The 129,633-nt window shown below is 40.4% G+C and overlaps 4 protein-coding genes across 5 annotated transcripts; 1 reads left to right on the forward strand and 3 right to left on the reverse strand.

Moving 5' to 3' along the window:
• Positions 1-3,973: 3,973 nt before the first annotated feature.
• GPR135 (G protein-coupled receptor 135) lies at positions 3,974-6,064 on the reverse strand. The gene has a single exon (XM_004739324.3). It carries the CDS (start codon positions 5,681-5,683, stop codon positions 4,193-4,195), a length of 1,491 nt encoding a protein of 496 aa, XP_004739381.2. The 5' UTR covers positions 5,684-6,064; the 3' UTR covers positions 3,974-4,192.
• Positions 6,065-11,877: 5,813 nt separating this feature from the next.
• Positions 11,878-24,805, reverse strand: L3HYPDH (trans-L-3-hydroxyproline dehydratase). The gene is made up of 5 exons (XM_004738868.3): positions 24,179-24,805; positions 19,842-20,011; positions 16,599-16,721; positions 16,372-16,509; positions 11,878-13,175 (listed from the first exon to the last, which is right to left on the reverse strand). The coding sequence occupies exons 1-5, from the start codon at positions 24,684-24,686 to the stop codon at positions 13,050-13,052; spliced, it is 1,065 nt and encodes a 354-aa protein (XP_004738925.1). The 5' UTR covers positions 24,687-24,805; the 3' UTR covers positions 11,878-13,049.
• Positions 24,806-24,834: 29 nt separating this feature from the next.
• Positions 24,835-51,633, forward strand: LOC101686022 (JNK1/MAPK8 associated membrane protein). 2 transcript variants are annotated; one of them, XM_004738866.3, is made up of 7 exons: positions 24,835-24,949; positions 27,424-27,515; positions 28,085-28,239; positions 35,808-36,014; positions 38,447-38,628; positions 42,170-42,246; positions 50,830-51,633. In XM_004738866.3, exons 1-7 carry the CDS (start codon positions 24,946-24,948, stop codon positions 51,046-51,048), a joined length of 936 nt encoding a protein of 311 aa, XP_004738923.1. In that variant the 5' UTR covers positions 24,835-24,945; the 3' UTR covers positions 51,049-51,633. The 2 variants fall into 2 exon arrangements, with proteins under 2 accessions (XP_004738923.1, XP_004738924.1); XM_004738867.3 differs by having other exon boundaries at positions 24,856-24,949; positions 27,442-27,515.
• On the reverse strand, positions 36,041-120,727 carry CCDC175 (coiled-coil domain containing 175). The gene is made up of 23 exons (XM_045070086.1): positions 120,250-120,727; positions 118,058-118,143; positions 115,739-115,850; positions 111,575-111,710; positions 108,558-108,786; positions 106,698-106,820; positions 102,704-102,813; positions 98,801-98,882; positions 93,060-93,196; positions 90,920-91,030; positions 88,516-88,587; positions 87,449-87,584; positions 86,722-86,853; positions 80,761-80,899; positions 75,468-75,547; positions 63,401-63,553; positions 60,402-60,504; positions 56,313-56,356; positions 54,914-55,076; positions 52,119-52,265; positions 51,439-51,595; positions 50,332-50,408; positions 36,041-36,157 (listed from the first exon to the last, which is right to left on the reverse strand). Exons 1-20 carry the CDS (start codon positions 120,404-120,406, stop codon positions 52,174-52,176), a joined length of 2,397 nt encoding a protein of 798 aa, XP_044926021.1. The 5' UTR covers positions 120,407-120,727; the 3' UTR covers positions 36,041-36,157; positions 50,332-50,408; positions 51,439-51,595; positions 52,119-52,173.
• Positions 120,728-129,633: the final 8,906 nt, after the last annotated feature.

Genomic DNA, 129,633 nt, shown 5'->3' on the forward strand with positions numbered 1-129,633 from the left:
GCCCCTAGGACCTAGATACTATCATCTTCATTTTCTGCTCTTTTACAGGAAAGAGAATTGGGAAGAAACTGAACTGCATTAAAGCGACAACTTTCTTGCACCATTAAAATTGTAGACTAGGGTTTAGATCAGCTGTAAAAGTATAGGCAATTTTTTTTTTTTGACAAGTTTAGCAGGGAGCTGAGGGAGAGAAGAGAAAAGGAGGAATAGAAGAGGCTTTGGAGTTTTTCCTTTTAAGTGAGAGCTTATGCGCTCACGGGAGGGATTTGGTTCAGGGGGAAAGACTAAGACTACCATGGAAAGATCATGAGATTCCTAAGGCTGGAGAGGGCACCAGTTTCCTTACAAATGGAAAGACAGAGCTGAGGACTGGTGTAAATCCAGTTCAGTTGGTAGCATTTGATGGCTAAAATATGAAGATCTGTGCATCTGATGGCTTCTGCTTTTCTTGGGGAAGTAAGAGCAAAGGTCATCTTTCAAGAGGGGAAAGTCAGTTACAAGTTCAAGGAGAGAGTCTGAAGGTTCACTAAAGTGAGCAGAAAAGAGTGGGATAATGAGCAAAAAGTTTCAGATTGCTGGGGAGGGGGGAGGGGAGAGGGGCTGGAGAGGCCATGGACTCTAAGTTCTGGGGGTACTAACTGATCTGATCTATGACTTTTCTCCAGTCGTGCTCAGTGACTCTGGAGCAGAAATGGAGAAGACAGGTGACTGGGGTCATCAAGGGATAGGATTATACCTGAAAATAACTGTTCAGAATATTTTCATATACTTTAAGATCTCCTATCTGTGTCACTGTTCTCTATATTTAAAAAAATCCTTTCTTTCACATTTTACAATATTTCCACATCCCTTTGATAATTTATCTTCTCTGACCCTTTTCCAGGTTTCCCATTTTCTTTTACAAATTAGAGGCGCAGCACGGAGCGGTGCTTAAGACAGGACTTTTGGCACCAATCTTCTAGATTTGTATAGGTATGTATAGCACACACTTCCTGTGTAACCTTAAGCAAATCACATAGCACCCCTATACCTCAGTTTTCTCATCTGTAAAATGGGGGGAATGATAATATAGTACCTCCCTAGAGAGTTGTTTCGAGGATCAGATAGAGTCGTGTATGTACTATGCTGAGTGTGACTTATTGCTATTATTGTCATTCCAATGAAACGCTCAAACAGCAGAATGAGACACGAAGGATGACATTCTGTCCTTTATGCATTATGCAATATTTAATTTATCCCAATGTTTCATAGCTTCTCTTTCTCCTCTTTAAACAAAATCACTTATATGTACACTCAGTCAGCAGGAGGAAAAGTCTAAGTCTTAAGTTTGAGAGTCATTTGTCCTCCCATCTTTTATTCAAGGCATTAATTTCTGTCTCAAAATATCTACAACTGGACCAGATCAGTTGCTGGCCTTCACATATCTTTTGCTTCTAAATCCATCTCCTTTGATAACCATTTCTGAAAACGCTACACCTTTTCTTCCCCGCCGGGAGAGTCCGGATTAGGGCCAGTTTTTATAAAGCACGAGATCCTCAGTTAGACGGTGAGCCCTCTTAAAGCAGATGCTGTGATTTCTACCTTTAAGTAGCTGAGCACCCAGGAAGTTGCCCAGTGTAAAGTAGGAAATAAAGATTGCAGATGATGGTGGTGACGGTGATGTTGGTGATGATGGTTATGGTGGTAGAGGTGATGACGCTGTTGGTGATGAAGATAATGATAGAACTTGGGGTACTACCCACTGACCTTTGAGGGGGCAACAGAGGGTAAAGAAGAGAATGTAAGTCTTCAAAGCCAGATAGACTATGGTTCAAATCCTGGTTCTATCACTAACTAGTTGTATAGCTTCAACTAAACTAGCAAACAATACCTTAATTTTTATAGTAACTTATTAGCACTGTTCTCTCTTTACACTCTCATTTTTGCTCCTGGAAGAATGATCTCTTCCCCACGCTAACCCTTTCTTAAAACTTCCTACCGCTACATACCAAGAGTTAGGATGGGCTTCCTTTCCTGCCTTGAGATCCTTTGTGTCACCACCTTGTCACTTCCAATGTCTCTGATTTTCCCTTCACTCACCAGGAAAGTTTATTCCATGCCATAGTTATTTTTAAATACCTTCCTTTGATTTTTCTCTTCAGGCAATACCCCATTTTGTACCACATTTGCCCCCTTCCCCTAAGATCCCTCACTGTCCTCCTGCCTCTATTCACAGTTGCTGAATTCCTATTCTCTGATAATTTGGCTAACTGGAAGACTTATCATTTCCTCCTAAATGCCAGACATGACTTCCATTTTCTCAGAATGCCAAAAAACACACAATTGTTTTGCCTTTAACAGACAAATACTGTAGATATTTGTTAAATGTTAGTTCAGCTGCATTAAGTCTGTGTGTATGTGTATACACATCCATACATATAATGAGTGCTAAAGAGGAGAGATTATCTCATCAATTTTGTGTTACATCGAGTGTAGCAAGATATATACAGATAATTTATAAAAACTTATGATCATAATGATGCCATGAGCATGGGAAAAAATTAAGTATCTTTAGCTCTGACATGAATCATGTATTTCCATCTTTGGCAAAATAGTGACATATACCCCCCATCACACAGAAGTTCAAATACTCATTAATATCTTTAAATACAAAGAAAAAATGGCTATTTCACATTGAAATCTTTATATGATAACTGATATCATACCATATCTAGTTTAAAGTACTTATTCAAGTAAGTCTGTGAAATGTTGAAGACAAAAAGGGTAAGGTGGAGAAAAGGAAAGAGGGAGAAAACATAAAAATATCTTTAAAAATTCTGAGTAGATGATTCTGTGAACAGTGGCATTTAAGGTGAGAAATTTCACACACACAAATCCTAAATTTTGCTTTTGAATTTTAAAAAGCATCTTTCTTTTGTACATTTCTGAAAATATCCCCAGCTTGATGGAAGTTTTTGACTTTATGCCCAAATTATTAACACCCTATTCCATCTAGTAATACCACATCTATTCTCCCTGTCTAATAACTACATTTTTAGACAAATCATGTCTATAAAAGCAAGAAATCATTTCTTTTCATAAATATACCCAAACTTCCAAATACAGGAGAGTATAATTCCCGTGGAAAGCTCTATGTTTATTCCAAGAATACAGCCACTTCTCAAAATGATTTTAGAATTCTTCTTTGTAATCATCTTGGGTTCGTGAGCCACATGGGAAAGCCAATCTTGTTACTTTATAGAGCTCTAATTTTTGTATACATTAAAAAAAAAGGTGGCATTACTCACCTGACTCAATCAACTTGACTTCAAATTACATTTTTGGCTGCATTTAAAAATCAAATTTACCTCAAAAGACTAGATGTTCTACTATGAAAGTTATTTTTTTTTTAATATGAAAGTACTCTGAAAACAGCATCCCCAAAATGAATAGAAAGAAAAGTAGCAGGTGAGGGTAAAGGTAAAGCTTTAAAGCTTCCCAAGGCAGATAATTTGGTGGGTAGATTGAGGGACATTAATTTTTAAAGTATAATCTTGGACTATGTTTATACTTCTCTTGGCCCTTCAGATGGTTGATTTTATGGTAATAAGACACAATTTAAAAATCCTTGGTTTAAAATGGGATATGAATATAGTTTCCCACAAAGATTATAGGGACATGGGGTGAGAGAAAGTGCACCAAAGTGTGTAAAGATAAGGATTTTTCGTTTCTAATAGGAGCACCCAAATCCTGCGTCAAAGGTGTGAGTTCTAACAATCTCCACTTTTGTTGGATGCTGGTGATTTGGAGGGGTTTCAAGTAATTCTGAAGGTCTCCTATTCTTTCCTAAAACTCTATTTGAACAAATCCTGGTTCCATTCAATGATTTTTGTTTGTTCGTTTCACAGTGTGATTCCTGTAACATGAGCTTATCAGTAATTGTGAATTCTATTTTTGTCATTTTTGGCACTTAACAGTTCACAATGCTTGGTTGTGTGGTTTGATATTGTTTTAATTTTTGCATTTTACATTTGGCACTTTTGAAGAAGGGCACATTGTCTTGTACGTCGTTTGGGGAAAGTGGTAAGCCTCCCCCTCTGTCTCTTTTTTAAATGTTTGGGTTTGTGAAATAACACGATTCTCCCCGGAATCCTGTATCATTAAACGGAGCAGGTGAAATTTCGCCTTCACAAGCTGTGCATTCTAACCCTTCTTAGAGGCTGGTGTCCCCGGCTTCAGATTTAGGTTGTTTGACCCCTGCTGTCACGGGCCCTGGGGGCCCCTCCCTGCAAAAAAGCACAACTGGATTTTTTCGGGCCCACATGGCCAAATCCCCTCCCATCCTGCTGGCCTGGCTGGAAGAGGACATCCTGCCGCAGGCTCCCAGCCGGTTGGTGCAGCGGTTTCGAAGGCGATTGCGGCTTCTGGCCTGCAGACCCGGGCCCTGGCTGGGCAGGAAAGCGTCCACATTCCTAGTCCGGTAGCCCTCTTCCCGGCTGCGTCCCAGGAGCATCGAAATGTTGGGGTTGCGAATGGCATAGATGACGGGGTTGATGGCCCCGTTGGCCCAGGTCAGCCAGACCGCCACCACGTTGAGGAGCGAGGGGGCCTGCGCGGCCTGGGCGTGCCGGGTCGCGGCCAGCAGCACCAGGAAGCAGTAGGGGCCCCAGCAGCAGATGACGGAGACGATCATGATCAGCACGGTGGTGGCCGTGCGCACCTCGCTGAAGAAGCGCAGCACGCGCGCGTACGTGGTCAGGGGCCGCACGCGCACGTCGGACAGGCGCACGGTCTTGCAGATGTGGTAGTGGCAGAAGCACATGAGCAGGAAGGGCAGCAGGTAGCAGGCCACCACCAGCCCCACGCTGTAGGCCGCGCCCAGCTGCGCGGGGTCCGGGGACGTCCGGTACAGGCAGCCGTGGAAGCTCTGCGCCGCGGGGGGCTCCCGGGGCGCGCGGAGCAACTCCCAGGGCAGGGAGAAGCCCAGCGCCGCCAGCCAGGCGCCCGCCAGCAGCTGCAGCGCGCGGCGGCGGCCGATCTTCTCCCGCGGCGGCCGCACGATGGCGCAGTAGCGGTCCAGCGAGATGAGGGCCACGCTGAGCGTGGACACGATGCCGAAGCACGAGCTGAAGAAGCGGCTGGCTGCGCAGAAGCCGCGCCAGGGCCCCGCGGCGGGGGCGGTGGGCGCGGCGGGGGCGGCGGGGGCCGAGCCCCCGGGCGGCGTGAAGAGGTCCAGGAAGGCGGCGGGCAGGCAGAGCAGCGCCGTGAGCAGATCCGACAAGGACAGGGACAGGATGAAGGCGTTGGTGACGGTGCGGAGCTGCCGGTGCTTCACGATCACCCCCATCACGGCGCAGTTGCCCAAGCTAGACAGCAGGAAGATGAGCAGCAGCACGAGCGCCTGGGCCGCCACCGCCGCCCCGTGCGACAGCAGCGGCCTCCCCACCGCCCCCGCCGCCCGGGGCCCGCCCAGGCCGCCGCCAGCCGAAGCGCCAGTGCCGTCGCCCCCGCTCCCGTCGCTCTGGTTCCCCAGCGCCGCGGCCGCCGCGCTCGCCACGGTGCCGAAGGAGAGCACGGCCGCCGCCGTCCCGGCGGAGGAAGTCCCGCCAGGGGCGGCGGCCGCGGAGGGGGCTCCGGGGGGCGGGCTGCCCCACAAGGCCATTCTCGCTGGCGGGCGGACCGGCGGCGGCGGCTGCTCCTCCATGGGGCCCCGCGGCGGCCGCGGCTGTGTTCATCCCGCACCGGGGGAGGCGGCCGCAAGCCCGAGGGGGGGTGGCTGGGGCGCGGGCCAGAGGCCTGTGCCGGCAGTCGGGCTCGGCGGGAGGGGTGGCGGTCGCCCCGGACCCGGCGGAGCCTTTGACGTGGGTTCCACGCGTTGCCGAGGGAACCGTGTTTACGCAGGAGCGCGGGGCGGGACGCCGCCCACCCGGCCCCCTCGGAAAACCCGGCCCGCCCCACCTCTCCCCGAGGTTATCCGGCCTGGGGGTCTGGGCTTTGGAGGGGGCCGGGTCGACCCCCTCAGGGCCCTCCAGGAAAAGCGGGACCGGCCGTCAGAGAAATGGCGGAAACCAACAAGGGTTCACTCTCAAGCCGTCTTGTTGGACGCAAAAGTCCTACGGGGAGGCCTTTATTGTGCTTCCTGTTGACGTGTCTGGCACTGGCAGATAGGAAAGGGATCCCGCCGCTGAAGTGAAAAGCAGTCCAAATCCGGAGAGTTCAACTTTCGGGGCAGAATAATATGAAGCAGGTGTTCTCATACTTGAGCACGCAGCAGAATCAGGTAGAGGGCTTCTTAAAACACAAGTGACGGGGCCTCACTGGAGTTTCAGTTTGGGTAGGTCTGGGGTCCTCTCCCAGAATTTGCATTTCTAACAAGTTCGTAGGTAGTGATGATATTGCTGCTCAGAGGACCTCACTCTGAGAACCACAAAAGTATGAGCTTTTTAAAATGCACATTCACTGGCTGACTCCCAGGTTTAGGATGGGCCCATGAATCTAAACCCCGAAGGTAATTCTGATATAGGGGCTCTGAGGATTTAGGATATGGATTTTGGAGGCTACATATCGTCTTGTTTTCAAGGGCCTAGACCTCAGGACCATAACAGGTTCACACATGATGGGGATGGGGGATAGAGAGCAATTGGTTTCTTGCCATCCTGGCATCCTTCCTCAGTTCTCTGGAATGTAGTGTGTGTGTGTGTGTGTGTGTGTGTGTGTTTTAAAGATTTTATTTATTTATTTGACAGAGAGCACAAGTAGGCAGAGAGGCAGGGGGAGAGAGGTGGAATGGGAAGCAGGCTCCCTCCTGAGCAGAGGGCTGGATGTGGGGCTCATCCCAGGACCCTGAGATCATGACATGAGCCTAAGGCAGAGGCTTAACCCACTGAGCCATACAAGCACCCCATGGAAGGGGGGTGTGCTTTAAGTCTAGAGTGGTACCAGCCAGGGAGTCACCACTGATGCCGCTGCAGGTAGCTGGCTGGGAGATTCAGGGACAGGTAGCTCCCACCTGCCCAGGGAAGCTGCATCTCAAGCTTCGGAGCACAGCCCCTAATAGGGGAACATGTGATAAACCCCTAGGTTTCTCTAAAACCATGGTTTGCCAAGTGTGGACCCTACACCAACAGCATTAGCATTACGTGGGGCCTTGGTAGAAATGCAGATTCTCAGGCCCTGCCCCAAATCTATCAAATCTGAATTCTGGGAGTGGGGTCCAGCCAGACATCCTGCAAGTGCTTCTGAGGCACACACAGTTTGAGAAACAGGACTCTAAAGAATGACCGGCACACTTGCCCATCTTAGAATCACTGATAGTAGTGCTTTGAATGCTTATTTCAGTCAAGAAAAATACCTTGCTGGAAATTTGCAGTATATTGAAGGTGGTACATTAATGCATTATAGGAGTGCGTGCTAGGATGTTTGGCAGTTATCTCTAGCCTCTACCCACGATATGCCAGTAGTGACAACTAAAAACGTCCCTGGAGGAAGGCAGGATGACCTCCACCGAGAACCACTGAATTAAGACAAACATATATAATAGATGAGTTTATTTAGCAAATCTCTGCTAGGTTTTCAGAAATAAATAAAGATCTCAGCCCAAGGAAGCTTACAACTTTAGGTTTATACTATCGTAAGTGCTGTTTAAAAATACAATGAAATTCTATAGAGGTGACTGACTCTTCCTAGGGTAGCTGATGAAGACTTCACATCAGTAGTAACATTGGATTCTCCAAACAGAGAAGACAGGGAAGGACATTGGATTCTTGTGCAAAGTCTGCAGGTCAGTGCCTAAGTCCTTGACTCTTGGGTACTGGTGAGTGAGGTTAGGGAGTGAAGAGAGAAATAAATGATGAATAATAAAACTTGACTGGGACACTCTTATGAAGGCCTCATAGGCCATGTTCAGAGAGGTTGAACTACATTGGGGACAGATGTGGTAAAGGCACCAGTCGCTGAAGAGTTGGAGCATGGGAAGGCCATAATCAGGTATGGTTCAGAAAGAAAAGAGTGACCTCCCGCTCTCCCAGTTTTCTGCCTGCCATGTTTGCCTCAGTGTCCCCAGCCTGTTCACCCCCATCATCTGCTTCTAAATACTAGAGCCCTCTACTAGAGTCCCTGGCAGCTCTGAACTTCCTCCCTCATCTCACCCGCACCCAGAGCTTTGAAAACCATATATCCCTAACTCCATACTACATCTCTAGCCTCAAGCCCTATTGCTTGTTACTTGGTATCTCCCCTGAAGGTGCAAAAACACCTCAAACTCAACATGACTAAAATGGAACTCGTGATCCACTTTTCCTAAAAATCCTTGGTCCTCAACCTTTTGTATCTCAGAAGATGGCACTATCTTCCATCCAGAAAACTTGGGCTTCTTTCTAGATTAATTCCTTTTCCTCAACACCAAACCAGCCAATGTCCAATTTATCACCAAGATTTAGGGATTTGACTTGTTAAATGTCTTTGTATCCATTCATTCCTTTTTTTAAAAAAAAAGATTTTATTTATCTATTTGACAAGAGAGATCACAAGTAGGCAGAGAGGCAGGCAGAGAGAGAGGAGGAAGCAGGCTCCCTGCTGAGCAGAGAGCCCGAGGACCCAGGACCCTGAGATTGTGAGCTGAGCTGAAGGCAGAGGCTTTAACCCACTGAGCCACCCAGGCGGCCCCATTCATTTCTTTCATCACTTCATCCCCCACCTAAATTTCAGCGTTCATTCTCTCTTCTTTGAACTACTGCTGCCACTCAGAACTGGTATCCCACATCCAGTCCCTACTCTACCCTGTAGGCAGCACACCTTTCTAAGCAAAATATATTTGATCATGCCACTCACTGATTTAAAACCCTCTAACGACTTTCTCTTTTTAATTTAGGATAAGGTCCCCAATTCTTAGTATTTCCTACAAGGCACTGCATGACCTGACTGCTTCCTTTCTGGTCTCATCTGGGGCCACGGTTCCTTCTTTCTGTTCCACTCTAGTCACACTGGCCTTTTGTGAGTTTTTTAAACCTCCCATCATAGGGCATAGGGCATAGGGCATTTGCACTCACTATCCCCTCTGCCTAGAGAGCTCCATTCCTTCCCCTTACCCATTCCCTTGCATCCTTGTCTCCACATGAATGTTAGTCTCCCAGAGGTAGCCTTTCTTGGCTCATAGCACATCAGCACTGTCTAGAATTATATTTTTGTGATGAATCATTACTTGTCTCCCACTGTAGACTGTAGGCTTTGTGAAGACTAGAACTTTGACTGCCTGGCATGTTATTAGATCCTGAACACTTAGCATTTTGGAAAACTGCTAGATACCCAAAGCCTATTTTTGAGTGACTGTAGAAAGAGAACCTGGCAACCAGGAGACCAGTTAGCCCAGATAAGAAATGAGAAGAGTCTGAATTAAGACATAGTGAAGAAGGAGAAGAGATTTTCAGGAAGTAGTATACGAATTAGGGTCTCTGGATATAAACAATATACACAGGCACGGTCTCACTTAAAAAAAAAAATGATTCATTGGAGGGATAGGGGGAATTCAGATTACAAAAGAATAACCCAACAGCTAGCCCCAAGAACAAGAGAAATCAGGGCAGAAATAGCAGGTAGAGATGCAGAAATGAATGGAGGGTAATCTCTTTAAAGCACTATTGGAGTAAGTCCATGTCAGCCATTTTCAGACCTTATATCATTTCTCTCAAGATCCCAGGTCCAGGGAGAGAGTCTGGCAGTTCCAGCAAGGCTGCGTGCAGAGGATGGAGAGAGTTTTCCACAAGGAAAGGTGAGTGTTGTTGATAAAGGAAGGAGTAAGGAATGAAGCCAGCCAAATCCACAGACATCTTCGTCTGAAGCTTCAACAGACAGGACAAAAGGGCATGAACAAGAAGGATAAATCGCAAGTTCACGGCTCATGGGAAGGGGGCACCATTCATCAGGTTAGAGAATACAGGAGGAAGGGCACGTTCTAGGGGCGTTAGAGTTTGACTTGCCCACCAAGTACTGGGCCTGCAGTACGGCTCTGACCCTCAGGATTTAGGGATTTGGAAGTTGTCAGCCTCTCTCTCCGAGAAAGAAAAGCATGGGCATGGATGTGATGAGTAGGGACAGGATGTTGAGTGCAGAAAGAGAAGAACCATGGGTGGAATGCAAGGGAGTAGAAAAAATTAAGTAGCATTTCAAAAGAGAAAAGCCAGGCAGGTGAGCGACATATTTAATGAGGCACCTTGGCCAATTGAGGAGTCAGCGTCTTGGGTTTTTGGTTTTTATTTTGTTTTGGTTTTCAAAGTAAGGTAATTTTCTCAGCCTCTTCTCAGGAAAGTTGCTGTGACCATTAGGTTGCCTCTCGGTGGAGAGCTCATAGCTTCCTTATATGTTTTAGAACAAAAAGGAGAAGACTCAATTGTAAAGCCTGGTCCCAAATGGGTAACTAAAATTGATCAGTTATCAAGTTTTGCTCCTAAATGCAGTCGTAGGCATAGCATCGGCGTCACCCAGGAGCTTGCTGAAACTGCCCCCACCCCATACCTAATAAATGAGAACGTGTAGTTTAAGAGCTCCAGGTAATTCATACCCACATGTATGAGAAGCATTATCCTAAAGAGGGATGGTATGGAATTTGTGGGTTTTAGGAATTGAAGAGAAGGGTGCCCCAAGTCTTACAAGATATAGAGGACTTGGAGCAAAACTCATTGCAGCTTCATGGTGAAGAGATGGCCCTGGGCCCACATAATTGCAGCCCTGATGGGTACTCATGGGGACTGGGTACCAACCTCGTGACCTTGAGAGCTCCTGTGAGTGTCTCTGTGGCTCACCCAGCACCAAGGGCACGAATGTACTTGCTCTAACATGGACCACGGTTGCCTGCCAGGAGTCTACAGTAGAACCCCCACAGATTGCATAAGCCCTCGGGGGCTGTTAGATCTGGCAGGTAGGTCAAGCATGATTTCCAATGAATAATGAGGTAGAAACCAAACGACAATAGTCAAATAACAAATGGAAGATGAGAAAATGTACCCAATGAGCAGAGTCAGGAATGTAGAAGTTTGACTCCAGAGGGAAGAAAACAGGGGTGACAGCAAGCTAGAGGGAAGGCAGACAAAGGATGTTTGTGTCGTTTTGTTTATGATGAACACGTTTGAGAACCTAGAGCTAAGAGATCAGTGAGGGAAAGGTGGTTGGCTTGAAGGAGCTTAATTAATGAGGCAAGACCCTTACCAAGGATGGGAAGGGATAGTTGTGAGCAATATTTAGAACATCTACTCAGCAGGGCTTCGTGACTGGTTAGACACATGGAGGGGTGTGTGTTTGGGGGTGTGTGGGGGGATTAATTTCCCTAGTGTTGACTCCAGGAGAAGCGGTGAAGTATAGAAGGGATGAATATTACCACAAGGGTTTGACTCTGGTATGGATTAGAATTTAGAAAGATACAGGCAATGCCTACTTTTTAATGTAGATATGACTTGTGAAATTTGGAGAACAAATAATAGTTCAATTTTCATTTTATTTATTTTAAAATATTTTATTTATTTATTAGAGAGAGAGAGTACACAAGCAGGAGGAGTGTGAGAAGGAGAATCAGACACCCCCCCCTACCCCGAGCAGGGAGCTCCATGCGGGGGTTCAATCCTAGGACCCTGGGATCATGACCTGAGGCAAAGGCTGACACTTAACTGAGACATCCAGGTTCCCGTCTATTTTCATTTTAAAAGGAAAGTACAACAAATCTCACTGACATGTAGAAAATCTCTTGTGATATTAAGCTAGTGATAGTGTCATTTCTTTTTTAAGATAAGTGATTTCTTCACCATAGAATTTTATAGAGAATGAATGGAAAACATTAATTTTTATACAATAGGGAAATCAAGAACATTAACTATAAAATTATAAAGCTAAAAATCTTTCATTTTGATCTGGTAATTCAATCACACACTTAATAACTGGATGACAAAATCAGTTAATATTAATTACTTCAGTTTCCATATGCTCAGAAAAACAAATATTTCACAGGAATCTGCTGTCTATTGAGAGCAGCACGTATTGAATAACTTTTTAATACCTCATTTTTAGTGACTGAAAAATGATCAAGTTTTACTTTGTTTATTTATTTTCAAAGATTTCACTTATTTCTTTTAGGGAGTGAGAGCGCAAGAGAGAGCAGGGGGCAGTGAAGAACAGAGCAGGAGAAAGAATCTCAAGCAGACTCCACACTGAGCCTGACTCAGGGCTCGATCTCATGACCCTGAGATCATAACCTGAGCCAAAACCAAAAGTCAGACACTTAACCAACTGAGCCACCCAGGCGCCCTGATCAAATATTATTCTTAACAGATTCACAGACAATTAACTAGCAAGAATTAATAGTTAACATTTCTTTCAGGCCTAAATCTATGGGGAATGTGTTTGGTTGTGTAGGAGACTCACCCTACTCTAGTAATTCATCAATTTCCCGTGTTTATAATGCAGAAACAATCCCTTTTATAAGGGCCATAAAGATGTAACAGAAATCTGATTATTCATTGGTCTCCTCACATCAGCTAATGGCACCTCAGTTACCTTGGAGGAGGAGCTGGGCTTTGCAGCACAGAGAACATCCTGGTAGGAGCCACAACATCTGTCCCCAGAAGCTGGCCCACCCCAGTCCTTCCCAGGCTGTGTAGGCTAAGAGTTTAGTACCTCACAGAAACCCATCTCCCTTACATCCTGCTCAAAGAGAGGACATTATCTTACTCAAAACCTGGAAGACTAAAATACTGAACTTGTAAGAGTCGTCGTGAGGGCTACAAATCAAGTTATAATTCAAAGAGCATCTACAACAAAATATTACAGTAAGTAGCATAGAATAACATTTTAAAAGTTAACAACACTGAGGTATTAATTTTACCTGGTATGTTAATAACTAGACAAATATTTGGAATTTTCAGCATTTTGTAGGTTAGACATAGGTGACATTTATACCAATTACATGTGCAAATATGAGGTATAATGATTATATTTAGTTACAGCATAACACTTCAGAAAGATTGGAAGTCATACAATTGGGTATCATTTTCCACATAATTCAGAGAAAGCCCTGAGGAGTACTGAAGTCACTTGAGAAGGAATCCGTTCTTCAGTGGGTCGTCATCTTCCACTATAAAACTTGCTGTACCTGTGTAATGGGCTTGTCCAGACACTTCCACTATAACAGCTTTAAAATCCCCACATTTTGCTTCCTGAGAAAAGAGGAAAGGAATATAATATCAAAAGACTGCACTTACATTGTGTCTGGCCTAGAGCCATATTCTTGGTTTTTACCATTTTAAAGAAAACCCAAGGGTTAATCTTGTAGGTAATGGAAGGTTTTTAAGGAGAGTGACATGATCGAATTTGTGTTTTAGATAAGTTTAGCTGCAAAATGAGGACAAATCAGAGAGGATAGCAATTAGAAACCTAGAAACTTCTTCAGAGGTAACCTTCATTCATTGATGGGCTCTCGAGTCACTAGGGCAGTTTTTAGGGAGGAGGGAGAAGAACAAAACAGAGATACTTTGCAGGTAGAATTGGCAGGCCTGGGGACGGACGCATGTGGGAGGTGAGGAGTAGGAATAAGTTCAGTGTGAGCATAGTTCCCGGCTGGGGAGTGAAACAGGGACTCCCATTAATCAAGATAGCAAATGAGATAGGAGGAGCACATTTAGGAATGAAGGAAGAGCTTTTTGACAAGATGACATGTCTCCGAGACCGTTATTTCGAGGTGAGTTTGGTGGACAGCTGGGAATACGAGTGTTAGACTCAGGAAAGAAGCACCTAGTAGGCATGGGAGGGGGCACGGTTCAGGAGTCATCACCAGTGTGTGATTGGGAGCTGAAGTCTCAAAAGAGGGTAAAATTGCCCAGTGGCATCAAGATGCAGAAGAGATGAGAAGGAAACTAAGGATGGAATGCTGGGGACCCATAGGTGGAAGGACAGAGAGAGGAAGCTGGGGCAGAGAGAGAGACCAGGATGGCGCCATTGCCATGGGAGAGCTTGGAACCGTCAGGACAGAAAGGGAAGGCATATGGTGAGAGTGAAGATGTCCTGTCAAGTATGACTATTAGCTACAAAAGAAATAACTCCAAATCTTAACTACAGAGTATCCTTTTTATTTCTTAATTTTTTAAAGATGTATTGATTTGTTAGGGAGAGTGCGCGCACGCATGCAAGCATCAACAGGGGAAGGGGCAGAAGGAGAGGGAGAGAAGCAGACTCCCTGCTGAGCATGGGGGGGGCTTGATCTCAGAACCCCAAGATTCTGACCTGAGCCAAAACCAAGAGTTGGACACTCAACCAACCAACCCACCCAACTGCCCCTTATTTCTTGATTTTTAAACATGAGAATAACTAAATCTTGTGATAAAATACCAATTATTAGATTAGTATACAGTAATTTCATTATCTTTTTATAAATCTGCTGTAATAAAAGCCTCATTGAAAACTTGCTTTGTCCAATAACAATATAGTAGTGTTAACAGTGTAGGGTCTACACAGAGGGGTCCACGTTCAGAGTTTGGGTCCTATATTCACTAACTGTTTGACCTCTGGCAAATTACCTAAACTCTCTAATTCTCCATTTTATCACCTGTTTAAAAAGGATAATAACAGTACTGACTTGCCAAGTTTCTTGTGAGAATTAAGATGGAATATATATATATATATATATATATATATATATATTTTTTTTTTTTTTTTTACTTTATTTATTTTAGAGACACTCACAGAGGGAGAGTGAGAGAGAGAATCTTAAGCAGGTTCCATGCCCAACTCAGAGTCCAATGTGGGGCTCAATCTCACAACCCTGACTTCACGACCTGAGCTGAAATCAAGAATTGAACACTTAAGTGACTGAGCCACTCAGGTGCCTTGAAAAGGTATGCATAAAGTACTTAGCTTGGAACTTTACAGTGATGCACCCAATAAATGTTGTAGATTATTTTATCTTCAATCTCAGACTTGAAGACAATTCCAAATTTTTACATAAAATCACTATATTTAATAAGAATCCCTAACCTAAAAGAAAACTCAATATTCAGAAAAATCAAACTTCAAAAACACCAAATTAGGATATAAAAGTCTGTATTACAATATTTTGTTTTGTTAAAGGACTTTTTATGAATAGATTCATTTACTAAATGTATCTACTAAATTTACTTAGTTTAGATTTCATTTACTACTATTTATTAGTGAACAGAATTTATTTATTAGCACATTTGAAATTTGATTCTATTACAAAAGTTTTATTTTTCACAACTTTTCGGGATTTTCACAACCTATTATAAAAAATGAAACACTCCTATAGGATAAAAAAAAAAAGGATAAAAAAAATCCAAACCCTAAGTTAGTGGTTCTCAAACTTTTTGGTTCCAGGACTCCTTAATGCCTTAAGATTTGAGCATCTAGGGGCCCCTTGGTTGCTCAGTTGGTTAAGCATCTGCTTTCTGCTCAGGTCATGATCCCAGGGTCCTGGGATCAAGTTCTCCATCAGGCTCCTTTCTTAGCATGGAGACTGCTTCTCCCTCTGCCTGTGGCTCCTCTTACTTATGTGCGTGTACTGTCTCTCTCTCTCTCTCTGACAAATAAATAGAATAAAATAAGATTTTCTAAGAATTTTTGTTTATATAGATTATATCTATTTTTTTAAAGATTTTATTTATTTGACAGACAGAGATCACAAATAGGCAGAGAGGCAGGCAGAGGGAGAGAGAGAGAGAGAGGGAAGCAGGCTCCCTGCTGAGCAGAGAGCCCGATTCGGGGCTTGATCCCAGGACCCTGGGATCATGACCTGAGCCAAAGGCAGAGGCTTTAACCCACTGAGCCACCCAGGTGCTCCAGGTAGGTTATATCTATTAATATTAACTATATTGAGAGAATTAAAGGTATTTATTCATTAATTCATTAAAAAATAATAAACCCATTGCATATTATTGCAAACAACATATTTTTGGGAAAATAACTGTATTTGCGAAAGCAAAAAAATTTTAGTGAGGAAAATAGCTTGTGTTTTACATTTTTGCAAACCTCCTTAACGTATGGTTTTATAGAAGACCACTAGATTCTTGTACCTGCTTCTGCATTCAGTCAGTTGGCTTATCACCTGTGGTGTAGACTCTGCAGAGTCTACCATACACTCGTGAGACAATAAAAGTGAAAAGCAAATAATGTCTTAATGTTAATGCATACTAAGTTTTGACCTTGTGGGACCCATGGAAAGGAACTTGGTGACCGCCAGGGCTTCCAAGCCACATTTTGAGAACCAATATCCTAGCTGAACAGAAGTTTTTACAGGCCTGCTTTAAAATTCTCTTTTGAGAGCTGGGACCCAACACCCAGCTCAGGCCTCTTCAGTGTCCAAAGTAGCACACTCGCACAGAAGCAGCTACAGGAGTCACTCACCCTCACAGCCTTGCCCGTGAATACTGAGCCGGTGGTACTGCTTTTAAAGGCTCTGGTCTGGTTCAGTTCTAGAAGCCCTTTGTGGTACTGTAAGGCAATTCGGGCCGTCACTCCTGAGCCAGTAGGACTTCGGTCAACCTGTTTCAGAGTAAATGAAGGTGAGAGCATGCACAGTGTTCCAGTTCCATGCTGTCCAGCTTTTGAGCCAAATGTTACAGTTTTAATACCTGTTCATCTGCAAACACACAGATGTTGGTCGTTGGTTCCTCACTATAAGTGTCTTTTCCATCTGTCACTATGGTTCCATACAGAAAGGAAAGGTCTTCACTCTCAGGATGACTGATTTGAAACTGCAAATGACAAAGAAAATCATCATGTAATATAAATTGTCATGTAGATTACTACAAAATATATATTTTGATTCAAATTTATCCTTGTAAATGATATAGATGGGGTCCTCTGAGGCATAACTTTTCACTCTGTCATTTTTAAAATACTTTTGGGTCAAGGCAGGAAATGATGTCTTTGTCTAGATGAATAAACATAGTTTCACTGGATTAGTTAGGATTCCTGTCATACCTTGAGTCCTGTCTAAGGAATTTGTCCTGCATATAGCCTCTGCTAAAGGAACAGTCCTATTTTATATACACACAGACTCTCCAAACACTCCCACTCTTTGAAGCATTGAGCCCAGGATGGTTACTCCACAGACTGGCCACGGCTGCTCAAACAGGACAGGCTAAGACGGTCCTGTGCTTCCTCTCATGAGCTTGAAGGGGATAAGGCAGAAGAACCGGACGGTGAACATCTAGAGCTGAGGTGAATTCCATGGCAGAGACGAGGACTTGGAAGAGGCTGGGAGGAGACTGGGAGGGTGAGTGACACCCTTAGCTTCTTCTTTGTGTGTTACTTTAGAAACCGAAGAGGCCGGAATTGGGTGTTAGGTAAGCTTCTTCACTCAGCTCTCAGAAGAGAATTTTGAGCAAGCCGAAGTTATAAGAATGCAGAAGCTAGTAGGTAAGAGAATGGTTGGAAGGGGAAAAAAAATCTGTAAAGGATGAAGTCAGCTGGTGTTATAAAAAGCAACAGGTAAACTCAGAGAGAGAAGCACGCACTGGATGCTAAGTCCCTTCATTGGTAAAGCAAGGTCAGGCCCAAGTGCACAGTGCTTCCTGCGCTTCTCGGGAGGTCTAGGTTAACTTTTCCTCAGCTTCTGTGACATCTGTTAGCTCTCAAACTATTATCTCACTCCACATGCATCCTTACAATTAGTATATTCTGCTACTACTTACCTGTCATCGGGAATAAGTAGATAGATTTGGGTTCTTAAAATCCATCCAAAGCCAAGTTTAAGAGGTCTCCCTGCTGATCTTTGTTCTGCATCCTCCTCAAGCCCCCATGCCCCACCTGCACCACAGAACCATTACCTCTCACTCTTCACGTCTGCTTCCCCCACCAGACTGAGCTTCTGGACGGCAGGTTTGTTTTCTCCCGGAGTCTCTAGCATCTAACATAGCATCGTGTGCGTCTCACTAAATTCTAGGTAAATGTTTGCTAAAAGAAGGACTACACCTGAAACTCACATTATACCATTTGTGAACAAACTGGAATTTAAATAAACACTTTTTAAAAAAGAATAAATGAATAAAGATGAATGTGTACTAACTTCAGTCCCTACCAAAATGGCCTTTCCCTAACTCTGCCTCAGTGGTGTGAATGGTCAGCAGTTCACAAAGTCGTTCTGCTGCCTGATTCAGCACCAATAGATAATATTATATATGTTCCTCTCATACAAGATTTTCTCCTGTTTTCTCAGAATGCCTCCTCCCTCAAAGTCTACCCCTTCCTACCTTGGTAAGAAGTTCACACTTTAATGACAAGTCCAAAATTGTTCCTTTTATTAAGAAAACTATGCCTTTTTCTCTTAATCTCATTAAAAATAAAGTGAAGTGGGGCGCCTGGGTGGCTCAGTGGGTTAAAGCCTCTGCCTTCAGCTCAGGTCATGATCCCAGGGTTCTGGGATGGAGCCCCGCATCGGGCCCTCTGCTCAGCAGGGAGCCTGCTTCCTCCTCTCTCTCTGCCTGCTTCTCTGCCTACTTGTGATCTCTGTCTGTCAAATGGATGGATAAAATCTTTAAAAAAAAATAAATAAAGTGAAGTTATTTCATACCAAATTTTAACTCAAACTATTAGCTGTCTGCTTAGTGAACAGAAAACTGATATAAATTCAGAACCTCAGAAATTGCTACGATAAACTAATTCTAGCTATTGGTAGTTACAGTCCTAGATAAATGACAATTTAGAACAGAAATAAAGTATATATTTTCATCGTTTTAAAAACATTTTATTTTTAATATTTTTTCAAGATTTTATTTATTTATTTGACAGAGATCACAAGTAGGCATCGAAGCAGACAGAGAGGAGGAAGCGGGCTCTCTGCTGGGCAGAGAGCCCGATGCTCCATCCCAGGACTCTGGGATCATGACCTGAACTGAAGGCAGAGGCTTTAACCCACTGAGCCACCCAGGTGCCCCTATTTTCATCTTGTTTAAATTAAAAATTATGTTAAAGTTGCAAGTATGTTAAATAGGCCTATAATAATTATTGATACAAGTATATAGGCACTCTTTCACAAGTTATTTTTTACTTAGAATAGTGATGAAATTCTTATATGCTAAAACATACATAGTTTTATTTACATATCCCAACTTTAAGTGTAAAATGGCAGACTTGTGCTAGAAATGAAAGAATATTCTAGACATATTTATTATCTAAACTGATTTTATCAGAGTAGTTTTCCCAAACCAAAACTTGACTTAATTCGAGGGGTCATTTAGGTAACTTCTTAGCAATATTGGAAAAATTTACTAATTAGGAATTAATGTTCTTTGTGCAGTCAAATGCTCTACCCCTGAGCTATACCCCCTGTTCTTTGTGAAATAAGACAAGGTCTGAACAGATTTAATGAAATCTAGTTGGGAGCTATAATTGACATTCATTATCTGCAAGTCTTGGAGAATGACCACAAAGTATATGCATTTCAAATTAGTGAAATACTATTTGATACATTTTCTGTATGTGTAAATAACCACAAATTATACTAGTATGTATATAATTAAAATTAACAAGTTACTTATTGAACATTTATTGTAGGTAGGCACTATTCTAAGTCCGTTGTACCTATTGTCTGACTTCATTCTTATAACACCCTATGAAGCAAGTATTTTGCAATTCCCATCTCACGACAGGAAGGTTTTAGAACTCATTCAAGGTTGTGAAAAACTTTAAAGTGGCAACACTGGGACTCCTAGATAGTCTTGCTATAGAGCCCAAGATCCTAACCAATGCCTTATTTTTAGTCCTATTAATAATTTAAATATGTAGATATTTAACTGCATAGATGTGTAATTTACATTCCCTCCATGCCACAGGGGCGGGCACCTTGTGATGAAAGCAGTGTTTGTACTGACCTGAGCTTTGACTGCTTCCGTCACTGCACTTGCTGCATCCACAAGGTCCCTTGTCTTTGCAGAACAAATGTCAAGTCCCAACCTTTCAGCGCTAACAAATGCATAAAATGCCCCACCATATGCAATATCTACCGCCATCTTTCCATGACCAGGAACATCCACTAAGAGATCTAAAAAAGATGTGTTTGAAAATAAGTTTGTTATAGTATTTTGGCAGTACAATTCAGAGCATTTTTAATATGTGTATTTTGGTGGAGGGAGAGAGAGCGAGAACACAAGCACAGGGGCAGAAGGCAGAGGAAGAAGCAGGCTACCTGCTGAGCAAGGAGCCTGATGGAGGACTCGATTTCAGGGATCTGGGATCATGACCTGAGCTGAAGCCAGATGCTCAACCTACTGAGCCACCCAGGTGTCCCTAATAGGAATAATTTAATATAGGATTTTGGATCCTATTCACAAATTGGCTTTCTTCAGCTATAATGTCAAAACAAAATGAAAAAAAGATTTTTCTATGTAAGTCATATATACTAATTTATCTATGTATTTTCATCTCATGAAGCAGGCAAATACTCAGAATAAAGCCATTATAGAATCACTGATGTTTACCGTATTTTTTGTGTTAGGGTTTGAGATTATTCTAAGTCCCCAGCTTTCCCAGAGTTTCACCAGAATGTCAGTTGTTTGAAGTCCTAAATTTTTATTTCTAAAAGAATGGGGCTGGATAATATTTTGGGATATTCAAACTGTTTTACCCCTTCTTGCATTTTCCTCTTCCTCCTCCCCAATTCCAGCTGTCTTGGTGATCACTACCTCTGGGAGAGTGTATGGTGGGGGAGAAAGAAGGTTTTATGGAAAGATCTTGGATTTCCATGAAACCCAAGTGTCCAAGTTTCCATAGAACTTCAGTGTCCTGAAGGGTCACCATATTTCTCTTGGTCAGTAGAGAAATTTCCTCTGGACCGAGGAAAGAAGTGGCGGGTTTGGAGTGCAGAGGACCTATGCTGACTTCTCCCAGCACTAGGGGAGGCTACAGGGTGTGACAGAGGTAGCAAAGAGGAGGGGAGGCAGGGACAGGAGCCACATGGCCAGGGGAAGATGATGCTTCACTGGTTGACCATGTAGGCTGGTGACCAAAAGGTTCTCTTCTTCAAGACCTTGACTCTTTTTTTTTAAAGATTTTATTTATTTATTTGACAGAGATCACAAGTAGGCAGAGAGGCAGGCAGAGAGAGGAGAAGGGAAGCAGGCTCCCTGCTGAGCAGAGAGCCCGATGCAGGGCTCAATCCCAAGAACCTAGGATCGTGACCTGAGCCAAAGGCAGAGGCTTTAACCCACTGAGCCACCCAGGCGCCCCAAGACCTTGGCTCTTTTAAGAAAGATTTGCTACACATGTATCAGGAAAGGGGACAGCATGTAGACCGACGAGACTAGGCAAATCAACAAGGTAGGATGGGGTCTCAAATTCAGAAACTCTGAAAAATAAAATACAGCTTGCATGCCTGAGTTTGCACACTGAGTCATACAAAGATACCAGTCAGTATGCTCTCAGTCCCAGGCTAGCCCCCAGAGCCCTTCTAACACATGATGTGTCAAAAACAGAGCAAGTTTATAGTGAAAAAAGTGAAATATGCCTGTGGAACTTAAGAGCAACTGTGATTGAAACATGTCTCTATCTTGATGCTAGTGTAACATAAAAATCAGCCTTAACGAAAGGAGAATGAGGAAGTAGCTGGAAAAAAGAGAGGCTGCTGGAAGCTGGAAAGCTAAGTGTGGCTTTGGTGTCCTCATGTATAAAGTGGAACTGCTAAAGGGATGAAGAGATAAAAAAAAAAAAATGTGATCTATACAATGGAATATTATCCAGCCATAAAAATGAAGACTGTTCTGTCCTGTGCTACAACATAGACAAACCTTTAGGCTATTATGCTAAGTAAATTAAGGCAGTCATAGAAATAACACTGCAAAATCTCCCATGAATTAGGTGTATAAATTTTTCAGCTCTTAGAAACAGCAGAATAATAGTTGCAAGGCACAAGGTTGGGAGGGGGAACAGGGTGTTACTGCCTGATAGATAGAGAGATTTAGTCATGCAGTTGGAAGAAGTTATAGAGACATGCTGTTCCACATTGTGCTTATAATTAGCGCTATACTGCATACCTAAAAATTTGTTAACAAGGTAGATCTCATGTTATATTTGTTTTTTTCAACTACAAAAAAATGAAAGAGCTAAACAAAAAAGAAAAAAAAATGGAACTATTATTCCCGTCTGAAAGGACCGTTGTGTGAATTCCATGTGATAATGTGTGGGGAGTGCTTGGCACAAACGAGCAATACGTTAATGTTAATGGTAAGGCCAAAAATTTAATTTCCAAGGGGAATAGGGTTTCTTAAGAGGATATTTACACTTGTTAATCACCATATTCTTCTCCCAATTTCATTTACTTAGTTACCCATTCAACAAATATTGACTACCTACTGTTCTAGCACTCGAACACAGTAACACAACGAAGTTTTCATTTTAGCAGTGTGGAAGGGAAAACAACTCAGCAATCCTCTGAGGTGGGTACTGTTGTCATCTTCATTTTGCAGATGATGACCTTGAAGCGTGGAATCCCTTTTGCAAGGTCCTCAAGATGGAGAGGGGGTAGAGCAGTAACCTTGAACACTTGTCAGTCCACCCTTTTAGCATTATTCAAAGTAGAGAATTTAGGATCTTTTTTAATGACTCAAAGTGACCATTATGGCCTACCAATTATCGAACAGTCACAGTGTTGCTCTCAGGAACTATGTGCTTACAGATTGGCTGCCCTGCCCCAGCCAGCCCTGAACTATGATGTCATTGGTGACCCTGCTGCCAGCTGTCATTTCCCTCGAACCTAGAGTGCTTCCAGTCTGCTGCTGGGGTTCCCTAAGGAGAAATTGGGTAGCAAAACTATTTAAACTGCTGAGATTTTTGAGATGCAGTCCTAACCAAACTCCTGTTTATATCAAGTGCCCTCCCTATCCAGATGTGACATCATTCTCTCCTAGAGGTCAAAGTTTCCCCTGGGGAATTCTTCATCAACCTGTGTGTTTCAGCTGTCTGAGGTTGCTCTAAGACTAGCAAATGCCTGGGCTATTACTGCCTCATTCATAATTAGGCTAATCTAGATCCAAATCCTCAAGAAAGATCAAGATCTAATAGCATGCCCCTGATGTTTATAGAAGCATTATCAACAATAGCCAAATTATGGAAAGAACCCAAATGTCCATTAACTGATGAATGTATGCAGATGTGGCATGTATATATGTATGTACCTACCTGTATTTAGTGGAATATTACTCAGCCATCGAAAGAATGAAACCTTGCTATTTGCAACAATGTGGATGGCTTAGCATAATACCCTAGTGTATTATGCTAAGCGAAATTAGAGGAAAATATCGTATGATTTCATTCATTTGGAATTTAAGAACGAAACAGATGAACCTAGGGAGAAGGAAAAAAAAAGAGGGGGGCAAACCATAAGAGGCTCTTAATGATTGAGAACAAACTGAGGGTTGCTGGAGGGGAGGTGGGGGCCTAGACTAAATGGGTGATGGGTATTGAGGCACTTGTTATGATGAGCACTGGGTGTTAAACTACAGTCCTTCTGTCTCTCGAAATGTATTTTTAAAAATTTTTAAGTACTTTGCATACTCTCAGTAAATCCTCACCAAAAACTCAATGAGATAACAAGTGAAAAAATACAGGCACAGAGAAGTTAGTAATTTGATTAAGGTTGCATAGCTTTAAGGGGTTATCAGGATTTGGACTCAGACAACAGCTATTTTTGTTCTTCAAGAATAAAATCAGCAACATCTATATCTTCCCGGTTTATAAACTGCTTAGTTCATTCATTCTTATTTAATTATTTCCCAAAGAAATGGGGAAGGCACTTTCACAGGTGAGGAAAACAAGACAGGGTTTAGTAACTTGTCAGGGGGTAATGTCTAGTAAGTGTCTTCTGAACCAGCCAGTGAACCCTGGCACTTTGGCTGTTCTTTGCTCTTGCCTTGACCCTATCTGACTTACCCAACTGTGCAATCTCTAGGAATGCCTGACCGTGAGGCACGAGGCGCTGAGTAAGGGAGACACGGAATTCTGTAATCCTCAAGCCCCTCTCAAGACCCAGACGAAATCATCTGCGGCATACACGGAACAAATCTGCAAGGCTAACATGCTGACACACATTTGCATTGAGTTATCTTTTTATTAACTGCAAAGGCTTGTGGGTGGGTTAATTGCACTGCGTGAGTTTCAGGCCAGAGAGACAGTGTAGTTAGTTGCGCCCCAGGGCTGGGAGGGTCTCGTCCTTTACCTGTGGCCAGCGCGAAGGCCGGGACGCTGTGGAAGCGCACCCGGCCACAGCTGCGGCCGCCCTCGCATTCCACGAAGGCGGCCACCAGCCCGCACGGGCAGTGGATGTTGACTCGGGCCTCGCGGACGCCGGCCGGGGGTGCGGGTACCAGCCCGAAGTCGAGGGCGAAGCGGCCCAGCGCCAGCACTGCGTGGCCGCACATGGAGCTGTAGCCTTCGTTGTGCAGGAACAGGACGCCCAGGTGCGCCTCCGGCAACTCGCTAGGCACCAGCACAGCTCCGTACATGTCCCGGTGACCCCGGGGCTCGAACATGAGCCGTCGTCGCAGATGGTCAAGGTGCTGGCGCATGTAGCGCCGCTTGGCCAGCAGAGTGGGGCCAGCCACTTCCGGACACCCCGCCAGCACGATGCGCAGGGGCTCGCCGCCCGTGTGCATGTCCACCACCGACAGCGCCGGAGTCCCCGGGTCGTGCGGGGGCAGCCGCGGCACCGCCAGCGCCTTCTCCATCGCCGGAGTCCCGGGACGCGGCGACCTTCCCGCAGTGCGAACCTGGAGCCCACGGCCCAACTGCCTACTTCGCTGGAGAGCTTCCCTCCGGGGCGGGGCGTCGGAGCAGAGACCGGAAGGGCGAGGGGGCGGGGCTTCGGGGTGGTCGCCCGGGTTACCAGGAGGCGGAGCCGCCGAGGCTGCTGTGGGCCGGATGTCCGGGCGCTGCTACCGTGGCGGCTGATCCCGGAGCTCCTTCGGGGAGACCTGCGAGCGGCCAATGGGTGAGTGGTCCCGGAAGGGTCGGGAAGCGTTTGTCTTAGTCCCCGTCTCTTCCCCACGCCGGCGGCTTTGGGCTCTGCCCGGGCGGGCGGCCTGCGGATAGCGGCGCATCCTTGCCCCTTGCTCGCACAGCCTCGCCCGGTCTCTGGACTCGTCCTGGGGGTCCGGGTCGCCTCGGCCCCTCTCGGGCTGCGGAGGAGGCACGCTGTAGAGGGGAACGGGCTGTGTGTGCCAGGGCAAAAGGCCAGGCCTTGGTCGAGTGCGAGAGGTCGCTTGGGTCCCTTTTAGTCCCTTTGTTTAGCATTCGTGAGGGTCGACTTCAGAATTTAAAGCGCGGGCGTTAGTAAGGCCGACAGCCAGTGAGGGCAGAGGAAGCTCTTCGCTGCTGAAGTCGCCCGCTTGAGCATCAGGCGTTAAGTTATAGGGCGCTTCATAAAGGGACAAGACCGTTGGAAAAAAGAAAAAAGAAAGTCATAATATTTTAGCCACCCTCCAGTGAAGGGGAAGGGGAAGGGGATATCAAACGGACACCGGGAGCCGTAGTTTTGGTTGGTCCATGATGAGCTGATTTCAGTTTATCATGGTTGTTTTCAGGCCTTGGGTTTTGAGAATTTCAGATTATTCACATTCAGACGTATTTACTAAACACCTACTAGATGCAAAACACATGTGGAAGAAGCCTCCAGTTCTTCTCAAAAACTCTGAAACCGTTCATTTTTGTCTTAGTAGTTTAGGGCAGAGTGATTACAATTGATTAAGAATTAAATGCCAAATAAGGTAAAGAAGCCCAGGGATTTAACAAAAATCAGGAATTTGGCAAAAGTAAAAAAGTAAAAAGTAAAAATATTAAACTTGAAACATTTTAGTTTGTGCTCTTTCTATTGTTTCTCAGCAGTACAGGGAGAAAGAAATCAAAAGTCCACTTGAATTTGAAAGGAGAAAGGGCTTTGTGGACCAAGCAGTCTCTATTGTGAATTCATGAAGAATTTGGGAAATTATTCAATAGTGAAAGGAAGGAAAAAGTCTTCTCTACCTTCAGGATCTTCCAGCTGGACTAAAAATTAAGTTTACATGAGACAGATGAACAGAAAAAAAAAAAGTTTTATGTGTTCATGGAGGCCTAGTTATGAAACTTGAGACCTAAAGAAATGACCAAGGCAGGCAGTTCTTTATACATTATCAACAAAGAGGCAATAAATTTGTGAGGAATTTACCGGAAAAGGAAAACAAGTGTTTGGGCTAAGGTAGTAGACTGGCAAAAAAGTAACAAGGTTTATTTCTGCAGCTTTTTTGACCTTAAAGTCATTATCAGTGTTAATAAGGATATCTTTATACTGCTTTCAGGGAGACAGAAGAAGTGTGAATGTCCTTCACATGTCCTGTTGTTTCTTAAGTAACTTTTATTTAAAATAATCAGTATTCCAGAATGGCTCATTTTGGGAGCCTGCCCTTGGTCCCTACAGTAGTCATAAAATGCACAATTTTCCAGATTAATTCACATTTGACCATAGTTGTTTCAGATTTATTCTTCTCTAAGCTGTAGGTTCTTTGAGGGCAGGGACTCTTGTTATGTTGCTCGGTGGCTCTTTAAGAAGTTCATAGCCAGGGAGTCTGATACTTAATGCACGTTTATTGAATCAATGAATCAGTGAACGAAGGAAATCAGATGTCTCCGATGAAGAAAAAACAAAACATGCTTAATAGCTTTTTATTGGTGAAGCCAAAGACAATCTGTAGGCCCTGAGGTATTTTTTTGTGAAGAAAAGCTGCTTTTTATTTTGTCCAAGCCTTGAAAGCAGGGGGTTGATTCTTGATTCTAAGGTAGATATCAGTATCCCTGATACTGATCAGAGGCCCAGTGACAACCTTGATGAAATTTTCACCTGTCCTCAGCAAACATGACCAAAGTTAGGACAATGTTGTAAGCTTTTTCTTAAGGTGAATTTATTTACTTTAAAGGCCTGACCTTTATTTTGAAATTATGTCTTTTCTGCTTTTCTGGTATTAAAATGTGTTCTATTAAGAACGAAGGTGATATTGTGTGTGTCTTTGTGTATGTGTGTATGTGTGCATGCTCTGACTGGGCAAAAATAAGGGGTGGTGATCCTCTGTTAGCTTTTAATTAAAAAGTGGAACTGCAAAAGTCTAGTCCATCTAATCAAGGGGGACTAGCTGCTGGAGCCACTGGAGACATACCAGGTTAAGCTTTGAATTCTGGGGATAGATCCCACTCTGCTGGTTGATGGCTCTTAACCAGAAGCAATAGCATTAAGAACAAGGTTTCAGTATAACTTTCTGCAGTGACAAGGTGTAAAAGGGGAATTTTAGATTTTAAAAGTAAGTGCATCAAGACTTTTGTTAATCTGTATCATTTTTAACAACTGTGTTGAGATATTTCTGCCAGGTGCTTCAACTGTTATTACATTATTTTATAATCACAAAAGATGTTACTTTACTGGCATTTGTTTTTAAAAAGCTGTCGATATTCAACCAGCATGCCTTGGACTTTACTGTGGAAAGACCCTATTATTTAAAAATGGTTCAACTGAAATATATGGAGAATGTGGGGTAAGTCTTACTTAACATTTTGATGTTTTGTTGCTAAAATCTTTTTGTTTTTGAAATATTTTCACTTGTAGAATATCTTTTTTCTTCATTATACTCAATTTATAAAACTATGGCACATTAATAAAATTCTTATTTGTGTTGTCTTATTAATTGTAATACATCTTTCTTGCAGTCTCAATTAACTTTTTTTAAAACATTTTATAATTTTATAGTAATTTCTAATACATATTAATGCTATAGTGCAGTGACTTGGGCAGTAAGTTAACATTAAAACTCCAGAATTTTTATCTGTAATTATTTTTATGTAGCGTTATTAACTAAGATTGTCATTTAATGTTAGTCGACTGTTTTAGTAACTTAGTAAAAGGAATCTTTTAAAAGAGTGTTATACAGATATATCAAATACAATGTAGATATATTTTACATATGCACTTTCTTTTTTATTTCTAAAAGATGCACATGTATACATGTTTAAACTGAAATGGGATGTCTTTATAGAATGACTTTGGGATATTAAGATAAATCCCTAAAATAGTATCTGTACAAAAAATATTGTTCTTATGTTATAGGTGTGTCCAAGAGGACAGAGAACAAATGCACAGAAATACTGTCAGCCATGCACAGAGTCTCCAGAACTTTATGATTGGCTGTATCTTGGATTTATGGCTATGCTTCCCCTTGTTTTACATTGGTTCTTCATCGAATGGTACTCAGGGAAAAAGAGGTTAGTACTTTCTATGAATGTATCTGGACGGACTGATGTTGGAATGATGATCATTTAGAAGACCTTATTAAATAATTGTGGTGAACCTGTTTTTGCTTTATATTCTGATGACGTTTGACTGTGGCAAGAAAACTTAAGGATAGGGCATGTCTTAGTAATTATAAAGGGAAATATCCTTTGTTTTACTCTAAATGATAAGGAAGGAATTTTTTTTTTCATTTCTCAATTACAATCTCTATGGGTTCTTTATAAAGAATTGGTTATGATTACAAAACTATTGTTGGAGAACAAATGCTTTGTGATTTAATTTAATACTAGTAATCTAGTATAATATTAAGATAATATAGCTGCAACCTAATTATGAATACTGATGCTAAAACGTTAAAATCAACAAGCATTTATTGAGCCCTATGTTTTACGGTTAGATGATTGGGGAGGAGGTACAGAAAAAACTGATGTGGTTTATAATAATAAACTTCTCTAATTTTGTAGAGAAGACAAATGCATATGCAACTAATTATAAATCAATTTTAAAAGTGTATAAACAAAAAAAAGTATAAACGTGTTATGAGGGATGCCTGGGTGGCCCAGTGGGTTAGATGTCCACCTCTTGGTTTTGGCTCAGGTCATGATCTCAGGTCATGGGATCCAGCCCTGTGTAGGCTCTGTGCTCGGGGTTGGGGGGGGGTCTGCTTGAGATTCTCTCTCTTAGCACCCCCTCAGCTTGCATGCACTTAGCCTCCCTTTCTCTCTCTTCCGTAAATAGATACATCTTTAAAAAAAAAAAAAAAAGCGTTATGACCAAAATGCTCTGGAATCACAAAGAATGGAAGAGATGAATTGTGCCTGGTGTGATCTGAAAGACTTCAAAAAAAACATTTTAGGCAGAGGAAATAGCACGGACAGTGGCATGGCGGTGTGAAATGTGTGCTGTGCTGCAGGTGGGACTGGAAGTAGTTGGGGTGGTCAGAGTGTGGATTGCACATCAAAGGTAATAACTAGGAGAGTGGGAAAAACAGGTTGAGGCCAGAATGTGAAGGTATGTTTGTCTGTCTGTGAGAAAGACTGTGTACTCGTGCAAGCAGGGGGAGGAGCAGAGGGACAGGGACAAGCGGACTCTGCACTGAGCATGGAGCTTTGTGTGGGGCTCTGTTCTAGGACCCTGAGCATGACCTGAGCTGACACTGAGTCAGTCGCCTAACCGACTGAGCCTCCCAGGCACCCCCAGAATGGGAAGGTTCTTTGGTGAGGATGTGAAGTTTATACTGGGAATGAGCAGCCAAATTAGTACGTTCAAGCCCTACCGGCCTTTAGTTCCTCCAGCTTCTCAGGATCTTTCCCTTTCGCCAGCTCTTCTCTGCCTCAGATGCTCTCTTCTCCCTCTTGACTGCAGCTTTTTACCTAGCTGCCTTTTCTTTCAGATTTCAGTATAAATTACTCCTAGTTGTAGAGACCCTCCCAGACCCAATTTAAAGTAGGTCTGCCCCCCTTATTTCTTTTTTTTTAATAGTATTCATTTTATTGTTTTTGTTTTGTATTTAGTAGTCAACATAATGTATAATTATGTTTGTTTCCTCCTGTCTCCCAACTGGAAGTCCTTGAGGGCAGTGGCCATCTCTGTTCTCCATGGAATTTCCAGAGACCAGCACAGCTGCTGGCACGTAACAGATGCTCATTTAGTATCTGCTGCGTGGATGATTTATTGGTGAAGATTTTGGTTTACACATCACTGGCTGTATATTTTAGGAAGGTAACTTCTATAGAGAGTAGATGAGAGGCGAGGTATATTAGAAGGCTCTTTGCAAGCAGTAGGGATGACCAGACTCCAGTAGTGTGAATGGGAAGGATGGGCAGACAGAATTAGAATTAGTAGTTTTCTGGATCCCACCTAATAAATCCACACTGATTATTTATATTGGAAAAGTATTGGTTCTTTTTCAGATGGATCCGTAAAAAAGGTTTTTAAAAAAGTACCTCTCATCTTGCTTTTAATTTCTGTCTAGAATGATGAGAGATGAGGGCAAGAAAGGAGACGTGATAAACTGAAAGCTGAAGTGGAGTAATTGCTCAGCTAGTTGGTTGGAACATCTCAGCCATAAGCAGGGAAGAGATGGGGTTAGAGAGATGCACCTCACCAAATGCATTTGAATTAAAACATCAGTTATGTTTTGAGGGAGAGTCTTGGAGCAGAGTGTGGGGTTGGGTTTGAGGGTAGAACAGAGGAGTGATTAGTTCTCAGGCAGGAAAGCAGGTATGTTTAAAAAGAAGGAGTTTGCATAACTTAGGTATGCTTTGCCTAGGAAATTGACAGCAAAGGACACCAGAGCCATCTCTTGCATTTTCCAGAGATGTTGCCCTTACGATCAAGGAAGTAGAGGCCTAGCTGTCGGAGACTAGCCCAGTGTTTCTCAACCTTTTATTCATTGTCACTTCCTTAAATAAGGAGCCTTTTCAGATACTTTTTTCCTAATTTCACCTACGCCTATGAAATTTTTATATCATCACTGTCTATGTCATGTATGCACCTATGTGCTATATATAACAAATGTAAGATTATTTTATCCCCAAGAACCAATTTTTGCCCTCTTAGGAGTGAAGTCACCCATTGGCCAGACTCTCATCAAAACTTTCCTTTCTCGTACTCTTGCTTTCCCCAGAGTGTAGTATTAAATTTGTTTTTCTTTAGGACCAGGGCAAAGATAAGCAGAATTACATATTTTTATGCAGTATGGTCAGAAGCTGTGCTGCTTATGTGACTTGTTTTTATATAATTTATAACTTTTAGAATGTATTGAGCGGTCACTAGGGATGTTTGCAGTGTGCCAAATGCTGTGCTGCATTGCAAGATTCAGAGAGGACTGAAATGTGGCTGCTCTCAGTCCGGTGGATGAGAAAGACAAGCCATCATAGTGTTTGTGAGGTTCTGTAATAGAGGTTTATGGAGAGTTTTAAGGCTGGCATGAAGAAGAAAGAAGTTAATTTTTCCTTCTCAGAGTAGGGCAGGGTCACAGAAAAAAACTGACTTTAAGCTGGACTTTGCAAAATGAGTAGATTTTGATAGAAATTGAGGAAAAAGTCTATCAGTAAGAAGAAGATGTGCCAAAGTATGGAGGCAAAAAAGCACACAGTATAATGAAGAGGTGACAACTGAGGTCCTATGAGAGATGGGGACTAAATGAGACCAGGGTAGAGAGTTAAGGCTACAGGAATCTTAGGAAGTATTCCTAAGACCTGGGGATAACTTCCAGAGCTGATCTTGAAGGATGCACAGCTTGCCAGATGGGTGAGTGAAGGATGCCCACGTGTGTGGACGTGTGAGGAGAAAAGGAAAGTAGCGTGGCTGGGAGGGGTGGCAAACAATGCTGGTAAGGGGTATTTTTCCTGAAAGACAGATGGAACTCAACGAGTAGCCTACTAAGGGGAGTTTTAGAAGCCCAATTTTGTTCTGTAAAGATCGTGTGGTTGACTGCAGACAGTTTGAAAGGGGCACAATGAGAGCAAGAAATGATGAGGTTGGGATGTTGCTTCTAAAAATATGAATTCTACAATGAAGCAAAATACTAGATTATATTATGTGAAATTATGTTTGTTTATGTATGCACTCTTTCCATCTCTGTAAAATCATGCAGGAGTTCTTCCTGCGATATGGGCTCGTTAGGAGCTCCAAGCGACCCTCCTGTGGGAAATAACTGAAGTTTGGAAAAGACACACTGTTTAAAGACCTTGCTGGTTTCACTGGAGGCAGGGGAGATCTCCAAGAATCCATTTTTAGAAAACACAAGCCAAGGACCCCTGGGTGGCTCAGTGGGTTAAGCCTCTGCCTCGGCTCGGGTCGTGATCCCAGGGTCCTAGGATCGAGCCCCACATTGGGCTCTCTGCTCTGTGGGGATCCTGCTTCCCCCCTCTCCCTCTGCCTCTTCCCCCCTTCTCTCTTCTCCCTGCCTCTCTGCCTGCTTGTGATCTCTGTCTGTCAAAAAAGTAAATAAAATCGTTAAAAACAAAAAAAAAAAAAAAAAAGAAAAGAGAACACAAGCCAACTTTAAGCTGGGGCCAGAGTGACAAAGCACAGTAGGAATGGGAGCATTGCCTGTGGTTTATTGCTGACCACAGCAGGTCCTGAATCTGAGGCAGCCGTTGTGAAGCCTACACTCTCAAGAGGCTGGAGCCCAAGCTAGTGGTGGGCACGACTGCCAGCGAAAGCACAGATCCTCTTTGCTGGAAGGCTTCCCGTATCCTTAGTTTAGGCCCTAAGACTCTTATTCATTAATATCTGTGAATGACCTCATACTCCGTGATAACCAAATAAAATCAGCACTGTGACTGAGAGTGGGTAAACTTAACAGAGAGTATAGGTGTGCTTCTAAAGGACTGCAGATAATGGACTGTAGGCTACCTTGTAGTGCTTAAAGAAATAGACCCAACGACCTCCAAGAGTCAACAAGAGGTTATTGGGAATGAACAAACAGGTTGGTTTAAAAAACAAAAGGAACTTCTAGAAATGAAATTTTAAAAATGGTAGGTCAATCAGCAGATTGAACAGTTGAAGATAGAATTAGTGAATTGGGAAATACATGTATCTGTGGACATTGGGAGATGGAGAGGAGAAGTGAGTTGGGGGAAATCGGAGAGGGGGATGAACCATGAGAGACTGTGGCCTGAGACAACTGAGGGTTTTGGTGGGGTGGGAGTTGGGTGAGCCTGGTGGTGGGTATTATGGAGGATACATATTGCATGGAGCACTGGGTGTGGTGCACAAACAATGAATTTTGGAACACTGGAAAAAAAACAAAATTTAAAAAATAATGCAATGCTGAGAGAAAAGGAGATAGAAAATTTGAAATATATTAAGGGAAATGGAGCATAGAATGAGAAGCTGTAGTGTGTGTCTATAATCCCTGTGGGAATCCACCTAGGTTCAGTTAAACATTCAGACTACCAGAGGTAGACAACCCTAGGTCATACCAAGAACCAGTCTTGCCCAGAACGAACACAGCTTGCCTACAGGGCAGCGTCAGCTTTTGAAGCAGTTGAGTTCAGCTGGAGGAAGATAAAGTCCACACTGAGTGGGTGTGGGAGTCCAGGTTTAAGGTCTTGTGCCCTAAAGGAGCCATTCTTTCTGAAACCTCTCCATAAGTATAGCTTCCAGAGCCCTGCAGGGAACATGCCAATTTACAAGAATTGCTGAACTCAAGAAGGCCAGACCATGGTGTCCCATCAGATATTTATTGCTTATTTATAGTTCTCCCCAGTCCCGGTACAGTCTACCAATCAAGGAGTTGTTCGTCTCCTAAACAGTGTTACCTGGCAATAAAGTTGACATGTTACCCTTATCAGGCTTCCAGAGGAACTGAGCTAGTTAACTGAAAGTCAGAGTCTCCTGTGCAGAGGAAAAGTTTTATTAACTCTTTGTACATAGTTTTTAATCAGAGTCTTCAGAAAAAAAATAGAGAAAATGAAGGAGAGTCAATATTTAAAGACATGTTAGCTTTGGATTTTACAGACATAGTGAAAAACAGATTCACAAAATTGCTCCTGGGGAAGCAAAACACATTCTAAGCAGAAGAAATAAGAAACTCATACCTGTTCACGTAATTACCTGCAGACCACCAAAAATGAGACACCACATGGTGCTCTGGTCAGCAGCCCTCTTTGTGCTGACAGCTGACAGCTGGCATCTACTCCAGCCATACAGCCTGTTTTGAACACTCCAGCCAAGTCAAGCCTCTAGATGAGTACATCCCAGATTGGTATCATGTGGAACAGATAGGACTGCCCAGGTGAGCCCAGTCAGATCACAGATTAGTGAGAAATAATGAATGGTGGTTGTCAAACCACTAAATTTTGGTTTGCTATGCAGTGATAGATAAACATTGTTCAGATAGAAAACTCAAAAACATCTGTAGACTAGATAATAAAAATGGTAAGAAAGCTTAGTAAAGAGGCTGGCTGTAAGATAAATATACAGGATCTTTTATCTTCCTATATTTCATTTATAGTACCATGGTATTGAGAGAAAGCTAAGACCGAGGTAGCTAAGCTACATTGGATTCATATTGTGGAACATGACAAGCTAACTCTAAAATCTATATGGAAGTCCAAAGGCCCAAGAATGGCCAAGACCACTGAAGAAGTAGAAGAATGTATGTAATATCAAGAATGATTGTCATATTCTTTTGTCTGAGGGATAAAATTGGACCCCAGGAACAAAATACAGAACCCAAAAACAGACCAGTAATCTCTGAAACTTGTATGGTAGAAGTGGCATGGTGGTTTGGGGGGGGTGGGAGGTTAGGAGGGACAGTAAACTCCTCGGTAATGTGCTGCTGCTGGGACAGTTGGGTTACCCAAGTGGGAAAATCTAGTCACACCCTACCTTAGATTATACACAGAAATCTATTCTAGGTGAGTGAAAGACTTAAATGTGAAAAGCAAAACCTTTAAACCTAGAAGAAAATGTAGGTTAATATTTTTCTTGGAATAAGGATTTTTCAGAATATTAAAATGCTAACCAGAAATTTAAAAATTGATAAAATAAATTCTATTAAAATTGAGAACATCTGTTTATAAATATCACAAGAGAGTGAAAATTCAACTTATAAAACGAGAGGAAGGCATTGACAACATACTTAAAAAAGTAAATGTGGATAAATGATGGAATGGGCATGCAGTAGAATATTATATAGCAGTGAAAATGAACTTTAGCTAAAGCAATGCCATGGATGAATCTTGGAAATGTAATTTCGAATGAAAAAAAAAAATCTCAAGACAAATATCACTTTAATAGTGCTTAAAAATAGCCAAAACTTGGGGTGCCTGGGGAGCTCAGTTTGTTAAGCGTCCAATTCTTGGTTTCGGCTCAGGCCATGATCTCAGGGTCATGAGGTCGAGCCCTGTGTCAGGCTCAACCTGTGTCCGTGCTTAGCAGGGAGTCTGCTTGAGATTCTTTTTGCCTCCCCCACCCTCTCTTTCAAATAAATTAATCTTTAAAAAAATAAGCAAAACTAGACAGATTATGAAACATAATCTAATTGGAATAAAAACTTCAGAAAAAGTGATAAAGACAATTTAGTATAATGGTTACCTCTTTGGGGAGAGCCAGGAGTGGAGAATGAGGAAAGAAAAGAGGTAAATGTAGGTTAATGTTCTAGTTACTAGGTTAGATGATGAGCTTATAGTGTTTACTATATTACTACACTTTATAACTAATATATATTACATTTAATCTTTAATGTGCTTTTGATATTTAAGATCATTTAAAATGCATAGATACTAAGACATTCTTAACAGTTTGGCAGGGCACTAAAGATACTTTATGCTCTTCTGTACATTTAGATAGTACTGGCACCGTGTATCTGGGATGCGTATCCCTTTTTAATATAGACGGTTAAACTCTTCTCAAGTGGTTTTTATGTTTGGCGTTTCTTAACCTATTTAGAAGATATTTTAGCTTCAGGATTTATCAGTTAAAAGATCCTTTTAGAACCTGTATTTTGAAACATACAGGTTTTCTTAAAATCCATTGAAATCCTGAAAAATTTCTGGTAATTGTGCTGCTTTTGCTTTCCTAGTTCCAGCGCACTTTTCCAGCATGTCACTGCGCTATTCGAATGCACCATGGCAGCTCTTACCACCTTACTTGTGAGCGACCCGGTCGGTGTCCTTTACATCCGCTCCTGCCGAGTCTTGATGCTCTCCGATTGGTACACTATGCTTTACAACCCGAGTCCCGACTACATCACCACGGTGCACTGCACACATGAAGCCGTTTACCCACTGTAAGTATTTTCACAGACCGAAGATCACTTAGAAAATGACAACTATAGATTTTATTCATTTCAATAGGTTGAGTATTGAAGAATGGCTTCCAGGAACTGGGAGATATGCAGAGATGATTTTCTGCTCTTGAAGGATACACAGTCTAATCGATGGGAATAGAAATACATTTTGGTATAATGCATGTTTTTATGAACATGTTTTTATGTTGGTATTGAAGGGTATATAAGCATTTCTAAAATAAGCGGCATTTGTTTCTTTAAAAGGGGTTTATAAGGCAATATCTGACACAGAGGAAAGAGTATGGGTTTTAGGACTAAAAATAAGCTTGAGTTTGAATCCTGAGCTGCTGTGGTAACATAATTGTGTTAAGAGCCTCTCATAACCTCCATTATTCCCATTGGGAATAATGGTACCTTATAACATGATTGTGAGTATTAAGTCTGCACATATCAGATACTATGTGCAGTGCTTACATACAGGAAGCACTTAATAAAGTAGTAGCTGGCATTGTAATTAGGGTGCTTAGGTTAGTGGTTTTTTTGGTTTTGTTTCTGTTTTTTTCCACAACTAATGTTTATAATTTCCATGAGAATGTTTTGTCTTAAAAATACCAAATTTGGGGCACCGGGTGGCTTTGTCAATCAAGCAGCTGCCTTCAGCTCAGGGTCCTGGGATCAAGCTCTGCATCGGGACTCCCTGCTCAGCAGGGGGTCTGCTTCTCCAAATCCCTCTGCCTGCCGCTCTGCCTACTTGTGCTATCTATCTGCCAAATAAATAAATCTTTAAAAAAAAATACCAAATTCATAAGATTCTGTATAATACTGTCCTAGACTACTTCGTTTTTAGAATTTCTCCTCGTGTTCATTTTGATGTGTTTTTCTTGTAATAAAGAGTCTGGTGTTGACATTTTATATAGCAAGTTACCATTACATAATATGCTCAAGAAAATAGTCCTCTTTGTGCAGTTTCTTAAGCATACTAAGTGTGAAAAACACATTCACATATGTAAAAGGGTAATTTTTTTAAAAAGTTCCAGGGACGCCTGGGTGGCTCAGCTGGTTAAGCGGCTGCCTTCGGCTCAGGTCATGATCCCAGCGTCCTGGGATCTAGTCCCGCATCGGGCTCCTTGCTCAGCCAGGAGCCTGCTTCTCCCTCTGCCTACCACTCTGTCTGCTTGTGCTCACTCTCGCTCCTCTCTCTCTCCCTGACAAATAAATAAATAAAATCTTAAAAAAAAAAAAAAGTTCCAGATACAGAGGTATGAACATCTTTCCACCTGCCTACCATTAAGCCCTGTAAATTATTTATTTCCTGTATATATGCCATCTGTCCCTGTATATACATATAATTTACATGTAAGACTATATATAAATGACTGATAATGTGTTCTTGGTTGGTGTCAGAGCTATAACTCTCAGCTTTGATTATTCTCTTCTCATATACTATCCAGGGGACTGCAGGACTTAACCTGGTCCTATTTAGAGAGCTTAAAAAGGGAATCAGATATCGTATATAACCATTTTATTTAAAAAAAATCAGACTCACTTGCTGGTCACATATATAAATGTTTTTTATACTATCTATAAAGCATATAGTAGGGAAGTCAACAAATACTTAGAACAGAGATGGCAAATAGGTGCTCTCCGTCCTCATTCTGCGACCACATCCTTACACAACTTCATTGATCAGGATATGTTTCACCATCTTTGAATTAAGTAGGTTTTTTTTTTCTCAGCAACTTTTCCAGTAGTCACAGTGCAGTGGCCTGTCTGCCTTTTTTTATTAATTATACACAACAGTGGTTTTTGAAAATTAAGAGAAGATTTTATGGTATCAACACTGGGTTTATTCATATTTACTTTACATATTGTTTACTGGGGCTAAACTTTTCAAAAAGCAGCAGAACTACCCAGGGTACCTGGCTGGCTCAGTCAGAAGAGCATGCAACTCTTGATTACAGGGTTGTGAGTTCAAGTCCCAGGTTGGGCATAGAGATTATTAAAAAAAAAAAAAAAAACTTTAAAAAAAAAGGCTATAGGACTACCAAAAGTTATAGAAATTTTTTTCTTTCGTGAGTCAACAAAAAGTGATGGCATAAAATTATCATTGGAACACTATTACATTGACTAATGGAGGTTATTTTCTCCATTGGCATATATATAGCCTAGTTCCTTACAAATTGAGAAATGCCAGGATACCTTACCCTAATTGTAGTTTTGAGGGGAACTTGATTAGATGAAACATGGAAAAGCATGTAAATTGCTATTATTAGAAACTTACTATAAAAATGTTTACAATACTGAAACCTTATGAATTAATAGGTTGACTTAATATACTTTTAAAATCTTTTTTAGCATCTTTGATTTTAAATTGATCAGTAGGTATTTTAAAACTTATTCTCTGTGTTATGATTCCTTGTTCTATTTTACAGATACACCATTGTATTTATCTATTATGCATTCTGCTTGGTATTGATGATGCTGCTCCGACCACTTCTGGTAAAGAAGATTGCCTGTGGGTTAGGAAAGTCTGATCGATTTAAAAGTATTTATGCTGCACTGTACTTCTTCCCAATTTTAACTGTGCTTCAGGCAGTTGGCGGAGGCCTTTTATGTAAGTTTGATGAAAGTCAATGAAATATATTTTATTTTTATGTGTGATAAACTATTTTCCCTAAGTATAATTTTGGATCTTTTTCTTGAAAATACATATTTTTGCTAAAACATAATCAGTCTTATAAAAAACGTAAAAAATGGGCTTCTTGGAATGTTCTCAGACTAATCAAAGCTGATTTCTATTTAAAGAATACTTTGAATCTGAAGCTTTGAACCTAAGTAGGAATATTTTTAAAACCTGAGTATAAATTAAAAAATAAGAACTTGTTTTTACATATAATATATAGAAACTACTATTTGATACTATATACTAACATATAAGTTATGTCTTCAGGTTTGTTGTTTGTTTTATGTCTTCAGTTTTTGAGTTCCTTTATCAAAGCTTTTTAGGTACAATAAAAGAATCCTATTTTAATATAGCTATTCATTTATTCAGTAACTATGTAGGCTGAATTGTGACTCAAAAGAAGAATAAGAAAAAGTTGGTGTTAAAGGACTGACATACTAGTAGGAAAGCTATAAGTAGCGGAGAGAATGTAGTATAGTACTTACTTGAATATGTGACATTGAATATTGCAGGGCTGTTAGATGCCATCTTTTATATGAACCCTACCGGTTACAGAGGACAAGGCTTCTGGCCTAAAGGAACTAGGCAAGATTGGCATTATAATATAGCATGGTAATGAATTTGGTTCTGGAGGAGGATGGCACTGTGAAGGTGAGGCCAAGGGAAGAGGAAACTGGAGACTAGTCAGAGGTCTATTATCCCTCATATTCTAGTTTACTGATACATTGTTTCAGTTGACCTACATAATATTTGAAAATGTATAGGTTCCTTCTAGCTCCTACCATTCCCTATTTTCTTAGATTTGGCCCACTTCCCTTATTCACCTGCTTGGCTGGCCTCTGGAGGTGTTTGAGGTTGCTGTTCTTGCTCTTGGGAATAGAGACCTACTCTTTAAGGATTTTAAACAGCAGAGTGATATACGTAGGTTTGCATTTTGGATAGAGAACTTGGTAGCAGTGTGGAGTATGGATTGGCGGGGGAGGAGGACCTGGAGGATCAGGTAAGACGTTATTGCAACTAGCCAGGCCGGACTGGCCTAAAGTAGAGAAACACTGGAAATGGAGAGTATTTTGAAGATAGAGTTAACTAAACTAGGTAACTGATTAAATACACAGGTGAGGGAATAGGGGAATATGATAGAGTAGCTTTCTGACTTTTTCTGACTTAGTAACTGGTGAATAGAGCAATAGAAGCAGTTATTAGAAGAAGCAAATAAAATAGGTTGATGAGAAGTGAATCTGGTTTTAGCTGTTCATGGAATATTCACTAAAGTACAGGTAATTATTTATACCAGTCTGGCACTTAGGAGAGCTGTCTAGGGGGGAAGGATTTAGGAATTGTCAGCCTCCACCCTGGGTCCTAGACTACAACTGGTGCTGTTGTGCAGAACCTCTTGAGGGGAAAAGCTGTGGAAAGTGGGTCAGGATTTGGGAAGTTAACCCAGGAGACTGCCAGACCCCACTGCTTCATTTACTGTGGCTGCCGATATTGCAGAATGCTTTGTCCCACATAGAACGTCAGATCATTTTGTTAACAAGCCTCTGTTCAAAACACATTCATTGTGAGGATCAAGGAGTTAGTGTTCATTTGCACTAAATCTAAATGTATGCAGTCTGCTGAGAGTAGTCAGAGGATGTCATACCAACTTGTAATTTTATGATATTGGAAAAAAAAGTAGATAATTTTGGTTTGTTGGGGTATCTTAGTCACTTCAGACTGCTATAAAAGTACCATAGATGAGGTGGCTTGCAAAACAGAAATTTTTTTTTCACAGTCCTGCAGAATGGGAAGTCCAAGAGCAAGGCACCAGCAGATTTGGTGTCTGGATAAGAGCCCCCACAGTGTCCTCATGTGGCAGAAGTCGGGGGTGGAGGGCTCTCTTATGTAAACACACTATTTTCATTCACAAGGGCTCTGCCCTCATGTCCTGATCACTTCCCAAAGGCTCCACCTCCAAATCCCAACACATCGCAAGTTTAGGATTTCAGCAGGAGAATTTTGGGGCACACAAACATTCTGTTCATAACAAGGAAATAGAGATGTCTGAGCAAAGTAGAGCAGCAAGCAGCTTCTGGTAGCTTAAGATACCTGGGTCTAGGGAGAGGGACCCTGGAGGTATTAGGAAGAGGTCTGTGACAAATTTTACCTCCTTGGAATTATTATTGAAGCCAATTTTTAAGTGTGATCTGCATCAGAACCACAAGGGGAACTAAAATGCAGATTCTCAGGCCTTACCCTTGGGCCTAGTTGCTCAAAATCTCAAATTATTTTACACCCTAGAGTAAGAACCATGCCTGAGCCCAAGACCACCCTCCACTACCCGAAGTTTAGGCCTTGTTAGAAACTCCCTTTCCCTCTTTTTAAACATAGATGGCTTTTTACTACTCAGTCTTAAATTTGTAGCATTAGCAATATTGTTTATAAATTAAATGAGGTGTTTTTGAATGGTTGGTTGAGGACCTAATCGCTGTCTGTGAAGTAAAAGATGGTAAATGTCAAATAAGGCATTCATTTATTTAGTAAGTTGGAATTGGGCCTGTATAGATAAGTCAGAATTTCTGGCTTCTGCTTTCTGAATTAACATTTGAAATTTTTCCAAATGGGTTCCACTGCGATGTAGAATGATTAGTGGTTTCATAAATTGAACTTGTTTTAAAATAATTATATGAAAAATAATTCATGATTTTATTCTCAATTTGTTCATTTGTTTTAGTGTGCTATAAATTGAAAACATTTTAAGAGAAAAATAGTGTTTTATAAGGAAAAGTTTTGCTTGAAGTAGAAATATCTAGAATTTTGACATAAAGAACACTGAATGATCCGTTTGTCCTTTGAGGTTTATTGACACTGAACTTTTCTAAAGAGTTATTAAAACTGTGTAGCTCTTCTCAACCAGTGTCCCCCATCTGGACCACAAAACAAAATTATTTGAGTAATTACTTTCTCAGTCCTCCCAAGTTCAGTACATACTAGTGTTCTAGAAGCACAGACAGAAGTTAATTCTTTACATTCAATGATGCCTCAAGGTAGGGTCTTCAAAGCTGGACCACGGAGTTTTACATTTTTAAAATTACAATTTACAACTTAAAATACAATTTACAATTTTAAAATTAAAAGAAAAATAATTCTTAACGTGAAAATTATGTGAAATTTGGATTTTATTACCCCTAAAGTTTTATTGGAACATTGCCACACCCATTCATTTCTGGATTGTCTGGCTGTACCCACTGCAGCAGGGATTTGGGTGATGGAGACAGTCACTGTGTGGCCCACAAGGCCAAAAATATTTACATCTGGCCTTTTACAGAAAGATTGCTGACCCCTGCCTTAGGGCATTAGGACTTAAGTCTCTCATAGGACTGGTTGAGAAAGTTTTCACTATGAGGAGAATTATGCTGTTTGAATTTTTTTGATGGTTTATTCAGAAAATTTGTTTAATTTTCAATATAATACCAATGTTTGTTTTTTTCAGATTATGCCTTCCCATACATTATATTAGTATTATCTTTGGTTACTCTGGCTGTGTACATGTCAGCTTCTGAAATAGAGGTAGGAAATCTTTTTTTCCTTTGTTAAAGGTTTTTTTGATTGATTGTTTTTTAATTTAACAACTGAATAGAATAGTACATATGATATGGTACAGCTGATTTAGGAATGGCTATTTGATGGCACTCAGTAGCTGTTAGCATTTTAAGTTTATGCAAGGTTGTATATTGGACTGTATTTGCTTGGGAAATTCATGCAGTGGTAGACTCAACTATCCAGCATATTGGAGAAAAAACAATCATATCACATAACTTACACACATAGAAAATGTTTAATTATTGAAATGTTGAAAGTTATTAATACTGTTTTGAAGGAAACATGAAATGCTTTATTGTGTGTAGAACTAATTTTACACTTTATTTTACATTGGCAACACTGACAGTCATCAGTAATTATATACATTTTGTACTCAACTTTCTTCCCAACTTTATTGATTATGGATGTTTTTTACTTTTGCACTCTAATATTTTGGTGATTTGGAAATAATGTCATAGTCACATTAGTTTTGACCCTGTTCCTGTTTTGTGATCTCCGTCTTCTGCCTCTTTTTAGTATTTCAGTGGAAGGCCACTGTTAGAACTCTTTGATTTATTCCTTTAACTTGAAAGGAATAAAAGTGTTGCTTGCTAATCTAGTGCCTTGGCACAATCTTCAGGTGCTGTACTACTGTTGGTAAAGTGTGTGATTTCTCAAAATTCTTTTGTAAATAAGTTCAACCCAGGGGAATTAAGTTGTTATCTACTTTGGAGTCATTGCTGTTACTCTTTTTTCTTTTACATTAGTGAAAGAATGAGAGGGAATGACTTTCAGCCAGAATAATAGTAGGCTAGACAGAATATTTTTATGGTGATTTACATCTTTTCTTTTGTATTCTGTCTCCATTTCTGCTTTGTAATCCTTAATCAACAACATAACATTTTTAAAGAAGATAAGCAGATTCATTTTTGAGGGAGACATGATTGGATATTTCAATAAAATGAAGTTTTCGAATTTTTGTTTATCTATAACTACTATGGATAGCTAAACTAGCTTGAAACTGATCTCTCTGCTCTAGGAATCTCCTATATAAAATGTTCATGTACTTCAAGTAGCACTTTGTAATGAATCAGAAATAGGGAAAAGAAAAGTCTAGTTCTAGGTGAGTTAATGAGTCATTTAATAAGAGAGAGTTGGTAACCTTCCGCAAATTACATTTTAGTGTGTTTATTAGCTCCTTTAGATATTACTTTTATAATCACTTATTCCCTCCAATTTCTACATATTAGGAAGCTGTTCAAAGATTAAAGGAAATCAGGCTGTTCACATGTCATTTGTGCTCCTTTTTAATTATCCAGGCAGCAGACTCCAAGAATACTAAGAGTGAGGAAGTTGGGTGTATATACCTCCTCCTTCCTGCCTATAAGACTCAGTTACAGTGGATCAGGGCAGGAAAAAGGCACATCATGTGGAGTTCCCTTCTGGTTCATATCTCTCAGAAGAAACTGTAGTGTTTCCAGGGTTAAATGGTGGTGTGGACTAGAATTGAGAGACATGGGCTCCTGTTTTGGTGCTGTCCCTGATTGTTTATTATGACTGTTGGAAGCCTCAGTTTCCTCATCTGTAAAGTGTAGTGATTAGACTGAATAATTTCTTGGGTCCTTTTTAGGTCAAACATTGTGTGATTCTGAGATTATTGTGTGGACACAGTACATTTTATTTTTATTGAAGTATTAACATCAGTGTTATGTTAGTTTCAAGTGTACAGTATAATCAGCAATTCTGTACATTACTCTATGCTCATGATTTGTGTACTCAACCCCCTTTTTTCACCTACCTCCCCTCTTGTAATCACCAGTTTGTTCTCTGTATTTGAGTCTTTCTTATTTAATTTTGTTTTTTTCCCCTTTTTATCCTTTGTTTCTTAAATTTTACATTATGAGTAAAATCATATGGTATTTGTCTTTCTCTGATTGAAAGACTTCACTTAGCAATATACCTTCTAGGTCTCTCCATATTGTTGCAAATGGCAAGATCTCATCCTTTCTTATGGCTAAGTAATATCCCATTGTTTATGTGTACCACACCTTTATCCATTCATCTGTCTATGGACACTTGGGTTGCTTCCATCATCTTGGCTATGTAAATAATGAAGTGCACATATCTTTTCAGATTAGTGTTTTCATTTTCTTTGGGTAAATACCCAGTAGTGGATTTGGGTAATCTATTTTTAATTTTTTGAGGACCCTCCATACTATTTTCCACAATGACTGCACCAATTGGCATTCCCGGTGCACAAGGGTCCTTTTTCTCCACATCTTGGCCAACGTGTGTATCTTGTGTTCTTGATTTTAGCTACTCTGACAAGTCTAAGGTGATATCTCATTGTAGTTTTGATTTTGAATTTCCCTGGTGATTAGTGATGTTGACCATCTTTTCCTATGTCTTTGGCCATCTCTAAGTCTTTCTTGGGAAAACTGTCCAAGTCCTCTGCCCATTTTTTTAAATCAGATCAAATTAAGTTGAGTTGTAGAAGTTACAGGATATACAGATGTTGAGTGTTGGGTGTTGAGTTGTAGAAGTTATAGGATATACAGATATATGCATATCTGTATTAATTTTTATATATATATATACACATACACACACACATATATATAAAATATACATCCATATTAACCCCTTATCAAATATATAACTTGCAAATACCTTCTCCCCTTCATTAGATTGCCTTTTTGTTTTGTTGATGGTTTCTTTCACTATGTAACAGCTTTTTATTTTGGTGTAGTCCCAATGCTTTGCTTTTGCTTCTTTTTCCCTTGCCTGAGGAGACCTAGGTAGCCATTGTCAAATTACTGCCTATTTTGTTCTAGGAATTTTGTGGTTTCAGTTCTCATATTTAGGCCTTTAATCTATTTTGAGTTTATTTTTGTGTATGGGTAAGAAAGTGGTCCGGCTTCATTCCTTTGCATGTAGGTGCACAGTTTTCATAGCGCCATTTATTGAAGAGACTGTCTTTTTCCCTTTGTATACTCTTGCCTCCCTCCCTTGTCCTAGATTATTACTATATGCATGCGTTTATCTCAGGGCTTTCTATTCTGTTCCGTTGATCTATGTGTCTCTTTCTGTGCCAGTACCTTCCTGCTTTGATTACTGCAGCTTTGTAGTGTGTCTTGAAATCTGGGATTGTCATAACTCCAGCTTTTTCTTTCTCAAGATTGCTTTGGCCATTTAGGATTTTTTTGTGGTTCCAAACAAATTTTACGATTATTCTACTTCTGTAGAAAATGTTGTTGCTATTTCGATAGGAATTGCATTACATCTGTAGATTTCTTTGGGTGGTATAAACATTTTAACATGGGTCTTCCAGTTCATGAGCATGGAGTTTCCATTTGTTTGTGTCACCTTCCGTTTCTCTCATCAGTGTTTTATAATTTTCAGAGTACAGGTCTTCCGTTTCCTTGGTGTATTTTTGTTTGTTTTGTTGTTGTTGTTTTTTAAAGATTTTATTCATTTATTTGACAGAGAGACAGTGAGAGGGAACTTAAGTAGGGGGAGTGAGAGAGGGAGAAGCAGGCTCCCTGCCGAGCAGAGAGCCCAATGCAGGGTTTGGTCCTGGTACCCTGGGATCATGACCTGAGCCAAGGGCAGACACTTAAAGACTGAACTACCCAGGTGCCTCTCGCTTCCTTGGTTTAGTTTATTCCTAGATGTTTTATTATTCTCATACAATGTAAATAAGATTGTTTAATTTCTCATTCTGCTACTTTGTTATTAGTGTATAGAAATTCAACAGATTTCTGTTCATTAATTTTGTATCCTGTGACTTCATTGAATTCATTTATCAGTTCTGGTAGTTTTTTGGTGGAGTCTTTAGAGTTTTCTATATATAGTATCATGTAATCTGCAAATTGTGGAAGTTTTACTTCTTCCTTACTAATTTGAATGTCTTTGGTTTTGTTGTTTTTTCTTGTTTCTGTGGCTAAAACTTCTAGTATTCTGTTGAAGTGGTGAGAGTGAACGTCCTTTCCTTGTTCCTGATCTTAGAGGAAGAGCCCTTGGTTTTTCACCACTTAGTAAGATATTAGCTGTGAGGTTTTTATATACAGCCTTTACTATGTTGAGGTTCCTTTCCTCTAGACCTACTTTGTTGAGAGGTTTTTATCACAAACAGATGGTTGTGCTTTGTCAGAAGCTTTTTCTGCATCTGTTTAAATGATGCTATGATTTTTATCCTTTCTCTCATTAACGTGATTATCATATTGATTTTGCCAATACTGAACCACCCTTGCAACCTGGAATAAAACCCACTTGATTGTGGAGAATAATTTTTTTAGTGTATTGTTCCATTTGGTTTACCAATATTTTGTTTAGGCTTTTTGCATCTATGTTCATCAGAGGTACTGGCCTGTAGTTTCCCCCTTTTTTTGTGGTGTCCTTATCTGATTTTGTTACCAGGGTAATGCTGGCCTTGTAGAATAAATTTGGAAGCTTTCCTTCCTTTTCTATTTTTTGGAATAGATTGAGAAGAATGGGTATTAATTCTTTTTTAAATGTCTGATAAAATTCACCTGTCATGCCATCTGGTCTTGGACTTTATTTTCTTGGGAGCGTTTCGATTACTGATTCCATTCCATTAATAATAATTGGTCTGTTCAAGTTTTCTATTTCCTCCTGATTCACTTTTGAGAAATTATATGCTTCTAGGAATGTATCCATTTCTTTAAAGTTGTCCAATTTATTGGCATGTAATTTTTCATAATAATATTCCTTTAACATCCTTTTTATTTCTGTGGTGTCAGTCATTTCTTCTCCTTTTCTGGTTTTATTTGAGACCTTTTTTCTTGCTGAGTCTGGCTAACGGTTTATCAATTTTGTTGATCATCAAAGAGCCAGCTCGTGTTTCACTGATCTGTTCAATTTTCTCTTTCTTTCCTTTTCTTTTCCTTCCTTCCTTTTGCCTCTATTTCATTTACGTCTGCTCTAATCTTTATTATTTTCTTCCTTCTCGCTTTGGGATTTGTTCTTTCTCTAGGTCCTTTAGCGGTAAGGTTTCTTTGTTTGAGATGTTTATTTCTTGAGGTAGGCCTCTGTTGCTATAATCTTTCCTCTTAGAACAGTTTTTTCTGCATCTGAAAGATACTGAACCATTGTAGTTTTCATTTGTCTCATGTACTTATTTATTTCCTCTTTGGTATCTTGGTTGACCCATTAATCGTTTAGTAACATGTTAGTTAGCCTCCATGTATTTGTGTTCTTTCTAGACTTTTTCTTATGATTCCTAGTTTCATCCCTTTGTGATTGGAAAAGATGCATGATATGATTTTGATCTTTTTAAGTTTGTTGAGACTTTTTTTGTGGCCTAACACGTGATTTATTTTGGAAAAGATCCCATGCACACTTGAAAAGAATGTGTAATCCACTGTTTTTGGATGGAATGTTTGAATATATCATTTAGGTCCATCTGGTCTCATGTCATTCATAGCCATTGTGTCCTTTTTGATTTGTCTGAATAATGTATCCATTGATGAAAGTGGAATATTGAAGTCCCCAACAATTATTCTATTACTGTTAGTTTCTTCCTATCTGTTAATAGTTGCTTTATGTATTAGGTGCTCCCTTTTGGGGTGCATAGATATTTATAATTGTTCTATCCTCTTGTAGAATCGTTCCCTTTATAATTATATAGTTATCTCTTGGTACACTCCTTGTTTTAAATTCTATTTTGTCCCATATAAGTATTGCTAACCCAACTATCTTCTAACTTCTGTTTGCGTGATGTGTTTTTCTGTCCCTTCACTTTCAATCTTACATGTGTGTTTAGGTCTGAAGAAAAGTCTGTTAAAGGCAGCACTTAGATGGATTTTGCTTTTGTTTTTTTATCCATTCTGTACCCTATGTCTTTGGATTGTAGCATTCAGTCCATTTATACTCAAAGTAATTTTTGATAGGTATGTACTTATTGCCATTGTTACTTGTTTCACTGTTATTTTTGTAGTTCTCTGCTCCTTTTTTTTCTCTTTCCTGTGGTTTGATGCCTTCAGTGTCATGCTTGGATTCCTTTCTTTTTGTGTGCATTTTATAGGTTTTTGATTTATAGTTACTATTACATTCATTTATAACTTCTTACATGTATAGCAGTCTAAATTAAGTTGTGGGTCACTTTCGTTTGAACCCATTCTAAAAGCACTAAATTTTTACCCTCCATTCCTGCCATGTTTTACATATATGTCGTCATACTCTACATCCTTTTGTCAGTCCCTTGACTGCTTTTTATAGATATAATTGATTTTACTGTTTTTACATTTTACTCTCCATAATGGTTTTATATGTGGTTAATCTTTTATTACATGTTTGCATTTACCAGTGACATTTTTTCCTTTTATAGCTTTCTTACTCCTTATTATAGGTTTTTTTGTTTGTTTGTTTGTTTTTTCACTTAGAATTCCCTTTAACATCTCCTGTAAGGCTGGTTTAGTGGTTGGGAAAACTCCTGTCTCCTTCAGCGCTGCAATAACAGTCTTGCTGAATAGAGTATTCTTGGTTACAGGTTTTTTTCTTTAACCATTTTGAAAATATTGTGCCATTCCCTTCAGGCCTGCAGAATTTTTGCTGAAAAATCACCTGATATGATCTTAAGGAGTTTCCTTTATGTGTAATTGCTTTCTCTTCTCTTGCTGCTTATACAATCTCTATCACTACTTTTGCCATTTTAATTATTGTGTCTTGGGTTTTGTTAGGTGCTGTCTGTGCTCCCTGCATCTGGATGTCTGTTTTCTTCCCCAGATTAGGGAAGTTTCAGCTTTTATTTCTTCAAATAAATTTTCTGCACCTTTTCTTTCTTTTCCTTCTGGGATCCCTATTATGTGACTATTGTTATGCTTGATGGTGTCACTTAACCTGTTCTCCTTTTTTAGTACATTTTTTTTTTGTTTGCTGTTCAGGTTGGCTGCTTTCCATTACACCAGTCTTCCAGATACTGATCTGTTCTTCTCCCTTCTCTATTGATTTCCTCGAGTGTAATTTTCATTTCAGTTATTAGTTCTTCATTTCCAACTGGTTGTGTTTTATATTTTGTATATCTTTATTGAAGGTCTCACTGAGATCCTCTGCTCAATTATGACCATTACTTTATCAGGCATGTTGCTTATCTTTCCTTTGGGGATTATTCCTTGGTCTCCTCATTTTGTCTAACTCTGTTTTTTTCCTTTGTATTAGAAAAGTCAGCTACATCTCCTGATCTGGAAAGTAGTGGCCTTATGAAGAAGGGGTCCTGTGGCACAGTGCTGCCATTCACCAGAACCAGGCACTGCAAGGGTACCTCCTCTGTGGGGTATATGGGCCTTGCTGTTGGGGCTGTGTCAGTCCAGTCAGCTGCAGTAGCTTCCTTCATCTGCTCAGGGCATACCAGGCAGGGTTTGGGGCCTGAGCTGTTAAAGTGTCAGTCTGGGGCCCCCGAGGGCCTGTAGTTAGTTGGGCAGGATTGGCAGTCAGACCAGATGCCTGTCCCCCTTCTGTGTGTTGGGGCTGCAGCTAAATCACTCTCCAGGGTTAACCTCTCCCTTCCCTGTCCCCGAGAGATTTTCGTAGGTCGGTGGGCCTAGCAATCACACCAGATGCTTGTTCCCATCTGTCTCTTGCAGCTACCATGGCACTGATCAGCAGGGTACTTCCTCTGCACTTTTGGTTATAAGGGCAGGAGCACTTTGGAATGCTGCCATCTCTCCTGGGGTTGCGTGCAGAGTGTGTGGGGGCAGGAGGGACACCTGCTGAGTGAATCTGCAAGAGAACATGGGCTGGGTGTGGTGGTAGCAAGCTAGGTGAAGAGTGTTCTGCTGCTTCCTGCAAGTGTCTGGGTATCGAGGTCGGGGAATGTGCTAGCTCTTTTGTTCTTGGATAAGTTTCCTAAAGATCCCTGCCCCTACAGTGAACGTTCTGAAATTAGTAAATCTCCTTCTCATACACCCCTGGTGCTTTTCAAACTGCTGCTTCTAGCTGTATTTCTGTTAGGTTGTTATGCTGGCTCTTTTTTTTTTTTTTTTTTAATTCTAGTTAGTTAACCTCTAGTGTAATACTGGTTTCAGGAGTAGAATTTAGTGATTCATCACTTACCTATTATGATGGCTCTTTAATGGCTGGGAGTACTCAGTTTCTCTGTTATTTTCTGGCTCTCCTGGAGCTAAAGGCCCCTGATTGTAAAACAACAAAAACAAAAACCTCTTAATAAGGCCCACTGGGGGACTCCGCGCAGTGCTGGACCCCCATGCCTAGGGCTGCTGGTGTAGGGTCTGATCCTTGGGCTTCTTGTGGTTAGTCTCTCTCAGCACATGGTTCCTAACCGTCACTCCACCCTTCTTACCCTGTTTGATGTGGCTTCCTCTCTACAACTAACTGTGAAAGGTCTTCTGCTGCCAGTCTTTGGGTCATTTTCAGAGTGAGTTGCATTGATGTGTGTTATCTCCTTGTATCCGTGGGATGAGGAGAGCTTAGAATCTTCCTATTCTGCCATCTTCCCAATAAGTAATACATGTTAAATTATAACGTAATAAATTATCTAGCTTATTCAGTCCAATAACTTGTATTTGTCTTTTCTTTTACAAAATTATATAGAACTGCTATGATCTTCTGGTGAGAAAGAAAAGACTTATTGTTCTCTTCAGCCACTGGTTACTTCACGCCTATGGAATAATATCCATTTCCAGAGTGGATAAACTCGAGCAGGATTTACCCCTTTTGGCTTTGGTACCCACACCAGCTCTTTTTTACTTGTTCACGGCAAAATTTACTGAGCCTTCACGGATACTCTCCGAAGGAGCCAACGGACACTGAATGTAAAATACCAAAAAACCTAAAAAGTGTTCTTAGTAAAAAAAATATATATATAAAATGCATTAATACTCTTCTGTTGTATCTGGAAGAAAGATTAGGGGTTTTTGGACTTTTTTTTCTGTTTTTGACTTAACAGACTTTATGGTTAGAGTTGGAAAATACAAAATGCTGTAGTAGCCTGTTACATTAAATATATACTTTAGCATTCTATGACACTAGGAGCATGTTAGGAAGCCCTTGCCTCCTCAACAATTTATTCTTTAGAGCAAAATCATGTTTCTCTATATCTTGGTAAGTATAATCTGAAATCCTAAGCATTGGCCTAATTGTGCATATCTGTTGTATTTCAATTTGTTTTTCAAATATAATGAATTATAAGGACAAACATACCTTGTGGTCTGATAGCAAATATGAAAATGATGTATGTTGTTTATTGTTATTTATTTTTACCAATACAGTATTTTGATTATAAAAATAGAGGATAATTTATATAACAAGTTTTCTTTTTATGGGTAGTTTGGTTGAAGACATCTTCTGATGATTGTTTCTGTTAAGAAAAACAATAAAATGCTTAACTACAAAAAATCTCAGATGTTGACATTTAATTGTATTTTGCCACACTACTTGTGGAAATAATTCAGACTTAAGTAGTCCAAATGAATAAATACATGTATTCACATAGTCCCTTCCTCTTTGATCTCATTTTTGAAGGATATATAGACAATGCCATGTTGATCCTGAAACTTTTTTCACATTGTGACATCTCTGAATTAGGATGCATCTTAAAATTGATACCTTCTAAAACTAAATACAGAATATATACAAGATACAGTTTTTCTGTGGTTAGTTATTAATGGGTGTGCTGTGGATTTTATGCTCGGAACCCTTTAAGAGATCCATGTGGGAGCAAAATAAGTTTTTTTTGGCACTTAACCTAATAATCTGGCCATTTTCTCCATTTGTATTGTTTAGAAGGTTATTTACAGATTCTATTTAGTGGGGATTATGCAGGTTTGTTAAACTTAGGACATCCATTGACCATTGCAAAATATGAAAGAAAGTGCACTCACTTGTTTTATAGTTTTGTTTGTGCCTTTTAAATTCACAGCAATTGTAGCCTTCAAGTTATTTTGTTAGCTTTTCTTTGTTAATGTTTTTCATAGTACATTCAACCACCGGGGGATGGACTTTTTTGATACGGATTTGTTTCTTCTTTTCTGTAAGAGTAAAAATAAAATGCAAAAATTCTGTGTATGTCACACAAGTTTGGGTGGCTATTAGTGTGCATTAAAATTCTAAATTTCCCAAAGAATCCTCAACTGGACAATTGTGTAATCTGGGACGTGGTGTGGCAGGGGAGGGAGGTGTAGGGAGCCATGTATCTGATTACCAGGACCATATCTGTCCCTCCACATGGAGGGACAATTGTTAAAATGGAGCCATTTTAACAATTATCTTTTCTGATTTCCTATTCTAGCAGAAAAATGTGTGTGCAAGAGGAAAAACCATGCAAGTAATTATAATTCTTCAAATGCAAAGATTCTCAGGAATACTTAAATAGGTATGTGCATTTTTCATTTGCTTTAAGAACAAGACCAGAACAAATCATAGCAACTGTGGTTGCTAATGTTACTAAATGATCTGTTAAAACGTGGTTATTAAACATATAAACAAATCACCTTTGTCCTGGCTCAGCTTTGTTCAGTTTTAACTTATGTCCTTATAGGGCATTACAATTCTCACTGCTATAGTGCATGGTAATTATTTTGCTAACCAGTGCTGGATAGGTAATTTAAAGGTCAAAATATTTTGATTTGGGTCAACTGATAAATTTAACAATTACATGGTTATTTATTTGTCTAAAACTGTTCGTTTGCAAGATTTGGCGACCCATTGGAGCCCACTGGAGAGAGGTCTAAAACATGCCTGGGTCCCACTCCGAGAGATTTAGAATTGGCCTAGGGTACAGGCTGAGCAGAAGGATGTTTTTAAACCTCTTACAGGTGATTCTAATGCTTGAGAGTATGGTAAACTCTTCTTAGAGTTTAGAGAAAACTCTTCTTAGTTCTAGAGAAAACTCTTCTTAGTTCAGATGCTTAATTTTTTCAAGAGACCTTTTGACAATTTTTCAGCAAACTTTTAAAATTACCTTACTGAAATTTTGATTCTGCCTTAATGTTTCTTTTCCAGAATTAAATGATCAAAATACAACTCTCAGGTCCTCATCACCATAGTAAAAAGGTGATGACAATGTAGACAAATTTGTTATTTCTTTTAAAATATCCCTTGACCTTAAAAAAAGTTTTCTGTACTGCACATATCAAGTGAAAATATTTGGTTAATACACAAGTTATTTATCTGTAACTTGTTATATAAGACTTGGGGACTTCTAGAATTTTAAAACAATTATTTTTAATACTTCTTAAAAAATAATCTATTCTCAGTTACTATTTGATTTAGGAATACACACTGAGAGTTAGCTTGTTTACCTTTTATTTGCAAGAAGGAATGTTAAGGCAAAAAGTTAACGATCTTCATTTTCAAGATAAATCTGGCATTTTAAGGTCTGATAAGCCTGTCTTCCACATGTGCCAGTCGGAATCCCCAGCACATACCCACTCAGCCATGCTATCGCAGTCCTCGGCCAGAGCACATCTATTGCCCTCTCAGGAAGACATCCCTATGTATTCCCAACACTTAAAAAAAAGCTTGGAGGTTCCTCTCTTTATCCTCTCACAGCCACTCACTAGAAGGAATCCCTTATATATGCTCTTTCCTTGTTTGTTCTCTCAGTGTATGCACATCGAGGTTCAGGGACCGGGTCTTATTCAGCTTAGTGACTGCAGCATTTGCTCTCTTGCCAGGCTCAAAGGTGCTCCATCTGCTTCTGGAGCTTGGTGCAGCATTCCGGAAGGAGAGGGCCAGGATCTGCACAGCTGCAGTGACAGATGGTGTCCAGAAGAGGACAAGTAAGAGCTGTTGAGCTGGAAGAGATCAGGCCTTCTCTAGAAGTTCCATCCTTTAAAAGATTTTTATTTATTTATTTGACAGACAAAGATCACAAGTAGGCAGAGAGGCAGGCAGAGGGAGAGGAGGAAGCAGGCTCTCCTCCTTGAGGAGCAGAGAGCCCGATGCAGGACTCGATCCCAGGACCCTGGGATCATGACCTGAGCCAAAGGCAGAGGCTTTAACCCACTGAGCCACTCAGGCGCCCCTAGAAGTTCCATCCTTGAGCACAGCCATTCAACAGGGAAAATCCAAAAGCTAGATTACAGGTGGCTCAGAGATGGTCAGGTAATCCAAGGAGCTGCGGTTGACTATCATCTCCCAGAGGAGGGTGCTAGATTTCAAGAGATCTGATGAGTGCCTAATTTGGGTCTGATGCTCTATAACTTGCAGTTAACTATCCATATTTTACAACCAGGGAAACTGGGGAGTAGAGATTAAATAACATGTAATAAGCAGAGCCAATATCTGAGCCTAGGCCCACCTACCTTCAAAGCCCCACAGTGCCAGTGCTCCAGGAACAGAAATAAGAGGAGTTAAGGAAGCCAGAAAACTTCCTTGTGCTTTCAGCTCAATTTCTGGTCCTTCAGAGCCCTCTCCCCATTCCTTAACTAGGGTCAAGTCTCTTCCCCAGTTAGGTTCTCTCATAGTTCTTTTGGACATTTCTCCAACACTGCTGCATTGCCACATTTGACCCCACAAATGAGAAATGTTTAGGTGAATGTGACATAAATGGGGGAAGGATTGTTAGGGATAATGACGTTATTTGGTTAGATTTTTAAATGCCTTTTTGATAGTACTGGCTACAGTAAAATAACAAGAGGTTCTTTGTTACCCAAAGCTTTGAGAAGTTACTTACTATGGAGGTCTGTTTCTGATTCCTGTTCCATAAGATCACGCAACTCGTCAAGATTCCCTTCTAGCCAAATGCTGATATGTTCAATGTTTTCATCTCTTTCCTTCAGCTTCGTTGTTAGGTTTTTTATTTCTTGCAAAATCTCATCACCACTGCTTACCAGTTCCTTTAAAAAAATAATATTTTGGGATGTGTGAATATAAATTCCAACCAAATAAATAAAAACATTGAGTGAATCATACCTAAGACAAAAATATGTATGTAAAATTGGTATTACTCATGCAAAATAAATGTCCATATCGCATTTACAAAGTTCTGTAGAAGATCTCAGAAGAAAACAGATTAGCAAATGAGACAATTGAATGGAATGCTCACTACCTCTAACCTTGGCAGGGATGGGGGCTGAATAAGAAGCCCGCTCACCTTTAGAGCTGCATGGAACTTCAGGGCATAATCGGCATGGCTTACAGCTGAAGAGAAAAAACTTTGGAACCAGGCTAGATCTGAGCTTTAAATCCCCATAGGTTCATTAACTGTTTGGTCTTGGGCAAAGTTACTTAAACTGTGAACCTCAGTAGCCTCATCTGGAAAAGGTTAAAGTCTGAGCCAGAATCATATGTAAACTTTAAATACTCAAGAGAGTGGCAAAGCCAGGATTTAAACTCCACCTAGCAGCCTTTGGAGGGGGGAGAGCGGTGAGAGGAGCAGGGCAGGTAAAACATGGAGGACAGATGGACTTCAGACCTGACAAATCTGTCCTAAAATAGTGTGTGTGCGATTTGTGTTTGCAGGTGGAGGTGGGGTGGAGGAAGACAGTGTCCCAAAAGATTAAGATTTTAGTGACATTTGGCCCCGCTAAAAAGACAACAGCTCCAAATGGAGTCACCTAGGCAAAGCCTCACGTCACCAAACAGAATCGATTTAATTACAGTTTTGGCTCTCTCAGAAATGGAATCTTACACCAGTCTATCAGGAACCACCTCATCAGCACCAGTTAGGTCATCTGCCTAATAATCCCTGCCACCCCCTAAAGGAAACTAATCTTGCAATAATCAACCTGCTTTTTGTGCTTAGTATAACTACCAGGTTCCAGCTCCCTTCAGCCTCTTGTATAGCTCCTCAGAGCACCTTTTAATCTGCTAGCTGGGATGTTGCCTGATTCATGAATCATTGAACAGAGCCAATAAGATGTTTAAAATTTACTCAGGTGAATTTGTTGTTTTTTTTTTTTAAACAATACAGAGCACTCATGTTAAGATATGATGAGTGTACTAACACTGTCGATCCCCCCAATCCTGGCCCCCTACCTTATGGAGGCACACAGGTACACACATACACACAAACATTAGGTAGGTGATTATTATTAGGAATATTATATTTATGGAGGCAAAAAAAAGCTCACCTTAACTGTAGCATGAAAGTCATCCCACAAATCCAAATACTCCGCTAAAATAAAAGATTTTTGAAATACAAGGGTTACAGAAATGTGAAAATTTTTATGAAAGTAGTGCTATTTGTTTTTCAAAAATTGCTTATCTAAAAATTTCCACTCCCAAAATGACAGAATAACTGAATTAGACTTGCCCACTCACTGTAAACAAGGAGGAAATATGTTAAATTTAGTAGGCTTCATGCCTGGTATGGGACTTGAACTCACATTCTTGAGATCAAGAGTCACATGCTCTATTGACTAAGCCAAAGAGGTACCCTGAATATATCTGTTTTAATATCCAGTTTTCAGGTACTGGAGAATGGGCAGCACAGAAATGGGACACTTGAAGGAGGGGTGACAAATGAGGCAAGCCTTAACGATCACCTGGCTTTCTGCTGGAGGGTACTTTCCAGACCTAAGTGCAAGCAAAACAAAGCAGGTTTGCACACAGACACAAAAATCTGTACAAAGATTAGCAAATTGGACCCAGCAATATATAAATACAATAATAGCTTTTTTTTCCTTCTTTCTTTCTTTTTTTTAAAATTTATTTGACAGAGATCACAAGTAGGCAGAGAGGCAGGCAGAGAGAGAGGAAGGAAAGCAGGCTCCCTGCTGAGCAGAGAGCCCGATGCAGGGGCTCCATCCCAGAAACCTGGGTTCAGGACCTGAGCCGAAAGCAGAGGCTTTAACCCACTGAGCCACTCAGGCGCCCCCACAATAATAGCTTTTGAACAAGCAGGTTTTATCTCAGGAGATTGGTTTAACATTCAAAAATGAGTTGGTGCAATTTACCATCCTAATAGCATAAAAGAAACACATGAACACCTTGAGTAGCTGAGTTTTCACAGGCACTGCACATCTTCATGACCAACGGCCTCTAGTAAGTACCTTGGATGCCGAAGTCCAGGGGCCCCTTCGTGGCACCACTTTGCAGGTGCTGTCACGTACCATTACTGGGGAAATTAAATGCATCTGTGCAACTACACCAGGTGGCAATTTGCAATTTTGCATCTAGTTTCCTCCACACTTGCCTCATATGCCTTTGCCCTTTGCTAGTTTTACTCCATATCCTTCACTATAATGGACAAGAAGTGTAGCAACTTGAGCCTGGTGAATCCTAGCTGATCATTGAGCCTAAGGACGGTCTTGAGGACCACTAATATAACACCTAAAAGCTGTAAAATCTTGCTGTGAAAAATAAGTTCCAAATAAATGGAGATGTATACTATGTTCTTGGATTGCAAGATTTTATTTTGTTAAGATGTCAGTTCTCAAATTGATTTATGGATTCAATAGAAACCCAATTAAGATCCCAGCAGGCGTGTACTTATAGACAAATAAGCTGTCTTTGAAAGCTTACAAGAAAATCAAAGGACCTATAATAGCCAAAGTCATTGTAAAAGAGAACCAGAAACATGGAGAACTTACACTACCTGACATCCAGATTGAGCATGAAAGTAATCAGGACAGTGTGGTATTGGTATAAAGTCAGAATAAGAAACAGACTTATAACATTGATTTTTGAAAACGTCATTGGAGTAGTACAATGCTAAGAAGATAAGCTTTTCAAAATGGTGCTAGAACAATTGGATATACATGAGAGAAAACATGAAATTCAACTCTTACCTCACACTGTATAAAAATTTGAACTTGAATTGGAGATCTAGACATAAGAGCTGAAACTAAAAACTTACAAAAGAAAACATAGGAGAAAATCTTGGAGAACCTGGCTTAGGTGAAAATATCTTAGAACACAAAACGTACTACCCTTAAAAGATGAAATAAATAAACTAGACTTTACTCACAGGAAGAACTTTTGCTCTTTCAGGACAATATAAAGAAAATGAGAAGCCTCATACTGAAAAAGGACTCATTTCTAGAATACACAAAGATTTTAACTCAACAACACAACACAAGGTAATGAGCAAAAGATATGGACAAAAATGGGGCAGACTTTTCCAGAGATAGCCCCCCAATATATTCCCTCCCACATGCTCTTCCCACAACATCACATTGACACCTCTCCCATTAGTGGTGGCATCTGTGTCCCCTCCCCTTGTACCTGGGATCTTTTCTTTTGAAACGCAGCGGGCCAAGCCACTACATGGAAATTCTGGCTGTGAGTCAGCAGCAACACCAGTCACACTGAGTGAGTAGATGTATCTGAAGATGACTCCAGACCCAGCTGCTGAATTACACCCAGCCATCAAGTTGCCCCAGCTCATGTCATGTAGAGAAGACATGAGTGATTTCTACCACCAAATGACCAATTGAGGAGCAAAGTAAGTGATTTGTAATAATTTGTTATGCTGCAATAGATAATTGATTCAAGACATTTCATAAAGGATGATATACAAGTGGTCAAATAGCACATGAAAAAAATACTCAATAGCATCAGTCATCAGAGAAATGCAAATAAAAATCACAACAAAATACCATTATATACCTACTAAAATGGCTTAAATGTTAAGTGTTTTGACAATTTTAAATGTTGGTGAAGAGTGGAGTATCCTGTTGCTAGTGGGATGAGACTCTAGCAATTCCACACCTCAGTATTTACCCAAGAGAAATGAAAACAAATATTCACAAAAATACATGTAACCAAGTAGTAACCAAGTACTGGAAACAATCCAAATGTCCTTCAAATGGTGAATGAATAAACAAAATATAGTACATCTACATAATGGAATACAACTACAGAGCTATAAAAAGGAGCAAGGCAATGATAGATGAATGGATCTAAAAAAAAAAGTTTGCTGAGACAAATAGATAAAGATGTGGTCCATATACACAGTGGAATATTACCCAGCCATCAGAAAGGATGAATACCCAACTTTTCTATCAACATGGACAGAACTGGAGGAGAATATGCTGAGTGAAATAAGTCAAGCAGAGAAAGTCAATTATCATGGTTTCATTTGTGGAACATAAGGACTAGCATGGAGGACATTAGGAGGATGAAGGGAAAAATGAAAGGGGGAAATTGGAAGGGGAGACAAACCATGAGAGACTGTGGACTCAAGAAACAAACTGAGGGTTTTAGAGGGGAGGGGCTTAGGGGGATGGGTTGGCTGGGTGATGGGTATTAAGGAGGGTACTTCTTGCATGAAGCACTGGGTTTTATATGTAAACAATAAATCTTAGAAGATGACATCAAAAACTAATGATATACTGTATGGTGACTAACAACATAATAAAAAATAATTTTTAAAAATTTGCTGAGTGCAAGAATCCAGGTACATAAGTGTATTTCATCATTCCATTTGTTTCTAATCCTTATTGACAAAAAGCAGATCGGGCACTGGGTGTGGTGAAAAAATAATGAATACTGTTTTTCTGAAAATAAATAAATTGAAAAAAAAAAAAAAGCAGATCGGGGCACCTGGGTAGATTAGATGGTTAAGCTTCAACTCTTGGTTTTGGCTAAGGTCATGATCTCAGGGTGTGAGATTGAGCCCCACATCAGGCTCCATTCTCAGCGTGGAGTCTGCTTGAGGTTCTTCCCCCCCCCCCCTTCCCCTCTGCTCCTCCCCCTATTCTCATGCTATCTTACATTTTTTATCCCTCAAAATAAAAATAAAATAGGAAAGAAAGGGAAGAAGATGAAAGAAGGAAGGAAGGGAGGAAGGAAGGAGAGAGAGAGGGAAAGAGGAGAAAAGGGGACAGAAAGAATAAGGAGGAAGGAAAGGGAAGGGAAGGAAGAAGGAAAGAAAAAAATGAAGGAAAGAGAAAGAGGGAGGGAGGAAAGGAAGGAAGGGGAGAGAAAAGGAAAGGGAAGGGGAGAGGAAATGGGAGAGGGAAGGAATGAGGGAAGGGAAGATGGTTTCCAGGCACTGCAGAGTGGGAAACCAACAACAAAGGGATGTGAGAAGTTTTGCAGGGATAGTATGTTCTCCATCTTGCTTGAAGTAGCAGTGGTTACAGTGGCATGTACATTTATTAAAACTCATGAACTGTAGATGGACTTATTTATTGTATGCAAGTCAGTAAATTTATTTAAATAAAACAAAAAACTTATTTTTTATATGTTCAGATCACCCATGATATATTACTTACTCTGATGAGCTGTCAATTGACAAGACAGTTCACTTGATGTGGACTTGAGATCATCTTCTTCTTTTCTGTACTGTTCTATCTTGTTCTTCATATATTCAATATACTGAAAATGAAAGACATATGATTGCTTTAAGCAGTTTAGTTACCGTAAATTATCCATGCAGTCATTTGGCACACATCTATTGATTCTTCATGCCACTGACTGCTCTCAGTACAAAGGTTAACAGTGGCGAGAAGAGCCCTTGTCCAGGCTATATTCTGGTGAAGGAGAGAAAGGATCTGGGTTCTCAATAAGCATTTAAGCACCTGACAAAACATGGCATTCTGAACACAATTTGCCACAAAAAGATATTAAAAGGTATTCTGCCTAAATGCAATGTGCCCACAAACAAAAAAGTGTTCTGTGTTGTGAAATGTATGTGCAGGAAAAGTACCAAGGCAGCCATGCTTCTAGACTGGAGGGGTTCAGCATAAGACCTCAGAGAGAGGAGTTATCAAGTCTGGAGACCCCACAGAATTGCTCACTCCATTCGGATGTTTCACTGGGTTGAGTGATGGTGGTAGTAGTGGTTTGGGTATTAAATTCATCGTTTTCTGTTCTGACCACCCAGTGCTCAGGAATACTAAACGCTAAAGTCTCTGGGAACTTTGAAAGCATGGGCTTTGGATATAAAAATGGCATTGATTCTGTTTCAAGAGGGAAATAGTCAAATACTATAAATTACTGATTAAAACAAAAATCTTAGAAATTGTACCTAGGGGGCGCCTGGGTGGCTCAGTGGGTTAAGCCTCTGCCTTCAGCTCAGGTCATGGTCCCAGGGATTGAGCCCCTCATCGGGCTCTCTGCTCAGTGCGGAGCCTGGTTCCCCCTTTCTCTCTGCCTGCCTCTCTGCCTACTTGTGATATCTCTCCCTCCTTCTCTCTCTCTGTGTGTCAAATAAATAAATTCATTTTTTTGAAATGCTGTAAAATGGTTTTTTTTTTTTAAAAAGAAATTGCATCTACTACTACTACCACAGAAGACATAGAATTGTTTATAAGCATGTTATAGGGTCTACTTATGGGCCCTTGATTTTGTGTCAGTCTGTGTGACTTGGCTAGTTTTGTAGTAAACCAGCATGAAAACCTCTGCAGGCCACATCGAAGATGACATTCTTGCCCCCTCTTTGAATGTGAATTACAGTTTGTAGACTTGTCTGGTTTCCCATAACTCTCAAATGTGTAAACATACTGAATTTTAATTTTTCCATTTATTTGCCCATTTCCTTAGCTAGATGATGAGCTTCCTAAGGACTTGGGGTGGTGTCTTACCCATCTCTGTATTCACTGAGACTTCCCCAAGGCTAGGGACTCAGTGGGTGCTTAAAATGTCTGCTGAGAGAAGGGATGTAACCAGTAGAACAGAGTGGGGAGTGAATAAGATAAACAGCATTATTCAGGACCTAGTAGATGGACAATAAACTAGAAAACAGAACTTATAGAATCAGTCTTTCACAAAGTCATCCATTTGCTTATCCATTACCAAAGTAGCAATAAAAATTCCAAGTATTTTAATAAATTATCTATGTCATCTTGACAGGAAGATAATCTTGTGGAATATTTCCATGAGTAGACGAAATGCCTTATAAGACTGCTGCAAGGGCTAGAAGAAAGAAGATGTATTACACATGTGCAGGTTAGTGATGCTGGTACCCAGACTCTGGAGCACATTTACTTTTTCAAAGTACATTAGTACCACTTATGCCATTTTAATTCTACCAGAAACACATGATATTGGTGTATAACTGTTGCAGTTGACCTGATGAAAAAGAGTACCCAAACAGGTAAAAGGATTTTTCCCTTAGAGTCTTATTGCCAAGGGACTTCTTCTTTTTCTAGCTGTTAAAAGTTATTAAAAATGTAGAACCTTGATTTCCTCATCTATAAAAGGGACATAATATATATTACCCACATTAAAGGTTACTGTGAGGGTAACATGGGCCTGAGTCCCTTTTCCATGTGAGCCATTATGCAAAACACTTGGGATACACTGATACTTTGAGGTCACTGTGGTTTACTTAAAAAAAAAAAAAAAGAAAGAAAGAATGATACAATCAATGCAAAACCGACATACAACTTAAATTTTTAAATGGGCAAAACACTTGAACAGGTACTAAACAAAGATGTATACAAATGTTCACCAACACATGAATAGATGCTTCATTTGATCATCAGGAAAATGCAAACTAAAACCACAATGGGATACCACTACAAACTCTCCAGATGGTCAAGTAGGAAAAAAAAATAAATAACCAAAGTTTGGCAATAATGTGGAACCAGTGGTGTTCTCACATACCCTGCTAGGAGTGATCTGAAATTTCTCTGGGAGATGGCACTGTGCACAAGAGTGGATTGTCCACATTTCTATGGCTCTGTGATTCCACTTGAGGGGTATACCCCACAGAATTATGTACATATGTTCCTGAAAACACATGTACTAGAATGTTCATGACAACTCTATTCATAATAGCCCCAGCTAGAAATTCTGTAACCCCCCTCCAAGAGTATGTAAATTGTAGTATAGTTATACACTTGAATACTATGTATGGAACCAAGGCTGAACAAACTATAACTGCATTCAATATAATAAAGATATACTTTGCAAACACAGTATTGAGCAAGAGTACATACTGTAATATTCCATACATATGATGTTCAGAAACAGACAAAACTAGTCTTTGGTGTTAGAAGCCAGTATACTGTTACTTTACTTTGTGGGGAGGTTAGTGGCAGGAAAGAACATAGATGATATCTGGATACTGTTAATGCTTTGTTTCTAGATCTGGGTGCTGGTTACCTGTGTGTATTCACTTAGTGTTTCACTTATGATTTGTGCACTATTTTATATGTACTTAGTCTTTATTTCAAATGTTTTAAGTCTCCCTTTCTCATGTAACTATATTATAGGTCTAGGCAACTAACCAAAACCATCATGCAAAGTGAAGTGTTCTTGAACTTACTTTTCTCAATTTTTCATTTTCCAGGAGCAAAGCATCTACTTTTAAGTCATGCACATAGATTTCATTTTCTAAGTTCTTTAGAGTTTCAAAATGATTTTTAATCTTATGGCTTTCTTGATCTCGTAAGTATTTGAGTTCTTGCTTCACTTTTTCCTGCTCAAACATAAAACCCACAATTATCTCAGAGTTAAATAAGCAGGGCACCAGTGTTTTAGATTGCCTGAACCACATTCAGAGAGGGGTTATAATTAATTCCTGAATCATCAGCAGAGGCTATGTATACCTTCCCTTAGAAAAACTTGATATTTAAAACTCCAGAGTTGATTCAATTCTGGGAAGATGGTGGAGTAAGAGGGTCCTGAGCTCATCTCAACCATGGACACACTGAGATAACAGCTATATCTGTGCAACTATCTTTGAAAGTGATCCAAAGACTAGCAGAATGGACTTGCATAGAGAGAGGGCCACGTTGAAATGTGTAGGAGTGGCAGAGACAAGTTTAGGAACCCAAATCCCAGAAAACTAACCACAAAGTGGAAAGATACTACAGGAAGCCAGAAGATCAGGCCTCATGCCAGGTACCCCAGGCATGAGGGACCCACACTGGAAAGAGAAGTCTCTGTAATATTTTAACTTTGAAAACTAGTGGGACTTAAATTCATGAGTCTTTACAATCAGCAAGGCTTAACTCTGGTACTTCAAAAATCAATAGGTTTTGCTCTGGGAAAGCTGGAGAACTGGAGGACAATAAGAAACTGAGTCTTCACCTTTAAGGAGCCAACAAAACAAATAATCCTGCTGAGACACAGCATAGAAGCAGCTGTTTGAAATTGCCTAGGGCAGTTAGGAAAATTTATTTACTAATCTCAGATTGTATGTTGGAGGGGCAATGATCTTAAGGAGATCATTATAGAACAAATGTGGTGATGGGTGCCATTTCTCTTCCTCCCTGCTTCCAATCAACCTTGCTGGCCAGACACTTGCAGGAAGCAGGATGAATGCTCTCCACCTATCTTGTTAACTAGTACCCTGCCCCTGCATTCCCCTGCAGAGATGCCCAATCCAACTGGCCATACTCCAAAGGCATCCCTCCAAAGTGACTCCTGCCCTGGAGAAAGAAGAAGACATCCACACATGCCAGTGTGCCCACAGTCCCAACAGCTGAACCTTATGGCTGGCAACACAGTGAGAGTGCCCTGCTGATCAGTGAGATGGCAGCCCCAGCAGACTGGGGGCAGGCATCTGATCTAAGTGCAAGCTCCACCAACCAACAAAGCCTCTCAGGGACAAAGAAAGGAGAATGCCCTATGGCTCTGTGCAACTACAGCCCCAGCAGATGGGCTGATGGAAGCTTCTGGTTTGAATGCTGACATCACCTAACTACAAGCCCTCAGCAGACTGTCCCTTTAACAGCACAGGGACCAAACACTGTCTGGTGCACATAACACAGGCAAAGGGGACCATTGCAATGGATCTAACTATAGGGAAACATGTTTCAGCCACAATAGTGGGGTTCACACAACCCAGAAAAGAGATGCCAATTGAAATGCTTGACTCTGATGAACAGGGAGCATTGCATAATTGGGTACTACCAGGCCTCCTCTTCAAAAGGCCACTACTTACTTTCAAGATCAAGATATGTAACTAACTTCTATAATACATAGGGGGGAAAAGCAGAGTTAGACAAAATGAGGAGACAGAGGAGTAAGTGCCAAAGGAAAAAACATGATAAAACCACGGCAAAAGAGCTACATGAAATAGAAATAAGCAATATGCTTGTTAGGCAACTCAAATTTATGGTCATAAGGATACTTACTGGACTTGAAAAATGAGTGGAAGATCTCAGTTAGACATTCCATAGAGAGATACAGAACATAAAACCGAGGCAGAGATGAACTCAACTGCAATGAAAAATACATTAGAGGAAATCCATAGCAGAGTAGAGGAGGCAGAAGAACAGATCAGTGATCTGGAAGACAGATGTAATGGAAAGCAACCAAGCTGAAAAGCAAAGAGAAAAAAATATAATAGAAAATGAGAATAGGGGGCGCCTGGGTGGCTCAGTGGTTTGGGCTGCTGCCTTCGGCTTGAGTCATGACCTCAGGGTCCTGGGATCGAGCCCCGCATCGGGCTCCCTGCTCCGCAGGAAGCCTGCTTCCCTCTCTCTCTCTCTCTCTCTCTCTGCCTGCCTCTCTGCCTACTTGTGTTCTCTTTCAAATAAATAAATAAAATCTTAAAAAAAAAAAAGAAAATGAGAATAGGTTAAGGGCACTCAGTGATGTCACCAAGTGTAGTAACATAAGCATTATAAGGATCTCAGAAGAGACAGAGGAGGCAGAAAATTTATTTGAAAAAATAATAGCTGAAAACTGTCCTAATTTGAGAAAAGAAAGAGACGTTCCGGCCCAGGAAGCAGAGAGAGCACCCAACAAAATTTATGCAAGGCAGTCCACACATAATAATTAAAATGACAAAGCGTAGTGATAATTTTAAAAACAACAAAAGAAAATAATATATACAAGGAAAACCCTATAAACCTATTAGCTGATTTTTCAGCAGAAACTTTATGGGCCAGAAGAAAGTGGCATAACATATTCAAAGTGCTGAAAGAAAAAAGAACCTACAACTGAGAATATTCTATTCAGCAAATCAGACTTAATAAGAAATGTTAATGGGCATCCTTTAAGTGGGGGAAAAAAAAACTGCCATAATCAGGAGTAAGAAAACTATAAAAGGAAAATAATTTCACACATAAATGCAAACATTTAGTAAAAGTAGATTAATCACTTATAAAACCAATATAGAGGTAAAGCACAAAAGGAATAAAATCAATTATATCTATAAAAATAAGCCAAAGGATACATTTTTTAAAAAATGTAAAGTATGACATAATATACATAAATGTGGGGGGTTGGTAAAAACTTAGTGCTTTTAGGGGTGTCTGGGTGGCTCTGTCAATTAAACATCTGACTCTTGATTTCAGAGCTCAGGTCATGATCTCAGGGCTGCAGGATCAAGCCCGAAGTTGGGCTCCATGTTGGACATGGAGTCTGCTTGAGATTCTCTCTCTCCCTCTTCTTCTGTCCCTGCACCTCCCTTAAAAAATAAAAATAGTGCTTGGAAAACTTCACATCTACATGCAAAAGAATGAAACTGGACAATTTTATTACCCTATACACAGAGATAAACTCAAAATGGGCTAAAGACCTAAATGTGAGACTGGAAACCATAAAATTCTTAGATGAAAACATAGGCAGTAATTTCTTTGATACCAGAAATAAAAACATTTTCCTAGATATGTTTCCTTAAACAAAGAGGAAAAAAGCAAGAATAAACTATTGGGACTACATCAAAATAAATAGTTTTGCACAGTGGTGGAAATCATTAACAAAACAAAAGGCAACCTACTGAATGGGAGAAGATATTTGCAAATGATATATTTGATAAGCGCTTAATATCAAAAATATATATGAAGAACTTATACAACTCAACACCAAAAGCCCAAACAATCCAGTTAAAAAATGCACAGAGGACATGAAAAGACATTTTTCCAAAGACGACATACAGATGGCCAACACACATATGAAAAAATCCTCAACATCACTAATAATCAGGGAATGCAAATCAAAACCACAATGAGAGATGGCAGAATAGGAGACTCCTAAGCACACTTTGTCCCACAGAAATACACAGAAATCACCCACATCAGGGCAAATAACCCAGTAAGCAATCTGAAAACTGGCAGAATGGACTCTCCACAGCTAACTGTTGAGAAGAGGCCACATTGAAAAGGATAGGAGGTGCAGAGACATGGCCAGGAGCCAAACTGATCCTTAGGAGAGAGAGACACCACAGGCACAGAGAGGGAAAAGAAAAGACCCCTCATCAGCCATCCCAGGCAAGGGGGAGCCGCACTGGGAAGATGAATCCCCACAACACTGGCTTTGAAAACCAGATGGGCCTAACTTTAAGTTCTTGCAGTTAAATGGGGCTCAACACCTGGAATAGTGGTTTCGACTTTGCAATGGATGGAGAGCAACAGAAAACGTAGTTCCCACCCTTAAAGATAAATCACAATGAAGAGCCCCACCAATATACAGTATGGAAGCAGCAGTTTGAAAAATGGCTGGTGTACACAGGAAGGAGGTTTTATTTACAATCTCAGAGCATGTACTGTAGGGGCAGGGATCTTTGGATGACTTCCAGGAGAAAATAGCTGGCAGGCACCATTTCTCTTCCCAGACCCCCAGACTAAATACATAGACACCTTCAGGAACCAGTGCAGCCTGGACACTCCTGCCTAGCTTACTAACAGCACACCCTGCCCTTACACTGTTCCTCAAACCTCCCCCCTCCATTCTGGTGAGGCATTTTTCTAAAGTGGCTCCAGCTCCCCTCCCACAGCAGAGCAGCCATGACCTTGCTGGCACCTCATGCCCCACCCCTGTATTCTTCCACAGACCTGCCCTTGGCAGTTCTCCAGGCCATAGGTCCCCTCTTGCAGCAGACCAGCACACAATTTTATAACAATGTTTACCCACCCACATTCTCTTGTAGACCCACCCTTAGCAGGAGTCCCTCCAACGCAGTGCCACTAGCCTCACACTGTGCAATCATCCCTGATCGAGGCCAGCACCATTCCAAAGTGACGCCTGTCCCAGGGAGAGGGGAAGATAACCATACACATTTGTCTGATTCAGACCCCTGCAGTGGGCTGGGGGCAGACATCTGGTCTGACTTCAGGCCCCACTCACCAATGAAAGCTTCTTAGAGGACAAACACAGTGAGAGCACCTTACAGTTCAGTGCTACCACAGCTCCGGCAAATGCCTAGCCTGACTCAGCTCAAGCCCAACATGACCCCAAACATAGCTAACAGCACAGGGATGAAGTCCTGAGATATTCAGAGAGAGCCACTGCAGACAGCTGGACTGAGGGCAAACATGGCTCTACCACAGAAATAGGGAGCACGCAATACACACACGAGATCCTCCCGAGGCACCAATTTCTGGTGCACAAGAGACACTGCACTGCAGAGCATTACAGGATCCCTTCTTCCTAAGTCCATTGCTTTCAAGAGCAGGAGACCCAACTGATATTCCTGCCACATGGGAACAGACACAGAGCTAGTCAAAATGAGGAGACAGAAGAATATGTCCCAAATGAAAGTACAGGACAAAATCACAGCAAGAGATCTAAATGAAATGGAAATAAGTAATAGGCTGGGCAATATTATTTATTTATTTATTAAAAAGATTTTTATTTATTTATTTGACAGACAGATCACAAGTAGGCAGAGAGGTAGGCAGAGAGAGAGGAGAAAGTAGGCTCCCCACTGAGCAGAGAGCCCGATGCAGGGCTTGATTCCAGGACCACGGGATCATGACCTGAGCGGAAGGCAGAGGCTTTAACCCACTGAGCCACTCAGGTGCCCCCAGTAATATAATTTAAAGTAATAATCATAAAGATACTCACTGGAGTTAAGAGTAGAGGACCTCAGTGAGACTCTCAACAAAGAGATAGAAACATAAAAGAGAATCAATCAGACATGAAGGAGTCAATAACTGAAATTAAAAATACACTAGAGGGAATAAATAGTAAACTGGAGGAAGCAGGAAAATGTATCAGTGACCCAGAGGATAAAGTAATAGAAAGCAATCAAGCTGAGTAGGAAAAATGACTAATAAAAATGAAAACAGATTAAGAGAACTCAATGATACCATCAAGTGTTATAACATTCACATTATAGGGATCCCAGGAGAAGGGAGAGATAAGGGGGAAGAAAATTTATTTGAAGATAAAATAGCTGAAAACATCCTTAATCTGGGGAAGCTGAAAACATCCCTAATCCAAGATGCACAGAGAACCCCCAACAAAACAACCCACAGAGATCCACACCAAGACATGTGGTAATTAAAATGGCAAAATGTAGCAAAAAAGAGAATGTTTAAAGCAGCAAGAGAAAAGAAATTTACATACTAGGAAAACCCCATTAGCCTATCAGCTGATTTTTTTTCAGCAGAAATATCACAGAGAGACAGGAGTGGCATGATATATTCAAAGTCTAAAAGGAAAATTCCTGCATCCAACAATACTTTACTCAGCAAGTCTACAATTCAGAATAGAAGGAGAAAAAGAGTTTCCCAGACAACCAAAAGTTAAAGGTATGACCATTCAGCCAGCCTTATAAGAGATGTTAATGGGGATTCTTTGAGTGGACAGGAAAGACCATAATCAGGACTAAGAAAGTAGGAAGCACAAAAGTATATCTATAAAAATCATTCAATGGGGGGCGCCTGGGTGGCTCAGTGGGTTAAGCTGCTGCCTTCGGCTCAGGTCATGATCCCAGGGTCCTGGGATCGAGCCCCGCATCGGGCTCTCTGCTCAGCAGGGAGCCTGCTTCCTTCTCCCTCTCTCTGCCTACCTCTCTGCTGACTTGTAATCTCTGTCAAATAATAAATAAAAATCTTTTAAAAAAATCATGCATGGGTTCACAAAATAAAAAGGTATGAAGTATGATATCACATACCTAAAATGTTGGGGGTGAGAGGAAGAATAAAATTTTAGTGCTTTTATCATAGGTTCAAACTTAAGTGACTATCAACCTAATATAATCTGCTGTGTATATAAGAAGTTAGGTAAATCTAATGGAAACTACAAATAAAAAAACATTAATAGATATGCAAAAAATAAAGAGAAACGAATCTGAGTATGTCACTAAAAATTCCAGCAAACTGTGAGAGAAGCAAGCAAGAGAAAAAAACAAAAAACAAAAAAAGAGAGAAGTACTACAAAAACAACCATAAAACAAGTTAAAAATGGCACGAAGTACATACACCTACTAATAATGGACTAAACACTCCAAACAAAAGACATGGTAATGGAATGGACAAGAAAACAAGACCCATCTTGCTACCTACAAGATACTCTTTTCAGTCGAAGGGATGGAAAAACATTTATCATGCAAAGGGAAGTGAAAAGAAAGGGTAGTATTATTTATATCAGACAAAATACACTTTAAAACAAACACTGTAAAAAAAGACATAGAATCATAAAGGGAATCATAATCATAACAATCCACCATGAAGATATGTGTAAGTATATATGCCCCCAACATGGAAGCACCCAAATACACAGCAAACAATGACAAAAACGAAAGTAAACAATAGTAATACAATAGTAGTAGGAGACTTTAACATGCCACTTACATCGATGGATAGATCATCCAAACATAAAATCAACAAGGAAACAGTGATTTTTGAAGGACACATTGGACCAACAGATTTAACAAATATATTCAGAATATTCCATCCTGAAACACTGGATACATATTCTTTTCAAGTGCACATGAACCTTCTCCAGAACATATCACATATTAGGCCACAAAACAAATTTCAGAAAATGCAAAATCCTGAAATTTTACCATGCATCCTTTCCAACCACAATGCTGTAAAACTAGAAATCAGCCACAAGGAAAATCTGGAAAGAGCACATTCATGGAACTTAAGTAATACACTACTAAACAATGAAGGGTCATATAAAAAAATCAAAGAGGAAATTAAAAAAATACACAGAGATAAATAAAAATGAAAACATAATAGTCTAAAATCTTTGGGGTACGGGACGCCTGGGTGGCTCAGTTGGTTGAGCAGCTGCCTTCAGCTCAGGTCATGATCCCAGCGTCCTGGGATCGAGTCCCGCATCGGGCTCCTTGCTCCGTGGGGAGCCTGCTTCTCCCTCTGACTCTGCCTTCCACTCTGTCTGCCTGTGCTCACTTTCGCTCGCTCTCTCTCTGACAAATAAAAAAATAAATAAAAATCTTTGGGGTACAACAAAAGCTGTTCTGAAAGGGAAGTTTATAACAATACAGGCCTACCCCAAGAAGATAGAAAAATCTCAAACAAACAACCTAACTTTCTACCTAAAGGAGATAGAAAAAGAAGAACAAAGCCCAAAGTCAGTAGAATGAAGGAAATAATAAAGATTAGAGCAAAAATAAATGAAATAGAAACTAAAAACAAACAAAAAAACAATAGAACAGATGGATGAAGTTGGGAACTGTTCTTTGAAAAGTTTAACAAAACTGATCAACTGTTAGCCAGACTCATCATAAAAGAGAGAGAACTGAAAATCAGAAATGAAAGAGTAGAAATCACACCCAACACCACAGAAATATAAAGGATAGAGAATATCATGAAAAATTATATGCCAACAAATTAGACAACATAGAAGAAATGGAAATATTCTTAGAAACATAGAAGCCCCCAAAACTATATCAAGAAATAGAAAATTTAAACAGACTGATTACCAGCAAAAACTATATCAAGAAATAGAAAATTTAAACAGACTGATTACCAGCAAAGAAATTGAATAAGCAACCAAAAAACTCCTAACAAACAAAAGTCCAGGTAAATTTACAGGTAAGTTCTACCAAACATTTAAAGAAGAGTTAATACCTATCCTTTTCAAACTATTCCAAAAAACGGAAGATGAAGGAAAGCTTCCCAATTCATTCTTTGAAGTCAGCATTACCCTGTAACCATGTAAAGACACTACAAAAAAAGGTAATTTAGGTCAATATCTCTGATGAACATAGATGCAAAAATTCTCACCAAAATATTAGCAATTCAACAATACATTAAAAAATTATTCACCAGGATTCAAGTGGAATTTATTCCTGGGATACAAGTGTGGTTAAATATTTGCAAATCAATCAGTCATGTCAACAAAAGAATAGAGACAAACCATATGATTATTTCAATAGATGCAGAAAAACCATTTGACAAAATATGACATCAAAAAAAAGCCCTCAACAAAGTAGTTTTAGAGGAAACATACTTCAACATAATGAAAATTCCACAGCAAACATCATACTCAGTGTTGAAATCTGATAGCTTTCTCCCTAAGATCAGAAAAAAGACAAGGATCTCCACTCTCACAAGTTTTTTTTTTTTTTCCAACATAGTACTGGAAGTTGGAGCCACTGCAATTAGACAAGCAAAAGAAATAAAAGGTATCCAAATTGGTAAGTCAAAATTTCACTGTTTGCAGATGACATGATACTCTATATAAAAAACCCTGGAGACTCTACCAGAAAACTACTAAAACTTATAAATGGAATCATTAGGTTAGCAGGAGACAAAATCAATATACAGAAACCTGTCACATATCTATACACCAATAATGAGGTAGCAGAAAGAGAAATTAAGGAAACAGTCCCATTTACAATTACACCAAAAATAATAAAATACCTAGGAATAAACTTAATCAAGGAGGTAAAAGACTTGTACTATGACTATAAAACACTGATTAAAGAAATAGAATATGACACAAACAAATGGAAAGATAGCCTATACTCATAGAATGGGAGAATAATTATTGTTAAAATATTTGTACTACCCAAAGTAATCTATAGATTTAATGTGATCCTTATCAAAATACCAACAGTATTTCTCATAGAACTAGAAAAAATAATACTAAAATTTGTATGGAACATCAAAAGACCCTGAATAGCCAAAGCAAGCTTAAAAGGAACAAAACTGGAGGTATTAAACCCCCAGATTTCAAGATGTTCTACAAAGCAGTAGTAATGAAAGCAGTATGGTACTGGCACAAAAATAGACATATAGACCAATGGAACAGAATAGAGAGCCTAGGAAAAAAACCCCACAAATATATGGTCAATTAATCTTCAACAAGGGAGGCAAGAATATGCAGTAAAGACAGTCTCTTCAACAGACAGTGGTGGGGAAACCAGACATCTACATGCAAAGAATGAAACTAAACCATCTTCTTACAACATACACAGAAATAAATTCAAAATGGACTCAAGACCTAAATGGAAGACCTGATACTATAAAAATTCTAGAAGAGATCACAGACAATAATTTCTCCAACATCAGCCACAGCAAACGTTTTCTAGATACATCTCCTGAGACAAGGGAAACAAAAGCAAAGTAAACCATTTGGACTATGTCAAAACAAAAACTTCTGCACAGCAAAGGAAACAATCAACAAAACTAAAAGACAACCATAGGTGTCTTTTGGTGGGTAGAAGATCAAAGAAGATGATGGGTAGAAGATGAGTAGATCTTGGGTAGATGATGGGGAGAAGATATTTGCAAATTACATATCTGACATACACATATTAGTATCCAAAAATACAAAAAACGTACACAACTCAACACTAAAAAACCAACTAATCCAATTTAAGGATGGGCAAAATACATGAACAGACATTTATCTAAAGAAGACATTCAGATAGATGGCCCATAGACACATGAAAATATGCTCAGCATCACCCATCAGCAGGAAAATGCAAAGCAAAATCACAATGAGATATCACATCACACTGCCAGAATGGCTAAAATGAAAAACTAAAAAAACAACAGAATGTGGAGAAAAAGGAACCCCCGGGCTCTTTTGGTGAGAATGCAAATTGGTATAGCCATTGCAGAAAACACTACAGAGCTTCCTCAAAAAATTAAAAATGGGAATATCCTACAATCCGGGAATCATACTACCTGGGTATTTACCCAAAGAATATGAAAAAGCTAATTTGAAAGGATATATCCTCCCTTTGGTTTATTGTAGCATTATTTACAATAGCCAAGATATGGAAGCAACCTAAGTGTCCATGGATAAATGAATAGAAAAAGCACATACGGTACATATATACAATGGAATATTCCTCTGCCATAAAAATAAAATGAGATTTTGCCATTTGGAATAACATGGGCGGACCTAGAATATATAATGCTGAGTAAAATAAGTCAGCCAAGGAAGGACAACAACCATACTGATTTCACTCTGACATGGCATTTAAGAAACAAAACAAACAGAAAAAAGGACACAAACAGACAAAAAGACTCTTAAATACAGAGAACAAAGTTGTGGTTGCCAGAGGATAGGTGGGTGCCAGGATGGGTAATGAAGAGAATTAAAATACACACTTATCGTGATGAGCACTGAGTAATGTATAGTACTTTTGAATGATTCAACACCTGAAACTAATATAACACTACATATTAATTATACAATTAATATATATTGAATAAACAATAAATAAAACTCCAAAGCTGATTTGTGGAAATTTTTCATAAACTTTGAGAAGCAAGTTAAAACAAGTTGATGAAACAACTTCATAAAAATATGAATATACTTTGATATATAAACAATTATATGACAAAAATAGGGGAGAAGAAAGTAGAATTTATTGAGGCTTTTGTAGTTTTTTTTTTTGTCAGAGAGAGAGCGAGCGAGAGGGAGCACAGGCAGACAGAGTGGAAGGCAGAGTCAGAGGGAGAAGCAGGCTCCCCACGGAGCAAGGAGCCCGATGCGGGACTCGATCCCAGGACGCTGGGATCATGACCTGAGCCGAAGGCAGCTGCTCAACCAACTGAGCCACCCAGGCGTCCCTATTGAGGCCTTTTAAGGGAGGATTTAATATTTCTTGAGAAAAGAATAATACTTTATGGATTTTTCAGAATTTTCTACTGAATTTTGTATTTGGTTCGTAGTCATTATACTGTTATAAATCACAGTCTTTAGTCATTGTATGATCACCACTTAGCAGAATTGTACTAAGAAAATACAATTGCTTATATAATATACTTACTATAGTACTCTTCCCTTTTATCTTTTTCTATACCCACGTGATAAAAGTTACTTTTGATATCAGTGCATCTCAAAAAATAGAATGTTTCTATTTTAAATTGGCCAACTCTATACACACATTTATCACTGACAACTGATTATACATTTTAAGAAGGTAGTAAATGTCTCTTCACCTGCTCTCATTTTATCCACTCCCTCCCACCTCTGCAACCTCTGTGCACTTATCCTAATCTTCACAGGACATTAATAGAATAATATATCTGAAAAGAACATTAGAACGCATCTTCCAATTTCTACTTTAAATAAGAAAACGGGGGCCGCCCAGTGAGTTTCCTGTGATTACATGTTAGTTGCATCAGAGTCTCTGTGTATACATATGTATACCCACACAAGTACAGTTTGTATATATCAGTATTCTAATAAAAGAAAGAATGAATGCATTGACTCTTTACCGTGTTGTTAAAATATCTTGAAAAATCTTTTGACATTTGAGAAATGTAATCATTTAGTAAATTCTGCTCCTGCTTTTGTGCTATAAGAGAAAAAATAAATACCCACATTTGGTTTTTAAAAACGAAAATAAGGCATGTGCTTAATTTTAAAAGTCATATACTATTATAAGGCTCATAACAAAAAACAAGTCAGTTCCTTTCCAACACAGTGCCCACCCTTATGTTTAACTCCACAGAATTAACTATTTTTAAACTCATTTAGACTTTCTATTTTCTTAATAAATGCTTCTATGGCTATTTCTTGATTTGCTATTTTAAGACATTTTCTACTTTCTTCCCAACATAGAAATGCTTACTCCCAACCCCATGTCTCCCCCCACACTTACAACCTCTTTGTTTCCCCCCTTCCAACATCGCCATAAAGCCATATATTTTTTTTAATTATTTGACAGAGAAAGATCACAAGTAGGCAGAGAGGCAGGCAGAGAGAGAGAGGAGGAAGCAGGCTTTCTGCAGAGCAGAGAGCCCGATGTGGGACTCAATCCCAGGACCCTGAGATCATGACCCGAGCTGAAGGCAGTGGCTTAACCCACTGAGCCACCCAGGTGCCCCTAAAGCCATATTTTTAAAATGAATTTTAATTCTTTAGATTATGACGACGTAAATACTATTCACAGAGGAGACACAGAGGAGTGTGGTAAAATTATACCTCCTCACCTGTATAATTTTTTGTTTTTCTAGGAGATAAAAATAGCCTCACTTTTTTTTACTTGCTTAGTTTTCCATGTATACATTAATTCATCAAAATCTAAAATAGAATTAAAATCTTCCAAATATTACTTCCCATCATGGTCAAACACCTTAGGTGATCTATCAGCTCCCTTCGTCTTCCCTCCCCCACTGCCTTCTGTTTCCGTTTTTCTTTAGGTCTCCTGGAGAGCTGAACACCTGGGACTTTTGCAGCCCCCTTGGGTTGGACTCCTGTTTCCTGCAGTTCACATCCTCCTCTTTTTCTTGATTTGTTCCTTCTTTGTTGAAGCAAGTTTCGTACTAACTTCCTGAGAGAGTAAGTGAGATATTTTGACATCTTTCATATCTGAATGAATCTCTATTTTATATTTGTAGTTGACTAATAGTTTCAACGGGCAGCTAATGTTGGAAACTATTTTCTCTTAGATTTTTGAAGGCAATGTCTTCTAACATTTAGTAGAATACTACAGTTAAGAAGTCTAAAACCATTCGGATTACTAATCTTTTGTGTAAGGTCTGCTTTTTCTCTCTAGAAGCCTTTGGGATATTTTTTTTCTCCTGCAATCCCAAAGTGATGTTACTTAGTATCTTTTCTTTCAGAAATTGCACTGGAGATTGATGGGCCTTTTCAAGTAGGAAACTCATATTCTCCAATTCTAAGAAATATTTTTGTATTATTTCTTGGATAACTTGATCTTTGCATTTTCCCCATTTTCTCTTCTCTGACCTTCTTGTTAATTAGATATCCAACCTCTCAGAATAGTCTTCTAATTTTCTTACTCAAATTTTATCCTGTTCCTCAGCTTTTTTTTTTTTTTCCTTCTTCTTCTGTTTTTGGAGAGATTTCCTCAACTTTTCATAGAATCCTCCTACTGAATTTTAAAATTTTGGTTGTTATTTTTTTCATTTCTAAGAGCTCTTTCTTGTTTTCTATTCTTTCTTTAAGCATCTTTTTTCATAAATGCAGTATTTTTTGTACAAACATAAGTTAAAGATATATCTTCTGTAATATATAGAATGTATATTTTCTATAATATGTAGAGACTATGAATACACATTATGTATAATACAGAGAGACTATATATTCTCCAAGAATCTATCTTTAAAAGTATTCTTACATTCTTTGGGTCATCTATGTTTCCATCAACTTCTGTTATTCTGTCTGCTTTAGTTTCTACATTTCATTTTGGAATTTTTCCTGAGGTGTCTGGTGATCTTTGATTGTCCACTCCTATTTAAGCATGAGGCACTAAAATTTCAGTTTCCTGGGTGGGCTTCATTGTACAGTGATAAGGAAGGGACCAGCCATTTTGTTGGGGGATCCTGAAATGCTAGAATATGTCGGGCTTTTCTCTGAGATGGTTTGGTTTCCTTCAAGAAGAATCCAACCACCTCCTTCTTCAGAGTGGGGTGGGGGAGGGATTAGAGAATAGTTACACACAGCTGGCAGCCTTCATCAAGCCGACCCATGGCAGGGGGGGGTCTCTCTACAGCATCTGTCTTCTACTCTCAGTCATATTTGATATCCTGCAGTTTAGAATCTGTTGGGGCAACAACTTCTCTGCTAGCATTCGGAGGAATATCACTCAGCTGCACAGAAGACAGCATCTGACCTGCCAGTCTCACTTTTATAAAGATATTCAACCAATCTTCAGCTCCATGACTCATCTCAGCTTCACGGTATCAGGGTCCTCCAATGCCCAAGACTTGCCGGGTCTTGTGGATAAAACGTCTTGCTTTCATGGTGTGCTTTTTTGCAGGCACTTGCTTTTCATATTCCCCTTCCTGTTAATACCTCTATCCAATCACACCTTCCAAAAATGTGTTGATGTTTATTACCTGTGGATATCTTCTCCGCCAGTCTCTATGAGTTTATAACATTTTTCCCTAAAAAAAAATCTTTTACACATATTTGTTATGAAGTTTCATTAGGGAGCAAAGATAGATGCATGTTTTACCCATCAGATTTAGCCAAAAGTCATTACATTGTTTTCTATATGTACTGAGCCTATTCTATCCTCTGTAAGTCTTACCACTTACAGGTAAAGCATATTTTTCTACTCTCTGGAACACATTGCTCTTATGTTCTCTTTTCTACCTGTCTCTTGACTTCCTATATTTCCTCTACTTTCTTTAGTAGTTCTCTCTTTTCTTTGCCTCAAGAGAATCAGAACTTGTATTACATGATAATACATTGCTTATTTTCATACTCATCTTGTTTCTTACATCCTCCATCTTAGCACAAGAAGGGATGGGAGGAAAGGTTGGGAGAACAGAAAATTGGGGATGGAGTAAATGTGTATCATGACTCTTGGTAGAAGTAGCAAAATCCCCCCAAAACCTACCTGAGTTAACTAAATGAAAATCTGGCAAGAAGTGGAAAATCACTGGAGGAATGGCAACCAGACCAATTATCCAAAGTACTTATTCTTATAATCTTACATTCTTTTTAATAAAATTTTATTTAAATTCAATTTAATTAACATATACCATATCATTCATTTCAGAGATAGAATTTAGTAATTCATCAGTTGCAGACCACAGCCAGTGCTCATTACTTCAAGTGCCCTCCTTAATGCCCATCACCCAGTTACCCCTTCCACCTCCTCTCCTGTAACTCTCAGTTTGTTTCCTATAATTAAGAATCTCTTACGGCTTCTCTCCCTCACTGCTTTGTCTTATTTTATTTTTCCTTCCCTTGTCCTATGTTCAACTGTTTTATTTCTTAAATTCCAAATATGAGTGAAAACATACGGTATATGTCTTTCTCTGACTTACTTTCACTTAGCACAATAGCCTCTAGTTCCATCCACATCACTGCAAATGGCAAGATTTCATCTCTTTTGATGACTGAATATTCCATTGTGTGTCTGACACACACACACACACATCACATCTTCTTTATTCATTCATCTGTTGATGGACATCTATGCTCTTTCCATAATTTGACTATTGTGAATATTGCTGCTATAAATATTGGGGTGCAGGTGCCCCTTCAGATCACTAAGTTTGTATTCTTTGGATAGATATCTAATAGCGCAATTGCTAGGTCATAGGGTAGTTCTATTTTTAACTTTTTGAGGAACCTCCATACTGTTTTCCATAGAGGCTTTCCCACCAACAGTGTAAGAGTTCCTCTTCTTCTGCATCCTCATCACCATCCATTGTTTCCTTAGTTGTTAATTTTAGCCATTCTGACTGGTGTGAGGTGGTCTCTCATTGTGGTTTTAATTCCCTGATGCTGAGTGATAGTGAACATTTTTTCATGAGTCTCTTGGCGATCTGTATGTCTTCTTTGGAGAAATGTCTGTTCATGTCTTCTGCCCATTTCCTGACTGGATTTTTTGTTTTTTTGGACTGCTGAGTTTGATACATTATAGATTTTGGATACTAGCCCTTTATCTGATAAAACATTCGCAAATATCTTGTCCCATTCCATAAGTTGCCTTTTAGTTTTTTTGACTGTTTCCTTTGCTGTGCAGAAGCTTTTTATCTTGATAAAGTCCCAATAGTTCATTTTTGCTTTTGCTTCTTGCCTTTGAAGACATGTCTAGCAAGAAGGTGCTGTGGCTGAGGTCACAGAGCTTGCCACCTGTGTTGTTCTCTAGGATTTTGAAGGATTCCTGTCTCACATTTAGGTCTTTAATGCATTCTGAGTCTGTTTTTTTATATGGTGTAAGAAAGTGGTCCACTTTTATTCTCCTGCTTGTGGCTGTCCACTTTTCCTAATACCATTTGTTGAAGAGACTGTCTTTTTCCATTGGATATTCTTTCCCTTTGACCCTAGTTAATTGACCCTAGAGTTGTGGGTACATTTCTGGGTTTTCTATTCTGTTCCATTGATCTATGTGTCTGTTTTTGTGCCAATACCATTATGTTGTGGTAATTATAGATTTGTAATACAGCTTGATGTCCAGAATTGTGATGCCTCCAACCTTGGTTTTCTTTTTCAACATTACTTTGGCGATTTGGGGCTTATCATTTTACATTCTTAAAATTCACTTTGCTTGGCAATTACCACTATTCACTTCAAAATATTTGTTTTACATTTCAACATACTGTGTTTCCATATGATTGTATCTTTTTGACATAGACTGTTTTGATTTCTATCTCCACATTCAGCGGGTAGTATATTTAAGATTCTCTCTCTCTCCCTATGCCCTTCTCCCTCCTTGTGTTCTTTCTAAAATAAATAAATCTTAAAAAAAAAAAACCCACTCCATATGGTAAAGGTTAAAGGAGTTCTTTCTACCTTTACAAAGTACAGAGAGAAACCACATAATACAGTTGCTACTAATTCTTAATTTTAAAGTCTTTAAAAGAGAAAAGGAAAATTTTAACAAGAGCAACAATAAGACTGTGATGTAAAGGAGAAGAAATTAGTAGATGAGGCAAAAATTAGAGAAGAGGGAATTAAAGGTGATAGCAAAAGTTTAGACAATTTCACCACTGGCTTGTGACTGATGACCCTCCCTTGTGTTAGAAGAGAACAGTGAAATCCTTACCTGGGCTTAAGGTCAATTACTAAGAGCTTCATATCTACCTGTAATAATATTACTGAGCTCTTCAAATTTTCCACTTTTGCTTTTGTACTCTTCTTCTGCCACTTGAAGTTGTGGAAGACACTCGACTAGTTCCTCTGCCTTTTCTTTATTACTTTGTGTTGCCTTAACATATTTTTTCTTTAAAGAAAATAAAGCTAATTGTGAGCAGAATTTACACAATTTACACTCCAAAGCAGAATGTAAGTTCTTCCAGAGGGAGAGTTTTCTCTTAGTGTCCTCTTATCCTGAGATACACAGAAAGGCATTTGGCACATACTAGGTATTTAAACAATATATTTTGGCTGATTGACTCACTCTCTGACAATCTACAAAGTAAGGAGATTAGGTTCAATGGGCTTTCTAAAGATCCATTGGTTTCTCTGGCTCTACTGCTAAGATCCTATTAATGTTACCCTAAACATCTATTTAAGAAAATCTCCCTTAGTTGATCATATTTTGTGTGTGTGGGAGAATAGGGAATAAAACAGAATACACAAAAGTCCTAAGAAGTGTGGGTATAAGTAAGAAATGGGGAAAAGGCAGAAATAATTATATATATTTCTACACTACATGGGCAAAAAGTGTCCCAAACAAAATATGAAAATGCCTGCTTAATTATTCAGGTCTTATTTAGTTTCAAAGGAAATAATAGTTGGACCTTAGAAGGATCCAGATGGGACCTTGGAAAGTCAGAGTGGGTTTGTCATGGGGACTAGAGTGGAGACAGCCAGCTGACATTTACTAACCAATCTGTCCTTCAATATCAGGACTTCTGCGTTCTAACTCAGTGCACGGCTGCCAACTACAATGATTTCTCAGCTTTCCTTGCAAGTAGGTGTGATTAATGAGTCTGTGAGCAGAAGTGATATGTGCCACTTCGGGTCCCCACACCCCCCTCCACAGAGAGCAGCATATACCCCCTTGGTCCTTCCCCCCTTTGCCTGGCTGGAAAAGAATGAGAAGGGAAGCTGCCACTTGGATCTGCCTATGTCAGCCTCATGCTGAGGGTGGCAGAGCTTCCCTACCAAGCTTGGACCCCTTCCCTTTGGCCTGTTATGGGAAAGACATAAACATTCCTCTTCTGGAATGATCACATCAGGGGATCTTCTCAACTAGATACTCAGATTCTTAAGATTTGAATAGGCCATACTTGACCCAGTTTATTAAAAAAATTTTTTTTTCTTTTACTTTTTATTTTTATCCAAGTTGCACACACACATAATCCAAGGGAACCCCTGGGTGCCACAGGGCAATGCTTGGCATGCTTCCCCAAGGAGGTACCCTCACAACACAGCTGACCAGAGGCTAGTAGTGTCCTTTGACCCCACCAAAGTGATAACTCAGATGGAAGAGGAAGACACCACATGAGCGGATGTGATAGCCCCTCTGGTTTTGAAGTCTCATGCTCCAGTAGGAGTCAGCATAGTTTGGGTATAACTTCTAGGTCCTAGAAAGGGACACATCCACTCAGAAGAGGCACCAAAAGCCCAAGGAAATCCAATGTTCTAGTTTCTCACCAGTTACTCTTCCCATCTAGATGCAGCATACCAATCACGGGTCATTCCATACAAGCAATGTTGCCTGATAATACAACTTCGGTTGTCTAACTTTACCAGGCTCTACAGGAATGACCCAGAAAGTTAAGCCAAGATCAATTTCCCAATAAAGGAGAGAGGGTTGCTAACACTTAACTACACATGTCTTGTTTATGTTCACTGTATTTGGCAACTCTTTGATAAAGCAGCTTATCTGTGCCCTAATTAATACAGTGACATGCCAGCCTTACGTCCCCTCCTGAACTGCCATTAGATCCTTAGGAATAAGTATAGAAAGACAAAAACATAGATAAAAACACTGTAATTTGGGCGCCTGGTGGCTCAGTGGGTTAAGGCCTCTGCTTTTGGCTCAGGTCATGGTCCCAGGGTCCTGGGATCAAGCCCTGCGTCGGGCTCTCTGCTCAGCAGGGATCCTGCTTCCTCCTCTCTCTCTGCCTACCCCTCTGCCTACTTACGATTTCTGTCAAATAAATTAAAAAAAAAAAAAGCACTGTAATTTAATGGGCTCCCTGGGTGGCTCAATCAGTTAGGGGGCTGACTTGGTTTCGGCTTAGGTCATGATCTCAGGGTTGTGGGACTGAGCCCCTTGCCAGGCTCCACACAGTGTGGTGTCTGCTTGTCCCTCTCTTTCTCCCTTCTGTCCTTCTTCCTGCTTGCATGCTCTCTCTCTCTCTAAAATAAATGAGTAAGATCTTTAAACAAAACACCACCTTAGGGGCACCTGGGTGGTTCAGTTGGTTAAGTATCTGCCTTCAGCTCAGGTCATGATCCCAGGCTTCTGGGTTCGAGCCCTGCATCAGGCTCTCTGCTCGGCAGGAAGCCTGTTTCTCCCTCACTCTTTGCCTGCCTCTCTGCCTATGTGAGATTTCTCTGTGTCAAATAAATAAAATCTTTACAAAAAAGCACACCACCACAATGTAAATCTATTACAATGAAGAATCAGGAGTGCATTTTTCCCCACTGCAATGTTATGAAACTCGATTGTATCTTATCTAGACTATGTTCTCTAAGGAGAGCTTGGGGGTCTCAGGAGGTATGTGAATGCATGACTTCATCCCCATTATCTATACCGACTAAGCTGCCAGCACTTCCCTGACAAGAAACCACATTCTTGTTTCATGCTCTCGGGGAGGGTTTTGGTACCACATGCTGCTGCCTCTCAGGCAAGCTAGCATTTGTCTCCTGACTCAGTCAGACCTGCAGCTTCTTCAGTTCCTTCAAGGTTCCCTGATTCCTGAGCCACGTGCACGGTTACTTCAGTGATGGTGGGCTCTGGACTTTGTGGCAACCCCTTGGAATTGGAGCCTTGGAAAGAGAAAGACTGATGCGGGTCCCAGTCCCTGCTCATCGGGATGCGTTCCAGCTTGTCCTGTGACTTCCTGTCCACCTTCCCTTGCCACCTGCCTGCCCTGCAGCCTTCAGGCCCCCGCTCCAGACGGGACGCTGACAGCCTCACTGGACTGTGTAAGCAGCTCCCACCACCACAGAAGGACACATCCTCTAACAGACCCTTGTCCTGGGGACTCTGCTTTTCTGACCGAACCTTGCCAGACACAAGGCTGTAGGATCCAGCGATCCCACTCATGATCAATGTGTCAGCACTAGATCAGAATAGTGTAGAAACCTGTCGCTCCTCACGTCCCGAACCAAAGGCAGAAATAAGACTCCAATTTCCAGTTACTGGGTTACTAACGAGGATTATCTATCAAGGTTGTTGCTTTTTTTTTTTTTAAGATTTTATTTATTTATTTGACAGAGAGAGATCACAAGTAGGCAGAGAGGCAGGCAGAAAGAGAGGGGAGGAAGCAGGCTCCCAGCTGAGCAGAGAGCCCGATGCCAGGACTCGATCCCAGGACCCCGAGATCATGACCTGAGCCGAAGGCAGCGGCCCAACCCCCTGAGCCACCCAGGCGCCCCAAGGTTGTTGCTTTTTAATAGTGGCATGTGAGCTGCCTTTGTGTGAATTAGACACAGGTGGACACAGCCCGGCAAGTGAGATGGACGCTGGAAGACGGCCTACTGACCTCATCTAATCGCACTGTTTAAGCCTCAATGCCATGTTACCTAGTGTCCTTACCTCACTGCTGGCTTGATGGGGACTGCCTCCACTGGTTCACCATTAAGCATAATGGTAAACTCTGCCAGCTCTGTCTCAGGAAATACCCGACATGCTAACTGCCTGCTTTTAATCACTTCCTTAGTCACCATTCTGGTTCGAGCTACTTGAACCACTTGGAATATTGTTCTGGCTTCCTCACTGGTCTTCCTGCCTCCACCACTACCTTCCTAAATTTTACCCAACATAGCAGCTAGAGAGCTCCTATTTAAATGAAAATCAGATTGTTTCAGCCCTTCCCTTGGAACCCTCTACTGGCTTTCCAGCCCACGCAGAGAAAAGACAAAGTCCTCACAATGGCCTATAAAGTGGCAGACCTGGGAATGACCCTCCCTCTTGGATTGCCCCTCAAGGAAGGACTCACTGCCTTGTGGCAAGGAGTGTGGTCAACTGCCAGCCTCCAGTGGTCGGCTCCTTCAGAGTCTCTGTGGTCATCTAGTGAAGATCATGCTCTTTGAGGGGTGGCCCCCAATCGACCAACTGAGCAAGGAGGTGGTGCATGGGTGGGGTCATTCCTGCCCCAGGCAGGGCTCTGCTAACGGACAAGGTGCTCCTTGCTCAGGAGCACCCCACAGAGAGTTTGCGGTTTCCATAATGTCCAATGGCTTCCCCTGCCCAGTCCTTTCACAGGTGTTCCTCCCTAATAAACCTCTGCACTGCTCGTTCCAGCTCAACATCTCCTTCTGGAAGATGGCTCCCTCTCTCCTTCCTATCTGCTCCAGCCACACCACCTCCATGCTATTCCCCAGAGCGGACAGTCCTGCCTCAATCTTTTGTGTTGGGCATGCCCTCTGCCTGGAGCCCGCTTCTGCACGTAGCTACACAGCCCACATCCTCATGGCCTCCAGTACTTCCCCTTCCTTCTCTGATGGTCCTTCTTCCCTCCGCACATGGGCTGCATCACACACTCACCCTACCCCCGCTCCCTGCTTTATTTTCCTCTATAGCATTTCTCACCACTGAATATACTAAATGTTCCACTTGTTTATCTTGTTTATTTTCAATCTCCCTCCACTGGGATGTGAGCACCATAAGTGTAGAGTTTTGTGCATCGAGAATACTAGGCACCCAGACAGATGGCAACTGATGGAGAAATACTTCCCACCCTGATTCCCTTCCATTTTTTCTAATTTATCTGAATGCATGCGATGCTTTCTCTCCTTTCTTTGTTCCCTAAGTTGTGCCAGTTTCCATCTCACTCGTCTTATTTCCAACCATCCCCTTCAGATCCCTCTTCCCTGAGTTCCTAGGTTTCTACGTTGCTGACTTTCCTTGGCACTTCTATGAAATTACAGTGTTGTTGTTTTTTTTTTTTAAATTTATGTAGGAGCATTTGATCACAGATGTTATGCATTCCAACCCCATCTTTCTGAGTGTTCTTCTCCTGTTGGAAACTATTGTTCCCTCTTTCACTTGTTTTTCTCCTATTTTTGTGTGGAGGACATAGCTGCTCCTTCTCTGTCATTCCTGTTAGAAGGAGCTGGCTTTTCTTGCGCCGGTTATCTGCAGACAATTTCTGCAGGATTTGGTGGGGGTTGTGCAGGGAGGTGTAGGCTTGGCAAGAACTATACTTTGAAATGTCAGGACCCCCTGCTCCCCCGCTCTGGCAAGGGACAGTGGTCTTCAAAGAAAGCCCTTCTTTCATGCAGCCAGACCTCTGTTCCTCTTCAAAACGAATCAAGTTCAGAAGGGTTTCTCCCACCATCTCTTTTCTCCTCCTTCCAGTGTACCAAGGTAGGTCTCTCAGAAACACCTCCTCACTTTTCAAGGTAACCCTATCACCTTGAAAAGCTGTGTCTTCCATGGTCTTTCCAGAGATCTGCCATCTCTGGGCCCCCTGGGTACACTCCGTGCCTTTGTTCTCTACCTTGCTCAGCATCCATGCTCACCCCAGACTGGCTCCTCGCAGCCCCAACTCAGTGGGATGCCCTCTCTTTAATGAGGATTTCTGCCTTTGGCCTGACTGGCCTCCCCAGCCCTTTGCTGCTTTCCCTAGCCAACCCCGGGCCGGATCACCGTGGCTCCTTGGTGTCCTCCACCTGTCCCCATGGACTTTGCCAGCACTTCTACCCAACCTGAAGTGTCTAATTTTCTGTTCTAACTGAAAAAAAAAGAAAAAAAATGCTTTTTTGCTCTTTTTTTCTGGAAAAAAAAAAAAAAGGATCATACTGAAATTGTAGCCTTGCTCACACTGGAAGATTTTATGTCGACCTCATTAGAATAGCATGAAATATACACCTCCCCCCAGAGCCATCTAAAATCATTCTTAGATGTAAAACAAAACTTACCTCATACTTGCTCAACTCTTGAATTAACTTTTTTTCTTTGACAATAAATTTCTTCTCTGCTTGTTTTAATTCTAATGTAACTTTTTCGATCTCTGCCAAAAATTCAGTGATCTCTTTTTCGCGTACAGTGGTCTAACAAGGGGGAAAAAAAATAACCTAAACCTTAAGATTTGCCATTTGCCTGTGTAGCCCTCAGCCTCACATTTTCAAACAGCCAAGAGTGAATATCTCTTTGCATGAGACGTGGCTCCAGTGTTAGCTTATATTATTTCACAGTTACCACTGAGAGGAACACTTCATTTTCCCTACAGAGGTTAATTTATTCACCAGACAATATCTATAAGCTACAGGAGGAAATACGGAGTGGGGACGGCGGTCAGAGGGCCAATACTAGAGCTAAAGTTATGTTTAGTATCTTTTTTTTTTTTTTTTAGAGAGAGCTTCCTTAAAAGTTAACATCAAATAAGTTTCTGGTGGCCTGTTTCAAAAGCATCTTCTAGAGAGAAGTGCTGCTTTGTTTGCTAAATTTCTACACTTAATACACCACAAATAGATGCACTCCTTAAGAAAGTTAAACAATGCACTCTAAACATTGCCAGAAAGGAAAACATCTTTTAACAAGTTAAGGTTGAATCAGGTGTTGAAGGAGAATCACTGATAACGAGGTAGTAATTCTAAGGCTGTACTAACTTGGAGTAATCCTATTAAGTTCTTAGACTTCCTTTACCTCTTGCAATAATTCAGCGCGTCTGAGCTCCAAACTCTGAGTTTTATCTAAAATTTCTCCTATTTCAATTTTTATCTGCTTTCTCCAACGGGCGTGTTTTTTCCTCAAACAAGCTACTCTCCACTGAGTTATAACACTAGAAATTCGAACACAAAGAATCAATGTTAAATTGACATAATGGTGTACTGAAAAGATGAAAGAATTCAATGCTTAGAATGAAAGAATTGGATAAAAGAATTCAATCTTAATATGATTATACATCCAATAGGACAGTGGACAGACCACATGTGGCAGCTCCCTTCCTTTAGGTAAAGGATAGAAATGGGAAAGGTTCAGGAGCAGATGGCTAAGAGAAGAGAACCAGGCAGGAATAGTAGTGAAATTCCCTAAATTACCCAGAGTGCTAATAAGGGATTTCATCTTCTGGGTTCTCCAAACTTTTCCCTCCATGGCCTCATAAAAAAGCTACACTGGAGGAGCGTAAAACTCTGCAATTGAAGTCTTGTACATGATATGAATAGCAATGACAACAACAATAAAATACAGTTAATTTTTTGCAAATACTTCCTAGGTGCCAGGGAGTCATCTCAATATTTGATACAGATCATCTACCATTCATGGTGACCTCACAGGGTGAGTGCTACCATCATTGGCCACTTTGTAGGAACGGGAGACGAGAGATTGCTAAATAATGTGGCCTTGGGCACAGAGCTGGTAGGAGACAGAGCAGCAAAGCAGCCCATCTTCAGAGCCCGTACATTTATCAGCGGTTCTCTACTGGTCCACACCAAAGCCTGGTAAGCAAGAGGTACTGCACCAGTGTCGGCAATTTCACTCTTTGGTGAGTTCACTTGATTGAAATGGGAAACTCTGGTTCTGTTCAATGTCCCAACATCAAAATAACAAAAACATCTAGACCTGAGAGAACCCAAAATTTAATTTAGGAAACTAATTTCCTTGGACTCCAGGCAGCAACAAGTACTCTGACTTCCTCCCTAAGCTGGGGCACTATTCATTAAGATAAACATATACTACTCATAACACAAATGAATTTTTTTTTTTTTTACCATCTCTGACTTTCTCTTTCCAGGTTATCACTCAGGATTTCTATTTGTTTCCGATAAACTGACTTTGTTGCTCTAAAAACAAGAAAACATACGTTGGGTTTTGCATTTGTGGAAGCCAGCAGAATTTATAAAAGACTCGACATATCATTCTTGTGCACAAGAAGATTACCATCTAATTGGGAGACAAACCAAACATAGTGAAACAACTAAAGGTAGTGGTAGACTCAGAGAAAATTATGATTTCATACAAGTGCAAGTATTGTGGTGGACACCCAAGGGAGGGAAGAAAGAGTCTAGGGAGACAATCGAGGAAAGCTTATTGGAGTTTAATATTTAACAGAGGGAGGAAGACAGATTCGCAGAATGGAGGTGAAATCTCATGATGGAAAGGACATCATCTTTTGCAAAGACACGGAAAAGGAGAAGCAAGTCAGGACTCTTCTGACCAACATGGACTTGCTGCAGACAGAGGACATTGAGGGAAGTAATAATGGTGACATGGGACAGGTGAAGGTCAACAAACTGGTGAGGAACTTTGGATTCTAGACTGAGTCCTAATTTGATGCAACATATAATTGAGAAAGCCTATATTGATTTTTGTACTAGGGGTAAGTAACAATTGAGGATGGAAGATTTTCTTGTGAATCTGAGATGATAGAAGATGAATGAAGAGTCTAACACAAGTTTTAGAAGACTCGATTATTTTTATTCCCTTTTTCCCAATTGAGTGCTTCAGACATAGAAAAATAAAATATGACTTTGTCTTTTGAAAAATAGAAATATTCATAACTGAAACAGAATAGGTAATGCTGTGAAACTAGAAACAACTGTGTTCCGTCCTTTTTCTCCATTTGAATCATAGTCTGGGCTCTTGATTTCCTACCTCAATAAATTTATTATCCTCCCTGGAACTGCAAGTTTCTTCACAATGTGCCCCAACCTCAGTGATTTTATTTACTTATATATTTGGTTTAATTCACTGAGAAGTTGAACTAGTTTAAAATAACACAATAGTAATACACAAAGTCCTAAGTGGAAGAAGTTATTGGGTAACAAATTTGGCTCTGAGCTTCCTGGTGCCCAGAGCAATGATGGCACAACAACCAGTTATGGAATCTCTATTAATCATGTGGAAAATAGGAGCCCTACTCTATCTAATTCTGTTTTCCTGCTCTTTCACAGTGAAGAGTTCATAGTTTCCCATCTGAAACCAACACATGAAACAGATGTTTAAGTATGTTGTTTAACAGCATAAGGACAAGCAATACACACATCCTGCATGTTCTAGATTTCTGTTGGTACAGGTCAAATTCAATCACCGCTATCTTAGTACTATAAGCTAGTTGCTCCACTGCCCTGTATTCAAATAACAAAATGTATTCAAATTATAAAAATGAAAAAATATATAACCCCTTTGATCCAGTAATTCAACTTTAAAGGACTTTATTATAAAGAAATAGTTGTACAGGTGGGAAGAGATATACATGTTAAAGTATATCTTTATGTGATATGAACTTTGAATAGTGCTTGTAATATAGAAAACACACACACACACATATACACAAAGAAAACACAAAAACAAGGTCCATCAGGAAGGGACTGGTTAAATAACACAACATAATCTGTAAAAGAATGATTATATAGTTGAAGAAAGAATGAGGAATGAGGTCACACATAGAGAATTTTGTATTCTTCTGAAATAGTTTTAAAATCAGAAAAGTGTAAAAACTAATACAAACATTCCCCTATACCCTTTACCAAGTTCTCCAAATGTTATCATTTACCATATTTATCGTTTCTCCCAGATAAATTTTTTCCAGATTTTTATTGGGCTACAACTGAAGCATAACATTGTGTAAATTACCCAAATGTAAGTGGAAAAATTCTAGTTTCAGAAAAGGACAATCCCATTTCTAGATGTACAAACATAGTCCTATATGGAAAGCATATATAGCAAACTGTTAACAGTGAGATCTTGGGGGAAGGGTAGGGAGATTAGGGTAACTTTTACTCCTCTAAGCTAAACATTTCTATATATGAATTTTAAAATCAGGTGCAAGCATTATTTTTTCAACCAGAAAAATTAAAGGGATTTAGAGTGGCAGAAATGAATACCATAGGGGGGCCAGTGTTGTGACAATGTTCAGGCACATTCTTGTTACTGGAGTGTTAATGGGTCCATTTCTCATGTCCTTGTATGGACATGTGGCTTTTATGGAACTTAGGACCTGCCTAACCTTTCAATGATAGGTTCGATGATAATGACACTTCTAGAGTGTAAAACAGAGACAGTGAATTATAAGTCTCCTTTTCTATAAGATATCAGAGGTTGTCAGCTCTGTTGTTATCGTATGTTAAAAAGTAAATGCAGAGAAGACGAAGACGAAAAGTTTCAAAGGCCTACCGATGAAGATCATGGAGCGTGACAAGTCCTTCTTCCATATTTTTGATGTCTACTTTTCTTTGTGATAGGAAGTTTTCTTTCTGAGAAATGAATACCAGTTGTTTCTGATTCCTACCATGAAAAAAAAACCCAGAGTTATGCTATGTGGAAGGGTGAAATCATCATCTTCACTCCTCAGCAAGGGAGGATACAGAGTCACAAATAAGAATGTAAGAAAGTAAGCTGGGAAGTTCAGCTCATAAACTATTAACTGAACAAATGAGTAAAAATAGAAACAGAATCTTTTTGCTAGTCGTGGCTAAATCTAAACTTCTAAAAATCCCCAAGCCATGGGAAGAGCATTAATTAATTATTAATTAATAAACCACAAGAAGGATACTATAGACTCCATCCCTCTGAGTGGGGATGTCCCTTGTAATGCATTTATCAATTCTACCATGTTCTTTTGTGAAGAGTGAAGGAACCAGTCATAACAACTTTAAATTTTGGGTTTACCTTTTTCTAGCAGTGTGACCTCAGGAAGAAACTCTGCCTGTGGATGAGCCTCAGTTTCCCCCTTCATAAAATAGGGCCTACAAATGCTCACCATGTGTCAGGATTAAATGCGATGAAAAGGGTGCAAGCCAGTGTGTAGCATGGCACCCATGAGGCATTCTATACAGAGTGGTTATATTTTGTCTCCCATTTGCAAAGAGAATAATGGGAAGCATACAGTTTTGTTCAATGTCAGTTTTTTCCAAACATTGATAGGGGCATTCCTGTAACAGAAATTGTTCTGTTTCTGTGTCTCATCTTCAAAACTGCTATGGATGCAACTATGTCCCCCACAGATTCATATGGTGAAGCCCTAACACCCAGGGTGATGGTATTTGAAGATGGGGCTTTTGCGAAGAGATCAAGTCACCTGATTAGATGAGGTCATGATGGGGTGGAGGCCCTCATAGGAAGAGACGCCAGAGAGCTTGTCCTCATCCTCTCTCTACTGTGTAAAAACGCAGTGAGAAGGCAGCCATGTGCAAGCCAGGAAAAAGGGCTCTTATCAGAACCTGACCATGCAGGCACCCTGATCTTGGACACCAAGCCTCTGGAATGGAGAAATCAATTTCTGTTGTTGAAACCACCCAGAGTGTGGGGTTCAGTTAGGGCAGCCCCAGTTGAAGACAAAAACCAGTAATGACAGTAAATGTTTAAGTGTTACAATTGTTTCTCACCAGCACAATTTATGAATAAAACTGATAACAGTATTGCTCTGGGGGAAATTTTTGCCTAAAGAACTCCTAACAACAGATTCTCAGTACCAGTTCAAATTGGATGAGATATAATGATCGCAAAACTGCCTGCAGCTCCAATACCCCACGGTTTTCACGTCAGTGCTCCCGGACACTGTAATTATGCTCCCCAGTAATCTCACGTCACCTGTGGTGATGGATTATTGCTTAAAGAATTCATGCTTGCAAGATGTTGTTCTGTATTCATTAAGAAACTATTGGTGAATGCCCACCATATATCTACTGAGCCATGTTTAAGGGGATATAGGTTTCAGAAGGATCATTCTGGTGGAAGAGAGGACAACGAGAGAAGGGGGAAAAGCTGCAAGTGGGGAGAGCTTTGGAGGGACAAACTAGAGAATGGACTTGGAGAAGAAAATGGGGTATATCTGAGACACTTCGGGGACGTGGCATTGACTAACCTTGGTGCTTGAATGGAGTCCAACAGGTAGTAAAAGATAGGAATTTCCTTGAATAATTTCCCAGTCTCAGTGACCAAAGCTTTCTCTGAGATAGGGAATAGAGGTACAGAGCCAGTTTCTGATGAAGGTGGATCTCACAGTTTCTCTAGACAGTCTCATAGGATCAGCAGGATTTTTTTTGGGGGGGCGGGGGGAGCTGATTTAGAAGTAAATATAATGCACACGGTACTTATGGATCTGATCTGACCCAAAGGAGGAAAGCATTACACAGTGCATAGAGAGGCAGATTAGGAGTGTGCTTATGTGTTTGGGGTAAATAATATTTCACGGTTGTCAACAGATTTGAAAACTAGGAGAAGCTGAAGTGGAGAGTCACCATTCTGTGGCCAGGGAGGGCACCCCATAACTATGGCATGCTGATTCATTTACGGATCATGGATAGAAACATACTCTTCGTAAATTTTCTGTTTCTGCATATAAAGTTTATCCTCCTCACTTAAGACAATCTTATATTGTCTGATAAGAGTCTGAAATTTCTCCCGTAGATCCTTGTTCTGTAAACGATTTTTGTGTAGTTGCTCAGCGATCTAGGAAAAAAAAAAAAAAAAAACAAAGCAATTGAAGTAGAGGACGTGCTTCACATTTCCTTGGAGGGGCATCAGTCATGCGGGCAACTCCACAGCACTAGGCTAATTACCTTGCACACAGTAAGTATGCCATAAATTTACTGAGTGATGTAATTCTATAACCAATATGCAATTACACACCTTGGGGCCTCTCCTATAAATTATGACAAAAATGTAGAAAGGTAGTAAACACGATGGAAAAACCATGGAATAATAATTCATATTGAAATAAGAACCAGGATTAATAAACTGAGATCATCTGGCAGGATCTGTACATCCTACACTTGGGAAAAGAAAATATAACATCAACACTAGCTCTGCCTCAAAACCTCTTGGATGAGAAACTATGGCTGCCTCTTGCTAAATACTTCTATTCAAGGACAAAAATAGTGCTCATTAGTGAACTTTGTACTTAACTTTGTACTTAAGATGTTTCTATTGAATTACTTCAAATGAGGTAAGAAAGTCAGGTTTAGTAAGAGTCCTGGGCTGAGTAGTTCAAAATAACCTTCTGGCTGAGGACTACTAAAATAGCTGCATGAAAAAGAATATATATTAGAAGTGCTGGAGAACAAACAAGATAATGAGGAATTCTACAAGAAACTGAGAATCCAGAGTAGTCAATCTAGCACTGAAAACTCCTTTCACTCTGAGGACATTTACTGACATGGAAGAAGACACTTGGGGGAATTTCACTTTCTTACTTGACAAGAGGGGCAAAAATCAACACGTACAGCTCCCCCAGGTGTTGAGTCTGAGAACCCTTCCACCACTTCAGTCTGGGATCCCAAAAAGCTTCACATCCTGAAGAAGGGGAAGTTGGAAGCTAGTAAGACATGGTCCAGCCTGATTTTGTTCACCAGGACATGTCAAGTTGCATTAAAGTGGCTGGAGATGAGTCATGCCCCAGCCATCTGATGGGAATAAATGGAAGTCTGTTTCTGAGGAAGATACGATCATCTTAAACTTCAGATTGTTTCTACATTTCTTTTATTTGAATACAATGTCTGGTGTACAGTTTTCCACCAGGAACAGAAGGAAGTAAGACGGCATGAACAAAGATTGGCAGAAACAACAGACTGCAGAAAACAAATCTACAAAAACATCCGCTACTGAATGGAATTAGACACTGAACTATATAAGTACTGTGCTTACTATAATCAAAGAAATATTAGAAATACTTGAAAGTTACAGCAAGGAATTAGACATGGTGAAGAATGACAAAGCAGATTTGAAAATTACCAATGAAAAAATGCAATAGCCAAAAATAAGAGCCAAAATAAGGCCATTCTGCCCAGAATACAGCAGGGGGAGACAAAAGGCAGAAAATACAGGAAAGGGTAAAATACAGAGAGAAAAACGTATATTAGTACAAATAACTGTACACACACAATGTACATACCTACATATGATCAGAGTCTCAGAAGAAGTGGAAAAAGAATGAAATATGTGAGCAGATAATGACTAAGAATTTTGCAGAACTTATAAAATACAGTAATTCATGACTTTAAGAAGCCCAATGAATCCCACACAGGAGAAATAAAAAAAGAATACGTGGACATCTCATAGTGAAACCAAACTATGTCAAAGGAAACAAAGAAGACCTCAGGTAAATGAGGCACACCAAGTTCATGGGTCAGAAGACTCGATATTGTAAAAATGTAACGTTATGTCACATTACATTAATATTGGTTTAAAATATTAACAAACATGGGATGCTTGGGTGGCTCAGTTGGTTAAATGGCTGCCTTCAGCTCGGGTCATGATCCCAGCATCCTGGGATCGAGTCCCACATCGGGATCCTTGCTTGGCCGGGAGCCTGCTTCTCCCTCTGCCTCTGCCTGCCACTCTGTCTGCCTGTGCTCGCTCTCGCTTCTCTCTCTATGACAAATAAATAAAATCTTAAAAAAATATATTAACAAATATGACCCAACCTGATCTATAGATATAATGCAACTCCAGTCAAAATGTAAACAGGTTCTTTGGCAGAACTTGACAGACTGATAGAAATTCAAAGGGCCAAGAATAGATGCAATCTTGAAAAACAAAGTTGGATTTATACTAGTAACTATAAAGGCTTATGTTAAAGCTGCTAATTAAGAAAGTCTGGTTTTAATGTGAGGAGAGACAAGTCCAAAGGAACATAATAGAGAGTCTACAGATCTACATACATATTTATGATGTATTTGTGATCTACATATAATTTATGACAAACATGCCATTACAATATAGTAACAGGCAAAGACTTATTTTCATTAAATGGTGCTAATTAACTGGACAACCTTATGGAAAAACATAAATCTTGACCATCCTCTCACAGTGTACACATGCACACACAGACTCCAGATGCCTTGTAGTCAGTCCTAAATGTGAAAAGTCAAACAATAAAGCTTCTAGAAGATCATGGGAGAAGAATTTCTTCATGACATAGGACTTAAAAAACAAAAAGGAGTAGGTTGATAAACTGGACTTCATTATAACTAATAAATTACATCCATCAAAAGATAGATCTGTACATAAAGTCTGTACATTTACAGTATATATACTTTTCGGTATCTGTGTGAAATTTTATAATAAGAAAATTAAAAATAAAGTTAGCATAGAATTTCAGGTCTTCACTGAGCTTGCTTATTACACCTCATGAGAATTAAGACTGTCTGCCACCAAGAGTCCAGTGGAAATAATGAATGGGTCAGAGCCCCAATTCCTTTGAAGCAGTCACTAACTTGTACTCATGAAGTTTGGCTGAAGGCTATGGATTAAGGGGAAACCCTTCTGCATTTGCCCCTACGAGCAAGTAAGCCATGCCGGTACAGGGATCCCAGGTTTCCAGACAGCTGGAGGGCTACAAACTATGGAGCTATTATCTGAACCTGCCTTGTAGCTCCTCCAATAGGAAATAAATAGAAAGGAAAAAGAAATCCTTTGCCCAGAGAATGAAAGACAACTTTAAAAACCAACCAACCATAGTTTGGCTATTGTGGACATTGCTGTCCATCAACAGATGAATGGATCAAGAAGATGTGGTATATATACACAATGGAATACTATGCAGCCATCAAAAGAAATGAAATCTTGCCATTTGCGACAACATGGATGGAACTAGAGTGTATCATGCTTAGCGAAATAAGTCAAGCAGAGAAAGACAACTATCATATGATCTCCCTGATATGAGGAAGTGGTGATGCAACATGGGGGCTTAAGTGGGTACGAGAAGAATAAATGAAAGAAAATGGGATTGGGAGGGAGACAAACCATAAGTGACTCTTAATCTCACAAAACAAACTGAGGGTTGCTGGGGGGAGGGGGTTTGGGAGAAGGGGGTGGGATTATGGACATTGGGGAGGGTATGTGCTTTGGTGAGTGCTTTGAAGTGTGTAAACCTGGTGATTCACAGACCTGTACCCCTGGGGATAAAAATATATGTTTATAAAAAATAAATATATATATATAAAAAAAAAAAACAACCAACCAACCAACCAACCTTGTCTAGTTTCTGTCTTTCAGCATCTTCACAACTAAAAGAATCAGAGTAGGTCTAACCTGGAGAAAAGCCATCCCTAACGCTACTAACTCATAACCAAAAGTGGAAAGAATTTAATTAGCTCAAATCATTCTGGAAGAGATCTGCCTACAATGTTTTATGTTCTATTTGTCATGTAGTAACCTATTATGAGATATTACTTAATTAGCCAAGACCCTTTTGTTGGACTTTAACTGTATCTTCCCCCTAATTTTTCAACTATCACAATGAATGCTCTACTAAGAACCTTGTGGATAAAATTTGGTTTACACCCATGATTATGTACTTAGGATATTTCTTTTAACCTAAGATTTAAAGTGTCCAGAGATTTCTCTCAGGGCCTAATCTGACTCAAACACTTCATGACATTATTAAGTGTAGTATAGGTTGCTAGACTTTATAGGTACCACACAACAGTAAGGAGGTTCCTTTTTTTTTTTTTTTAAATAATTCACATGAAAATATCCATTGGTCTGGATATTTCTAATGTAAAATAACCACAACCACATGACAAGTTACCAAATGATTCATTTTCGCACAGATAGCATTTGCTCTTTCATATATTTAAAATACTTTGGGATAAAGTAGTTTTGGGAGGGGAAAGAAATATTTAAATCAATTACTGTCAATGACCAGGACTGTTATTAATTCATGAAAAATCTACTTTGAGAAAATTACACATTTTTCAAAAATGTTTAAAATATTAAACAAAAATTAAACAACCTAAAAGTCCTAATTTCCATCTTCCTATCTGGAACATTCATGGAACATTCTCCAGAACTCAATCACAAGAGGAAAGTTGGAAAGAGCTCAAATATATGGAGACTAAATACATGGAGATTAAAGAGCATTCTTCTAAAGAATGAATGGGTCAACCAGGAAATTAAAGAAGAATTGAAAAAAATCCATGGAAACAATTGATAATGAAAACACAGTGGTTCAAAATCTGTAGGACAGAGCAAAGGCAGTCCTGAGAGGAAAATATATAAGTGATACAAGCCTTTCTCAAGAAACAAGAAAGGTCTCAAATACACAACCTAACTCTACACCTAAAGGAGCTGGAGAAAGAACAACAAAAAAAGCCTAAACCCAGCAGGAGAAGAGAAATAATAAAGATCAGAGCAGAAATCAATGAAATAGAAACCAAAAAAACAAATAGAACAAATCAATGAAACTAGGAGCTGGTTCTTTGAAAGAACCAATTAATAAGATTGGTTAATTAATAAGGTTGATTACCCCCTGGCCAAACTTATCAAAAAGAAAAGAGAAAGGACCCAAATAAATAAAATCATGAATGAAAGAGGAGAGATCACAACCAACACCAAAGAAATGCAAACAATTATAAGAACATTAAGAACTATACGCCAGAAAATTTGACAATCTGGAAAAAATGGATGCATTCCTAGAGACATATAAACTACCACAACTGAACCAGGAAGAAATAGAAAACCTGAACAGACCCATAACCAGTAAGGAGATTGAAGCAGTCATCAAAAATCTCCCAAGAAACAAGAGCCCAGGGCCAGACAGCTTCCCAGGGGAATTCTACCAAACAATTAAAGAAGAATTAATTCCTATTCTCCTGAAACTGTTCCAAAAAATAGAAATGGAAGGAAAACTTTCAAACTCATTTTATGAGGCCAGCATCACCTTGATCCCAAAACCAGACAAGGATCCCATCAAAAAAGAGAATTATAGACCAATATCCTTGATGAACACAGATGTGAAAATTCTCACCAAAATACTAGCCAATAGGATCCAACAGTACATTAAAAGGATTATTCACCACGACCAAGTGGGATTTATTCCAGGGCTGCAAGGTTGGTTCAACATCCACAAATCAATGTGATACAATACATCAATAAAAGAACAAGAACCATATTATACTCTCAATAGATGCTGGAAAAGCATTTGACAAAGTATAGCATCCCTTCCTGATCAAAATTCTTCACAGTGTAGGGATAGAGGGTACATACCTCAATATCATTAAAAAAAAAAAAAAAAGAATTACAACCTAAAAGTCCTAATTTCCATCTTCCTACCTGTTTTATCTTCTGCAAGAATTCCTCTTTTTCAATACCAGATGAACCTTCCAGTGTTTCTTTTGTATTCACAAAAAATTGTCTATGATCAAAGGAAGCCAAACAGATTCATATTAGGGCATGTTTTCCAGCAAAGCCACAATTATTTATGATACCAGAAACTTACAGCCCCCATCTTCCTATACAACACATTTATTGATATGTTCATTAAAATAAGCAAAATATTTTACTTTTGATGAAGTAATATGTTCTGTCTCTATTAAGAAACAATTATCAGACACTTGTACTCTGCAGGTGTTATAAGTATTATAGTTCAAAGTTGTTACCCTCATGGAAATTACACTCTAGTGAAGTATTGAGAATATAAGCAACTTATCAAAGCAATAATAATAATAAATTTCAGATAGTGTTAAGTGCTTTAAAGAATACAAAGAGTGAAGGACAGAGAAATCCTGAGAATCAGAATGCTTTCAGACAGGTGGTAAGGGAGGGCCTCTTGAGATGACTTGTGAAGGACCTGAATGATGAGAAGGGGCCAGATAGGTGAAATCTGAAGAGAGTTTTTCACGTAGAAGATACAGCCAGAGATAATATTCTGAGGCAGGAGCAAGTTTTGCATATTTGACGAGGAGAAGATTATGAGAAGGATAGAGAGGTAGACAGAGACTAGATCACGTAGGGGCTTGAGGACAAAGTACAAGTTCAGAGAAAACCGGGGGAGGATTATTTTCTTTTTAAGCAGAGGAGAGACTTGAACTGATTTCCATCTTGTAAAGATGACTATGGCTACTTTAGTGGAGAAAGACAACAGTACAGGAAGACAGACAATGCAGAAGGCTGTAACAATGGTCCACAAGGGAGAATCGTAGCTCAGACTAACATTGTAGTGGTGGAGGCAGTAAGAAACTGTTGGATTCAGGATATATTCTGAAGATAAAGGCAACAACACACCTTGGGATTTGGCTGGCATCTGAGTTGGGTTAGGTTAGCTGGTTAGTTGGGTTAGGGTTAGGTAGTGAGGAAAACAGGAATGGTGGATGATTCCTAGGTTTTCCCTGGAGTAACTAGGTAAATGGATGGAAGGCTGAAGGAAGAGCTGTTTCAGTGAGGTGGGAAATTAAGAGTTCTGTTTAGGGCATGTTATGTTTGTGATATCTAACAAATATCCTCCTACTGGAGAGGTCAATTAAGCTGTAGAGTCTATGCATTTGCTCCTCAGTGCTGGATATATAAATTTGGGAGTTACTGGGATACAGAGGGTATATAAAGCCATAAGACTGGATGTATGGAGGGTGAGAATAGAAAAGGGCCAAGAACTCCAAAATTCAGAGCCAGAAAGAAGAATTAGAACCGTTAAGGATCCTGAGAAGGAGCAGTGTAGTGAGTGACATAAAGGACTATAATGTTTGGGAGGCCACAAGAAGGAAATATTTCAAGAAGGTGGAAGTGTGGGGGGTGTGGGTGGCTCAGTCAGTTAAGCCTCTGCCTTCGCTCAGGTTATGGTCCTGGGGTCCTGGGATTGAGCCCCAAATTGGGCTCCCTGCTCAGCAGGAAATCTGCTTCTCCCTCTCTCGCTGTACTCGCTTGCTGTCTCTCAAGTAAATAAATAACACCTTAAAAAAGAAGAAGAAGGTAGAAGTGTGTCAAATTCCATTAAGAATTCAAGAGCTTTAAGGAAGAGTCTAGATCATTACAGTTTGGCAGGATGGAAGTCACTGGCAATCACGACATCTGAAATAATTCCAACACTTTAAAGAGAGTATCTCTATTTTTCACAGCCTCTTGCACTGCAAAGGCAAGTATGTACTCTGGGTCACAGATGACGTGTCACTTATAGACAAGATTTAGCTTCCAATCCCCCACTTCCTAAGTGCTGAAAACCAGCTGAATGGCAAAGAAAGACCATACCCATTTAGAAAGGTAGGCACTGGATTTGCCTTTATGCTGCCAACACATCATGTTGTACATCAATAATAATGAACAACATTTAGACTATCGATGTCTCCTGTGGACTTGTGGTTAACTTGGGTTACTCTTAACTGTCCCCATACAGACGGCTGAGTGACTTTTGTTTTTCCTTCAATATTTGGACCTCAGAATATGTAACAAGCTTGCAAATTAAAGATTTCATGGAGGAAAAATTAAAGCTTGTAGATTAATAGGAAGACGAATTTGTGCAAATTATTTTAGTTTCTTGTATAATTTTCTCTTAAAAGAATATTATAGACTATTACAAAACAATACTGGTTTGACTCTTCGAATCTACCAAGCAAGATTTATGTGCCTTTTCCCACCTCCATAGACAGAGAAAATGAACTAAAGGAGAAAAACAAAATGAATGCAAGAATTTTCTTTTAATTTGCTTGGTAGTAAAGAGGGAAAAGTATAGTTTTATTAATAACCTAAAACTTCAGTCACCAAATTAATCAAGTGTACTTTTCTTTAGGGAGATTCCATATGAATGAAAACTCTTGGAATTGAAAAAAAAATATATGATGTGCCATTAAAAATAGATCAGTGAGGGGCAGCTGGGTGGCTCAGTCAGTTGAGTGTCTGCCTTTGGCTCAGGACATGACCAGGTCATGAGTCCTGGGATCAAGCCACATCAGGCACCCTGCTCAGCAGGAAGTCTGCTTCTCCTTCTCCCGCTGCTGCTCCCCTGCCTATGCTCTCTCTCTCAAATAAATAAAATCTTAAAAAAAATGGATCAACGAATCCTCATTTCTTTATTAAATATATTTAAAACAAATTAGCTAACATGAAGACTGCTTATAAATAAAACTTCATCAGTATAACAAGGTTTTTAATCATAACTCTTAGAAGTAAGAGCTAGTCTGTATCTTCCTCCATGATTATTTGCTAGTTTTTCTTTAAAATACGTATGAACTAAAACGATTGAATCACTTTCAGAGAAAGAGATTTTTTTTATTCTGAGTTTAATTGTAGTATTACTTGAGCTTTTATACTTATTAATCTGGTACTGAGTATAAGGATTATTGCTTATTTTATGGCTAGATGTTGGTAAAACAGCATTTTTTGTGCCATTGCTGTTTTAGAAGATATAATTTTAATTACAATACATGTGATCCTAGTGGGAATAAGCCATACTATAATCAGATTCTACATGGGATCCATGTACTTGCCTTCTGGGGAATCTACCCAAGTCCAAAATCTGTCTTTTAAACCATCAGGAGAACCCAGGGGTAGGCCTGGAAGGCACATTTATACTATAAGACCCCACCTTCCTCATCAGAGCTGGGCCAAACACCTTCTGAGGAGAAATCTGAGCATTCTCCTGGGAGAAGTCTGCAGGTCCATCTCCAAAGACAGGTGGACCTGTGACAGGTAAACTCAGAGGGTTTCGAATGGCCATGCTGAGCCGTAGGCTCACCAATGACAGGACACTGCATGTAGGTAAAGACAGAATAAAACACGGAAGCAGGGACTATGCACATTGGGGTGAACAGATTTCCTCAAGTTCATGGTCCCAGTAGCATGGGTCAAAGTTTTTGCCCTGAAACTTCCTTGTATTTTCTCAGTAAGCTCTGTAAGTCCCCCCTGACTAAGAACAAGTGTCATAGCCAGGGTAGGTGAGTCTTACAGGAGGTCCCGCCAATGCCTTCCCCTGGGAGCATATTTGTTTGTAGGGAGTCAGGAACTGAAGTGAGAATAATTCATTCCAAAGAGTCCCTGCCTTTTCCCTAATGACTGCCTCATCCTCCAACTTTTTTTTTTTCCTCTTGTTCATCTGAAAGACTGGTTAATTTCCAAATGAAGAGGTGGTTTTACAAAGCTATCACAAAATTCAGTAAATTAAGAGAATATAGTTTTCATCTAATACAAAAGAATTTTTTTTTAAAAATGAAAGAAATGCTTCGCTAAAAAATAAAGTATCAAACTTACATTTTAGCCTCCAGTATCTTACAGGATTTCTTCATTTCTTCGACCTCGTGTTCCCAATGTCTTATTGATTCTTGTAGTCGTGCTATCTCTAAATTGTGATCACTAAGAACCTATTGAAAATTCAATAAAATGATGGCACTCAATTTTTACCAAATGATTCATGACAGTGTTTGATTCACTAAATACTCATGTAACACCCATTCAACTTTTACACTGGGGGTATCCTTTAGCTAAAATAAAAAACAATTATTAAAATAGTTTCTTCATAAAACAAACCTGGGCAGAAATAATCCTGAAATCATCAGGAAAAAAACCAACATTTTGGAGAGAGCCCAACCAATACAGCAGTGAGAATGTGAAAATTATAAAAACAACTTTCAAAATAATGAATTCATTTTGACTACCTTTAAAAAAATCCAAACAAATCTCCATTTTCATAATCATCATCAAAATATTCTATGATATTAGAATGAGGATTACAAAAAAAGTAAAAACAAATTACTTTGAGAAATATGCTTATACTGAAGAGAATTTTTCCTAATATTTAATCAGTATTTCAGAAATGCTACAGTTGGGTACTGTGATAAAATGTCAGCATGATTTAAAAGGATGAAGTATGAACAGAGAAAATTCATAATGAAACATTTTTACAATGCAGTTTTGGAATAAAGAAAAGGGAAGGCAGGGGCACATGCGTAGCTCAGTCAGTTAAGCATCTAACTCTTAATTTCAGCTCAAGCATTGATCTCAGGGTGAGGAGTTCAAGCCCTGTGTTGGGCTCCAAGGCCAGTGTGGACCCTACTCAAAAAAAAAAAAAAAAAAAATGGAAAATGAAAAAGGGGAGGCAAACATCTATAGAGCCTTGGTCTGCATTTCAGCTGTAGAGGAGAATGGAGGGGAGAGAGAGCTGATCAGACAAGTTCCCCTACTCCCCAGTGTGCAGTGTCCACAGGCCGACTGGGTAAATGCCATCTCACCCTGACCATCAGTGTGGACTCAGAAACACCTGTGGGGGAGCACAGAGGGGCTCCCATTCTTAGCAGGTGAGACAGGTGGCCGAAAGCTCCCCACCAGCTGTTTCTGATGAGGGAGCAGGAGGCTGGCTGAGGACAAAGCAAGAGCTGGCGCCTTGCACCCCCCCTCATCCGCTCCCCTCCATAGGTGTAGCATTCCTCAGGCACCCCTGACTGCCATAAAATGATAAATAGTTAACTTGCTGAGATCGCAATCCTGCAAGTCAGGAGTCTCCCTTGGTTTGCAAATGTCCTTGAGATTACAACAAAGAAGTTACCTTATCAATAGCCCAATTTCCAAAGACACAGAACTCAGTTTCTCAAGCCTAATGTCACCCTCCCCTCCATAAAAAACGAAGGAGGTGGAGGTAGAAGGAAGAGTAAATAAAGTTAAATTTCTTCTAAACCTAAATCTCATTAACAAGGATGCTTGATGGCAGGAATGTAACATTCCACCAGACTTCCAATTGTCTTTACTTGATAGCAACTAAGCCTTCAATATCCTGATAGTATTCTTTGCCCCAATAGCCCTTCTGGACACCCCTTTGTCCTCACCTACCCAACTCCTGTGTATATAACCAACCACTCCTCACAACCCGGGGCAGCAGCTCTTCCTGCCCACGGGTTCTGTCCCCGTGCTTTAATAAACCGCCATTTTGCACCAACGACGTCTTAAGAATTCTTTCTTTAGTCGTCGGCTCCGAACCTCCTCACCCCACCGAACCTGACTTAGGTTCTGGGACTTCATCATTTCTTCCTCTAATGTATCCACATGCCTCCACTACTGGGTCATAACTAGTTTCAGAGTCGACAGGGGTCTGTCATCCTATAACCGCTCTCAACATGAGCACAATGTTTAAAGGATCAGGGGCTGTATGCTGAGGACCCGTGAAGTCCCACATCGGGCCCACCTTGCCCTCTGTCCTCCCTGCCCTGGACGTGGGAGCCATCTTGAGAATCACACACAATTGGCCTTTTCTGGCAACATCACCTCAGCGTGACTGAGCTACAGAGTTGTTGAAACCACCGGCAGCCCATGAAGGTTAACCTGAGGTTCCTTGCTGTCTCAATCCAGAGCCAAAATGGGTTTTCTGATCTCAGTGGGTAACAACCCGAACACCCACCCTGACCAAATATAAAACACTCAGCTAACAGCCTTATTGGCAGGACCTCATTTGAGCTCCAGCCCTTTGAAGTAGGCAATGTTATTACCCCATTTTACATGTGAGGAAACTTCAGGTTGGTAAAATTACAGATTTAAACCCCAGGTCTCTGTGATAGTCAAGTTTGTGTTTGAAATGCTGTTCTCCATTGGTAAGGTCGGTCGGGGTGGGCAGGTTAGCTTGGGGGAGGTGGAGAGGACACTGGAGCTGAGTTCATCCTTGTCACCTTCCAGCCTTACAGAATGGTCCTAGAGATCTTTGGAGTACAGGTTAAGGAATATATACTGTGTCTTCCCAAGCTGGGTGGGTGGAGTTCCTTAAGATTTATGAGGCCCAAACCAGAGACAGGAGCTTGGGCCTGCAGATGAAGTCTATGTGGTGTAACCCTTGCGTTCTTTGAGCCTCGCCTCGCTCATGCTTCTCTATCTACTATTAAAAAGCAAATAAAAATATTTTCAAAGGCAGATATTGGGGAGAAATTTTTATTCTATTTATGTTCTATAAATTGGATATCATAATAGACACGCTGTAACTAAGACAATCAGAACCACCCTATAAAAAGTATAATGGAATTAACTGAGTATTCTGATAAGAAGTATGGTGTTTCTGGTAAGAAATGTGATGGCTGGGCGCCTGGGTGGCTCAGTGGGTTAAGCTGCTGCCTTCGGCTCAGGTCATGATCTCAGGGTCCTGGGATCGAGTCCCGCATCGGGCTCTCTGCTCGGCAGGGAGCCTGCTTCCCTCTCTCTCTCTCTCTCTGCCTGCCTCTCCATCTACTTGTGATTTCTCTCTGTCAAATAAATAAATAAATAAATCTTAAAAAAAAAAAAAAAAAGAAATGTGATGGCTGTGGCCCCATATAGTTTTACCAGTAGCTCTCAGTACAGACAGAATACGCCAAAGACTCATTAATTCAACTCATTGTGATAGAGGATTGGTAGGCGGTTCTGTTTTAATTAACACAGAAGGGATATTATCACTTACTTCCCCCATTAAATCACCTTCATAAGCTTCCATTTTCTTTAAAATAAAGATAATGGCCATGAAATATTTAGGAGTGCTGGCTTTCAATGAATGCTATCAATTTGAAAAAATAGAAGAGCAAAACACCGAAGAATGTTCTAACTCAGACAAATAGTCTCCTTTTCATATCAATGCTTCTGTGGCCAATGTATATGAAGAGACTAAACTGTTTTATTATCGTACATGCAGAAGTGAGGAATTTGCCTGTGGTTATTCATTTGGGGATGTACAATAAAGCAATTTCACAGAGATGTGACATATGGTTCTGTATGTATTTGGTCAGTTCTGAGTGCATTTTAAAAAATTCATTTTTAGGATGCCTGGGTGGCTCAGTCAGTTAAGTGTCTGCCCTCAGCTCAGGTCATGATCCCAGGGTCCTGGGATTGAGTCCCACATCAGGCTTCCTGCTCAGTGGGGAGTCTACTTCTGCCTCTGTCTTTGTCCCTCACCCCCACTTGTCCTCTCTCTCTCCTCTCTCTCAAATAAATAAATAAAATCTTTTTAAAAATTCATTTTTAAAATATTTTGGTCCGTCAAATGCAATTTGAACCTAAGGCATTCCAAACTTCCTTCCTCGGACCATAATCCCGAAGAAGAAAGCACAGTTGCATTACAACACTTTAAAGAAAATGTCAGAAAATGTTAACATGTCAAAAACATCCTCTTGGAATGGCGTGAAGATGAGTTAAAATTAACTCCCTTAAAAAAAAGTACCTGCTATTGGTTATATTTAACACAGTGTATATCTAGGTGCCCTGGACAGGCTTGAAAAAAACATAGCTTATTATTTCTTACCACTGTGCTGGTCGTAACTCTTTCTTTCATTTTTGACTCTTGAAGTTTTAATGTATCCAATTCTTTCCTCTTTTTATAAGTCTCCACTCTCTTAAATTCACAGGATTTTCTGCATCTCTCGATCTGTAGTGATAAAAATGATAAACCATTCAAAACACTTGAGAACAAAGTTTAGGGAATGTTTTCATTTTGTTAATCTAATTCAGACTCAGTCTAAGTATACCATTGTTCATCCGTCAACAACAACAGAAACACACCCCATCTCCCCAAAAAGGGTTTGCTTGTTTTGCAACATCACAGGAAAAATAGTGAACTATAAGGAATAAACTATAATTATAAATGTTGAAATAGTAAATTCATAAGAGCAATAAAACAATGATCTTTAATAGCAAATTCTAAAAGCAATCTACTAGTAAAACATCATAGCAATGGCCACTAGATTTACAGTGTGCTAATAAGATCAGGAAAATCAAAGAAAAAAAATGATGAATGATCTGGAAATCTAAATCCCCCCCCCCTTTTTTAATGGGAAAGAAAAGCAGACTAAAAACAGAGTAAAAATCACTGAAGACTGGGCAGCTCACAGTCTTGGACAACTTCTTACCATTCTACCAAGATCGAACATATTGTGATTACTTGTCAGACCCAAATCAAACACATCAATGCATTTGTCTGGTAAAATGATCAAGAACAACGTAACTAAATGAGTAATAAAGCCTGAGAAAGCATATTCAGCTCTGTACCCAAGAATTATGAAAGCATACATTTGGGTGGCTTGCTGTCAAAGCTGTTGCACCCAAAGTGTCTTAAGAATGAACATGATCATGGCCAATTAGCTCAGCACCAGGGCACTGTTGCGTAGGAATGGAATTTGGGGATTAATACATTTTGTTGAAAATCAGAATTCTGTGTTCATTCTTCAGCCAAAGACTTTTCCCAAGGTCTTGCGGTCATAGACATCGTGTTGGCAAATTATTTTGTATTAGGGGAGAGCTTACACATTTGAAGACTCAGATAGCTGTAATAGATTTTTCCTTTCTCATAGGAAGTAAAGGAAATTAACAGGCTGTTACCCTAGCCTATCACGTGCCTTCAGGGAACATTGGTGGGCGCTACCCAGGTTGTGAGCCCTAGCCAATTTTCCTGCATGATGGTCATGCCCATCTCAGAGAGGACAGCAGCAGGGACCCAGCTGCAGTTCTCATCATGAGCTAGACTGCCACACATGGGGAAGAAGGAAGTCGGCTGGGAACACCTCCCATGCAGACAGCCCTGCCTCTCCTGGGGTAACAGAAGCACAGCAAAGAGGAACCATCACAAGCCACTCTGACGGTGAATTTTGATTAACATATCCTAGCAGACACCAAGATGTGGTAGTCATTCCCATCCACTTTCCCCAAATTGCTAGTCTCGAAATAGTCTTTTATGTTGCAGCCCTTGGCTCTGCCTATGCCTTCTGCAGATTGCTCTGTTCCAGTGCATTTAGTTGCAGCTGAAGGCTTGGCAGGGCAGAACTCCCTGGTCTTGTCCATAGAGACATGGTCTCAGAATAGTCAGAGGCAACGAGATACCACAAACACAAGGTCCTTGTCACTGTAAGGCTGCCTATGAGCAAAGGGCTACCCCAATATTACAAATCCCATCACTCCCTATTCTTTCCCATGACCTGAGATGCTAAGACATGACCAGTGTGTACTCTAAGAGGCTCCAGGGTGCTTGTGTCTCTGACCTATTCCCATCCCACTGGTCATAGGAAGTACTGCATGGAACGCTTGTTAGCCTTGAGAATTTCCTGCCTGAGATTCTATACAATTCTGTTTTTTTTTTTTTTTTTTTTTTTTAATGAATCATGCCACTTACCTCTTCATTCAATTTTTGTTTTCTTTTCAAAAATTCCTCCTTCTCTTTTTCCAATTGTTCCTCTATTTGTTTGAGATGTTGTTTTTGCAATTCAATTTCTTTTCTCTTCAAGTGTATTTGGGTGTAGGTCTCATTGATGTAAACAGTCGTAGAGGCTTTTTCTTCCATCGTGTGGTTGAGCGTCATCACTAGCTCTTCATGCTTCTTCGCCAGCAACACTTGCTCTTTACTAGGAGAAAAGGATGGCTCATGGAATGTAAAGTTTGGTTTTTAGGAAAGGAATTTAAAGTCTGTTTGTGGAGATGAACACCATAAATAGGGAAACTGTAAGAAATACTTACTTCAGAGGTTTCTGTGATCTCTTAAACTCGGTTGAGAAGGAAACACAAGATGAATGTCACTCTTGCAACTGTTCATTGCTACAAAAGTTTTATGTGGTCCTGCCTTACCCCACCCAGCCCATTCTTGATAGTAACTATGGGATGTATTGGTCTAAAGTATGCAAGGATTCAAAAACAGTTTCAAGAAGTTGAGTGGAATGTGACCAAACAAATGGACTGATAGGTTGCATTGCTCTAACTACCTTATCCTGAAACATGCAATCAATCCATCCCTGCCAGTGCTCTAGCCCTCCTCTGGTGGACAGGAGTCAAGGGAGGAGTGTGTAGAATCTGTCTTCACTGTTCAGGAGATGCTTGAAACCTAACCTGAACTCTCTTATCCTCTCCCAGCTGCAGCCAAATCTGAGTTCAAGACAAGACATTAACTTCACCTCTCTGTTGCTAGCCACATCCATCTAAGGAAGACCTTACGATGGAGAGAAACATCTACCCAGGGCTAACAATGCAAGATGGGAAGGACAGACAACTGGCACCATTTCTAGATTTTTCCTTTTTTAAAAACTTCTACAACATTAAGACCTTTTTTCCTTTCTCTAAAGACTTCAGTTGTTCAGGGGGATTGTGTGTGAAGCCTCAGGAAAATGGAAACAGGTTGTTGGTTAAGTTTATTTTCTAGAAGTCAGCTGTACCATGGAAATGCAGTTAAAAGCCCAGGCTAGGGGTGCCTGGGTGGCTGAGTGGGTTAAGCCGCTGCCTTCGGCTCAGGTCATGATCCCAGGGTCCTGGGATCGAGTCCCGCATAGGGCTCTCTGCTGAGCAGAGAGCCTGCTTTCCTCTCTCTCTCTCTTTCTCTCTGCCTGCCTCTCTGCCTACTTGTGATCTATCTCTGTCAAATAAATAAATAAAAAAAAAAAAAAAAAAAAAAAGTCCAGGCTAGAGAGGCTGGGTAATGGGTGCCTTGTGGGTCTAGTAGAGGAAGCCTTCTAAGAATGAGTCAACCTAAGGATTGAGCAGCCTCAGTGCAACTAAGCAAAACTAGTTAAAAAAAAAAAAAAAAAAACCCACAAAACAAAAAAACCTGACTAGGTGTATTGAGATGGGTTGAGAAGAGAGAGCTCAGACACTGAACACAGGACCTAAGGAAAACCTATGCAAAGAACTTGCCTTTTCGGGGGGACTGTCCAGGAGAGGACAACCTGTCAGAGAGTGTTTGCATCTTGGCGGAAAGTTTTCTTTGAAAAATGGATGCAATGACATTGTAGCTGGGTGACAGTAGCTCATCAAACAGCCCACCTTATGCCTGGCATTCACCTTTCCATAAAGATTTCTCTAGAACAGGGACTCTCCAAGTGTGGTCAGGACAAGCGGTGTTAGTATCACCTGGCCACTCATCAGAAATGCACATTCTTACTCCCACATCCTACACCTACTCAATTGGAAATTTGGGGTGCCAGGGAAAGTTCTAGTAGTTTGGGTTTTAAGAATCACTCCAAGTGATTCTGATGTATCCTCAAGTTTGAGAACCGCTGGTCTGTACAGGGGTGCTGGTGCTGGCCAGCCTGGATATTATCTTCCTTTTATCAGTTTAGGAATCAAAAGCTAGTTCACCCAGCTGTCTCTGACAATTGTGGCTAGTGAATCCACATTGTGAATCCCTATGAGGGGTTAGAGTTCTCAAGCTTAGGTGATCAAGAACTTTCTTTTTTAAGGAGCATCCCCCAGAACGGGGGTTCTGAGGCCCTAACTGGGGAAAGGTATCCCTGGGCCTCAAGGTCTCCACCTAATACCTGACCCGTTGATGGCACGGGCACCCAGCAACCTCCTGATCACTTCAGCTTCCCAAGAAGTTTTCTTTCTTTCATGGGGGCTCTTTCAACATTTCTTCCTCTGACAAACTGACATTCTGATATCTATGTGTTAGCCTTACAGATTTGCACACAATGCAAGTCCTTCTTCGGGTTTTGTTGGTTTTCCTTTCAGAATATGTCTCTTCCTCCGGGAGCTGCATAAATTCAAGCTTGCAATCCTCATTTTACAGATGGAGGAAAGGAGGCGCATGGGGTAAAGTCCTGGTGACACAGCTCAGGAATAAAGGAAAGAAACTAACAGGTCTCAGAATCTGAGCTACAAGCGGTTATATATCATCTCGTTCAATTACGGATCAAGTCTGTAATTAATTCTCTGCTGGGAACCAAACCCATCCTCAGATCTCCAGCAGTTTATGGCTAAATATCTTTAAGAAACTAAACTAGCTACAATGTGTCTGGTTTGATACTGTATTTACTACACCCAGCCAGATCTCTTGCTTTAGTGGCAGAGGTTTGTAAACTTAACTTTAGTAAAGTGGAAACCGAAACCACTGTGTGCCTCTCCCTTTGGAGGGGGCATGTGATTCACACACAGTAGGAGCTGCTGAGAAGCTGGTTGGCCTCTGAAACTTTACAGGTCTTCGGACTGCAGGGCTTGAAGAATTTATGCTCTCCTCCCAGCTCTGTGTGGCCATCACGCCCCCCTCATCAGCCAGAGTCATCTGCTCTCGGTGATATCTACCTCCTACTTGGCTCAGACCAGAGGACAGGCCCCTTAAGACAATGTTCAGACTCCAGCCACAGATCCCAACTCCCGCCAGTACTGAATTAAAAAAACAAAGCAAAACAAACAAACAAAAAAACATACCCTAAAGCATCATTAATTCTTTTCAGATCAAGTATTCTCATCTTCAGAGACTGTATGTCATCACCCATCCTGTTAATGTCCGTCTTTATTTGATTTATCTCAAAAAGATTTAATCTGCGTGCGTCTCTGACACATTCTTAAAAGGAAGCAGAAAATTACTTGAGAAATGGCACACTTGATACTGAATTTCCAAATCATGAAAAAAGACAGGTCTTTCTTTGAAATACTCTTTTAACTATGTCCTTGCGGCAGGGGCCTCTTACCCCTTTGGACCGCTTCAATCTCACTGATCAGTTCTTTCTCCTACTCCCGCTGCTGCTGTGGGGACCAGGTTTTGATGGGCTCTCAATGACATCACATTGGTGTGGCCTGGCAGCACGTCATTCCTGCTTATTCTTCGCACTTCTCACCTGCTGTCCAGGACCTCCTTGTCCCCTCTGCCATGGGACTTCTTTAAACACACACACTGGTATACGTGTAACCCAAAGTGTGGGAGGTGGGCAAACAGTGGGCCCATGAGGGACAGAAGAAGACGGAACAGTGTGTCTTGGAGCGTGTTCCCGTGCTTAGGGACTTGCTTTCAGCGTCATTCAGTACCTGGTTACACCCCATATCCGCTCTCCCTCCTCCTGCTTTGGTCTCCTTATGCTGCCCGCCTCCCCCTTGGGTTGTGCTCCCAAATAACAGTGCAAAAGTCCCCCGCTCTGTTTTCTGGGGAACTTGGCATGTTAAAGAACTAACTATTCCTCAACAAATAACACATCAGTGTAATCACGTAAGCCTGCAAAGGTCTACCACAGTGCGCGATAGATGGAGAAATGTATTTTTTCACACCAATGTTTAGAAGGTACTGACTACCCATTTCTAAACCAAAAATTCTCTAGAAACAAGCTGGTAGTGCCATCTGACAGAGCTAAGTGATATCTCCAAGGCTACTTGTTAAGTTCACTTGTTGTAGCTGTACTTTCCAAACTTTGATGTCTCAAATATGCATAAATATCACCTGGGGATATTATTGAAATACAGATCCTTTTCAAGAATTCATTTATCTATTTTAGAGAGAGCGTACAAGAGTGTGCATGAGCGAGGGGAGAAGCGGAGGGGTAGGGAGCAGCAGACTCCACATGGAGCCCGACATGGGGCTCGAACCCATGACCCCAAGATCATGACCTGAACTGAAACCAAGAGTTAGATGCTTAACTGACTGAGCCACCCAGGTGCCCCAAAATACAAAATACAAATTCTGATATAGTAGTTCTGATATAGTAGAATCTAGAGATTCTGCATTTTATAAAAAGCCTTTAGGTGCTGCTAAGGCTTCTGACCCAAGAATCACACTTTGAGTAGCAAAGTTTTTTAATGCAAGACCAGTTTAATTTATGTGGTTAGGTATTCAGTAGGTATCAAGAACCGCTTTAGCTAGTATGCTAGTATGCGCTTTTCCTTCTAAATATTTTTCCTGATGATAAAACTAAGACAAAGAGTTTTAATTCTGCCTTCAGCACAGATTCTTCTAAGTCTTTTTTTTTTTTTTCCTGTATATAGAGTTTATGTATTTTCCCTGGCACACTACACTAACACCATGCATCTTGTTTTATAACTGACTATCATTCCATGTCTAATTGGGAGATAGAAATCTTATAAATTGAACAGGAAAATTTTAATATAGAGAATTAGTAAGCCTAAGAGACGACTAGAGTAATGAGGGATTGGACAGTAAGAGAGAGAAGAGAACTCTAAGGGATTCAGGGCTGAGAAGAGTTTGAGGAAACAGCCCCTCCAGCCCTGAGATCCAGGCCTCATTGGAGAGGGCTGTGGCTCACAGGATGGCAAATAAATTCATGAGATGCTGAGCTAGCAGAACTTATGGAAATCTGCCTTCCGGGGGAATCAAGGGGTCCTGTCCACAGGGAGTTGCCACACTTCAGATCTCACTGCAAGGCCATCTGAAGAGTGCTAGGAAAGCTGCTTACAGTGGTGCCTCACTGGTAGCAATCCACCATGAAGCTGCCACAGGGGGCCTGGAGGAAGTTGCAGGTTAAGGTGTGGGGGGAGGTGGGAAGTCCTGGAGGAAGCTGCCCTGGGGTGGGGAATGGTGGAACCTGCTTTGGTGGGGGTTGGGGGATGGAGGAAAGCTGCCAGGCTTTATGGGAGCCTGACAATTAGCGCAAGCACTGGCCAAGCTGAGCACTCTGGGGCCAGAAGGAGACCCCCTTTTCCCTCCAGTACCCTTCCAGTGCCCTCTCTTGACAAAGCTCGACATGGTGCTGGCTGGTAAAGGGGGTAAGGACAGGCCCAGCTCTCCTAACAGTAAAGGAAGGTAGATTTGGAGCTGCAAAGCAATAAATGGACAAGTGAAACATTGACTTAAAAAGTGATTTGTTGTTGTTGCTTTTGTTTGTTTTTAATTTAGACCCCTGGGTGGGGTAGGGGGAGGTTAAATGGCAGTAAGCTTTGGAGCTGTGTGGACACTTGGGAGTTGTTCTCCATTGAGCAAGGGAGGCAACCCTTTCTATTCTTCACCGTGACTGTTCCCTGAACGTGGGATGCACCTGAGGAGACAAGGGACCAAGGGCAGTGTCAAGCTTTTGTAGGCTTTCCTGTAGAGGACCTGAGCTGTGAGCCTCAGCCAACAGTCCGGACAGCAGGGGAAATGAAACTGAACTCTTACCCTACACCAAATACCAAATGTAATCAGAAACAAATCAAAAACCTAAATGCCAGAGCTAAAACTATAAAACTCTTAGAAGAAAACATAGGAGGAAATCTTAAAGACACTGGATTTAGCAATGATTTCTTGGATAGGACACCAAAAGCACAGGCAATAAAAGAAAATATAGATAAAATGGACTACATCAATTTAAATTTAAAACTTAAAGACTTCATAAATTTAAAACTTTTGGGAGTGCAGGGGTGGCTCAATGGATTGAGTGTCTGCCTTCAGCTCAGGTCATGTTCTCGGGGTCCTGGGATTGAGCCTCACTTTGGGCTCTCTGTTCAGCAGGGAGGTCTGTTTCTCCCTCTCCCTCTTAAATGAATAAACAACATCTTTTTAAAAATTTAAAACTTTTGTACATTGATAGTCAATATCAGGTGAAAAGGCAAACCATGGAATGAGTCAAATATTTGCAAATCATCTGATACAGGATTAACATTAGAGTCCATGAGGAAGAATCCCCACAACTCAATAACAACCAAATAAGCTACTTAAAAGATGAACAAAGGACCTGAATAGGTATTTCTCCAAAGAAGATAAGCCGATTTCAAAATAAGCACATGAAAAAATGCTTAATATCACTAGTCATTAGGGAAATGCAAATCAAAACCATGATACCAATTCATACCCATTGGAATGGCTGTATCTAAAAAAACAAAAGGAACAGAAAAGAACAAAGGTTGACAAGAATGTGAAGAAACTGGGATCCCTGGGCACTGCAGTGGGAATGTAAATTACTGCAGCCACCAGGGAAAGCAGTATGGCAGTTTCTCAACACTTAAAGTAAAAGTACGATATGACCATATGATCCAGCAATTTCCTTCTGTATATATGCCCAAAAGGATGGGGAGCTGAGGCTCAAGCATATATTTGCATCACCATGTTTCTAACAGCTTTGTTCACAATAGTTGAAAGGTGAAAACAACCCAGGGGTCTGTCAGTGGATGAAGAGATACACCAAAAACCACATACACATACAATGGCATATTGTTCAGCCTTAAAATGAAGGAAAATTCTGACACATGCTATAACATGGATGAATCTTGAAGACCTGCCAAGTGGAATTAGCCAGTCACAAAAGGATAAGTATCATATGACACCTCACTTATATGAGGCAACTATAGTTCTGAAATTTATAAAGAGAAAGTAGAATAATGGTTTAGGTGAGTCAAGCTGCCTAATTTAATTGAATAAATACCAATTTGGAATGGGCTGATCTATATATCGTTAGTCTATCTAGATACTAAATTACATAAATTCAAGTTTTATATATATCATTTCCACTTAAAATGTAAGGGGAAATTAATATGGATCTCGGTGTTGTGCATGCACGCTTTCTAGCTATATTTTGACATGACCTAACTATTAAATGTGTCTTCCTACAAGTAGTAGGCTCTATTTTCTTGTAAGATAAACTAAATTTCTATGGTTGATAACCTTAAAAGTACCTTCCAATTCTCGGCCAATGCTAGTAGGAAGAGTTTCCAGTAGAAAGTATAGTCTGCTGAGTTCCATGCTTTCAATTTCCAGGAGATCGATTGTGGCTTTTCTCATTTCTTCCTGAAAATTTGAATTATATATTTAAAAAGTTAAGGCAGTAAACTAATAAAATTGATTTCCTAAGCAATGCCCTATTATAAATATTTTTAGAGATCAAGCTTTGATTTCTGTTCAACACCTTCTGCTCGTATTTTTATTTGGAATAGAAAGTGTGAAAAATCACTCTTCTATAATCAGTTATTAAAATAAGACATCTTTTAATCTCTGCTGATTTCCTCTCAGAAATTATCTTTTCTTCTGTTTCTTGTATGCAATTTCAACTTAAAAGGAGAGACTCCAAAAACAAGGGTAATGCTGAGGAAAACCTGATTAATTAAAAGATGGAAAATGCCTATAAAAATGTTTAGGTATAAAAAGAACAATATTTTTTTATACATATCCATAAATCCAAACTAATAGTCTGGTGGGGATTTTTATGCTTTGTTTTTTTGGTGAGGCTTATTTTAAAAAAGGAAATCCATCCAAAAAATCTGTTAGTGGAAAAAAAATAGGTACATGGGGCACCTGGGTGGCTCAGTGGGTTAAAGCCTCTGCCTTCAGCTCGGGTCATGATCCCAGGGTCCTGGGATCGAGCCCCGGAAGCAGGCTCTCTGCTCAGTGGGGAGCCTTCTTCCCCGCTCCCCACCCCCCTGCCCCCTGCCTGCCTCTCTACCTACTTGTAATCTCTGCCTATCAAATAAATAACTAAATAAATCTTAAAAAAAAAAGGTAATCTTCTCTTAAATAATTGGTTGTGATGGCTATAGTTCTTTTTTGACCTGCGAAAATGCCATTATATTTTATGAGTCATAAAAAGCAGATTACTTCATTGTATACATAACATGATCACTTTTCTATTAAAAAGATTTCAATACAGGGCACCTGGGTGGCTCAGTGGGTTAAGCCGCTGCCTTCGGCTCAGGTCATGATCTCAGGGTCCTGGGATCGAGTCCCGCATCGGGCTCTCTGCTCGGCGGGGAGCCTGCTTCCTCCTCTCTCTCTCTGCCTGCCTCTCTGCCTACTTGTAATCTCTCTCTGTCAAGTAAATAAATAAATCTTAAAAAAAAAAAAAGATTTCAATACAGGCTTGCCTATTTCCTGGAAGTAGAAAAGACATTCATTAAAGAGTGAATTATGATTATTTTAGGGTGCTGAGAGTATGGTGGTTTTTACTTTCCACCTTTGACTTGTCTATTTAAAAAACTTTTTTCCCCCAGGGTAAATATGCTGTCCTTTCAGAATGGTGAAAATTAATTGCTTTATAAGATGGAGGGATTTATCGCTAAGAGATTTCACAGCTCATATATTACATGGAGACATACTAGATACTTCAGTAAGCCACGCTAAATATCTTGACCCCTTCAAACCCAGGAGGAAAATAAAACCCAAAGAACAAAGCAGAGGCAGGTTTCCACGGGGCCACAGTGGCATCACACACAGCAGCTCCCAGGCTTTACCTGGACTATAGAGCGTAACGCTGTAGTCTACATACTCATGTACATATAATCACGGGAAAAATATCAAGGAGATGAACTTTTCTCAGCAGCCTTTAGACTCAAACTCCTTTAGAGGCACGTGTCTACATTTTTAGATACTTGATATGCAGTTGATTCTTCAATATTTTTAAATCAGATGAAGAGACGTCACCCTCCTGACCCCGCTGGGGAAGCATTGTAAATATCACCCAGGACCATATAGACACACCTGATGCTTCAAAAAGAAATTCTTTAACTATTTCTTTGATGGGACCCAGTGAGCATAACAAAGAGTTGGTTTGTTTTCACTGACCAGTACTGTACCTCAGTGGAACAGGTACCAAGTCATCTCTCAGCAGTTATGTAAGAAATTGCTTATGGAGAACTGAGTGAATAGGGACCATACATGGCTTCTATATTGGGGTCAAGCATTTGCCTATGTGGCCCGCCCCTTCATGGAGCAATGCCATCACCAGTATTGCTCTCCTAAGCAGGTTGCAATGCAAACACCTCCCCCCCCATCCACAGCATAGGTCCTTAACTCGGGGTTCTTCATGGAAAATCAGGCAGCACTCCCCAGCTGATCAACACCTGTGCAAATGCTTGTGAATTGAGATAAACATTTTCTTCACTTGGGATATTTTCCCTATTCAGCTACTCAAGTATCTTGAATAGACTTGGTGCTAAATTAAAAGTTGATGAAGAAATAAGTGAAAGATTGAAAAAAAATAGTTCTTAAAGATAATACCATACCAATTTCTTAACGGCGATAGCAATGTCCTTAAGAAAGGTCCTAGCTTCTTCGTTGCATTTAAAATAGTCACTTTGCAATGATTGTTCTAAAAAAGAAAAAAGATTAGAAAATGAAGATCTCTTATTTTTTGGTCCAGCCTGCACAAATGCCCGCACAGCTAAAAATGATACCTGAATTCCTATAGTACTTATATGAATCTCTTCTGAATGTATTTCCTAATTGATAGTATTCTCACTTAGGTATACATTTATTGCTTCTTGAGGACAAACTCCTCTTGATATTCCATCTTTGCCTCTCTCATGAGAGAAAGAAGGAATTTATATAGAACAGGACAAAAAATTCAATAAATTTTTATGAAAGGAATAAATATAACAGGCCTATAATGTAGGTTTGAGAATGTTTTCATAGAACATACACTTGTACATATATAAATATTTTGCAAAAAATCCACTCATTTAATTAACGGTTTCAAAGTCCCTTATGTCATTTTTACTTCTGTGCCAATATTTAAATCCTGGGATGAGAGTAAAGATTTGTAAAACTGGTAGGCATGAGGTAGACAGACATACGAAAGGTGTCTCTCTTCCTTCACACACTCTAGGTAGGAAGCACATAAGAAGAGAGGTTTATGAAATGTTAGTAATGGTAATGAAGACCAGATATGTACCAAATGGAAAGGAGGAAGGGGAAAAATGAATATAAGGCAGAGAACAGAGGGAGCTATACTTACCTTGGCTCTAGTGCCAGGAAGTTACCCAGACTTTGTCCAATGACTTCCAGGCCTGCATCTTAATGTGTGGGATAAGTTTGATGAGATTAATGCTTTACATTCATTATCTAAGTTGATTACTGTAATCTTATGATGACTTCCATTTCACAGTGGAGAAATCTGACTTTTGAGAGTGTATCATATGTTCAAGGTCACAGAGCCCATCACTGAGAGTCTAGATGCAAACTCAAGTTTGACTCCAAAGCCCTTAGCCTTAATGGCCATACTCTCCCCTCAGAAGAGTAAAGGAAAAAAAAAAAATTTTAAGATTTTATTTATTTATTTGACAGAGAAAGAGGGATCTCAAGTAGGCAAAGAGGCAGGCAGAGAGAGAGGAAGAAGCAGGCTCCCCGCCAGCAGAGAGCTGATGTGGAGCTCGATCCCAGGACCCTGAGATCATGGCCAGAGCCACCCAGGCGCCCCTAAAGAACAACTTCTGGCCTCAGTTCCAGGAAACTCAGATCCTCTTAATGAACTAAGCTCTCAAACCAGGAGAAAGTCAGTTACTGAGTTTGCAAGCAAGCAGGTGTTAGGAAGAGACCTGGGAAGAGACAGGTCTCGTCTGTTTTCGCCTTCCCCTACTTCAATGGAATGAATGAGCACAAGTTGTTCCCACTTGCAAACTGGCTGGAGAGCTGCATATCCTCTAATCCCCACCAGAGGCTTAATGAAGTTTCTTCCTACAAAAAACTTTCTGAGAGTTCAGAAATTTTAGCAGAAAAATATTTGCACAGAAGTACTGGGATGAAATGCACCTGCTGATCAAGTACGAAGAAGAGTTCAAGACCCTAGCTCTTGTTGTTGGGCCAAAATGGTTTATGAGCTCAACAAGAAATGCCCTTTCTTGGACCCTGTCTTACCTTAAACTTAGGTGCCTTGATTACAGGTTCGGCTTTCTAACTAAAGAAGCATTTTAACCTGTCCCCAGGCAGAGTTACTATGTTTGCATCTCCCAAACATCCTTGTTTAATTTTCCTTGTCTAATACAACAGGAGCTTCTTAAACACTCCCTTTCTTGTTTGCCTATTAAACTCTCCACTTTATCATGACAAACTCTTGGAGGAAGTTAACTTACCAAGAAAAGAAGGGAGAAGCGGAAATTAAGATGTATAATCTAAATGCAGGTGGGCATCCCAGTCGCAGGCAAACGGCAGTGGCCGCCACGACCAGGCTTTGCCTGGAGTTTGCCACCAGTTGCTAGAGTGAACTGGGCCAAGTCGCTCCCGTGGCGTTAAAACAAGAGAGCTGAGCCCTGGGTCCCACCGCGCTGCTTCTCTCTCTCCCCCAAGGAGTCTGAGAGGGCTCTGCCTTAGCCTGGGACACCCCGAGTTCCCGCGGGGAGGTCCCCGCTGAGGACACCACCCCCCCACCCCCCCAGGTGCCGGCTAGGGGCCACCTCCGAGGTGCCCGCTGGCTTCTCACCCACGACAAAGAGCTGCTCCAGCGCCGCGGTCGCGACCGAGGAGCCCAGGGTGGAGGGGAAGGTGCATAACTCCAGGGAGGGGCCGGTGGAGACGGCCGCCGCCCGCAGCGTCTTCTCGCTGAACCCCAGCTCTGGGGACCAGGAGCTCAGGGCCATCTTGCTGCTTTGCGCCGAGCCTCTCGGGCCTGAAGCCAGGACGGCCGGTTGCCACGGGCGACAGGGACGCCGAGGCCCTGCGCGACTCCCGGGGTGGGGGCCTCCCAGGTTCTTTTAACTTCAGCCGCAGTAATTAACCGATGCCGGAGGGCGGGGCCGCTCTCCAGCCGTCCTTTCCTCCTTGCGTTTGCAGATCTTGGTTCGGGTCCTGGACGTTTGTCTGGAGCCCTGGAATCATAATAAGGATCACTTGGGAACGCATCTCTGTGCCAGGTCCTCCAGGAGGAGCTGTGATTTCACAGCGGCTTTGTGAGGCCGGTTCTGCCAGCTCCGCTTTCCCAGACTGGGAAACTGGGAGGGATGACTAAGTGATCGGCCCACGGTCCCAGGGCATAATTTTGGATTTAAAGTGGAGTCCGTATCGATCTTTCCACTCTGCTGCCAAACCCATCTCAGTACTCTTCTAGAACTTTCCTTGTATCTAGTCTATCATTTGCACGTTTTACCTGGAATCAGTGGTTTTCCTCCTTCTTTAACCAACCGTGAGCTCTTGGAGGCAGGGATATTCTTTATTTTTCTCTGCATCTCCAAAATTCGGCCCAGTGCCAGGCTCAGACTGAGGCCAACGATCAGTTCCTCTTTCCTCTGGCCGGCAAGAAATCAGCAAAGATGACTTAACCCTCTTCTTTTAAGTTTGCAGATGGCAAAGCTAAAATCAGATCGTGACAGCGACACTAGCTATCATTTCTTGAATGCTTACTACACTGCAGGCACCTTTTTAGTCCTTACAACAACCCTTTTAACTTTTACAAAATCTTCTGAGGTAGTTACATTTTCTGCTTTCCAGGGAGGACCCTGAGCCTCTGCCCCGAATCACTCCGCTGGACTGCCTGGGAGAAGACCTAGCACGTCGGTAACAAAACTAGTTCTAGAATCCGGGAAGAGCCATATCCCGGCCGGGTCCCTGGGTCTCCTGGGTCCCCGCTTACTGGGTCTATGGCGTTCAGATCTCTCCCTGCTTTTCTGGGCTCTCCCGGGTGTGGCAGAGGCAGGAAGCCTGGAAAAGAGATGTCGCAAATAACTCTTGCCAGATGGTTTCCTAGTTCCGCCAACCCGGGACACGGGCGGGACATGAGACGGCCAAGAAGCCATTTCTGTTCCTGTGTCCAGGAGTGGCAGTTTCAGGCCACCCCACTAGGGTGCAAGTCCCAGTAGTTGTGGGGTCTCCAGAGACCGCAGCAGTGGGAGGCGGTGCCGCCCCCACTTTGCCAGGGCACAGCAGTCGGGGCGCGCATGCCCCAGCCGTGCAAGGTGCGGCAGCTTTGTCCGCTCCCGCGTCTTCCTGATGTCCTTTTGCGTTTCTATAGCCCTTTAGCACATTCCCCGTGAGAAATTCCTCTCTTCATGGGCTACCTAGACTGGACGCCCCCAAGCCAAAATTTATGCTGCTACCAGCATATTCTTCCCACTCATCCCTCATATGGACCACATTGCTCTCCATTGCCTATGAATGAGGCCAGTCTCTAAGGGGGCATTCAGTTGACCCCCCTTTCCTTACTGGATTTGTTTTAGATTTTATGACCTTTTTTTTTTTTTTAAAGATCTTATTATTTATTTATTTATTTTCTAAAATCTTATTTATATTTTTGTCCCAGAGAGAGAAAACACAAGCAGAGGGAGCAGTAGGCAGAGGGAGAAGCAGCATCTCCGCTGAGCATGGAGCCCAAAGCCGGACTCCATCCGAGGACCTTGGGATCATGACCCAAGCTAAGTCAGAGGCTTAACTGACTGAGCCACCCTGTGCTCCCTGGATTTTATGACTTGTGTCTATTTTCTGTCTTTTTCCTGAGCATGCTTTCTGAGGTATTTTCAGCTTCTGTTTTGACCCATGGTTCCTTCTGTGTGGGATGACCTTTACAAAATCCAAACCATTCTTTCTATTTGGGAATTTAATCAATTCCCAAATAGAAACCTGGGCAAACAACATGAATAGGCACTTCATAAAAGGAAAAAAAAAAATCCCCCAAAATATAGTGAAAGAACATTTAAAGAAATTATCAAAGAAAAAATTATACACCCATTTCCCTCATTATATTATTAAGATTAAAAGGAATAATAATTTAAAGTGTTGACACTGGGAGTGTGAATTACTATACTTTGTCTGGAAGACATTTTGGAAATACATATAAAGAATCTTAGCATATAGTAATGCTTTGAAGAATTGTTCTTAAAAAAAATTATAGGTATGTCCAAGGACATGCATATGATCTTGTTTTATCAGTGCTATTTTTAATAGTAAAAAATTACAAACAGCCAAAATGGTTTATAGTGGGACACTAGGTTTAAATAACCTAAGGGACATCTGTTTGGCATATCCTAGGAAGCAGGTCACCATATGGTGAAGAACATGATTATGGGGTAGTTCAAATGAGTACTACCACTAAACGGAAGAGGTGTCTCTTGAGCAAGTTGATCTTTCTATGAATGCCCTCCAGTGTCCTTGCTCTGAAGGGTTAGTGTTGGTAATAATAACTCTTAGTTTATAATATTGTTGTAAGGACTAAATTAAGTGAACACTTAATGCTGTGTTTAACACATGTTATATACTCAAAAAACATAATTCAATGGTAAAATGATAAAGTGATAGCTATTAAAAATAATGGGTATAAATTTATACACACACACATTTCCCAAGAGCTCAAGTGGAATAAGCAAGTAGCAAAAGACAAGCGTAATATTCAATTTATATATATATATATATGTATATATATATATACACACACACATAAATAAACGTATAGAAGTAGATTTCTATATGCATATGCATGGAAACTGGTCTGGAAAGTATTATTCACTAAAATGTTCACTGTGGTTAATCCTGATTAGTAAAATTATGGGTGTGGTAGATAAAATAATGCCTCTTCAAAATATTCTAATCTCTGAAACCTGTGACTATGTTATGTTACATGGTAAGAGATAATTAAGGTTGCAGATGGAATTAGGGATTGAAATCAGTGGACCTTGAGATAGGGAAACTATTCTAGATTATCCAGATGGGGCCACTGTAATCACAAGAGTCCCTAGAAGTGAAGAAGAGAGACAGGAGAATCAGTATCAGGGTTAGAGACTCAAAGATACTACCTTGCTGCCTTTAAAGATGGAAGAAGGGCCATAAGCCAAGGAATGCAGATGGTTTCCAGAAAGTAGAAAAGGCAAGGAAAGATATTCTCCCCCAAAATTTCCAGAGGAACCCTAGCCCTCCTGACCCCTTGACCTTAGCCCACTGAGATTTCTGACCTTCAGAAGGGTAAGATAATAAATCTCTGTTGTTTTAAGCCACTAAATGTGTGATGATTTGTTATAGCAGCAATAGGAAACTAATACAATGGGTAAATTGAACTTTTTATTTCTGTATTTAAATATTTTTCCATAAGCATGTATACCTTTGTGATTAGAAAAAAAGTAAAGCTTTTTTAAAATAAAAAACAAAATACAAATTTAATATAGTTGAGCATATAAAAAAGCTTTCTGAGCCTTCATTAGCTATAGATGCTGTTCACTGAGTCAAAAGCCACATCTTACTTCTCTTGTGCATCTTTTTATTTCAGTAGTATGATACATTCATGTTCCAGTTAATTTCTTTAGGTTTATTTATTTATTTCTTCAGAAATCTCTACACTCAATGTGGGGTTCCAACTCATGACCTGGAGATCAAGAGTCATGTGCTTTTCCAAATGAGTCAGCCAGGCATCTCTGTTTCCGTTAATACTTTTAAGGCAGACTTATGCTTAGTAACCTGGACAATATATTAGAAATCCCCAGTCCCGTGCTGAAGTTGATTTTTTGGTTGAGTTGTGGTTAGCAAGTTGTTTCTGTTTACCTTTTGCTGCTGACAGGGCCAGGAGAACCCAGCTGCTGCCTGGAGTTTGACCCCTAACTTGTACAGGAATATATAGACCCCTGTATTTAGGCTTGTTGGAATTTCTGTAGTATCTGAGGTTTATATGGTCTTCAAGAATGATTTTGTTCTTGTTGTTGCTTCTTTCCATAAACTAGTACCTCCAGGGAAAACCTCAACCTCTTAGTTCTGTTTCTAGACCCTGGGTTAGACCCCGCCAAGGTGCTATTCTTTTTTTTTTTTTTTTAAGTTTTTATTTATTTATTTGACATACAGAACTCACAAGTAGGCAGAGAGGCAGGCAGAGAGAGAGAGAAAGAGAGAGAGAGGAGGAAGCAGGCTCCCTACAGAGCAGAGAGCCCAATGCGGGGCTCAATCCCAGGACCCTGGGATCATGACAGGAGCCGAAGGCAAAGGCTTTAACCCAATGAGCCACCCAGGCTCCCCCAAAGTACCATTCTTGATATATGTGTCAAACATCTCCCCTATGGAAAGTGGTTGCAGGTTGCAATGCTTTGTGTTCAGTATGTCAGGAGCCATGAGGATTCAGTACTGCATCATGCTCAAATTCTAAAGAAGTGAGGATTCTAGCAAACCAGGTCTCTGTTTTCCTCACTCTTGACGCTACCAGTGCCAGGTACAGGGCCTAATATCTGGCACATGAGCTTGCCTCCCCATTAGTGGTTGATCAATAGGATCTTTTTGTCTAATACGCTGCCATCTTCAGCATGTTGTGTTTCATCCTCTGGCTTGTTGTTTCATGGTCACAGGTGGCTATCATAAGCCTAGACATCATGCCCTTGTACAAATTGGGAAGTGGTGGAAAGGGGAGACATGTAGAAGCCCTTTTTTCTTTTCATGGTAAGGAAATCTGCCCAGAGTCCTTTCAAGACACTTATTTCTCAGTAGCCTGAGCTGGGTCACAAGACCACCCATGAAAAGGAGGTTTAAAACAGTGAATGTCTGGATTTCCAGCTTCTGTAGAGTTGGCAGGAGAGAAGAGGCTTCAAAACAGCTACAGGATTATCAGTGGAATGTCAGTCATACATATGTCCTCCAGACTAATATTTATTAGCTTCAGTCAGGCCCAAAATAGCTGGCTGGGTGGGCCTTTCCTAAGAGTTGCCAAGAAATTAGTGAAGTTTTTAGCATTAAAGAAAGGGTATCTTGGTCCTTTCCTATATTGGTAGGATCTCTCCCATTTAAGACTTTGCATTGACGTTACGACTAGGTCTGCAAGACAATTATACATTAGACAAAGATTCCCTACCCCTTGGACTTCTCATTGCCTCTAAAGTGCCGGTCTCATAGTTAGACTATAATTCTCAGCTTCTGTGACCCCATCACACAGTCAGTTATGGCAAAACGGCAGGAAGAGCAAGTCCCTTAGGTAATGGCAGATTATTAGAAAGCAAATAGGTGGATTAGTGCCCTTGATGGAATTATGCTGTGGGCAGACCACGTTGGTGTTTGGAACAACACCTGGTTTGGAGTTCTCCTTTTCACCTTTGTCTCTTGACTCCTTATTGTCATCCATTATCAACAATATCTTGGGGCTAGAGAGATTTGGATCAAATACCAATTGCATCATTTGTTAATGGTTTTAGATTGGCTTAGGGAGTTTAGACTCTTCATTCCATTCATCATTTGTAAAGTGGAACTTCACACATTGGAATTACAAAGCTTCAGCAGAATAACGATGTCCTTACCACAGACCCCATGGTATTTCCTATCTTTTCCTTCTACTAAATGGAAAATAAAAAGCATTTCTTCTGAAATACAAATGCTAATCTCCTTTCTATATCCCCCACCTTCCTTAAACCTCTCAGTCATTTAACTCTTTGTGAAAATTACTGTAATTAAATCAAGAGTTGCAGTCCCACAGGTGGGAAATTGGTTCTGTCTCCATGTCATTTCTATAGGACAGCAGTGACTGCCTGGAGTGTTCAGTTAGGGAAAGTTCTGAGGCTTAATGCTGGCAGAGAGGGAAAGAAGCCTGCCAGACACCAGAAAAAGTCATGGGCACACACGTGCCAACATCAGACTTCATGTTTCACGTGTTGGTTTTTTGCCTGTTGTGTGCTGGACATTGTGTTGAGTGAATCATACAACAGAGACCTATGGGTAGCACCAGGATGGGCCTCTCTGAAGAATGGAGACTTGAACCATGAGAGGGGGTCAGTCTTCTTATTCTCTTTGTGAAGGGGAAACAGAGTTCAAGAAAAACAAGACAGAAAGAGGAAAGTGAAAGAAGAGGAAAGGAAGAGAGTAAAAGCAAAGAAGTCAGCTGCCAACTCACAAGATCCTCCTTTCTTTGCGTTTTCCTTCTCTACAAGCTTACTTTCTCTGATCAATCCAGATCAATTAGGCTTTGTCACATACCAGCACTAATCAGTGCTTTGGTTAAACACTTGGATGTGATCTGGTCCCTGTTCTCAAGAAAAAGGCCTTTAGGGTGGGGGAAAGTTTAGGTTTTGAAGCACAGTTCACAACTAGATGTAATTCCTGTATGGTGCAGTGTAGTACCCCACTTCCAAAGCATTTTGTGCTTTTATAAAATGTACATTTTAGAACTGCCTCCATGAGTTATGAAGTCTTTATCATAACTCTCCAGGGTGATTATTATGATGATCGTATATTTCAGAAAAACAGAGATGAGAGTCAATCATCTTGGGGCTAACCTTGGCCCGGTGACAGAACAATCCTTCTGACTCCAGGTCTGAGACACTGTTAGCTATGTCAGAGATGCCTCAGGTCTACACCACCAGGGCAGGGAGTTGGGGCTAGGGTGAAGATGTAGGCAGAGTCACGGAGGGGGGGGGGTGGCTGGTGAGCATGGAGGGCGCAGAGAAGAAAAGCAGGAGCCCAGCAAGAAATTTGGATTGTGATTTCACTGAAAAAGGCCTTGAATTCCAAACTCAGGAGTTTGGATTTGGTGGTGCACACAATGCTGCTGTGAGAATGTTGTTGGAGAACAGATGAAGCTATTCCCTGCTGGCTGCTACTTGGTGGTTCAGTTTATGTCTGCCTCATGTAACACTTTACGGTAGGACAGATTATCATAATCAATTACAGGTGTTGTGATTTTCTTAAGTGAGCATCTGCAGAGTAATCCACGATGATATTGGGCCTGAAACAAAAACGCCATTTTAGCAAGAATGTCTTCATTATTCTCTTAAGTCACTGATGCTTCAGGTGGTCTCCTCAGTTAGAAAAGTAGCAATGATGATTGTTAAAGTTCATGTAGCATTTTTATAGATATTTCCAACACTCAAGATCTTTAAGTAGCAGTATTTTTATTTCCCTTATTTTAATCAATTTAATTATTTTTAAAAAGTGTGTTAGATATGATGATTCATCTGAAGATGATTCAGTAAAGATCACGGAAGTAGGTAAGCTCTCCATTTGATTTAAAAATCTGTCTTCTCTCTCTTTTTTGGTCTTTAGCAAATTTAGAAAATGTCAGATAACACTGGCTGACTGTTCTTTCCATATATGGCTACAGTTGAGACATTCCAGACTCATTTGGAAAATAAAAATATAAGTAAGTCATCGCAGCTCTCAATCCCATTCCTTCCCACCCCCTCAAGGACCTTTCTCAATCAGCTCCCCCTCACCTCATGTGTTCTTCAGAACTCTTGCCCAGGCGTCTTACTGAACCCTTCTGCCACCCTCTTTCTCTACTTCCCTTCATTACCAAACTTCTTAAAGGTATGGTCTACCTCTCAGTGGTTATGTACCTCTTCACCCTGAATTCTTTTCCTCATCTTCTAATGGCCTTTTCTCAAGCCCCATTCCCACTATCTTCTTGCCTGAAGGATTAGACACCATTACCCAGGATCCCCAGCCCTTCCCTAGAAACTCACTTCCTAATTGGTTCTGGCTGTTTCTTCTTCACTTCCTTTGCTGGCTCCTCGTCCCCTTCCTCCTGTTTGCTTAAGAAGGGGCATTCTGCCTGGGCTCCAACCTGGTCTTCTCTTCATGCTCTCTAAATTCCTCCCATGACAGTTGAATCTACGTGAATAACTCTGTGTGTATCTCTTGCCCAATCTCTTCTCTCAGTATTAATTAGTTTTGTAGACTAAACATTCTCATCCCACTGAGCTACAGCATGTCAAATTCAACCTGTTCAAAATCAGAGTCTGCATTACAGTTGGTTTCTCAGCCTACTGAAATCACACTGTTGCCAGCCCATCTCAAAAGGGATCTCCTCCATAAGTTCTTCCTTGATCCCAATAATCCCAGAGCCTCCAAAGCACTTTGTTCAAACTTCATGGGTGGCAAATTATCCCATGGTCTTATACTTTTTTGCATAGTATCCTATTACTACATAGCTTTGTAACCTTTCTCCCTCAGTGTTCTCATCTGTAAAATCAGGCCTTCATTGTAAGGTACTCATGAGAATTAGATAAATTAACATGAAGTGTTTAAAACAATGTCTGAGACAAGATGAGCCACTCAATAAATTAAGTTGTGATTATCCATGTACTATGAACTCTTTAAAAGTGGGGACTGTGTTTTACTCATTGTTGAATCTCCTGTAGTATCCAGCACAGCAATTTGCACATAATAGATGCTGAAGATGTTGCTGAAATGGGTAATAGGAAAGATTCATGTATTCAGAACTTTTAAAAATGTAGAATTCAAAAATCTTCTGCAGTTCAGGATTTATTAGAAAACAAGTGCTGGAGGAAAAAGGCAACTTCCTGAGGGTCTCACACCACTCTTATATATAGCCCCATATGGCAGGAGCTGACATTCATGACAGCCTTGATGGCCATTACTATTATAAGACCTTGAAGAACATTTTGAATCACCAGATTAAATTGTACATAAACGTTTGGTCCTAAGTAAATTTTACTGTGCCAGAATTATTACTCAGTTATTATTTTAAAAATGGTAATTCTTACTTAACCATGATTTCAGAGTTAATGAGAACTTGAATTCTCAGTTCTTCCAGATGAATGAGCTTCCAGAGTTGACGAATGAATTGGCACCATGGCTCCAACTATGAGGATTTCTTTTTCTGCTGCAATGTGGATGCATGTTCTGGTTCAGGATGAATGCGTATGTAAAATTAAGCCATGATAGAGAGCTCTTTCAGATTTGTGCTCTTTCTTTTTTGCCTCTATTGATGGCTGGGTTGTTAGGTAACGCCTGAATTTAACTACCTCCATCTTCAACCACTGAGGTCAAAGCTGCAAAATTGTGTGTTTGGGAAAATACTCAAATCCTCTGCAGTTAAGTCCTTGGACTCCCTATGTTCTTCCAATAAATGCCTATTTATGGTTCCTATACTTCAGTGGTTTTTTACTTTACTAGCAACCAA

This window comes from Mustela putorius, unplaced genomic scaffold (genome assembly GCF_011764305.1).
Source record: "Mustela putorius furo isolate JIRA1106 unplaced genomic scaffold, ASM1176430v1.1 tig00000129_pilon_pilon_pilon, whole genome shotgun sequence".
Lineage (NCBI taxonomy): Eukaryota > Metazoa > Chordata > Mammalia > Carnivora > Mustelidae > Mustela > Mustela putorius.

Bases quoted from the DNA above. Each gene is read 5' to 3' on its own strand.
- GPR135 (XM_004739324.3), bottom strand. From the start codon at position 5,683: ATGGAGGAGCAGCCGCCGCCGCCGGTCCGCCCGCCAGCGAGAATGGCC.
- L3HYPDH (XM_004738868.3), bottom strand. From the start codon at position 24,686: ATGGAGAAGGCGCTGGCGGTGCCGCGGCTGCCCCCGCACGACCCGGGG. The intron at 16,722-19,841 runs GTCAGTACAAAC...TGTCATTTGCAG, and splicing joins CGGAAGCAGTCAAAGCTCAG to TTTCAAATCAGTCATCCTGA. The intron at 16,510-16,598 runs GTATTAAAACTG...ACTCTGAAACAG, and splicing joins GTGTGTTTGCAGATGAACAG to GTTGACCGAAGTCCTACTGG.
- LOC101686022 (XM_004738866.3), top strand. The intron at 28,240-35,807 runs GTTAGTACTTTC...TTGCTTTCCTAG, and splicing joins TGGTACTCAGGGAAAAAGAG to TTCCAGCGCACTTTTCCAGC. The intron at 38,629-42,169 runs GTAAGTTTGATG...TGTTTTTTTCAG, and splicing joins AGTTGGCGGAGGCCTTTTAT to ATTATGCCTTCCCATACATT.
- CCDC175 (XM_045070086.1), bottom strand. From the start codon at position 120,406: ATGGCCCTGAGCTCCTGGTCCCCAGAGCTGGGGTTCAGCGAGAAGACG. The intron at 118,144-120,249 runs GTGAGAAGCCAG...TTTCTTTTTTAG, and splicing joins GGAGCAGCTCTTTGTCGTGG to AACAATCATTGCAAAGTGAC. The intron at 91,031-93,059 runs GTATGTTTCTAT...TTTTCATGGTAG, and splicing joins AAACAGAAAATTTACGAAGA to GAATCAGAAACAACTGGTAT.